We start from the raw sequence: 144,179 nt of genomic DNA, 5'->3' as shown, positions 1-144,179 counted from the left end.
TAATTGGTGATAGTAAATTAATTTAAATTAATTAAGGGGAAAGTCATGCCAGGAGAGCCCAGCCCCGTGATGTGCTCCTCCTGCTCCATGTGGGAATTCAGGGACACTGCCCCTGGTGACTACGTGTGCAGGAAATGCATCCATCTGCAGCTATTAGCAGACCGCATTGAGGAGCTGGAGCTGCGGGTGGATGGGTTGTGGAGCATTCACGAGGCTGAGAAGTTCGTGGATAGCACGTTTAGTGAGTTGGTCACACCGCAGGGAAGGGCTGCACAGGAAGAAAGGAAATGGGTGACCACCAGGCGGAGCAATAGAAGTAGGCAGGTAGTGCAGAAAACCCCTGTGACCATTCCCCTCTCAAACAAGTATACCGTTTTGGATACTGTTGGGGGGAATGACTCACCAGGGGAAGGCAGCAGCAGCCAGCTTCCTGGCACTGGGGGCGCTCCTGCTGCCCAGGAGGGGAGGAAAAAGAGTGGGAGAGCAATAGTCATAGGGGATTCTATAGTAAGGGGAACAGATAGGCGTTTCTGTGGCCGTAGACGTGAATCCAGGATGGTTTGTTGCCTCCCTGGTGCCAGGGTCAAGGATGTCACTGAGCGGCTGCAGGGCATTCTGGAGGGGGAGGGTGGGGAGGGTGAACAGCCAGAGGTCGTGGTCCACATTGGTACCAACGACATAGGTAAAAAGAGGGATGAGGTCCTGCAGCAAGAATTTAGGGAGCTAGGGGCAAGATTAAGGAGCAGGACCTCAAAGGTTGTAATCTCTGGATTACTCCCGGTGCCACGTGCTAGTGAGTATAGGAATAGGAGGATAGAACAGATGAATGCGTGGCTAAAGGGATGGTGCAGGAGGGAGGGCTTTAGTTTCCTGGATCACTGGGTCTGCTTCTGGGACAGGTGGGACTTGTACAAGTCGGACGGTTTACACCTGAACCAGAGGGGAACCAATATCCTTGCGGGGAGGTTTGCTAGCACTGCTGGGGGGGGTTTAAACTAATTCAGCAGGGGGATGGGATACAGAGTGGAGCTATAGTAGGGGGTGATGTACAGCCAAATAAGGAGGAAAAAACAAGTCAGCAGGGAAGGCAGAGCAAAGATGTGAAGGCAAAAGGGAATATGGCAGGGCTGGAAGGCATTTATTTTAATGCAAGGAGTCTTGCAAATAAGGTGGATGAACTGAAGTTGTTGTTGAACACATGGGAGTACGATATTGTTGCTATCACGGAGACATGGTTGGGGGAGGGTCAGGACTGGCAGCTAAATATTCCGGGGTATAGAATCTTCAGGCGAGACAGAGGGGGGTGTAAAAGGGGAGGGGGTGTTGCAATATTAATTAAGGAGTCTATTACTGCTGTAAGGAGGGATGATATATTAGCGGGTTCCTCTAATGAGGCCATATGGGTAGAACTTAAAAACAAAAAGGGGTCAAGCACCTTGCTGGGAGTGTACTATAGGCCCCCAAACAGTCAGGGGGAGATAGAGGAACAGATATGCAGGCAGATATCAGAAAAGTGTGAAAATAATAGGGTAGTAATAGTGGGGGATTTCAACTTCCCCAATATAAATTGGGATAGTCAGAGTGTGAAAGGCTTGGAGGGAGCAGAATTCTTAAAGTGCATCCAGGAAAGCTTTTTGAGCCAACATGTAGAAAGTCCTACAAGAGAGGGGGCGGTACTGGACCTAATTCTAGGGAATGTAGCCGGGCAGGTGGTGGAAGTGTCTGTAGGAGAGCATTTTGGCGATAGTGACCACAATTCGGTGAGATTTAAGGTGGTCATGGAAAAAGACAAAGACGGCCCGGAAATAAGGGTTCTAAATTGGGGGAAGGCCGATTTTAATAAGATAAGACAGGATCTGGCAAAAGTGGACTGGGAGCAGCTACTTATAGGAAAATCCACATCAAAACAGTGGGAGGCTTTCAGAAGGGAAATAGAGAGAGTACAACACCAACATGTTCCTGTAAAGGTCAAGGGTGGGACCAACAAGCAAAGGGAACCTTGGATGACAAAGGATATACAAAAATGCATTAGGAAAAAAAGGGGGGCTTTTGGCAGTTACAAAAGACAAAAGACGGTGGAAGCCCTAGAGGAGTATAAGAGGTGCAGGGGCATACTTAAAAAGGAAATTAGGAGGGCGAGGAGGGGCCATGAAATAACACTGGCGAGCAAAATAAAGGAAAATCCTAAGATGTTTTATAAGTATATTAAGGGCAAGAGGATAACCAGGGAAAGGGTAGGGCCCATTAGGGACCAAAGTGGCAAGCTGTGTGTAGAGCCAGATGAAGTAGGTGGGGTTTTAAATGAATTTTTTGCCTCAGTGTTCACTATGGAGAAAGACGATGTAGACATAGAAGTCGGGCAAGGGGACTGTGACATACTTGAACATATTAGCATCGAGAGGGAGGAGGTACTAGCGGTTTTAGCAGGCCAAAAAGTGGATAAATCCCCAGGCCCGGACGAGATGTATCCCAGGCTGTTGTGTGAGGCAAAGGAGGAGATTGCAGGGGCTCTGACACAAATTTTCAGAACCTCTCTGGCCACAGGGAATGTACCAGAGGACTGGAGAACAGCTAATGTAGTACCATTATTCAAGAAGGGTAGCAGGGATAAACCAGGGAATTACAGGCCAGTGAGCCTAACATCTGTGGTAGGGAAATTATTGGAAAAAATTCTGAGGGACAAAATTAGTCTCCACTTGGAGAGGCAAGGATTAATCGGGGATAGTCAGCATGGCTTTGTCAAGGGTAAATCATGTCTGACCAATCTGATTGAATTTTTCGAGGGGGTGACTAGGTGTGTGGATGAGGGAAATGCTGTGGATGTGGTTTACATGGACTTCAGTAAAGCTTTTGACAAGGTCCCGCATAGGAGACTGGTCAAGAAGGTAAGAGCCCATGGGATCCAGGGGGCCTTGGCGCGTTGGATCCTAAACTGGCTGAGTGGCAGGAGGCAGAGGGTGATGGTCGAAGGTTGCTTTTGTGACTGGAAGCCTGTGTCCAGTGGGGTACCTCAGGGATCGGTGCTGGGTCCCTTGCTGTTTGTGATCTACATTAATGATTTGGATGAGAATGTAAAGGGTATGATCAGTAAGTTCGCGGATGACACGAAAATTGGTGGGGTGGTAAATTGCGAGGAGGAAAGCCTCAGGCTACAGGACAATATTAACGGGTTGGTCAGATGGGCGGAAAAGTGGCAAATGGAATTTAACCCGGAAAAGTGCGAGGTAATGCATTTTGGACGGACAAATAAGGCAAGGGAATACACAATGAGTGGTAGGACCCTAGGAAGTACAGAGGGTCAGAGGGACCTTGGTGTACATGTACATAGATCCCTGAAGGCAGCGGAACAGGTAGATAAGGTGGTTAAAAAGGCTTATGGGATACTTGCCTTCATTAGCAGAGGCATAGAATATAAGAGCAGGGAGGTTATGATGGAGCTGTACAAAACGCTGGTGAGGCCACAGCTGGAGTACTGTGTGCAGTTCTGGTCGCCTCACTATAGGAAGGATGTGATTGCTTTGGAGAGGGTGCAGAGAAGATTCACCAGGATGTTACCTGGGATGGAGCGCCTCAGCTATGAAGAGAGACTGGACAGGCTGGGGTTGTTTTCCTTGGAGCAAAGAAGGCTGAGGGGGGACCTGATTGAGGTGTACAAAATGATGAGGGGCATAGATAGGGTAGATAAAGAGGAACTTTTCCCCTTAGTAGGGGGGTCAATAACAAGGGGGCACAGATTCAGGGTAAGGGGCAGGAGATTTAGGGGGGATTTGAGGAGGAACTTTTTCACCCAGAGGGTGGTTGGAAGCTGGAACTCACTGCCTGAAAGGGTGGTAGAGGCAGGAACCCTCACAACATTCAAGAAGCATTTGGATGAGCACTTGAAATGCCATTGCATACAAGGCTATGGACCAAATGCTGGAAAATGGGATTAGACTGGACAGGGAGGGATGGGCGGCGCAGACACGATGGGCCGAAGGGCCTCTTTCTGTGCTGTAAAACTCTATGGCCTAGAAATTGAGTTGACGCCGCGCCAGGGCTTTAGCGCCGGAAATTTAGCGCCGGCGCTAATTCCCTTGCGCGCGCCAAAAATTCAGTAGCGCCGCGCCCAGACGGCTGCCGGCGCTACTGGCGGGCGTGAGCGCCTCCCAATGGGCGCTGAGTGCCGAATTGCGGCGCTAATCCGGCGCTGCGGCACCCGATGCGGTGCGGCAGGCTGGGGAAGTGCAGGCCTCCTCCTTCAGTTAAGGAGGAGCTGCCTGCACCCGCCCGCTGTCCGTTCAAATATTGAAAAAATGAGCCCGGCACCTCGGACAAGTGCCGGGCTTGCAGGCCAGACGCATCTGTTCCGCGGGGGGGGGGTGGAGGAGTCCGGGGAGGGAGGTGCGGGCAGGCAGCCGACGGGAAAGCGGCCGGCCGCCGCGCGACCTTAATGCGCCGGCGCTAACTCGGGGAAGACTCGGTTGCCAGAGTCTTAGTTGCGGCTGCCACGGGCGAGGCGGCCGCAACTGAATTTCGGCGCTGGGGCCCGTCGGCATGGCAACCGGGACGCTGCGCACACCGATGACGTCATCGGTGCCGGCGCAGCGCTACCGGCTTAACGCCGACGGAAGGGCCCCACTCAATTTCTCAACTGGCCATAACTCCGGCGCTAGGCCCTCTAGCGCCTCAAATGCGGCGCTAAGGCTACTCAATTTCTAGGCCTATGACTCTATGACTTCTTGTCCCGATATCACTATCAAAGGGCCCAGGTAGAACCGCCCAGCCTACCTCTCCAGGAAATACAGGAACAACAAATATGGGTGAAGTCTCATAATAAACAGGTCCCGCCAAGATTTCTGCCCCTAACCCAATAACAACCCCAATGCATCTATAATCCTAAATTAATTCAGGCTATTAAATTGATACAACATACCTCACATAAAATAATATGTCAAAGCACTTGAAAATAATGAGATTAATACTGAGTCGAAGGTAGGACATTCAGTGGGGCGGGTGGGAGGAGATCGGAGACATGGTCAGATGGATGGGTTTTACAAGTCTTTTGAAGGCAGAGAGGGAAGTAAGACGACAAAGTGGTTTAAGATAGCAGAGGTGTAAGGACTGATGGATTGGCAGCAGGTAACAAGTGGTTGACACGGCCCTTGACCGTGTCCGTTCTATTTCCCGCACTTCTGCTCTCACCCTTTCCCCTCCCTCCCAGAACCACGATAGAGTTCCCCTTGTCCTCACCTTTCACCCCATCAGCCTCCACATTCAATGGATCATCCTCCACCATTCCCGCCACCTCCAATGTGATCCCACCACCAAACACATCTTCCCCTCACCTCCCCTTTCAGCATTCCGAAGCGACCGCTCCCTCCGCGACACCCTGGTCCACCCCTCAATCACCCCCAACAGCCCTTCTCCTTCACCTGGCACCTTCCCGTGCAAGCGCAGGAGATGCAACACATGCCCTTTTACCACCTCCCTTCCCACTGTCCGGGGCCCCAAACACCCCTTCCAGGTGAAACAGCGATTTACTTGCACTTCTTGCAATTTAATATACTGTATTCGTTGCTCACGATGCGGTCTCCTCTATATTGGGGAGACCAAACGCAGATTGGGCGACCGCTTTGCGGAACACCTCCGTTCAGTCCGTAAGGGTGACCCTGAGCTTCCGGTCGCCTGTCACTTTAATTCTCCACTTCACTCCCACTCTGATCTCTCTGTCCTCGGCCTAATACATTGTTCTAATGAAGCTCAACGTAAGCTCGAGGAACAGCACCTCATCTTTCGATTGGGCACTTTGCAGTCTGCTGGTCTCAACATAGAGTTCAACAATTTCAGATAATAATCCCTGCCCCCATTTTTCATGCAGTATGATTTTGCCATTCCCATTTGCAACATTTTCACAGCATAGTCTTTCAATTCCTTCCTCCCCTCCTAAACACCCACCACCCCCCTGTCTCTGCACCTGCTTAATATCTGTTACATTTCCAGCTTTTTCCAGTTCTGATGAAGGGTCCCAGACCTGAAACATTAACCCTGTTTCTTTCTCCATGGATGCTGCCTGGCCTGCTGAGTATTTCCAGCATTTTCTGTTGTTATTTAAGAAATAATCTGCAGTGGGAGGAGCAGAGGGTGTGGGCAGTGGGAGGAGCAGAGGGTGTGGGCAATGGTCAAACCAGAAAAGAACTAAGGTTTTTGCTCTTTTATCGCTCGTTGGAGAACTGAACCTTGGAGTATCGAACCTCGGTTAGACCACACTTAGAGTACTGCATACAGTCGCCATATATTAAAAAGATAATAGAGGCACTGGAGAGGGTGCAGAGAAGATTTACAAGGACGATACCAGAAATGCGAGGGTATACCCATCAGGAAAGGATGAACAGGCTGGGTCTCTTTTCTCTTGAAAAGAGAAGGCTGAGGGGTGACCTAATAGAGGTCTTTAAAATTATGAAAAATTTTGATAGAGTGGGTACAAAGAGAATGTTTCCACTTGTGGAGAACAGCATAACTAGAGGTCATCAATATAAGATAGTCACCAAGAAATCCAATAGGGAATTCAGCAGAAACTTCTTTACCCAGAGAGTGGTGAGAATGTGGAACTTGCTACCGCAGGGAGTGGTTGAAGCGAATAGTATGGATGCATTTAAGGGGAGGCTAGACAAGCATATGAGGGAGAAGGGAATAGAGGGTTATACTGATAAGATTTAGATGAGGAAAGATGGGAGGAGGCTCGTGTGGAGCATAAACGCCGGCATGGACTGGTTGGGGCGAATGGCCTGTTTCTGTGCTGTATATCCTATGTAATAGAAACATAGAAGATAGGAGCAGGAGTAGGCCATTCGGCCCCTCGAGCCTGCTCCGCCATTCAATGAGATCATGGCTGATCATCCAAATTCAGTACCCTGTTCCTGCCTTCTCTCCATATCCCTTGATCCCTTTAACCTTAAGAAATATATTTAACTCCTTCTTGAATATATTTAATGAATTGGCCTCTACTGCCTTCTGTGGTAGAGAATTCCACAGGTTCTCCACTCTCTGGGTGAAGAAATTCCTCCTCATCTCTGTCCTAAATGGCTTACCCCTTATCCTTAGACTGTGACCCCTGGTTCTGGACTCCCCGACCATCGGGAACATCCTTCCTGCATCTAGTCTGTCTAGTCCTGTTAGAATTTTATAAGTTTCAATGAGATCCCCTCTCATTCTTCTAAACTCCAGCGAGTATAATCCTATGTAATGTAATGAAAGTGGCTGTTAAGAGAAATGGCTTCATTATCGATGATGCTTCTGTTTTTTTTAAAAAAGGAAGCACGGTATTTACATAATCATTGCCTCAGCTTGTGAAGGTCTATATGACACATCTCCCTCAGACTTTAAATTTCTGGAATGGTCACCTCATCTCCATTTATGGTACTAAACTCAAATCAATACTATGAAATGTTACTTGAAAAGTGACCTGGGTGGCATCACTGAAGTACATCTCCAGCATTAAAAAGCACTTTCGAGGCAGCCAGAACACAGTCATTGGAAGATGGGACTAATAACCACCTGGATGGAAAGAATAGCATTTTCAAACTGGTCCCCAGGGACTTGCGGTGTACAGATGAATGTACAGGATGAGTAAAGGACCTTTTTGCAAGATTTTAAACTGCGGAGCGATGGATTTTGCACTAAAGCCGACTGAAATCCTGTAATTTACCAATTGTGTCCTCTTGTCGGTGATCATAGGATGAGGTTATTTCAACAACTGGAGCTAGAACGTCAAACCCACTTACCAGCAGGAGTCCATTTTATATCAAGGCTGACAAAATGGATTGCTGTGTTTTAGGGAAACATCAAAATACAAATGAAACATCAGGTGCAGACAAATGTATGATTTAGAACCTCTCAAAAATCTTTCCAATAGCTTTTAATTCCAGGTATTCTTTATTCAGAGCTCATGGTACAAACTGTTGTCGATTGATTTTAACACTGGGCCTATCGCACACACTGCACTAGATATGGAGTTCTGTGCATTGATGGAAAAATTAAGCTAACTTTAAAAAAGATAAAACTCGATCAACATTACTTCACCAATTCCTTCTTGCCCCTCTCGTTTCCGCTGTTCATCTGCTTCTGCTGCCCTTACCTAGAAAGGAGCTGTAGAGAGGACTTGCCATCATCACCCCATCATCACCAACCCAACCGCATACAGACCCTAAAGGAAAGATTTATTTTTAGCCTGTTACGAGGAGAGATTACACAAACTAGGATTGTATTCCCTGGAATTTAGAGGATTATGGGGCGATTTGATCGAAGATTTCAAGATATTCAGGGGAACAGATACGGTAGATATAGAGAGAAACTATTTCCGCTGGTTGAGGAGTCTAGAACTAGGGGGCATAGTCTAAAAATTAGAGCCAGACCTTTCGGGAGTGAAGTTAGGAAACACTTCTACACAGTAGAAGTTTGGAATTCTCTTCCGCAAACGGCAATTGATGCTAGGTCAATTGTTAATTTTAAATCAGAGATTGATAGATTTTTGTTAACCAAAGATATTAGGGGATATTAGGCAAAGGGGTTAGGTCAAAGATCAGCCATGATCTCATTGAATGGCAGAACAGGCTCGAGGGGCTAAATGGCCTCCTCCTGTTCCTATGTACTCCACGAACATTTATGTATAAAGGGTTTCTCTGTATTCTGAGGATCATAAACTATCCTGAAGAATTCCTGCAACCCATTAAACACTGTGAAGATAGGAATAGAAGTCTAGCTCATCAGAGGTTGAGGTTGATGTTAAGTTTGTTCAGACTGCGAACAGGTGGTGGGTAGTGTAATCACGCTGTCCGCCCGAAGTCTCTGCCGAGAGGCCAGAGCCAGGTTGAGGATCGGGCCTCATTTACATTAGATTTAAACCCAGACATCTATTGTTAGATCTAATCTGCACCATTTTCAAATTCCTACTTTTAACATGCTGCAGCAACACAAAAAAAGCCTCCGACAGCCTAATTATTTCATAAAACATATCAGCTCCTTGGGTTCTAGTTCACACCAGCCAGTATCCAGAAACCAGATGGTTTGCCAGCAGTTTGACATCAAGGCAGCATTTGACCGAGTCTGGCATCAAGGAGCCCTAGTAAAACAATGGGAATCAGGGGGAAAACACTCCACTGGCTGGAGTTATACCTAGCACAAAGGAAGAAAGTTGTGGTGGTTGAAGGTCAATCATCACAGCCCCAGGACATCGCTGCAGGAGTTCCTCAGGGCAGTGTCCTAGGCCCAACCATCTTCAGCTGCTTCATCAATGACCTTCCCTCCAACATAAGTACAGAAATGGGGATGTTCACAGATGACTGCACAGTGTTCAGCGCCATTCACAACTCCTCAAATAATGAAGCAGTCCATGCCCGCATGTAACAAGACCTGGACGACGTTCAGGCTTGGGCTGATAAGTGGCAGGTAACATTCGCGCCACAGAAGTGCCAGGCAATGACTATCTCCAACAAGCGAGAGTCTAACCACCTCCCTTTGACATTCAATGGCATTACCATCGCCGAATCCCCCACTATCAACATCCTGGGGGTCAGCATTAACCAGAAACTTAACTGGACCAGCCACTAAATACTGTGGCAACAAGAGCAGGTCAGAGGCTAGATATTCTGCGGCGAGTGTCTCACCTCCTGACTCCCCAAAACCTTTCCATCATCTACAAGGCACAAGTAAGGAGTGTGATGGAATACTTTCCACTTGCCTGGATGAGTGCAGCTCCAACAACACTCAAGAAGCTCGACACCATCCAGGACAAAGCAGCCCGCTTGATTGGCACCCCATCCACTACCTTAAACATTCACTCCCTCCACCACCGGTGTACCGTGGCTGCAGTGTGTACCATCTCCCAGATGCACTGCGCAACTCGCCAAGGCTTCTTCGACAGCACCTCCCAAACCCGCGACCTCTTCCACCTAGAAGGACAAAGGCAGCAGGCGCATGGGAACACCACCACCTCCAATTTCCCCTCCAAGTCCCACACCATCCTGACTTAGAAGTATATCGCCGATCCTTCATCGTCGCTGGGTCAAAATCCTGGAACTCCCTACCTAACAGCACTGTGGGAGTACCTTCACCACACGGACTGCAGCAGTTCAAGGCGATGGCTCGCCACCACCTTCTCAAGGGCAACTAGGGATGGGCAATAAATGCTGGCCTTGCCAGCGACGCCCAGATCCCATAAACGAGTAAAAAAACATTTTTTTAAATCAGCCATGATGTCCTTGACAAGATTAACCAGACCAAACTAACGATAATACCATTGGACTCCTCATGAATGCTGTCCAGATACCCATGCAGAAGGCAGTCACAAAGTGAACAAGAAGGAGTACCTGATAATCCTGAAATACAAAGAGCACAGCAACTGTCCTGAAGAATGAGAAGCATCCCGAACGAGCTCATTCCACAGATGTTTCAACAGTTAATGAGGCAGGTTTGGGAGCTGACAATTGATACTAAAGTAGTACCTGTTACAGCTCCTCAGAAGGCTTCAGATGTTCATATGTGACAATCCAACCACCTTCCAGGACGTTGCTTGTGCTCCTGACTCCATTGTGAATTCTCCTGGGTGGTCTCCAACGAACGCTGTGAAACTTGTATTGCTTCATTATTCTTTGACAGAATATTCTAGCAGGGTCTGGAAGTAAAAGCAGTTTGTTATTACCATTCCAATTTCAGCGTCTATTCGGATATAATAGGGAACAGTTAGATTCACCTCCTAATGGTCCTCTTTGTACTTGAGCTCCACAGTGGATTCCGCCCCCCCCCCCAATGGCCTTCTTTGTACGTATGTCCCATAGACGAGTCGGATATACCTCTCTTCTTGCACACCAGGGCTATCACAACCCACCCTGTGTACTCTAGACCCTAGACGACAAATGGGCATTGACATGGAAGATTGGCTCATATTTTTAAATTTCACCTTCGCTCATGATGTTTTTGTAGTTCAAAAAAATTACATATGCGTGTGTACTTGTCCAATGCATGGTTTTGTATTATGTTAGATTTTATTATTAATAATCCCAATCTTACGCATTGGTTCCTGTTAAAATTCTTTCACACCAGCACAGGGCTCTCATACTACACTGTGTGCACATGTAAGGGAGCGAGGGGCAAGCTTTACATTTGTCGGGAGCTATGCTTCCGCAGTCACAGAGACATTGGACTGCGATCCCTGCCACTGTGCATTAGAAACCAGAAGTGGAGATTGTATTTAAACCCAGACATCTATTGTTAAATGTGACATGCTCAATTTATCATTACTTATGAAGAGAGAACGGATGAATACACATTCAATTTAGTTTGGTCGCTTTCTTCATTTATCACTAGGCTTCGTCATCCATCATTCCTTTTTTTCTGATGCAACTAATACACAGTTTCATAAGTTTAATCTAATTAATCATAATTGTAATGTAATTTTATTTTAATGAACCATGCATTGGGATTCATAAAGTTTACTGTGATTCAATAAAATGTGTTCAAGATTTTTCTTTTTAAATCTTTCCTATTTTTGGGTGAAAATAGTCTTGTAGTTTCTATCAGCAGCCAGCCAGCTGTTTACCCCAGCCCCTGCCGTATGGAAAACCATCGAGATTTCAAAATAATCGCACACACAATATGTATCGCAACATTTGATGTGCTATCTCCACATTTCACCCTACATCAGCTGGAATAGATTTAGGAATGGTATACTGTTAGCGTCCTGAAGACATATTGGCCATGAAATTAGCTATAGCCCCGCCAGCTCGCTGGCGGCCAGAATTTACCGCTGGGCGCGGAGCCACTCGCGCCCAGCCGATATTCAGTTTCAGCGCCCAAAGTCGAGGACGGCCGCTGTTCAAGGGTGTGGCCGCCCCCGCTTGGGGCGCTGAAACTGAATATCGGCGCGCTAGTGACCGCAGCGCCACCTGCAGCAGAGCGGCAGGCTGCGGTACTGCAGGCCTTCCTCCCTCTCTTAAGGGGGAGGTGCCTGCAGCAGCCGGAGCCCCGATCGCGAGTGCCGGCAAAAGAGCCCGGCACAACGGAGAAGTGCCGGGCTCCCGGAAACCAGCCGGCAATGCCGCGGGGCAGGTGGTGGAGGAGGCCAGGGAAGGAGGTGCGGGCAGGCGGCCGCCGAAAAAGCGGCCGGCCGCACCTCCACCTTAAAGCACCCCACTAAGGCTGCTGTACGGACCCGGTCTCCGAATGTTATTAGCGGCCACCACGGAAGAGGCGGCCGCTACTGAAGATGGGGGTCGGGCCGGTGTCGGGGCGGTACCGGGGCGCTGCGCACACCGATGACATCATCGGTGGCGGCGCAGCGCTAACGGCTACCGCCGCAATTAGCACGTCAATGAAGTTCGCCCGAAGTTTGCAGACTGGCGCAGAAGCCCTCTTTAGGCGGTAACTGGGCGCAAAGCCCACTGAATTTCTAGGCCATTTTATTTAACACAGTATTAGCCGTGTAATGTGAACTACCTTTCAGTGTGTGTTTGTGTTAATCAGCAAAAGTGGACTGAGGAATTATGGACAATTATCTAAAATTAGAAATAAATATATACGTTAAAAGAGGGGCTAAACTCCCCCAGCTGCAGTACTCCTCTAGGTCCAGTGGGAGTCCAGTGGAAAAGCTCCAAAGGAGGCCGATTACACCAGGTCCCAGCTTGAGTTAGGAATCCCTGCTCAGCCTCTGCCTGCCCAATACAAGGCCAGCTATGTCAAAGGCCAGCTATGTCAAAGGCAGAAATAACAACAGAAAATGCTGGAAATACTCAGCAGGCCAGGCAGCATCCATGGAGAGAGAAACAGAGTTAACGTTTCAGGTCTGGAAGAATTCCCTGCTCTCCACGGATGCTGCCTGGCCTGCTGAGTATTTCCAGCATTTTCTGTTGTTATTTCAGATTTCCAGCATCTGCAGTATTTTGCTATTATATATGTCAAAGGCAGGGTGGGCTCCCTACACTGGGAGCTCCTTCTTCACCAGCCCAGAATGGACCTGGAGTGACACTGGAGGCCGGGACACCGAGTCAAATGAGGCTTACTGGTCTCCAGAGAGCAGAGGTGACCCTCCACCCAGAGGATCCAGGCCAGGGAAGTGACCTGGACCTCTGAAGATGTGCATATATATTTTTTTAAATCATAGATCAGCCCCTCACATAAGGGAAGTGAGTGGTGGTGGGTAGTTTGGGTGGAGGGGAGAGGCGATGCATGAGGTCTTGGGTTAGGGAAGGTGTTTCTATCAACATGGGGCAGGTGGGCACCTGAGATGTGATATAGTGGCACGTGTGCTGTATGCCCTGTGCAAATGAGGTGCTGATCCCCTGACACTGAAAAATTCTGATGCCGTTTGCTCTGGAGGTCACCAGCTGGCATGATCATGGCTGGGATCGTGACATATCCTGCCTGGGACCGTGGCTAGGAACATGGGCTGCATATGTGCAAGGGCACAAGATCGAATAACAACACAATGGGGCAGATCTTCCTGTATGGGTACTCTGGGCACGTGACAGACGTAGTGTTCTTCATGACCTCAAGATGGTCCAGCCAATGAAGTACTGTCACTGTTGTGATGTAGGGAATCTCAGCAGCCAATTTGCGCACAGTGAGGTCCCAGAAATGGCAATGAAATAATGACCAGGTAATCTGTAATTTTAGTGAGGTTGGTTAAGGGATAAATATTGGCCAGAAACCAGAAGAACTCCCTGCTCTTCTTCAAATAGTGCCATGGGATCTTTACATCCACCCGAGAGGGCAGACTGGGCCTCGGTTTAATGCCTCACCCAAAAGACGGCACCCCCGACAGTGCAGTACTCCCTCAGTACTGGACTGAAATCTCAACCTAGATTATGTGCTCAAGTCTCTGGAGTGGGAGTTGAACCCATGACCTTCTGACTCACAGGCAAGAGTGCTACCAATGAGTCAAGGCTGACGTTTGCAAAGCCTTTTGACCTTCCATTTTCCATAATACCTCTGCAGCTGTAAATTTGCCCAACCATTTTCTCACCTCCACCTTTTATGCCTTTGTCCCCAGCAAAATCTCCGCTGTCTACAACCTGGTTGTTCCCCTTGGTGCAGTCCAAGTCTCCACTCCCTCAAATCCAAGGGGTGGAAACTTGAACGTATCAAGTGCACAAGTGATTCACCAAATCTGGATGGGCTACTACAAGCTCTACTGGGCCTCAATCTCCTCTTTGAAAACCTTCCACTACTCTAGGGTCATCTTGAACAGCGAAGATATCTCATGCCCTCACCAAGCTCACATCACCCACAAGACCTCACGCTCCCTCAATCCAGTCCCACTAAACTGATGACCACCCAACTTAATTTCCTGGATTCCCACCTCACCTAGCACCAACATTAACAGCTATGCCTTCAGCCATCCAGGCCCCACACATTGCAATTCCCTTCCATAATCCCTCCACCTTGCCACCTCCCGCTCCTCCTTTAAGGCACGCCTTAAAACCCACTAAGATTTTGGTCACCCTTTGCTAAAAATGTCCTTCTTTGGTCTGGAGTCCATTTTTATCTTCACCTACATTAAAGGCACTACACAAGTTTTGGTACCTACCTCCAATCTACTGAACCCCTTGTGCCTAGCTCCAGTCGCTGCACCTGAATGGGGGGGCTGACAGGGTTGAGACGAAGGGCAATTGGGTCAGAAAAGGAGGGACCGGGTTGGGAAGGGGCCAATCAGGTCGGGAAAGGAGATGATCCGGTCAGGAAGAGGGATGATCGGAGGAAAGGTATTGGTGACCGGGGAGGGGGTAGAAACAGTTGGGGGCTGTTGTAGTGGTGATCGGGGGGGCAGGGGCCAGCAGCAGCCTACGTTCTTTGAATGTGAGGTCAGGTGGAGCACTCTTGCTGCCCTCGGTTCCACATTCAGGTAAGTATATTTTAAAACCTTACCTTTTTGGTAGCGGTCCCTTTAAGGACCACCTGTTAGGCCACATGCAGACCTGGTTTTCCTGAGTGCAGTAGGCACCGACTGCCTCAGAGCAAACCAATCTTGAAGTTGGGGGCATCAAACCGGCATTGGGCCCCTTATTTGCATATGCAAAGGGGCCTACACCTGTTTCAGGCATGGGCACTGCACACTGATATTTCGGCCTTTACCAATATGGCGGGCGGAGCACTTCCAGCTTGTGATGAGCCTGCACTTCCTGCCCACCATAGTGCATACTTAGGAGACCATTTAGCACCCTAAAAATGGGTGCTGCATGGCCAGATTTCTAGGCCATTTTGCGTTACATTGTGACATATTTTATTATGAAAAGCACAGATCACTGTATGTGAAAGAGAAATGCAGGTGAACATGTTTGGTGCGATATAGGGAACGGTAGGGTAGTGTTAATGTCACTGGGCTAGTAATCCAGAGGCCTGGACGAATGATCCAGAGACGTGAGTTCAAATCCCACCACGGCAGCTGAGGAATTTAAATACAGTTAATTAAATAAATCTGGAATAAAAAGCTAGTATCAGTAATGGTAACCGTGAAACTATCAGATTGTCGTAAAAACCCATCTGGTTCACTAATGTCCTTTAGGGAAGGAAATCTGCTGTTCTTACCTGGTTTGGCCTATATGTGACTCCAGACCCACAGCAATGTGGTTGACTCTTAACTGCCCTCTGAAATGGCCTAGCAAGCCACTCAGTTGTAACTAACCACAGAAACCACCACAGAAACCACAGAAACCCCACAGTGCAGATAGAGGCCATTTCGGCCCATCGAGCCTGCACCGACACATATCCCACCCGATCCCCGTAACCCCTACACCAACACATATCCCACCCTATCCCCGTAACCCCACGTATTTAATCCCCCTAACACTAAGGGTCAATTTATCATAGCCAATCAACCTAACCCGCACATCTTTGGACTGTGGGAGGAAACCGGAGCATCCGGAGAAAACCCACGCAAACACGGGGAGAATGTGCAAACTCCACACAGACAGTCACCCGAGGCCGGATTCGAACCCGGGTCCCTGGCGCTGTGAGGCAACAGTGCTAACCACTACGAAACAAAATAATAAGAATGAAACCAGACGGACCACCCGGCATCGCGCTGGATCAAAATCCTGGAACTCCCGAACAGCACTGTGGGAGTACCATCACCACACGGACTGCAGCGGTTCAAGAAGGTGGCTCACCACCACCTTCTCAAGGGCAACTAGGGATGGGCAATAAATGCCATAAACAATTTTTTTTTTAATGTTATGTTCTAAGGAAGATCCCACCCAAAACGTAAACCAATCTTTCTGTTCAGATGCTAACTAGCCTGCTGTGAATAACCAGCATTTTCTCTTATTTTTCATCTAATCTTGCAATTCAGGTGATGGTTAGAAGTTGCTGTATTTTGCCGTTAAAATTTAAGGCATCATCAAAACCACTTGATTAGATTATTACCCTCAAATATCTGTTCCCTCTTTACTTATCATACTTGTCATTTAATTAAATAGAACCGAACTCTGTGGCCTATTAGTACTGGAGTCCAAACTGTTAATCCTAGTCTGTTGTGTTTGACTATATCCATATTAATATCAAACACTCAGTATGTCCCAGTAATTCGCTTTTGGACACTAAACCGATTATTAGTATTAAAGTCCAATTCGAGTGATGCCTCTAATATTAAGGCCCAGATCACTGTTAATTTTAATACACTTCCATTTAGCTCACAAAGCCTCCACTGCAGTTAAGGGGCCCATACAATTATAATGTGATTTAAAATGGATTGTTTTTCCATTTTTAAGAAACTATAGAATACCAAGAATAAAGAATGCCTGTTGGTGAGCTTAACACAGTACATCCATCTTACTGTACGGTTGATCCTGTAAAAGCTCCCTGCTCACACAGACTATGCATCATCAGAGTTGAACTCTAACCTTTGCTCTCACTGCCATCTAACGTACAGTAAACTCTGGCAGGGTCCCACACTGTAACACACAGTAACCAGGACACCAGGCCAGGGCTGGACGGCACTCACTCTCAGCCCTCACCAGCTGCCTATTATTTACCATTAAGACATTACTCCGGTGGGGGGGGGGAGGCAAAGGATCCAAAAATGTAATAAATAACCTATTGATGCAGTGATAAAATGTTCTGTGTGTAATTTAATAAAGTAGCTGATCAATGAAACTTGTTAACTTCTCTAACTATAGTTTCCTCATCTTGCTATTTTTAAAAAACTTATTCACATTAGATTATTTGGATTCTGGGGAGAAGATTACAGAATCTGTATGGAGTTGAAAGTACACTCGTACTGAAAAACAGTAGATAGTTAATCTCCAAAGGTTGTGTAATACATGGACCTTAATATTCTGACAATGATTTACAACTTAATCCTCTTTTTTTAATTGGTGTTTTTGAAGCATTTTATTGCGGTATTGATCACTCCCCACTCAGTGGCTTTCAGTGGAGCAGCACGGAGTGAAAGAGAGGTCAGTTCTCACTGTTTAGTTCACCAGGAACAGTACAAATACTGATTATCAGGACAACACAAAGAGACAGTCACAGCTCCCCCAGTGGCTCAGCAGCTGTATCACAATGTGTGATACTGAGCCATACAGACTGGGAAGATCCCAGGTTTTAAACAACAACAGAAAATGCTGGAAACACTCAGCAGGTCAGGCAGCATCGTGGGGAGAGAAACAAGAGTTAACATTTCAGGTCGATGAACCTTCATCATCCCAGGTATTGTATCCCAGGTTTTATTCCTATCTACCGTTTTTCAGTACGAGTGTACTTTCAACTCCATACAGATTCCGTAATCTTCTCCCCCGAATCCAAATAATCTAATGTGAATAAGTTTTTAAAAAATAGCAAGAAGAAACTTTAGTTAGAGCAGGGAAATTTCCCTGGTATCCTGGCCAATATTTAACCCTCAACCATCATCATTAAAAAACAGGTTATCTGGTCATTTATCTCATTGCTGTTTGTGGGACCTTACTGTTGGCAAATTGGCTGCTGTGTTTCCCTGTATTATAACAGTGACTAACCTTTAAAAGTACTTCACTATCTGTGAAGCACTTTGGGACATCTTGAGATCATGAAAGGCGCTATTTAATTTTTTTTTCTTTCTAGTCCTAATCCCATGTGTCCGCTCTGTTCCAATACCACTTTAACCCCTTCCACCATCTATCGAACCTATTCTTAAATGTGACATGGTCCCAGCTTCAATCATTCATTCCACAGCCTGGCAACCCTCCATGTAAAAATATTTCTCCTGCTCTCTGTCCTAAATTTCTTACATTTAATCTTATATAAATGTCCCCTTGTTCTATACCTCTCAAACACTGGAAACAGCTATTCCTATCTACCCTGTATCATGCCTTAATCTCCTCTGTTCTAACAAAAACAGCCCCAATTTTTCAAGTCTGTATTCATATCTGTATTTCCTCATACCAGGCAGTATCCTAGTGAAACAAAAGCAAAATGCTGCAGATGCTGGAAATCTGAAATAAAAACAGAAAATGCTGGAAATACTCAGCAGGTCAGGCAGCATCTGCGAAAAGAGAGAAACAGAGTTAACGTTTCAGGTCGATGACCTTTCGTCAGAACTGGAAAAAGTTAGAGATGCAACCTGGTATCCGAGTGAATCGGTGCTGTACCCTTTTTATTGCCTTAACATTCGTCCTATAGTTTGGAGCCCAAAACTGCACGCAGACCTCCAAACGTGATCTAACTAAAGTTAACATCCCGACTTTTATATTCTATACATTTTGCCATAAAACCCAATATTTCATTCACTTAATCTATGGCCTTATCCACTTGAGGTGCTGCTTTTAACGGCTTGTGAACTCGTACCCCCAGATCCCTGTTACTTCACAGCACACAGCTTTCTGTTATTCACAGTATAATTTTTTTTTTTTTACCAAAATGTATCACCCCATATTTGCTGATATTGATTTCCATCTGCCACTTTTTAACCCATTGCTTCATTTCATCAATATCCCTTTGCAGCTTCCTTTGGTCTTCTAAGGAATTAACTCTACCTCTTATTTTGGTATCACCTGCAAATTTCAACACCACTCCCTCTAGGCCTATATATAAACCATTGATATACACAGTGAACAGAAGTAGGCCCAGAACTGAACCCTGTGGGACACCATTACCCACTTCCAACCACTCAGAGAAACTGCCCTTAACTCCTACTCCCTGTTTTCTCCCTTCTAACTAGTTTTTAATTGGAATTGTTACCCTTCCCCTAATTCCATACCCTTTAACCTTCTCCAATATTCTCTTATGTGGTATTTTGTTAAAAGCCTTCTGGCAGTCCATGTACACTGCATCCACTGCATTTCCCCCATCCATCATATCCAGTACAAAGTTAGATGGGAAACTGCAAAGGGATATAGTCAGGTTAAGTGAATGGGCAGTAAGGTGGCAGATGGAGTATATTGTGGGGAAATGTGAGGTTATTCACTTTGTTAGGAAGAATAGAAAAACAGAATCGTTTTTAAATGGTGAGAAACTATTAAATGCTGGTGTTCAGTGAGATTTAGGTGTCCTCATACAGGAAACACAGAGTTAGCATGAAGGTATAGCAAGCAATTAGGCAAATGGCATGTTGGCCTTTATTGAAAAGGGGTTGGAGTACAAGAGTAAGGAAGTCTTGCTACAATTGTACAGGGCTTTGGTGCGACCACACCTGGAGTACTGTGCACAGTTTTGGTCTCCTTATTTAAGGAAGGATATCCTTGTCTTAGAGGCTGTGCAATGAAGGTTCACTAGATTGATTCCTGGGATGAGAGGGTGGTCCTATGAGGAGAGATTGAGTAGAATGGGCCTATACTCTCTGGAGTTTAGAAGAATGAGAGGTGATCTCAATGAAACATAAGATTCTGAGGGGGATTGACAGGGTAGATGCTGAGAGGTTGTTTCCCCTGGCTGGAGTGTCTAGAACTAGGGGGCATAGTCTCAGGATAAGGGGTTGGCCATTTAAGACTGAGATGAGGAGGAATTTCTTCACTCAGAGGGTTAGAATCTTTGGAATTCTCTGCCCCAAAGGGCTGTGGATGCTCAGTAGTTAAGTATATTCAAGGCTGAGATATAGATTTTTGGACTCTAGGGGAATCAAGGGATATGGGAATCGGGCGGGAAAGTGGAGTTGAGGTTAAAGATAAGCCATGATCTTATTGAATGGCAGAGCAGGCTCAAAGGGCCGTATGGCCTACTCCTGCACCTAATTCTTTCGTTCTTATGTTCTTCTATCTGTCATCTCTCTGTCTCAGGTGCTGAGTTAGTTGTTATTAGCTGAGATGGCAGTGGGAATACTACAATTGACCACAGTACCCCTCCGTAATGGAATCCCACTCCTGGTTGCTATGCAGAGACCCTCCTCCTGGGAAGTGGGTGTGTGGACATCTGGTGAGGATAGGATTGAACTCTGTTGTGGTGTCTCCCATGGTCCAAGGCCTTGCTAACACTTGTAAGAATACATCATTTGCTGTAAAAGTTTGCCGTAACTTGACCAAACTTAAAAGTTGCCCAAATTTAATGTACCAGCATGCCTTGAGAGGCCAAGAGTCTTTCTGCTGAACAAATGTTAAAATAAATCTGCTGCGGCTGCAGGCTGCTAATCAGATAAGGAAGCGACAGACCCTGGGCAGGAACAAACTGTTGGGCGTCACAAAGACAGGAACATCTTCAGGCAAATGGTGTGAACGGCCCTGGGGCCTACAGATTAACTGACTAGGTGATAAGAAGAAGAGGACAACAACTGCCGACCCTTTGTCACAGAGTTTGGGACACATACACATAGAGGGGCCTGCCCAGGTTTTGGGGTATAAAAAGTGCTGCTAAAAGATACTCTGGGCTGCAGTCAGGGCAACTCAGTCAGTTGCCAGTTAAAGTTGTACGTCTCGTCATCACCGAACTGACCACTCGCTGGTGTTAGTACATATGTACTTAAAGTAAATTAGAAGAATCATGCCGGCTTACCTATAATAGGCGAATGAACAAATATATGTGTGCAAAATTGCTTGTAACCTCTTGCTGATTTTAAGTAAAAGAATGTTTTTCCCTGAAATCCTTGGGTTTCGTGTTGTCTGTTCCACAGGTCTGAACTCTATAAATTGTTGGATGGGCGAGGGGTAATTCCACACATCTTACACACTCTCTGTCCAGCATCGTACGTGAAAGGTGGTCACTTGGACAATGTAGTGGGGCGGGGCAGCCTACAGCCGAGTGATTTATCCCATCGTGGGTGATCCCCTTCGGAAAAGGAGGGGCGAACACTGGGAGGATGGAAAGAGTGTCACCATCACAAACCTTTCCTGAAGTCAAACAATTAGAGAAATAACATTAACTTTATCATCTGCTTTTTCATTTTATTATTTTGGTTCAAAACACATTTAGACAGTGAGTACAGATGGTATATCTGAGCAGCTGGTTTAGAGGGGTTACTGTATCTGACGGTGTGAGGCAACAGAATTAATATCAGTAAAGATATAAATTATTAAATCCCATTAGTGGTTTAGCTTCAACAGGGCAGGTTAATTCAGCTGCCTCACACGATCGGCTTGGTAACTCCCGAGAGTCAGAACGTGATATAATCTCCGCAGCGTTTACTATTTAAGTAAAAATATTCAAAAATAGACTTGCGACAGAAACAAACAAAAGGACGTTGAAGTTAATGATAATCTCTTGTTTAAAAAAAGCGGTCCTGATGGTAAAACTAGCATTGTTGATCATTAATCATAAACTGAGCTGATCTGTGACTTCAAAACTGGATATCATTTCTTTTGGTAAAGTTACTGAGCTTTCGGATAGTTATTTCTAATGCAAAATCAAAAATTACTGTTACATAGTTATCACCCTCAATCGCACTATCAGAGACAATTCTCATTCCAGAATGATTCAGAATATACTGGAACATCCATCAAAATAGGCTGGATTTTAATTCTAATTGACATTTATAATATTCACAGTCTTTTAGAAAATAAACCATCCTGAAACAGCAAAGGGAGCTGGGACTGAAATATTCAGCAGTCCATGTAATGATGTTAAGTTAGTTTGCTCGCAGTGTCAACCTTAGTCGCCCCTCTGATGATATTGTGCTCACTGTAGAAGCTAAACTATTTTAATAAAACCCAAAATGAACCGAGATTGAAAAAAGGTGGTAGATTAATTCTACCTTTTTTTACTTTGTTTTTCGAAAGATATTTTTGGATGACTATCTTTACTCAGTGTCCTTTCTTCATCCACTAGGACTGATGCTAGGAGGCTTCAATAGTCCTTGTGATCATCGGCCCAATGGCCCACAACCTGCTGGGCATAGTAATAGATATTTTGGTACAGAAGGAGACTTCTTGGCTCTCGCTCACCCACAGCATGACTCCTCCCTTGGCGTTTCCTGCCCCACTCCCAGATGGAGTTATCGCACTGTCCACTGCTAACTGATTTTTAAAAGCGCTGATAGTGGGAATCTCTCTTTAAAAGTAGCCATTGCCACATTTCTAAAAGCATCTTATTGTAATTTATCTAACTTAGTATCTGGGGCCTTGCATGTGATGAAATCTTTCACATTTGGAAGTTCTTTGAAAAAGCTGTAAAACGGTGAAAGGAGTGATGTGTCATTATTTCAGCGCATTTGATTAAGTCGACAATGGCTCTATTTACGCGTGGCCTTGATAAATGAGTAACTGCATCGAAACTATGTCATTTATTTTGCAGTTTATTGCCTTTCCTTCATCATCGCTGGGTCAGAATCCTGGAATTCCTGCCCTAACACTATCGTGGGAGCACCATCACTAGATGGACTGCAATGGTTCAAGGAGAAGGCTCACCACCACCATCTCAGGGCAACTAGGGATGGGCAATAAATGCAGGCCTTGTCAGCAGCACGGTGGCATAGTGGTTAGCACTGTTGCCTCACAGCGTCAGGGACCCGGGTTCAAATCCGGCCTCGGGTGACTGTCTGTGTGGAGTTTGCACATTCTCCCCGTGTTTGCGTGGGTTTCTTCCGGGTGCTCCGGTTTCCTCCCACAGTCCAAAGATGTGCGGGTTAGGTTGATTGGCCATGATAAAAAAAAATTGGCCCTTAGTGTTAGGGGGGATTAAATACATGGGGTTACAGGGATAGGGCTTGGGTGGGATGGCTGTCGGTGTAGGGACCGGGTGCTAGGGTTTGGTTGATCAGCCATGATCTCGTTGAATGGCGGAGCAGGCTCGAAGGGCCGAATGGCCTACTCCTGTTCCTATCTTCTATGTTTCTATCCCAAGAATGAATTTCTATCTGAGATTTTTCAAAAAATCCAAATATTGGAGGAATGTGTTGAAATGCAATTTTAGTAAACCACGCAAACACATTTAATGAATTACACTCTCCACTATTTTAACAAAGGTGAAAAAATATATAAACATGTTTCATACAAACACATTAATAGGTCCATTGCTAAAATCGCAGTGTTAATTCTACCTACCTTCTGCCGATTCACAAACTTAGCAAATTCTTTCAGGATTATATATTTAGAATGTTTTTTTGAACTGATTATATAATCAGCACAATTAATTCATGCTTTGAATATCAAGCCATTCTTTTGTCATCACATCAGGACATTATTCTATTTTACTGTGAATTATTGTGGGTTTAAAATTATTTTGTCGTGCTGCAAATCCACAGCAGACGCCGCAACCTCGAAACCGAGATAGAGTCCATGTTCTCAGCCTGTGCTCAGGACACAGCAGGCCAGCTACGAGACACCGCCAAACAGACGAGGCAACGGCACTACACTGCCTACATGCACACCAAGAACAGGAAGCTTGAGAAACTCGGCATCACCACCAGCAGCAACCAAGCCTCCCCCAGTACCACAGTTGAAACCACAGGGAAGTCCATCGTCAACTTGTCCGACCACACCCTTCAACCAGACGAAATTGAAGTTCTCAGCTGAGGGCTCAATTTCTGCCCACCACCAAAATGGACCCCATCGGTCTCACGGCAGACACAGAGGAATTCATCAGGAGAATGAGGCTCCGGGAATTCTTCCACGAATCACAAGATGTCAGCAGCGAACCCAATGAGACAACCAATGATCCGGAACAGCAGACAGAGGGATCCGCAGTGCAGCAACCGAAGAAGAAAGAGTCAAATTGGACCCCTCCGGAGGGTCGCTGCCCTAAGCTTGACATGTATGCTCAAGCTGTCAGGAGATGCATCAATGCCAGATTCATCAGCCGCACTCACAAGACAGTCCAGAATGTCACCTGAGCACAACGCAACGCCATCCACGCTCTCAAGACCAACCGCACCATCATCATCAAACCAGCAGACAAAGGAGGAGTCATCGTCATACAGAACAGAATGGACTATTGCAAAGAAGCATACCAACAACTGGACAACCAGGAACACTACAGACAGTTACCCGCAGATCCGACCAAAGAACACACCCGCCAACTCAACAGACTGATCAAGACCTTCGATCCAGACCTTCAAAGCATCCTACACGCTCTCATCCCACGTACTCCCCATGTGGGAGACTTCTACTGCCTCCCAAAGATACACAAAGCCAACACACCCGGATGCCCTATCGTATCAGGCAACGGAACCCTGTGTGAGAACCTCTCTGGATACGTCGAGGGCATCCTGAAACCCATCATACAGGGAACCCCCAGCTTCTGTCGCGACACTACAGACTTCTTACAGAAACTCAGCACCCACGGACCAGTTGAACCAGGAACACTCCTCGCCATGATGGACATCTCGGCACTCTACACCAGTATCCCCCACGATGACGACATCGCTGCGACAGCCTCAGTACTCAACACCAACAACAGCCAATCTCCAGACACCATCCTACAACTCATCCGCTTCATCCTTGACCACAATGTCTTCACCTTCGACAACCAGTTCTTTACCCAAACACACGGAACAGCCATGGGGACCAAATTCGCACCCCAATACGCCAACATCTTCATGCACAAGTTCGAGCAAGACTTCTTCGCTGCACAGGACCTCCAACCAACGCTATACACCAGATACATCAACGACATTTTCTTCCTATGGACCCACGGCAAAGAATCACTGAAAAGACTACACGATAAAATCAACAAGTTCCATCCCACCATCAAACTCACCATGGACTACTCCTCAGAATCGGTTTCATTCTTGGACACACAAATCTCCATCAAAGACGGACACCTCAGCACTTCACTCTTCCGCAAGCCCACGGACAACCTCACAATGCTCCACTTCTCCAGCTTCCACCCTAACCACGTTAAAGAAGCCATCCCCTATGGACAAGCCCTGCGAATACACAGGATCTGCTCAGACGAGGAGGAATGTGATGGACACCTACAGATGCTGAAAGATGCCCTCGTAAGAACGGGATATGACAGTTCCGACGGGCCACAGCAAAAAATCGCATAGACCTCCTCAGAAGACAAACACAGGACACAACCAACAGAGTACCCTTCATCGTCCAGACTCGAGTTGTCATTGGCTTGTTCTCTCTACACAGATGCGGCTGGACCTGCTGTGATTTCCAGCAAAAAAAAATGTTTTTTTGTGTTTTTTGTTTTTCATACAGACCCCAGCATCTGCAACATTTGACCCCTTGTGACCCCACCTCATTGTTCTTTGATGTAATGTTTTCCTGACTGACCTGTTTGGACACCATTCACACCTTTGATTGCTGTGATTATCTCTCTGCCGAGGTGTGATAAATGGCAGTTAGAAAGATTACCTGTAATCATCTAGCATTATTCTCCGACTATATAAGCTGTGTCTTTATGCATCTCTCCACTTCACCTGATGAAGGAGCAGCGCTCCGAAAGCTTGTGATTTCAAATAACACTGTTGGACTATAACCTGGTGTTGTGTGACTTCTTACATTTTACTGTGTGTCAGCTGTGGCTCAGTGGGTAGCACCCTCATTTCTGAATCAGAATGGTTGTGGGTTTAAGTCCCACTCCAGGGACTTGAGTGTCCTGGCTAATATTTATCCCTCAATCAACATAACAAAAGCAGATTATCTGGTCATTATCACATTGCTGTTTGTGGAAGCTTGCTGTGTGCAAATTGGTTGCCCCGTTTCCTACATTACAACAGTGAATACACTTCAAAAGTACTTCTTTGGCTGTAAAGTGCTTTGAGACGTCTGGTGGTCGTGAAAGGCGCTATATAAATGCAAGTCTTTCTTTAAATAATTCAATTGTACCATCCTGTCGATTATATTCTGCTGTTTTAGATTGATAAATGGTTTTAAATTGTATTATGTTACAAAGTAAATCCTAGTTGCAAATTTTCATTAATTTTAAAAAAATGTGCAAGTTGATATTCTATTCACTAGAAGCCCAACTTTCTGAAATGAGCATTTTCTCGTCTGTGGAATCAGACACGACTAACATGAGATTCTTTTAGACTGATATAAAACTACATGGAACATTTAAATGAGAAAAACAGGTGCATGCATTGAAACTGTAATAGCTCTTTGGAGCTCTTTATACTTGAACTCCTCTACTGTCAGAATCCTATTGCAAAGTTCTGACTCGGAATTCCTCTCACACTGGTAGAAATGGATGCTCCGAACTTTGATTGCTTGGATGAGGTAGCTTTGGAAATACTGCTCATTAGTGTGGCTCCTCTTTTTGGTTTCCTTGCAGATGTGATTTGCATTATTTAAATGAACAGTGTACAACAGACGGGTCCAATGGCTCGGAGAATGTTGTGCGATTTTCCTCTGGAACGGATTAGAAGAGCTTTATATTGTTATTGGATTAGTGCAGCAGTTCATTTCAAACCCATTGAAGGTCTATGTTAAATACTGGTGTATGATCTCTTCAGAATTCATTTTGCACAGTTCAGCTAAAAATGTGTGAACACATCCTGCAGTTTATTGATTTAGGTGGAGTCGTCATTATAGGTTTATGAACCCTGTACCCACGCTCCTTCGTTTCTTTTGGGCGTGTAAATGTTTGCACGAAAAAACACAATTTGTATTTAAGGATTTTCCTTACAACTCAAACGATTGACACTCTTTCAAAGCTTGGTGCATTTTAACACCATCAGTTGTTCATGAGTTGTAAGGAAAATTTATAACTTTATAGATAGTAACCATGAATTATACACAGTAATGCAATCTCAGGATTCAGATTGGAGGCTGGATTTTCCTGAGTTTCACCACCTGATTCTAGGTTGGCAGCCAGAAGAGGAAAATCCCAACCCGCCAGGGTTGACTTGACATTGGGTTGGGTTGACCCATTTTCCCGTGGGTGGGACCAGCCTCATTAGAAGCGCCCACCTCAGACTGGCGGAAGCCTCAATTTAATATTCACTTGGGAGCATCCGCTTCCATAGTTCCAGTGTAAAATGAGCGACATAGAGAGCACCCATTTTAAATCAGCATCCAGTTGCCAGGCAACGTCCAGAAGATGATGGAAAGGACACATCTGGAGGGAAGAGAATTTCAGCCATTTTTAAAGTGATCCCTCCTTTTTTTTCTTTTAGTTCCCTTTTGTCCCTTAGGTTCTCACGAGCCTTTGTGCCAATTAATAATAATTACTATCAGATGGCTTTCACAGTGGGAATCCCCCAACATCTTGAAGAGGAAAGGACCTACCGAGGGTGCCAGGGAGGGCAAGCAACCCGAGAGGTGTCCTCTGAGTCCAGTATCCACACCCCCACATCTGCAGACAGAGGTGAACATACCTCGCTTTGGTTGACAGTTAGTGTAGGGGGAGACTGGTCTTTTAAAAGTCTCGTCCTTGTTTTCAAAACCCTCCATGGCCTTGCATGCCCTACAACCCTCCAAGATTTCTGCGCTCATCCAAATCTGGCCTCATCCACATCCCCGATTTTCATCACTCCACCATTGGCGGCCGTGCCTTCAGCTGCCTAGGCCCTAATCTCTGGAATTCCCTCCCTAAACCTCTCCGCCTCTCCACCTCTCTCCTCCTTTAAGACACTCCTTAAAACCTACCTCTTTGACCAAGCTTTTGGTCACCTGTCCTAATATTTCCTTATGTAGCTCAGTGTCAAATTTTGTGTGATAACCCTCTCTTGCAGCACCTTGGGATGTTTTACTAAGTTAAAGGCGCTATATAAATGCAAGTTGTTGTTGCTGTCTTCCCAAAGGAAGCTGGGATAGAAGAGCAGATGGAACCACTAAGACATACAATTGCCTGACTAAACATAATGTTGGACACTCACAGTATGTCATGTTTTTCATGGCACTGCATGAATAAGGCATGCCTAAGTGACTGAGATGACAACCATTTCTGCAGGCCCTGCCACATCTACCTGCCAATGACCAAAGAGGAACTATCTTCTCAGAGAGGCAGATGCAGTGCTGTACCATCTGCTGCAAGATCTGCAGCTACCAGGCAGCACAGGGCCAGCACATCCAGTGAGAGTAATGGTCAGCTGTGGCCTGAAACTTGGCTCCACCTCTGCGTAGGGGATGCTGCAATGCTGACCGATGGGTATGGTGCGGTGGAGTGGTACAGAGGGCAACCCTTCTCGCACCCACCTCAAGTACCACCAGCTTGAAATAACAACAGAAAACGCTGGAAAAACTCAGCAGGCCAGGGCAGCATCCGTGGAGAGAGAAACGGAGTTGACGTTTCAGGTCAAAGACCCTTCGTCAGAACTGGAAAAAAAGCAGGAAGAGGGACTGGGAAAAGGGGGAGGGGATGAAAGAACAAAAGGGAAGGTCAGAGATAGGATAGAAAGCCGGAGAGATTGAGAGACATTAAGAGATATTCAAGGAACAAAGGATGCTCTAGATGAAGTGTGAATGGCCCTGGCAGAACGAAGGACAGCTGCCAGCTTGAATTTGGCAGCCATTGAACAAGGAGTTGGATGCTCGGCTGTGCCATCACTTTCCTGCAGAACTCTGTCTGCCACTTGGGTTTTCTTTCCCTTCATCTTTGCCTGCCGCTTCTTAGCCCTCAGTCTCTTCAAACTTGGCAAAGACTAGCAATGGGTTGAAATGCCTTTTGAGCCTTTCCTGTGGCATAAAGGACTTTTGTCCCTCTACTTTGGCATTTCTATTTAATTATCCCCATCCCATTAAATTTCACCCATGTGCAATTTTCTGATCTCACCCCTAGGCTTCCTTCTTACACCATCCAAATCTGTACTTCGAGCTGTGAATAATTTTGTAAATGGGCTGAACCATTTACATAATTATTCATCGTCGCTGGGTCAGAAATCCTGGAACTCCCTACCTAACAGCACTGTGGGAGCACCTTCACCACACGGACTGCAGCGGGTCAAGAAGAAGGCCCAGCACCACCTTCTCAAGGGCATCTAGGGACGGGCAATAAATGCCGGCCTTGCCAGCGATGCCCACATCTCCAGAATGAATATAAATAAAACCTGGAAAATCTACTGCTATTAGCACATTACCATTCTGGTGAGCTTTCTACCAGTTTTAACTATTTACAACTGATTAAAACCGTACATGGGAAACAGCCCCATTTTGTTCCATCATTTATAGGTCTTTGGCTGTAAAGATGAAAATCCTTTGAATGGGATGTAGATTAAACAAATTTATCACAGAACTACTGAGAGCTGAGCAGAATTTTAAATTTTCAAAGTGCTCATTAAAAAGAAGTTCCCCATTGCATAGTGCAATGCAGGCACTGTAATTAGGACATTCACATTTTTGAAATACTATTTGGTTATGGGCCAAGTATTCATAACATCTTTAAAACAAAACCCCCTGGCACCATCTGTGACATCAGGATGTGAATATGAACATTGATACATGTTTGTACGTGCTGCAATCATTGGACAGTGCACCACGGAGCTTTCAACACATGGCAACTACAGCCTGCATGCGTGAATTCTGCAGCCCACCATGGAATGCGTGGTGACTCCGCAGCAGACCCTCCCCAATTCCACCGGAGGAACCGTCTCAGACCCCGGCCCGCAGAGGTCGAAAGACTCAATCATCCCGCGAGTGTTTGACAGAAACACAGCAGCCAACCACCTCCCACACTGAGGCACTGGAGAGGCGCGTGGAAGAAGCATTAGATTAGAGGGTAGAGCGCATCCTGTGGGGGGAGAAAAAAACAACTTGCTAACCAAAATCAAAAAAACACAAAACGCTGGAAACACTCAACAAGTCGAGCAGCATCCGTGGAGAGAACAGGCAAAATATTTCAGGTAGAGACCTTTCCTCAGGACTGGAAGAAATTACAGGCCAACAGCATTTTAAAAGGAACAGAACAAGGGGAAGAGGGAAGGAGGAAAAACACAGAAGACCCGCAAAGTGCGGAAGTGGGGAACAGGAGATGGTTAAATGGAAGACATGATACAAGAATGAAACAATAAGAGGTGGAATAAGAGAGATCCAAGAGATAAGAGAGTGTCAGAAAGAGGGGCAATAGATGGGTGAAAGGGGAAGTGAGAAACTGGCAGGTTCCTGCAGCCCAGGAAGAAGAAAAAAATAGGCCGACACCAAGGGTGCAGAGCCCCCCCCCCCCCACACACCAGCATGGTGCTCCAACAGTGGATGCCCAACCCAAGCACCAACCCCCCCATCCCCAGAAATACCAGCACGCCTACCCACGTTGCTAGCAGCTCCTGCCAAAGCACTATTTAACAGCTCTATGGCCTTAATATTGACCTTTAACAACTTCAGACCTTTTCTCTTTGTGCATTACCCAGACTGGATTCACAGCCAGTAATCCATTGTAACTTGTCCATTGTCCAGACTGCCATCAACACCACTTAAAGCAATCCTGCCCGGCGCTCACACCAATAACCCAGAGACAGAACATCGCCCAGCCCCTCAGTGCCCAGATGTACCAGTCCCTCTGCTGGAGACTATCCGATCTCACATGCTGAGTGTGCAAACTGCCACGGTGAGGGAACATTAGCAGCAGACTGAGTAGGCAGCCCGTTCTCTGCCGCTTGTTTTGACATGAGCATTAGGTTTTGCGCCCTTGCCTGTTTAATGTAACTGCGCTGGAGGAATAAACTTAGGCTCTGGTGATAACTAAATAAGTACATAATTATTTTCTGAACCGAATAGTCTGCAATCCCACCACAAATCAATCAGCTCTCTACCCTTAGAGGTTCTGACTCTATCTAAGCTCAATCAAAAAAAAATCAATCGAGACCAATTATAGCCAATCTACTTAGAGTATGCAAATGAAAATCAGCAAAAAAACAAGCTGTACGTCCCGCACAATCCCGGGCAGCTTTAGTTCGAGAAGTGTAAAAGTGTGTCATTACTGGCCTCCAGCTGTCTTGTGTATAAAATGTGCGTCAACCTCCGCTGATTCTAACCAGCGCCACATCCTTGGGAGAATCTCTTTACAAGAAGCTGGGGCTGTGACTATTTGCCACATCCAACACCAGACAAAAGCTGGGATGGAAAAAAGACACTGAGGCTTGCATTCTGAAGAAAATTCAGGCAAAGACCTTAATGACTGTAATAATTAAGAAACCACAGGACACAAAGCAAGTGGAAAAGTTAATTTTTTAAAGAAAAATTAAAACATTTTGGTGTTCTCCTTACTTTTCCAAAATTTCTGAACATTCCACTCAAAAGCTATAAGATAGTCACCAATAAATCCAAGCGGGAATTCAGGAGAAACTTCTTTACCCAGAGAGGGTGAGAATGCGGAACTCGCTACCACAAGGATTAGTTGAGGCGAATAGCGGAGATGCATTTGAGGTGAAGCTAGATAAACACATGAGGGAGAAAGGAATAGAAGGTTATGCAGATAGGGTGAGATGAGGAGGGCTGGGAGGAGGCTCGTGTGGAGCATAAACACCGGCGATGACCAGTGGACCGAATGGTCTGTTTCTGTGCTGACATTCTGTCTCATTCTATGTAAGCTACACTGTCCAGTCCAAAATAAGACAGGATGACAACAGTCCAAGAAGCTCAATGTAGGCTTTAAGAATAGTTTGACCTGCAACCAGAATCTATGTAATGTCTTATTTCTTCAGTGTTGTAGTGCGATTGCATAAGCTGTCAGCTGAGACCTTTGTCAATCAAATGAGATTGAGGTTTGAGGCATCCCAGATCCCCGGTGTACAAAGAAAATCATTTCAGCAAGTAACACATTGGCCAGGGTTCTCCTGCGCGATCCCATCTGAAATCCGGCAGGTTCACAGCGGAGAATGAAGGAAAATGTGGGTGGCGAGGCCTACTGCTAGTTCATCGGCCAAGCTGTGGTTCCCTCTCACCGCCCCTTCAGGACTGCCACTGGTGCTCCCTTCTCCATCCACAGCGTGTAAATGGGAGAGGGGGAGGTGGGATTGAGGCCCGAGTCCTCCAGGGATTTCCTTCCCCTCCGCCCGTGTTACCACGCTCCATGGGGACGGCGGCGATAGAGCCCGGGAAGCAGCAGGAATGGCCCTAAGCTCCCACCCCCCCATGGAGGTAGCAGCAAACTCCACTCTCTCCATTCCAGTACTCACCTACCTTCTTGTGTAGACCTCGGTCTCTGCTGAGGCCTATCAGGCCCTATTGTCCCTTTAACTGTCCGGCCAGCTCTTCTGGTGCTGCAGTGGTTTTCCTGCTGCAGTATGGCTGGGATTTCGCAGCCAGGCAATGCCGGGCTCTTTCTTGGCAGAGGGAATCTCACTGGGAGCGCACCATGCCTACCTGATGAACTCCAACCCAGGAAACTGGGTTTAGGTTATGGCAAAGTCTGACAGGGGTGGAAGTGACCGTGAAGATGTCGAATTTTCGTAAAAACCCAACTGGTTCACGAATGTCCTTTATGGAAGGAAGCCTGCTGTCTTTATCCGGTCTGGCCTATATGTGACTCCAGCCCCACACCAACGTGGTTTACTCTTAACTGCCCTCTGAAGTGGACTAGTGAGCCACTCATTTGTATAAAACCGCTACCAGCGGTTCAAGGCGGAGGCCCACCACCACCTTCTCAGAGCAACTAGGAATGGGCAATAAATGCAGGATTTGCCAGACTTGTGGGCAATACCCACATCCCGAGAATGAATATTAAATAAATCTTGCATTCAGTTTCTGAAGAATTAATCATACCAACTCTGTCTTCATGGAGGTCTGTCTACAAGTAATTAATGTAAACAGAGGTGAGCTGTCCTCTGAAACTACACCTACACTCACACAGAGACAGCAGTTAGCAGAGATCAGTTTAAACCTGTTCTCAATGATATAATGCCTTTGTAGGAACTAGGGTTCCTAGCCGAAGAATTGAGATCGACTCAGAAAATCAAAAACAATAAAATTTAATGAACAAACGAAGCTGTACAGGAAACTGTAGGATACAATGCAAATAGGTCTGGTCTGCTTGAAAGCCTCTTTGGAAACTGCTAGAAGGTTCCAAGCTCAACTGCTAGCAGGTTCCGAGCTCTGACGTCATGACATCATCACATCTTCCCGCCATTGAGAGATCACGTGACGGACGGCATGACGTCATCATGCGGAGTACAAGAAAGAAGCCCTAGTACAGTTAACAGATACATTAAAGATGCAGCCCCCAGCTGTACTACATTGCTGTAAAAGGAATTATATACAATTGTCCGTAATCCTCTGGTGGTTCCGCCACACCTTCATAGTTTGTGCGTTTGTACTGCTACAGGCTCTCAAACTAAAAACTTGTTTCCATTTTTAAAAAACCTTGAGCCTAGCCTCGCTATAATTTAAATTTAAGGATAAAATACAGAAATGTTGCTTTTTGAAACAGGTTGGATTCTCACCTCTGTCTCTCCGCACCCACCCACCGCCCCCCAAATCTGTTACTTGTTAGAACCACACACGTGGGGTTGGTGAGACTTATCTCAGGCTTGATCAAGTGGAGTGCCCAGAACGATGCCAACAAACCTCTCCATTCCATGGGGTGCATTGAATGTACCTGAAAGGAATGAAGTTCCTGTAATCGACTGCACTAATAATTGGACCTAATGTGAGGCAAAGAGGTTAGATGCCTGTTCCCTGGCCCTTTAGGAAGGATCTTACCCCACCCAGACGATTGGGATCAGACTGCACTGTCAACACTTGGCTTCACAAATACTAAAAATCCACACTTTAAAAAGCGAGATCTTGAAAAATCTGAACAATTTTCACTCATTACCACCCTGCAGCCATTCAGTGGCTCTCAGTCTCTCTGGATTTTCAGGGGCGTTGGCACCAGTCAGTTACATTGGAAGGCAGAGAGTGGAATGATACAGTCAGTCGTGCCACCATTGGGGATTGCCACAAAGTATTATTTTCCAATTCCTCAAACCTGATAGCAATTAGACAATGACACAAATGGTGTTTGTGTTGATTATTAGGAGAGAAGATAGAGATACAACAACAACAACTTGCATTTATATAGCAGCATTCATGCAGTAAAATAACCCAAGGTGCTTCACAGGAGTGTTATCAAACAAAACTTGACACTGAGCTACATAGGGAGATATTAGGACAGGTAAGAGGTAGGTTTTGAGGAGCATCTTAAAGGAGGAGAGAGAGGTAGAGAGGCGGAGAGGTTTACATAGAAACATAGAAGATAGGAGCAGGAGTAGACCATTCGGCCCCTCGAGCCTGCTCCGCCATTCAATGCCTGGCTGATCATCCAAATTCAGTACCCTGTCCCTGCCTTCTCTCCATATCCCTCGATCCCTTTAGCCTTAAGAAATATATCTAACTCCTTCTTGAATATATTTAATGAATTGGCCTCTACTGCCTTCTGTGGTAGAGAATTCCACAGGTTCACCACTCTCTGGGTGAAGAAATTCCTCCTCATCTCAGTCCTAAATGGCTTACCCCTTATCCTTAGACTGTGACCCCTGCTTCTGGACTCCCCGGCCATCGGGAACATCCTTCCTGCATCCAGTCTATCTAGTCCTGTTAGTATTTTATAAGTTTCAATGAGATCCCCTCTCATTCTTCTAAACTCCAGAGAGTATAAGCCCAATCGACCCAATCTCTCCTCATACGTCATTCCTGCCATCCCAGGTATCAGCCTGGTGAATCTTCGCTGAACTCCCTCCATGGCAAGAACATCCTTCCTCAGATAAGGCGACCAAAACTGCACACAATACTCCAGGTGTGGTCGCACCAAGGCCCTGTACAACTGCAGCAAGACATCCTTGTTCCTGTACTCGAACCCTCTCGCTACGAAGGCCAACATACCATTTGCCTTCTTAACCGACTGCTGCTCCTGCATGCTTACCTTCAGCGATTGGTGCACAAGGGAGGGAATACCAGAGCTTAGTGCCTAGGCAGCTGAAGGTACAAAAATTGGGAATGCGCAAGAGGCCAGTATTGGAGGAGTGCTGAGATCTCGGAGGGTTGTTGGGCTGGCGGAGGTTACAGAGATAGAGAGGGGCGAAGCCATGGAGGGATTTGAAAACAAGGATGAGAATTTTTAAATCGATTTTTAAATTACACAGGGAACTAGCATCAGAGAATTGCAGCGAGAGAAGGACACAGTGCTGTGACGAAGATCTGTTCCACTTTCCATTGTGCTGGAACAGCTCCAGACAACATTACTTCTCAAGCCTCACATATTAGACATGAAGCTTATAGGCCTTAAGCCCCTGTCACGCTCTCACTTACAAATTTGCAACTCTTATGCCAAACCACTACTGTAGTGAATTTATTTGATCTCATCAAGTAAAGTAACCAACAGTGTGTTAAAATGCTTTGTTACCCTGTAAGGTTCCAACCGACCATTACCCTAGCTAACTCAGCACAAACCACGGTTTCGATCTGGGCCTCCCCTAGTCTCACTCTTTGCCCTCCAATGCACAATAAGGTAGTAAATCAGCTTATTTACTTAATCATATCAACCTGCTGAAAGAGGGAAGTTTTAAACCATATCTTTCTTACAGCTTTTGTGTGTGTTTTTTTTAGTACTGATTTAGTAGAGTTTACTAACAGTCACTATATCGGGAGGAATAATGTAGGTTACTAAATGAGAATCCCACTATAATGAATGGGTAGAAGGGTATAACATTGCTTAATGAGTGGCGGCATAATATATGGTTTAATGGTGCTCATCCAGCAATGGTGCTGTGAGCATTTCAACAAGCCCTTAAAGAGGACCTTTGCCAATACTATTGGCTGTTCATACAATCGCAATGGGGTGAATACTACCAGCTCGTGGACAGTCTTCGGGATGGGACATTTTGTGACCCAATTCTAATGTCTTTAGTGGGAGGAAGGACGCCTGAACAAAGATTTTTTTAAAGAATCCTTAGAGATGTTTAAAACAGGGAGAGTTTTCTTACAATGAGTATTTTATATCTTTGCATTTTGCTTTAATTTACTGCCAGGGTTTATTAGAAATGATTAACGTTGCTGGGAAGCTACTTTGCAGGTTTGCTTTCAATGTTCAATAAGCCTGGCGATGTTTCATGGATTTTCCCATTTGCTTTTATGCATTCTCCATTATGCTCCATTATTTATGGGTAATTAAGGAGCCTGCTTGAAATATTGCTCCTTAAACTATGCCATGTGGTTTCTTACAATTAAAAGGTAATTTACTGTAGTACAGCACATGACTGTGAAGCATGAATTTACTAACCATAGTTTGACTCAGCTGAGTTTGATTTAAACAGAGCCTATGCCAGCTAAGAAGAGCTGCATTGTTGGAGGTCCGTTGTCCAGATGAGGCATTAAACAGAGGCCCCGTTTGCCTGTTTGAGTGGATGTAAAATGTAGTGTATGTAACCGTTCCACCTTTAAGAGAACTATTTTAAGGGTTGCACTACTTTATCTTGGCTGCTGTATACTGTAATACCGGTGGTGACCACACCGGTATATAAGTGCTGTGTAATGATTTATTGGGCAGTTCCGCCCTGACCTTCGAATAGTAAAGACCTGTTAAAAGTTACTCTTGTGGTCTGTGTAGTAACTCTCAATATAACACACAGACTTAACAGTGGCGACGAGTACGATCTTACCCTGCGGCAGAGATACATCCAAGGCAGTTTAACGGGCGTCGAGAGGAGGCATCCGCCCTCATCATTCTGCTGAGAGAAGACTCGGGTCTGCAGAGCACAGGAAGAATTCTGACACGAAGCCTTCCATCAGCAACAGGCAGTGATCATCCCTTCTATCATGGTGGTGGGTGAGCCGATCAGCGACGAGTAGCAAGTCGGCCACGTTGACTGTGAGTAGGGGAGAAAATTAAAAAAAACGGAGGATATAAGGGCGGAGAACTCGACCACAGCCGGGGAAAAGAGCCGGACAGAAGTCGGGGCCAGAGGCGCTGAGACTGGGGCAGCGTAAGGCACGGAAGCCGCAGTGAATGCAAACGCAGCCAGTGCGAAAGACCGGGCTGCAAGCGGGCTGGGAGACGCAACAGCGTCGAGAGAGAGCTCGACCGTGACCAGTGAAAAAGGCCGGGCAGCTACCGAGGCCGCGAGGCGCAGCGACCAGGTCAGCGTAAGGCGCAGGAGAAAATTTTTAAAAAACCGCGGAGAACTCAGCCGCAGCCAGGGGGGAAAGGACCGGACTGCAAGAGGGGCTGGGAGGCGCGATTTGAAAACCGCTGGGGGAGGGCGAACGCAGCAATACGGCAAGCGCCATTACAGCCAGCGGGGGAGAAAGGCAAGCGCGGGAAACCGCCATTTTGTAAAAAAAAAAAAAATCATAATAATTCTTTTGTTTCTCAAGAAGATCGCGAGGATGCCTAAGCGTGGTAACATCAACGATTTCGATCCCGATGTTGAAGATTGGGCCACGTATGTAGAACGCATAGAGATATATTGTAAGGCAAATAAAATATCAGATGAAGATAAAGCACTAACCTTACTAAACTCAATGGGTGCGAAGACATACGGGCTATTGAAGCATCTTCTATCACCAGCTAAACCGGCGGATCAGACTTTCGCTAAAGTTGTTGCTGTCCTGAAAAATCATTTGAACCCCACACCGCTGATGTTAGTGGAACGATTTAAATTTTATGCGAGAACGCAACTGAAAGAGGAAAGCAACGCGGAGTATTTAATTGAACTGCATAAGCTAGCGAAATACTGCCAGTTTGGGGAAAGCCTGACAGAGGCACTGAGAGACAAATTCGTGTGTGGATTGTCGAAAGAAGGAACACAAAAGCAGCTGCTTGAAGAGAATGATCTTACACTTGATAAGGCTGTCTCTATTGCAACATCGCACGAAGCCGCAGCGAGAGGCACTGCGGAAATGCAGCTGAAGGCAGCGGTACTCAGCGTAGATCAAATGGCTTCGGGTACAGCGAAATGTTATCGTTGTGGGAAGACAACACACGATCAGAACCAATGCTGGTTTAAAAACCAGGAATGTAGAAAATGTGGCACGCTTGGTCACATAGCTAAAGTATGCCGGTAAGGAAAGAAGACCAGCAACAAAAAGTCACCGCAGGAAAAGTGCAGAAAGGTACATAAGGTGGCTGAGAAGAGTTCGGATGAACAGAATTCGAATTCAGACTCCAACAGCAAGGAACTGGGTAGTCTGAGAATTCACAATGTGAGTAAGGAAGCTGACCGACAAACTATCTGGGTCACACTGCAGATAGCAGGAGTCCAAATGAAGATGGAATTGGACACCGGATCGGCATTGACGGTCATGAATAAGCAAGATTACAAAAGGTTATTCAAACATATTCCCCTACGGGATACGAAGATAGTATTGCAGACATACACGGGGCAAAGAGTATACCCCATCGGGAAGATAAAAGTCAAGGTGGTACACAAGGGCAAAGAACACCAAGGAATGGACTTATATGTACTACCTGAGGGAGGTCCACCACTTCTGGGACGGGAGTGGATCAGGAAAATAAATATGGACTGGCACTCCCTAAACGCAATAACGGTAGATTCCGAGAAAAAAGATGTCAAACCTGAACGATTGTCCAGAATATTGGATGAGGCTAAAGAGGTGTTCCAACAGGGACTGGGAACACTGAGAGGAATTAAGGCAAAAATCAACATTGCAGAACATGCAACCCCAAAATTTTTCAAAGCCAGACCGGTACCTTATGCAATACGACCTGCTGTGGAAGCTGAGCTGGAAGGGCTAGAACGTTCAGGAGTACTGTCTAAGGTGGACTGGAGTGAGTGGGCCACGCCCATTGTTCCCGTCATGAAGCGTTCATCGAGTAACAAGCCAGGGGAACCGGGGAAGGTCCGCATCTGTGGAGACTTCAAGATCACAGTTAATCCGGTGCTTCACACGGTGCAATATCCGCTTCCGCGGATTGAGGATATCTTTGCTTCGTTGTCTGGCGGGAAACGCTTCACCAAGATAGACCTGGCGCAAGCGTACTTACAGATGGAAGTTGAGGAAGAGTCGCGCCAGTATCTCACAATCAACACGCACAGAGGCTTGTATCGATATAATAGACTGGTTTTTGGAGTGGCTTCGGCTCCAGCAATTTGGCAGAGGGCCATGGAGCAAGTATTACAGGGAATTCCAAGCACTCAATGTTACTTGGACGATATCCTGATTACAGGAGATGACGATGAGGAGCACCTTGCTAATTTGAAACTGGTGCTCACCAGGTTGAAGGAATATGGCCTTCGAGTTAATCGCCAGAAATGTGAGCTCTTTCAGAAACGGATCTCGTACTGTGGTCATATCATTGACCAGGAGGGGCTGCACAAGTCACCTGACAAGATCGAAGCTGTTGTGAAGGCTCCCGCTCCGGAAAATGTATCCCAGTTGAGGTCGTTCCTAGGGTTGATTAACTATTATCATAAGTTTCTGCCAAATCTATCCACGGTGCTGCATCCGCTGAATGCTCTTTTACAGAAAGAAGTACCATGGAAGTGGAGCGAGGACTGTAAGAAGGCCTTTCGCAAAAGCAAGGCATTGATCACCTCAGAGGAAGTGTTGGCTCACTTCAACCCAACGCTACCTATTCGTTTAGCTTGTGATGCTTCTCCTTATGGTATTGGAGCAGTACTCTCACACAAGTTGCCAAATGGCTCGGAAAGGCCAGTCGCATTTGCATCCAGATCATTGACCTCCACTGAGCGCAACTATGCTCAGATAGATAGGGAGGCTCTCAGCCTGGTGTGGGGAGTAAAGAAGTTTAATCATTACCTGCAGGGCCAGAAGTTTACACTGTTGACAGACCACCAGCCGTTGGTATCCATATTCAACCCTAAAAAGGGCATTTCCATTATGACAGCGCAAAGGCTACAGAGGTGGTCCCTTTTCCTAGGGGCACACCAATATGACATAGAATACAAAGGATCAAAACAGCATGGGAATGCTGATGGTTTATCATGCCTACCGTTGCCAGTGGTAGAAGAGGCGCCTACAGTGGACCCAGTGGAGATGTTCCACTCAACCATAGTGGAATGTCTACCAGTAACAAATTCTACGATCGAAAAGGAAACAAGAAATGACCCGACTCTCTCACGAGTCTATGATTTAACAGTGAAGGGATGGCCAGCACATGGCGAACCACTGTTGCCAGCATTTTCGCAAAGAAGAGAACAGCTGTCAGTGTGCCGAGGAACTTTGATGTGTGGATCCAGAGTGGTGATTCCACCCAAACTCCAGCATAAAGTGCTAAAGGAGCTTCACGAGGGGCATCTGGGTGGAGTGAAAATGAAGAACCTAGCCAGAGCGTTCGTGTGGTGGCCAGGTATCGATGGAGACATCGAAGAAATGACCAAGAGCTGTCTAGGATGCCAGAAGGTCCAAAACGCCCCACCACAAGCTCCTCTGCATCCATGGGAGTGGCCCTCATCTCCATGGCAAAGGGTACATATCGACTTTGCTGGTCCATTTATGGACTCAATGTTCTTAATCGCGGTGGATGCACACTCCAAGTGGCCGGAGGTAATAAAGATGTCCTCCACCACCACGGAAAAAACCATCACAGTATTAAGGACCATATTTGCCAGGAATGGGCTGCCGGAACAGATCTGTTCTGATAATGGACCGCAATTTGTGTCCGAAGAATTCAGGAAGTTCTTAAAAAACAATGGGGTTAAGCACTACACGTCCGCCCCATACCATCCCACCACCAATGGATTAGCTGAAAGGTTTGTCCAGACCTTCAAGAAGGCCATAAAGGCCATGGGTAATGAAGACATAAATCTACAACATAAGGTAGATAACTTCTTGTTGGCGTACAGGAATGCAACACATGCGGTCACAAACCAAACTCCCGCCATGATGTTTTTCAATAGAAGACTAAGATGCCGACTGGATTTGATCAAGCCAAACATCAGAAGGGACGTAGAGAACCGGCAATTTCAAGGCATGAATGAAAGGCCAACTAGAACCTTCCAGATAGGTCAATAAGTTTTGGCCCGGGACTACCGTACCGAGAAATGGCAGCCTGGAACTATTTGCACATGACTAGGACCGCTGATGTATACCGTGGACATTGGTGAAAGCATAATAAGGCGCCATGCTGACCAGATCATAGCGTCATCCGAAAAGGGACAACCTACACCACAACTCTATACGCCTAATGATGAAGCAGAGATACCCATAGTATCTACCTCCGATCCGGTGATACTGGAACCAGATGAACCCGACACTGACATTCAAGCCGAATCGACCTTGCCAAAAGAACCTACTACACCACCGAGGCGTTATCCGGACCGAGTCAGGAAGCCTCCAGAGAGACTGAATCTGTGAACTGTTTTTACATGAAGTTGTGTATATATGTTATGATGTTATGTTTAATGGGAATATATACTGTTAACCTAAAAAGGGAGGATTGTAGTGTATGTAACCGTTCCACCTTTAAGAGAACTATTTTAAGGGTTGCACTACTTTATCTTGGCTGCTGTATACTGTAATACCGGTGGTGACCACACCGGTATATAAGTGCTGTGTAATGATTTATTGGGCAGTTCCGCCCTGACCTTCGAATAGTAAAGACCTGTTAAAAGTTACTCTTGTGGTCTGTGTAGTAACTCTCAATATAACACACAGACTTAACATAAAAGATCGCTTGGCACTATTCGAAGAGCAGGGGAGCTCTCCTAGTGTCCTGGCCAACATTTTACCTTTCAACCAGCACCGCCAAAATATAGATTTGACTGGTCATTTAGCTCATGGGTGTTTGTGGGATCTTGCTGTGCACAAAAATATCTGCCGTGTTTGATTACAGAACAGTAACTACACTTCAAATAATTAATTGCTGTGAAATGAATTGGGATGTCCCTCGGTTTAACGGCTCATCCGAAAGACGGCACCGACTGACAGTGCAGCACTCCCTCAGCACTGCACTGGCATGTCAGCCTAGCTTTATGTGCTTAAGTCCCTGGAGTGGGACTTGGACCCACAACCTTCTGACTCAGAGGCGAGTGTGCTACCACTGATCCACAGCTTACACTTTGGAGTATGGAGGAAATATGAAATGGGGTACTCTATAGAAGATTATGAAGCTCAGGAAAGCTGGACCAGCAGCACATTCAATGTGCCACACAGTCTACGCCTGCCTAGGGACAGAAGATTGCATCCTGTTTGGAAAGTATACTGAAAAAATACTTGGGTCCTATTCCGTGCTAATGATGAACTGCTTCAACACTGAACAGCTGTATCCAGCCTGTCAGTATGTGACGAGATTATGAATGGAACAGCACGAGTTGATATCGGGGTACAGGAGGCTGCTGCTGAACCCCACTTTCTAAATCCATCCAATAACTCTGCGTGGATTGGCAGGGACAAACCTCCTCATGTGACTGAAGTGGACAATCTCCTACAGAGAGCCACATGGAACTCAGTCACCTGTGCACAGTAACTCAAATGCAAAGCTCACCAGTCATTTGCTGAGTCAGGTTCAGCACAGCAGGTATTAAACCCAGTGCAGTGTCTCTGAGCTTCCACAAGTGTCATCTCTCTGGGATACACATCCTTGTTACAATTTCATCCTGTTCTTTCTGCTAGTTATATCAAATGATAGGAACTGGTGCCTCAAGTCATAACACATTTAATCTGTCTCTGGATGGACTGATTCTCTTAATTACATTACACAACCATCAGCATCATGATCTCACCTTTTTGCAAAGTGTGCAGAAAGACAGAGGTCAAGTTCACCAGCTGAAGCAGCAGCCAATTCAACACATTCTTTTGATTAAAGTCTTTGAATCAATGTCAAGAATGTATCAACTTTAAGTTGCAATGACTGCAAGTTCAGTGTAACTGAACTTCCTGCTTTTTCCAAACTGAGAAAGTTATTGTAGGGTGCATTCACCACAACATCGACTTACATTTATATAGCGCCTTTAATGTAGCAAATCGTCCCATGGCATTTCACAGCAGCCTTATCAGACAAAAGTTGACACCAAGCCAAAGAAGGAGTTATTACGACAGGCGACTAAATGCTTCGTCAAAGAGGTAGGTTTTAAGCGGCACCTTAAAAGGAGAGAGAGAGAGAGAGGTGAAGAGGCAAAAAGGTTTGGAGAGTGAATTCTCGAACTTAGGGCCCAGACGGCTAAAGGCACGGCAGCTAATGGCGGGGCAAAAACATTGGGGGATGCACAAGGGGCCAGAATTGGAGGAACGCAAAGTTTTGGGAGGGTTGGAGGAGGTTGCAGACATAGGGAGGGGGGTGAGGCCATGGAGGGATTTTAACACCACAAGCTTGCAGTCGGTGTGAAGTGTTTTCACTCTACAACAAAACTGCAATTATTATAGTATATAAATGCAGCCTGAATCCATCAGCATTGGAACACAGTGGAGTGACTCTCCCTGGACAGGGAGTCTCACTCCACCCTGTTTTACAGTCACTTTCGGCCTTTATACCCGATTTAAACTCCACAAATTTAGCATCTGTGCAAAGCCAAACTCAATAGCATTTTGACAACATTCGTTGTGTTAATCAATAACACGCAAAAGGAGCACCACATGAAGGTTCCCAGCACCACTTAATCCTGCAACGCACTGGAAAGAATTCTGGGACCCCAGTTGTGTTCCTCCCAATCCCTTTTCAAGAGGCTGCCTAGGATTCGAGTACCGTGTTGGATCAATATTTATAATATGCTTACATGAGTTTCAGGCAGATATGAAACCCTGGCAGGAGGTGAGGTATTGGGCCATTGAATTGTTGCATGCTGGATTGAGTCCAGTCTTGGTTGAGATATCTAATCTAAAGAGTCTGAGATAGCAGAAGTACAGTTCAATACTTCATAGCTCAGCACTTCATAGCTCAGCACATTGGTTCACCAACCTGCTGTGTCACAAGGCCAAGACCATAAACAAGTACATTTCTTTAGAACTAAACTCAAATACAGACATGGACTGTAATAGTGATGTATATATCACTTTCATTGCAATAATAGAATCCAACACTATTAGGACTGGTCACCCCAAGACATTGGCTGTATCATTCTGCATCTCCAGTACAAGTAACATTAGCAAACAGTTGGTTTTGAATGAGATAGCATCAACAACAACAACTTGCATTTATATAGCGCCTTTAACGTAGTAAAAAGACCCAAGGCGCTTCACAGGAGACACTGAGCCACATAAGGAGATATTAGGACAGATGACCAAAAAGCCTGGCCAAAAAACTAGGTTTTAAAGACAGCCTAGGCAGTTGAAGGCACGGCCACCAATGGTGGAGCGATTCAAATCAGGGACGTGCAAGAGGCCAGAACTGGAGGAGCACAGAGATCTCAGAGGGCTGGAAGAGGTTACAGAGATAGGGAGGAGCAAGGCCATGGAGGGATTTGAAAAAAAGGCTGAGAATTCTCTCATCTCCAATATTTTTATAACTAATAAATGAAAGTGTTTGAAGAAAATGGAAAAAAAAACACAATTTTATTTAATCCTCCTATTTTTCTCCTGGGTTGCTCACAGCAGTGTCCTGGAAAAGAAAGAAAGATTTGCATTTATATAACATCTTCCACGACCTCAGGACGTCCCAAAGTGCTTTACAGCCTTCTGAAGTGTAGTCACTGTTGTAATGTGGGAAACACAGCAGCCGATTTGCACACAGCAAGCCCCCACAAACAGCAATGTGATACTGACCAGATAATCTATTTTTAGCGATGTTGATTGAGGGATAAATATTGGCCAGGACACCAGGGATAACTCTCCTGCTCTTCTTCAATATAGTGCCATGGGATCTGTTACATCCACCCGAGAGGGCAGATGGGGTCTTGGTTTAACGTCTCATCCAAAACACGGTGTTATGAATCTTATGATCCATGAAGAAAGACTCATGAAATAACATTGGATGGCCAGCTAGTGGCGCCGTCCAAGGAGTATAAATACTCGGGCGTGGGCCCAGCTTGCCCAGGACATTTTGTAACAGGAACCAGTGAAAGATAACTAGACCTCCATGTTTTGAAATAAGTTGATTAAAGCCTTGCTTTATACTCGAACCAAGTGCGTAGTGAGTTTTATTACGTCAATTTAATCAACTTGATATCGACTCCACGCTCTGAGTGATTTCGGGAACAGCCAGCTACAACTTCAACTGCAGAAGGGAACTCCGGCAAAGTAATCAATCCATCATGGACAAACTACTCAGACCCGCCCGTCTTGACCTGGACCCGAATTCACCTACAACTGCTAAGGTATGGAAACACTGGTATCGTACCTTCAGCAACTTCCTCAGGGTGTGTGGTGAGAATGTTCCTGATAAATTAGAGATACTTGCCAATTATGTATCTCATGTGTTTGACTATAATCGAAGACTGTGTAGACTATGACTCCGCTATCCTAATATTACAGCGACTATATGTTAAGGCCCCAAACGAAATTTTTGCTCAGCATCTATTGGCCACAACTCGACAACAACCCGGGCAATCACTTGACAAATTCTTTCAAAAGCTTCGCAGGCTCAGCAAGGATTGTAACCTTAAAGCTGTCACAGCTGAGCAGTACCAGAAGGAGCTAATTCGTGATTCCTTTATTAATGGAATTACGTCTCCCTTCATACGCCAGCGTCTGTTGGAGAATAAAACCCTCGAGTTACAGGCTGCCTATGACCAGGCGTGTTCCCTGGACTTAGCAAAGAGGAATGCAGATACCTATCTTTTACCTCGTGCACGGGCTGCTGCTATCACTTTTAATGACTCCTTCGATAGGTCTCAGGCGGAAGCCCTCACTGATGATGACTCTAACCTAGCGGATGACAACCCTACCCTAGAAGCCTTCACTGATGATGACCCTGCCCTAGCGGCATCTTGGCAATCTGGAAGGAAGTGTTTCTTCTGTGGAGGTGCGTTCCATTATAGGAAATTTTGTCCTGCTTGTAACGCAACCTGCAATCGTTGCAGCAAGGTCACTTTTCTAAGGTATGCCAGTCAAGAGCCTCTGTTAGTAAGAAAGGCCCCTTTTCTAAGGTATAGCGGTTGAGAGCTCCTGTTAGTTTTGCAGCTACTATCTATAAAACTGCTCCTCCCCCAAGAGCCACGACTAAGGTTACAGCTGCTATCTATGAAACTGCTCCTCCCCCACAAACCACGACTAAGGTCACAGCTGTTAAGGGTAAAATTGCCCCTCCTCCCATCACAGCTGTTTTTCCCCAAAGTCTGTCCCATACAGCCACGAAGGTTTCGGTAAATGGACACATTCTGAGCACACTAATCGACTCATGCAGCTCTGACAGCTTCATTAGTGAGCGGGCTGTCAGTAAGTTAAAACTGCGTATTTACCCCTCGGACAGGGAAATTGCAATGGCTCCGACGACATTGATCACCAACTCTTCCGGCTTTTGTCTTGTCGACCTTATTCTCAATGGCCGCACTTATTTCTCCACCCGGCTCGGGGTGCTCAAAAACCTATGCAGTGATGTGCTCCTGGGACAGGATTTCCAGAAACAACACAAAAGACTCACTTTCGAGTTTGGAGGGTCAAAGCCAGAGCTTACTATTTCCAAAGTACCATTTTATGCGCTATCGGCGGCTTCGCTCGACGAGCCCTCCTTGTTTGCCAATCTTTCCCCCTAATGTAAGCCCATAGCCACTAAGTCATGACGTTTCAGCCAAGATGATTGATCCTTTATCGAGGCAGGAATCTCTCGCCTTCTAGCTGACGGTATCATTGTGCCATGTTCATCTCCCTGGCGGGCTCAAGTCATCATTGTCAAAAATCCTCTGCAGCAACACAAGAAACGTCTTTGCATCGATTACTCGCAAACTATTAACCAGTATACCGACCTGGATGCCTACCCACCACCACGCATCGATGACATGGCCAATAACCTTGTCGTCTACAAGGTATTTTCAACTTTTGATTTAAAGAGCGCATACCAACAAGTACCGTTAAAGGACTCTGACAAAAAGTATACGGCCTTTGATGCCAATGGTTGGCTTTACCAGTTTTGTCGCCTTCCATTTGGGGTCACCAATGGGGTGGCCGTCTTTCAATGGGCAATGGATAGCCTAGTCAAACAGGAGAACTTAACGTGTTGGGATCGGTAGAAAACAACAGGCAGAGACTTTTGTTTAAGCCAAAACAAAACGTGTCTTACTTTAATCACTCTCCACGAGGTCTGAAGGGCTCAGCCCCGTGCAGGGGCTATGACATCATCACGCTACTGACGCTCTTAAAGGGACCCTGCACCGATAACCCAACCCAGCATGTACATATCACAACATTGCTATACATAGTGAATTGTGTTTAGGTACACATAACAGCATTGGTTATAGTCCCTATGTGGTCTCCGCCACATACGTCACCCCAGAATTCACTAGCACTGGCAATGTCAGTCGTTGGGGGGGCCAGATCACATGGCCGGAATGGCTCCTCAGTTCCGGGGCGGGGACCAGGGGGTTCATCGGAGGGACCTCGGGTGCTCGGTGGTGGACTGAGGGTGTGGAAACCGGAGGTCGGCCCCGCCTCGGGGGCTGTGCCAACTCAACGGGTCGGTCCAGGTCCAGGTGGGCCGGCTTAAGACGGTCCACGGAAATGTAGTCTGGCTTACCGCCGACATCCACTATGAAGGTCTTGTTCCCGGCTTCCAGGACGCGGAATGGACCCTCGTAGGGTGGCTGAAGAGGTCCCCGGTGGGCGTCGTGGCGGATGAAAACGTACTCCGCCTCACGAAGGTTGAGCGGAACGTGGGACTGCGGGAGGCTGTGCTGCGACGTGGGCACCGGCGCGAAAGCCTTGGCGTTGTCCAGAAGGTCAGACCGCTGACGGGCTGTGGACCAAGGTTCCATTGCGTTGGGGACGAAATCCCCGGGAACCCGTAGCGGCTAGCCGTAGACGAGCTCGGCGGACGAGGTCCTCCTTGGGAGCGGTCCTGAGTCCCAGCATGACCCACGGGAGTCTGTCGATCCAGCTGTCGTCCCGGAGGCTGGCCTGGAGCGCGGCCTTCATGGAGCGATGAAACCGTTCGCACAGCCCATTAGCCTGAGGGTGGTATGCTGTGGTGCAGTGGAGTCTCAATCCGAGGCCTCGGGCGACAGCGTTCCAGAGCTCTGACGTGAACTAGGGCCCCCGGTCGGAGGAAATGTCAGATGGGGCGCCGAACCGGGCGACCCAAGTGCTGATGAATGCCCGAGCCACATCAGCGGCCGTCGTTGAAGACAGCGGGACGGCTTCCGGCCATCGGGTGGTTCTGTCGACCATTGTGAGGAGGTGGGTGAACCCGCAGGAGGGCGGCAGGGGCCCCACCAGGTCCACGTTAACGTGGTCGAACCGCCTCTCGGGCACCGCGAAAGGCACCAACGGGGCCTTGGTATGGCGATGTACTTTCGAGCATTGGCATACCACGCAGGTGCTGGCCCAGTTACGAACGTCTTTCCTGAGCCTGTGCCAGACGAACTTAGCCGCCACCAGCTTCTGTGACGGCTTCCTGCCCGGCTGGGAAAGATTATGGATGGCGTCGAAAACGTGCCGTCTCCACCCTTCGGGTACGACAGGACGTGGCTGCCTAATGGAGACGTCGCACAGGAGTGTGGTGCCGGCAGCGTCGAACGCGACGTCCGCCAGTTGAAGGCCCGTGACCGCCGTCCTGTAGGCCTGGACGTCCGGGTCAGAGGCCTGGTCTGCCGCCATGTGGGTGTAGTCGATGCCGAGGTGTACGGCGCTGGTGACGGCTCGGGAGAGGCAGTCGGCGACGGGGTTGTCTTTCCCAGCCACATGCTGGATGTCCGTTGTAAACTCCGAGATGAAGGCCAACTGGCGTTGCTGACGGGCCGACCACGGCTCGGAGGCTTTGGCCATGGCGAAGGTCAACGGCTTGTGGTCCACGAATGCCGTGAACGGGCGGGCCTCCAGCAGGAAACGGAAGTGTCAGACGGTGAGGTAGAGGCCGAGAAGCTCGCGATCAAAGGTGCTGTACTTCCGCTCGTTGGGGCAGAGCTGCTGGCTGAAGAAGGCGAGCGACTGCCAGGTGCCGTTGACCCACTGTTCATGGATGGCGCTCACCGCATAGTCCGAGGCGTCGGTGGTGAGAGCGATTGGCACATCAGGTAACGGATGCACCAGCATGGTCGCATTAGCCAGGGCCCTTTTCGTGTCCGTGAAAGAATTGGCCATCTCATCGGACCAGTCGACGGCGAGTTTGTCGGGCTTGCCTTTGAGGGCCTCGTAAAGGGGCCGCATAAGCTGGGCTGCTCGGGGGACAAAACGATGGTAAAAGTTCACCATGCCCAAAAACTCCTGCAGGGCCTTCACAGTGAGGGGTCACGGGAAGTCCATCATGGCCTCCACTTTCGATGGCAGTGGCACAGCCCCGTCCTTCGTGATGCGGTGCCCGAGAAAGTCGATTGAGGACAGCCCGAACTGGCACTTGGCCGAGTTGACAATTAGGCCGTGTTGGCTGAGTCGTTCGAAGAGAGTCCGGAGGTGGGACACATGTTCCGTCCTGGAGGCACTGGCGATGAGGATGTCGTCCAGGTATACGAACAGGAATGGCAGGTCCCGTAACACGGTGTCCATTAAGCATTGGAAAGCCTGGGCGGCGTTTTTGAGGCCGAATGGCATGCAGAGAAATTTGAATAGCCTGAACGGGGTGATCACCGTGGTTTTCGGGACATCCTGCGGCCGGACAGGGACCTGGTGGTAACCCCGGACGAGGTCCACTTTCGAGAATACCACTTTCCCGGCCAGGCGGGCGGAAAAGTCCTGGATGTGTGGAATCGGATCGCGGTCGGGGGTCGTCGCGTCGTTGAGGCGCCGGTAATCTCCGCACGGGCGCCACCCGTCGCCTGGTTTCGGGGTGATGTGGAGGGGAGAAGCCCATGGACTGTTCGACCGGCGGATGATGCTGAGGCGCTCCATGGTGTCGAACTCGGCTTTGGCGATGGCGAGCTTCCCTGGGTCGAGGCGCCGAGCGCGGGTGTAGATGGGTGGTCGAGATGTGGTGTTCTACCCCGTGTTTGTGGGTGGCGGACGAGAACGTGGGCTTCGTGAGGTCCGGGAACTGGGCGAGGAGGCGGGAAAACTCATCGGAGGCCGAGAGTGCGCTGGACAACTGCGTCGTGCTGGACCCGCTGAGGGAACATGGGAATGAGCTGAAGGTTTCCGCGTTGATGAGACGTCGGTTCTTGACGTCCACCAAAAGGCCATTGGCGCAGAGGAAGTCAGCGCCAAGGGGGGTGGACATTTTTGCTGTGACAAAGTCCCAGGTGAACCGCTGCCCGCCAAAACAAAGCGCCACGTTCCATTTCCCGAAGGTGCGGATGGAACTGCCGTTGGCGGCTTTGAGGACAGGGCTGTGGTTCCCCCCTTGAATGTCTATGGCTGACGCGGGCAGGACGCTCACCTGGGCGCCCGTGTCGCAAAAGAAACGACGCCCGGAGTCGGTGTCTGTAATAAACAACAAACTGCCTGAACGGCCGACAGCCATAGCAGCCGACGAGTGGTCTTTAGTTTGTTTCGCCGCGGAAAAACTGCACGGGGGCCGGCACTTCCTGGCTTTGGGGCCGAACTGCGCATGGTAGAAGCAGAGGCTTGAGGGTTGCCGCCGTTGGGCTGTAACAGTGGGGGCAGGGCTCCTCGTGGCCGCGCAGTCCTGTTGCCCGGCGGAGAAAAATTTGTCGGCCTCCTTGGCCAGATCGTAGAAATCGGTAGTGGAAGAGTTGGCTAAAGCTGACCGTACCTGACCTGGCAGCTGTTGAAGGAACAGTTCCTTGAAGAGGAAGCACGGCCTGTGTGTGCCCAGGAGGACCAGCATGTGGTCCATCAGCTCAGAGGGCTTGGAGTCACCAAGCCCGGGTAGAGAGAGAAGCCGGCGTGCACATTCGGCTTCGGTGAGTCCGAGAGGTTGTAAGAGGTGCGCCTTCAGTGTATTGTATTTGTTGAGCTCCGGGGGGGTTTCGAGCAGGTTCACGACTCCGGCCGCGGTGGAGCTGCCGAGAGCGGAGACGACGTAGTAGTACCTCGTGTCGTCCGCGGTGATGTCCCGGAGTGCAAGTTGAGCCTTGGCCTGGGCGAACCAAGCGGCAGCCTGTTGTTCCCAAAACTCGGGTAATTTGATGGAAACGGCGTTCGGCGCCATTTCAGGTGAGGTCTTTGGAATTGTCCAAAAGAGCAGCGGGGTCACCAACGTTGGGATCGATAGAAAACAACAGGCAGAGACTTTTGTTTAAGCCAAAACAAAACGTGTCTTACTTTAATCACTCTCCACGAGGTCTGAAGGGCTCAACCCCGTGCAGGGGCTATGACGTCATCACGCAACCGACGTCATGACATCATCACGCTACCGACGCTCTTAAAGGACCCTGCACCGATAACCCAACCCAGCATGTACATATCACAACATTGCTATACATAGTGAATTGTGTTTAGGTACACATAACAGCATTGGTTATACATTGTGTTATTGTCCCTATGTGGTCTCCGCCACAAACGGACACTTTTCCATATCTAGATAATATCACCATTGCTGGTCATGACCAAAAGGAGCATGATGCCAACCTCCAAAAATGCTTTGACGTTCTCCGTCATCACAACGTAACCTTAAATGAGTCCATATCTGTGAAATCAGTACCATCAGTCAACATCCTTGGTTACTGGGTGGGCAATGGTGTCATCAAACAGGACCCGGAGCGACTTTGTCCGCTTCAGGAGCTCCCTCCCCCTACGAATCTCGGCTCTCTTCGTCGGGCATTCGGCCTGTTCGCCTATTATGCGAAGTGGATACCCCACTTCTCCGACAAGATCCAGCCCCTGCTTCACGCAAAGTCATTTCCGTTGGAGGCAACGGCTATTTCAGCTTTCAACCTCCTCAAGCGACAACTGGAAAAAGCCACGCTTCACTCCATTGATGAAAATCTTCCTTTCGTGGTCAAGTACGATGCATGGGAGGTGGCGATCTCGGCAACCTTGAATCAAGGTGGTCGACCCGTTGCATTTCTGTCCAGAACTTTGCAGGGTAGCGAGCTCCATTATCCTCCTGTCGAGGAGGCTACGGCCATTGTCGAAGCTGTACGTCAATGGAGTCATTTTCTCGCTCGTCGCCATTTCACACTTATAACCGACCAGCGCTCCGTGGCCTTTATGCTGGATAACCGGAAACGCACCAAGATCAAGAATAACAAAATACAACTCTGGAGGATGGAATTGGCTGCCTTTGGATATACCATACATTATCGAGCCGGCAAAGAGAATGAGGCCCCGGATACCCTCACGCGGGCATTCTGCTCTTCTATGTCAACGTCGACCCTTGCGGATCTTCACACTGACTTATGCCATCCTGGCGTTACCCGTATGTTGCACTTTGTGCGATCTAAAAATCTCCCATTTTCTACGGAAGATGTGAAAAGAACATGCTCCTCCTGTAGAATTTGTGCGGAATTAAAACCGCAATTCTTCCGTCCATCGGATGGCTCGCTCATACATGCTATGCAGCGACTCAGCATTGACTTTAAAGGGCCATTGCCTTCCTCAACGCGAAACACCTACTTGCTTACTATGGTGGACGAATATTCGTGCTTTCCCTTTGCTTTCCCCTGTCCCAATATGCTTACTTCCACAGTGATCAAATGCCTCGATCAAGTCTTTTCCCTTTGCGCTACAGCCAATTTCATCCACTCTGATCGGGGTCCCTCCTTCATGTCAAATGAACTCAAAAGTTATCTTTCCCAACGGGGAATCGCCACGAGTAAAACGACACCGTATCATCCCATCAGTAACAGACAGGTGGAGAGATACAACGCTATCATTTGGAACGCTGTTCATCTTGCACTGAGGTCACGCAACCTACCAGACCAGCAGTAGGAAACTGTGCTCCCTGACGTGTTGCATTCCATCAGGTCTCTTCTTTCCACGTCCACCAATGTCGCGCCTCACGAGCGATTCTTCAGGTTCCAGCATCGCTCCACCGTCATGGTTGGCAGCTCCCGGCCCCATGCTGCTCCGAAGATTTGTCCAATCTGCCAAAAACGATCCCCTCGTCGATGAGGTGGAGTTAACAGACGTCAATCCCACGTACGCGCACGTGTGGTACCCTGATGGCCAGGAGTCCACCGTTTCGCTCAGAGATCTGGCTCCCTGTCCAACCGGTCCCACGGATCCAAATGATAGAGGGTCCCACAGTAATGATGCCAACACTCTGCGCTCCTTTGAAGGTGATGCCCTACCTGGGACATCAAGGGATCTGCCGGCTACTCCACCAGATCAACTCGGAGCCGAGCGCTCCCCATGGGATGGCCACCCTAAGCCAAGAAGCCAGTCAATCCCTGGCTACCAAACAAAATGAAGCCAGCTCTGCGCCTGTGGGGACCCGCACCCGGAGTCACGATCTCCCCAGTCTCCCTCAGGTCGATCAAGGCGACACGGGCCCTGTCGACCTACCAGTACGGATCAAGTGACCCAGGGACCCAGACACCGTCCGGGGAGACGTGCCTTCCAGCCACAAGCAAAGAGCTAAAAGACTGCGGCTATTGGTGGTCAGGCTAATCTGTTAAAAGGAAGTCATCAGACTTCCAAATCTTTAGGGAGGAAGAATGTTATGAATCTTATGATCCATGAAGAAAGACTCCTGAAATAACACTGGACGGCCAGCTGGTGGCACCGTCCAAGGAGTATAAATACTCGGGCCTGGGCCCAGCTTTCCCAGGACATTTTGTAAACAGGAACTAGTGAAAGATAACTAGACCTCCATGTTTTGAAACAAGTTGATTAAAGCCTTGCTTTATACTCGAACCAAGTGCATAGTTGAGTTTTATTACGTCACACGGCACCTCTGACAAGTGCAGCATTTCCTCAGCACTGCACTGGAGTGTCAGCCTGGATTTTTGTGCTCAAGTCTCTGGAGTGGGACTGTGAACCCACAGCCTTCTGACTCAGAGGCGAGAGTGCTACCCACTGAGCCACGGCGGAGAGTAATCTTCCATTCCTGGAGACTCCAGGACAATCTTGGTGGCTTGGTAACCCTACTGCTCCTTTCAACACGCTGAACAATGTACTTTGCCATCAACTCTTCCCAACTTACTTCAGCCTTTTAAAGAGGTACACCGCAAGAGGAGACGCTGAAATTTGGGACAGGTGGTGAGATGGTGATCCGTGAAAATGCACAGGCTTTGTTGGGCCCATTGGCTCCTTTGCCTGTCCTAAAATATATTTCATTCTTAGACAATTCACTTTACGTAAAACACTGATTACGGCCAACATTGTGCACACTGCAGTCTTAAAAATTACTTCTTAAATTATAAAAACAGAATTGTGATATGTACATCATGTGACAGTCTATTGCCTGGCTGTATCCAGAAGCTTAAATTCTTCATTCCTTTGCCAAACATAGATTGGGCCACTCAACAGTATATTTCTGTACAATTCTTTTTAAACAGGAAGGGATTTAATAGAACATGATACTTTTACACATATAGAAATACATTTAATTTATTGTTTGATATAAAATACAAAAAGGCTTGAATATTTGGGTTTGACTATTTCCTCCTTCACTTCACCGTCTCATCGATCTATCAACAACAACAGCTTGCATTTATATAATGCCTTTAACATAGCCAAACATCCCAGTGCACTTCACAGATGTGTATCAGTCTCAGTTACGACAAAAGTAATTTCCTGAAAATGAATACAACAAAAGATAAATACGAACATTGTGAAGTGTGGAACTCTGCTTACAAATGCTCAGTCTAATCACTAGATGGCAGCTACAGCTTGTCTGTAGAATGTCACGTCATCAGATCACCACGATATTGTGGTGCGTGGTCATTTTTCCATATTTAAAATCAAGCTGAACAGAAAAATGCGACATGAAGGAAGTGAATGATGTAATATTGAGCAACCAACCCATTACAAGCAGCCGACTCATTTCTTGCGATGCTTCACAAGATCGGTGTGCGTACGTGTGTGGCCGTGCCTTCAGCCGCCTGGGCCTGGAGTGCTGGAATCCCTTCCATAAACCTCTCTCCTCTTTTTAAGATACTCCTTAAAACCTACCTCTTTGACCAAGCTTTTGGGTTATTTAATTCATCTGTCCCAATATCTCCTTCTTTGGCATGGTGTCAATTTTCATCTGATTTACACTCCTGAGAAGGACCCTGAAGGCGCTATATAAATGCAAGTTGTTGTTGTTGTGTGTCTACCTACACTTAGATCATTGGTGACATGTTAGTTGAAAAGCTATAATCCAATTGAAAGATGCTGGCGATGTCCTAGAATATATCAGTGAAATTTAAATAGTCAGCAGTAACGTGGAGCCTGGATAACAGCTTTCAACAGCCTCCTTAGTTCTTTGATATATTTAAAAATAGCAAAGGGCCAGATAAGTAGAAAGGTATTTCAAAGTTATTGGGGAATCTCAGTTCAACAAAAGGTATAAATTGAATTAACTTGACTCTAATAAGGTGGTCTTCCGAATCACACCATTGGGTTATGCTTTTAACTATCTTCTACACACACACACACACACTGCACCTTATATTATATGCACAGGCTGTCCATTGATCGATTGGATCAAACTTATCTAAGAAGTCAACTCAAACCCAAGTATTGGGCATGTATGAAGAACCTGGGTGATCTTGTTGACTAAATATTCCATCCAACAGGTGCCTGAGTTTTAATAGGAATACGTTTGTGTCTTTAAAATATTATAGAGGACCGTCCATGGGATTTCTCATGGAATCCGAGGAATTAGAGTGGAGCCCGGAAAACAAGCTGAACATTTTTAATAAGGTGAGCCGGGACAGCCAGCTGCAGGCCGCGCTGGCTACCAAGGTTACGCACGTGTCACAGGGAGAAAAGGCAGTTCCGCTTTCCTAATATAATCCTGGAACTTGGCTTTCCACTCACGTATTCTGCAACATGTCCAACAGCTCTTTAAGTACACAAGCATATCTCAGTCAGGCACAGAGCCTGAAGGGAGGCCATTTAGTTCATCCTTCCATTTAAACCTAGACTCCTATCACTGCATTGAACTGCCTCCAGAATGACTCCAGAACTTTAACTCCACTATTCCACCCCAGAGACCATTAATCATTCTGTGTGGTGTTTCCTGACACCAGTCCTGAGTTTGCCTTTGACTAATTGCACCACATCCTGTTGTTCTGCAGTTATGCTTTAACTTGAAATAGCACTCTGGATTAATCTTTAAATCCACTTTTCTATAAACTCTCCTCTCATTCACCTCCTTATAAGGCTGGAGTCCAAGTTTCTCCAACTGTTCCTCATAACTCAGTTCTCTCTCCTCAGCCTCATTGCCCTTCCCACCCGTGTTATTAAAACAATTGCTCCATTTGAACCACATGTGGTTTCATCGAGGCCAGGCCAACACTGCTGGATAGAATATCAGTCGAACTGGCAAAATATAAACATTTCTCAGGATATACAGTCACATTTGATAAACTATACACTCACCTGACTAGTATTGCATAAAACCAAAGCACATAAATCACATTACAGCCCGTTTTAACCAAGTTTTTCTTTTAATTTCAAGCATAGCTTTAAACACCTTTCAGTTTATTCTATGTATCTGTCGGGGCGAAAATACAAACTCATATTTCCTTACAACTGCCGTCGGGGAGAGCCTAATCACAGCAGCACCTTAATAGACAACCAATGAGCATATGATCTCATCCTTTTAGGATCTGGGCTTTTATGGTGAAAATCAAGGAATAGAAAACTTGAAAAAGGTTAAGTATATTTGCATCTTTTTTTTAAATCTTTAACAGTACTTAGTGTAACTAAAAGCGTCTTAAAATTTAATTAAATTCTGGAACAGAAACCTCATGTTCGGATACAAAAGCAAAATAGTGTGGATGCTGGAAATCTGACATAAGAACAGAAAATGCTGGAAATACTCAGCAGGTCAGGCAGCTTCTGTGGAGAGAGAAACAGAGTTAACGTTTCAGGTCGATGACCCTTCGTCAGAACTGGAAAAAGTTAGAGGTGTAACAGGTTTTAAGCAGGCTAGAGAGGCAGGGAAAGGGGGGAGGGGAGGAAAGAACAAAAGGGAAGGTCTGTGATAGGGTGGAAGGTGGGAGTGATTAGATGACAAAATGGATGATGGTGCAAGGCAAAAGGGGGTGGTAATGGGACAAGTTAAGAAACAAAAAGATGGGTCTAGAGGAGCTGTAAATGGCAACAGCAGAACCATCGCCAGCACCTGCTGTCTGCAAAAGTGGGAGCGGTGGTTATGATCGGTTCTGATCAGGGGTCCATACCTCAAAAATTAACTAATGTTATCTCCACAGATCCTGACCTACTGAGTGTTTCCAGCATTTTTGTTATTGTTTTGATTAACAAGTTGTTTTTCCAGAGGAACAACATCCTCACTGATATGCTCTACTAGTGCTGTATCTAGAAGAACCTAGTGCTTCTTCTATGTGCCTTAGCGAAGGTGGTGAGTGACCTGCTGAGTGTTTTCAACATTTTTGGCTTTTGTTTCAGATTTCCTGCCTTTGCAGCTTTCTTGCCTTTCATTTAAATTCTAGATGCTGTAAGAACACTGGGTTCGATACCCTGACAAGAACATTCAAGGGCACCGGATGAATCCTTAACTTCTTGACCTTAACTCCTCGTCAAAGAACCATCTGAGGTTTACCACCCACCGTCTATGCCTAGGAGTTCATAATGCTTAAATTTTGGCTCGAACTGTTTTACATCAACCAGTTCAGATTATATTAACATTTACACCATCTATTAGGATTCGCACAAGCTGCCGAGTGAATGAATTAACTCTTTCTTGCCAATCAAGGAAGTCAGACAAAGTCATGTTAAAAGTCAATTTAACAATTGTTTATTAACATTACAATCATAGTTAGCAGCACTTAAACATTGAGTGTGTAAATAGTTAGTAGATGGGGTTAATAAAAAAGTAATTAGTAACGGAGGTTACAAGGGCAGTTCGGTTATGTCTCAGTAATTTAACATTAACTACTTATAAACTTAGTGGAAATCAGTGTCTGAGATTGATATAAATTGCTGAGATTAATTTTCGATTAGACTTCTTAGATAGCCGACAGGTTAACAGCATTAGATAGCCAGTCTATTGACTAGATAAAGTCTATATGCCTGCAGTTAGCAATGTTTCCAGAGCTTACACAACCTCGTCCTTATGAGCTGGCATGGAGATGAACTGGTTGCCTCGTCTTCCCCTGGGAGGATTAACCTTCCGAGACGTCACAGTGATGAACCTGTCTGTAGAGGTGCCATCCGTTCCTCCTGGATCCGCTGCCCTGGATCAATTCAGCTTCCACACTGGTAGCTGTATCTGGACTCGTTGGCTTAAATCTCACCTTCCTTGATCTCAGAGAGACGTGTACATCTAAGTGACAGACTTATATCTGCCTGTGTGTGGTTGGTATAGCCGTACAATCTTAACTTCTGTAACCATTCTCTCTCTGAGACGCACTCTCCAATTTTAGAGAGGTGCCTTTCTACATATACTAGACAAAGAATTCTTACACCTCCCACTATAAAGACTACTACAAGAACTACAAAATGAACTAGAACTAAATTAAGAGCGAAGGACTTTAGTGCCAAAACACCACCTTCTATATCATTAATTTCAAAGAAGCCTCCTCAATTCTATTGACCAATCTTGAATGACATGTTAGAAATGTTCAGCCCTTCTGGTGTCAATCACCTCGCACAGCCCTGCTAGTACCGCTGTAAACCTTCAAATCAATAAATTATCTACACATGCCAAGTTGCTCACTTAGTCCTTAGCTTTTCAGGTCTTTGCTCACAAAGGGACTAAAACAGGTCTAGGTAAGGAAGGACATCTTTATGTCCCACTTAACCAGCTTCAAGACCTGTGATCTTAATTTCTTGTTTTCTATCCCTGGCAAGGAATATTTTATTTGTTTGTAGTAGGCTTCGTGGTTTAATTAGCATTAGCCCTTTCCTTTCCCAGCATTCAGTCTGACTCCATTTTAAAGGACACATTTAAGGCAATTCTTAGTTCTTAGAACATCCCGCCGACAACTTTTATTCAGAAACTGTCTCCAAACTTGAATAATGATACAAGTCTTCCATTTGTTGCTCTTACATATACCTGCAATGAAAGCAGAGCTCGTCATGCCCTAAACAGGAAAACATATACATTTTTATCTCTTTTGCTTCAGTCAGAGAAACATGAATTTAAAATGGACTTCATTAGCTGTGGCAGAGACAGATTTTTTTGTCTTGGTGTCAAGGGAGAAAAAACACAATATATTAAAGGGAGACAGGTTTACGGGAGGCAGTAGTCTTAGTTTTGGTGCTGTCTGATCTGAAATAAATCAAGTTAAGTTTGTTTCATTAGCCCCTCACACTTTTGAAATGTTCATGCATGTAAACTTGCAGACTCATGACAGCAGGAATGGTTTTAGTTATGGCCAGGTGGCATGTGCAAACGTATTAGCAGACAGCTATTCAACCCTTACCTGCCGGAGTGGTAGAAATGATTCATTGTACTGACTTTTGAGAAAGTGCCCCTTTGCTTTTGGGTGTCTTTGGAAGTCCCTTTGGAGCTTCCTCGAGTCCCGAGGCCTGCCACCACATCGCAGTTATGGGATGCCGACAATTATACCAGAGCATTGCTTCAAAGAACAACACGGGCCAACCAGGACAGAAACACTAATCATCTACCAGTGGCTCAGAGAGATTTGCCACAAAACAAAACACAAAACACATTTGGGTCTTTGTCATTTATAGCTATTGTTCTATTTGGGACTCGATGTATAAATTTTCTCAGGTTACAAAAATAAAGAGAAGACATTCATTGAAAATCCAAGTGACAGGAAGACGTAAACAATGACCATCAGGAGAGGGCTGATGGATTAACATCTCATCTCTCTTCAGCTGCTTTCTTTCCCGACGATCATCTTGCTGTAGTATTTCTGCTGCTGCTCCTTCAAGCTGTCTTTAACTTTGGCTCTTTTCAGAGCTCCATCCCTAGACAAAAGGAAATATTCAATCCCAATTTAATCAACATTCATACTTGTGCCAGACACTCATCCAAAGATCAATTTTGATAATATCCAAATGCATTTGAAACAGTAATCTTTTGTTAGCTTCAGGATTAGGAGATTGTGCTTCCTATGTTTGGGAGAATTTCCAGGGAGCTAATAATTCTGCCATCGCAGTGATCACTAGGTTATTTAGCACAGTATAATCTTCCTCATAATTTTAAACATTCTCTGCCTCCACTATAATTCTCCTCAGCCCAGAGCATGGCAGAAGCTCTCAATTGGGTGTGACCTGTGATGTAAAAAGACGACTGAGCACTTGGTTTCAGTATAAAACAAGGCTTTAATCAACTGTTTCACAACCATGAGATTCTAGTTACAGCACTAGTTCCTGGTTACAGAAACATCCTGAGCAAGCTGGGCCCACGCCCGAGTATTTATACTCGTTGGACGGCGCCACCAGCTGGCCGCCCAGTGTTACTTCATGAGTCATTTCATGACATCCTGTTTTGGGAGGGTGAGTGAGGAGAGGACTACTTTTGTGGCAACAATTCAATATGCCCAGTATTGCACTCAGAAATGAAGTGTACTGGTTAACACTGGCACAGACAAAGAATCACTTGGTGCCAGGGCTTTAAGAGACTTTGCTAACATCACTTCAGCAAAGCAAAGAATAGAACCGTGCTTTGCAATGGGATTCTTTTAAAGTTAAATGAACCAAAGGAGGAAAAACAAATTGACAAAAATAAACATAAGTAATCAAGTGTGGGAAGGGAGAACTGGCTCTCAGTCACATGCTGTGGAAAAACAAAACACAGGCAGTTCATCCTGAAAGACAATGATTACAACAACTTGCATCCTTAATGTAAGGTACATCCTGAGGTGCTTCACAGTTGAGTTTAAGGAAAGCATATACTGAGCCAGGAAGGATGAGGTTCGGAGGGCTTGGCTGAGGGGATGGATTTTGAGAACATTTTTAAAGGAGGAGTCAAAGGTGGAGAGATTTAGGGTGGGAATTTCATAGTGCAGGCCTCAAGGTGGCTGAAGGCCTAGTCACCAGTGGTGGGATGAATTGGGGGTGGGGTAAGCACAAGAGGCCAGAGTCAGAAGAACGGCATGTTCATAGAGTGGAGATGAGGAAGAGCTGGGGAGATTTCAGAGATAGGGTGAGGCACCACCATGGAGGGGTTTGAAGACAAGGACAAGGGTTTTAAATTTAAGGCATCGGGGAAAAGGAAGCCAATGTAGATCAGCAAGGACAGAGGTGATGGGCAAGCAGGGGTTGGTACAAAACATAGAAGATAGGAGCAGGAGTAGGCCATTTGGCCCCTCAAGCCTGTTGCGTCATTTAATGAGATTGTGGCGGAGCCACTAAGGGACTCCAATCAATTGTATATAATTCCCTTTAATAATATGTTGGCTGCAGCCTGAGTCTGTATCTTTGTTTTCACTGTTTACATGTGCAGAGCGCAATCACTTTAATAGCACGGGCAAACGCGATGACATCACGCCTTTCATCACGTGATCCCCACCGGCGGGAAAAACGTCATGACGTCAGCCACGGAACCGCGCTAGCAGTCCTCGTGGAGCCTCCGAACTGACTAGACCTATATTCGATGTTCTCCTGTAGTTATCCGTTAAACTCTGTTACTTTTCATTAAACCTCATTTATTTGATCGCCTGAGTGGACCTCAGTCTTTTGGATAGGAACTAAACATTCCTACATTGGTGACCCCGACTTTTGCGAACGGTTTTCGCGGAAGTTACTGAACATGGAATTGAACGCCGTTGCTTTGAAGCTACCACAGTTCTGGGAGCAACAGCCAGCCGCGTGGTTCATCCAGGCTGAAGCCCAGTTCGCAATCAGGAACATCGTTGTGGATCAGACCCGTTACTATCACGTGGTCTCCGCCCTCGACAGCGCCACAGCCTCGCGGATCGTCAGCCTGCTTGGTAATCCACCAGAAGATCGCAAGTATGATACAATAAAGGCGCAGTTGTTACAGGTCTTCGGGCTCACGAAGTCAGAGCGCGCCCGCCGGCTGCTCAATATGCCCGGCCTCGAGGACTCCAAGCCGTCCGAGCTCATGAGCTAAATGTGCACACTCCTGGGCTCCGAACCGGAATGCTTCCTCTTCAGGGAGCTATTCCTCAGCCAGCTATCGGAGCAGGTTCAGGCTGCCCTAGCCAGGTCGGAAGTCACCGACTGCGCAGAGCTGGCTGCCGATGCAGACAAGATCTTCGCGGTGACACAGCAGGACTGCGCTGCCACGAGGCGCCCAGCCCCACAGACACCGCTCCAGCCCCTCAACCTGCGGGGTTGTGCTTCTACCATGCCCGTTTTGGCGCGAAAGCAAGACGCTGCCGCCCTCTCTGCAACTTATCGCTCAAAAAAAAAAAAACAGCCGCCACCCTGTCGAAAGAGGACTGGTTATAACAAGCACCCCGCGGCTGCGATGGCAATCGGTAATTCGGGAAAACCCCTCTTCATCAACGACTCCCTATCTGGTCGACATTTCCTTTGCGACACCGGGGCGCAGTGTAGCATCCTACCCGCGTCAAATCTTGAACTACAAGTTGGGGGGCACGGCCCCTCCCTCCAGGCGGCTAATGGCGGGGCCATTCGGACCTTCGGAAGCCGGCGGGTCCAGGTGTGCTTCGGCGGCTAGCGGTTTTATTGGGATTTCATTACGGCCAAAGTCTCTCAAGCCATCCTCGGGGCGGATTTTTGTGCGCCAACGGCCTCCTGGTGGATGCACGGCACCGGCGGATGATCAATGCGGCCGCTTTTCACTCCATCCCGTGCTACCGTGGTAACTAGACATTCCTACAAGATCATGGCTGATCATCCAAACTCAGTACCCTGTCCCTGCTTTCTCCCCATACCCCTTGATCCCTTTAGCCTTAAGAAATATATCTAACTCCTTCTTCAATATATTTAATGAATTGGCCTCAACTGCCTTGTGTGGTAGAGAATTCCACAGCTTCACCACTCTCTGGGTGAAGAAATTCCTTCTCATCGCTGTCCGAAATGTCTTACCACTTATCCTTAGACTGTGACCCCTGGTGCTGGACTCCCCCGCCATCAGGAACATCCTTCCTGCATCTAGTCCGTCTAGCCCTGTTAGAATTTTATAAGTTTCAATGAGATCCCCTCTCATTCTTCTAAACTCTAGCGAATATAAGCCTAATCGACCCAATCTCTCCTCATACGTCATTCCTGCCATCCCAGGTATCAGTCTGGTGAATCTTCGCTGCACTCTCTCCATGGCAAGAACATCCTTCCTCAGATAAGGCGACCAAAACTGCACACAATACTCAAGGTGTGGTCTCACCAAGGCCCTGTACAACTGCAGCAAGACATCCTTGCTCCTGTACTCTAATCCTCTTGCTATGAAGGTCAACATACCATTTGCCTTCTTAACCGCCTGCTGCACCTGCATGCTTACTGTAATGTATATGTGGGGAACTATCTTTTACAGCTCATGTATACTGTAGTACCGGCAGTGACCACACCTGTATATAGCCCTGAGTAGTAATCTGTACAGATCAGTTCCACTGTGAGCTATGTTGAGTAAATACCTATTGTACCGTTCTCCGCAGTCTGTGTCTTATTATACACGGACACAACATTGACGACGAGGCAAGTTCGAACCTACCTGCAACTCTGCATCACCTCCCGGGGATTCGTTCCTGGAGATCAGTGGATTGGAGGTCAAGGCCAGAGACTCGGGCGTCGATCACGGGCAACCGCCCAGTCATCCAGCAGAGACTCGAGAATTGCGGGGGAGGCTGTCGAGAGCCAGGCTTGGCTTTCCAGTCGAGGTGGTCCAGCGAAACGGGCTGGCAACAGGTAGTGCGCAGACCCTTCCCGGACAGCGGCGGGCTAGAGCCTGACCGAGCGGCACAGCAAAGGGCCGAGCAGCGTCGACGGGGGAGAGAGAGAGAGAGAGAGAGAGGGCAGAGCGCAGCCAGTGTTCAGGGGCCGAGCAGCGTCGGAGAGAGAGACGCGCAGAAACCTACAGGGCGCCGCCATTGCCATGAGGACCGCCGAGAGCAGCGTTGGCAGCAGCGCAGGAGAAGCGCGTGAAACCTACAGGGCGCCGCCATTGCCATGAGAACCGCCGGGAGTGGTGTTGGCAGCAGCGGGGGAGGAAGGAAAGCGCGGGAGATGCCATTTTAAGCCATTGGGAGACGCCATTTTAAACCACACCCAAAATGCCGAAGAGTGGCAGTATCACCGCATTTGACAATGAAGTCGAAGATTGGACTACATATGTCGAACGAATAGAGGTGTACTGCAAGGCAAATGAGGTGTCAGATGACAAGAAAGCGTCGGTATTGTTAAATTTAATGGGTGCAAAGACGTATGGTTTATTACGAAATCTAGTAACCCCAACGAAGCCAATGGAAAAGAGTTTTGAAGACATAGTAACGATACTAAAGGAACATTTAAACCCCACACCGCTGCTGATAGCAGAAAGATTCAAGTTTCACAAACGGAACCAGCATAAGGATGAAAGCAATGCTGATTATTTAACAGAACTGCGCAAACTATCGAAACGCTGCCAGTTTGGAGCAGGACTGGCAGATACCTTAAGGGACAAGTTTGTGTGTGGGCTTCAAAGTGAAGGAACCCAGAAACGGCTTTTATCTGAAAAGGACCTAACGCTGGCAAAGGCTTTCAGCATTGCGGTATCATATGAAGCAGCAGCATGGGGCGCTGCAGAGATACAACAGAGACCACAAGAATATGGCACAAATGAAATGTCATATGGAACAGAGAAGTGCTATCGCTGCGGCAGAACAACACACGACCAGAATGATTGCTGGTTCAAAGACAAAGTGTGCAGACAGTGTGGAAAAGTAGGACACATAGCACGAGTCTGCAGGTCGGGAAAGAAAACCAGCAATAAGAAACCTACCAAAGGAAAGTACAAGGAGGTACATAAGATGACAGAGAATAGTTCAGACGAACAAAAGAGTGATAACGACTCCGAAAGCAGGGAACGGAGTTGTCTGAAACTACATAATGTGATCACAACGGAGGATCACCGAACCATTTGGGTCACTCTCAAGATAGCAGGAGTCCAGGTAAAGATGGAATTGGACACAGGATCAGCCCTAACAGTCATAAACCAACGGGACTACGAGCGGCTATTCTCACACATACCCTTGAGAGACACAAAAATTATTTTGAAGACATACACGGGGCAAAAAGTCTACCCCAAAGGAAAAATAAGGGTGACCGTTATATATAACAGTAAGGAAACACCAAAACTAGACCTGTATGTATTGCAAGATGGAGGACCACCATTACTGGGACGTGAATGGATCCGGAAAATACAACTGGATTGGCATTCCACACAGGCACTGACTGTGGCTGACAAAAAGGATGACGCGTCACACCTGGGCGACTGTCAAAGATCCTAACTGACGCGAAAGAAGTGTTCCAGCAAGGACTCGGAACACTAAAAGGCATGACAGCGACGATTAAAATTGAAGAAAACGCAAGCCCAAAATTTTTTAAGGCCAGACCGGTACCTTATGCGATCCGCCCAGCCGTCGAAGCAGAGCTGGAGAGTCTGGAACATTCAGGTGTACTGTCCAAGGCAGACTGGAGCGAGTGGGCTGCACCCATCGTCCCTGTGATGAAAAAGTCATTGAGCAGCACGCCTGGGGAACTAAGGAAGTTTCGCAGCTGTGAGGACTTTAAGGTAACAGTGAACCCGGTCCTTCATACCGTACAATATCCACTTCCACGGATTGAAGATATTTTTGCCTCGCTATCTAGAGGGAAACGCTTCACTAAGATTGATCTGGCCCAGGCGTATCTGCAAATGGAGGTAGAAGAAGCATCAAAAAAATACCTCACAATCAACACCCATAAAGGTCTCTACCAATACAACCGGCTGGTATTCGGGGTAGCATCAGCTCCGGCTATTTGGCAGAGGGCAATGGAACAAGTCCTGCAAGGGATCCCAGGGACCCAGTGTTATTTGGACGACATCCTGGTCACGGGCAAAAATGACAGTGATCACCTTGCCAACCTGGAGCAGGTGCTCACTAGATTGCAGGAATATGGGCTCCGAGCTAACCGCCCCAAATGCGAGTTTTTTAGAAAACAGATCTCGTATTGTGGCCACATTATCGATAAAGAGGGGTTACATAAGTCCCCAGAGAAGATTGAGGCAGTAGTCAAGGCTCCAGCACCGGAAAATGTGTCACAACTGAGGTCGTTCCTCGGGCTGGTAAACTACTACCATAAGTTCTTGCCAAATTTGTCTACAATACTACACCCACTGAACACCCTACTGCAAACTGGGGTGCCATGGAAGTGGAGTGACGAATGTAGACGAGCTTTCCAGAAGAGCAAAACACTAATCACATCGAAAGAGGTATTGGCCCATTACAACCCAGCATTACCAATTCGGTTGGCATGTGATGCGTCACCCTATGGCATTGGAGCGGTGCTGTCGCACAAATTCTCGGACAGCTCAGAGAGGCCAATAGCCTTTGCGTCACGATCACTAACCTCAGCCGAGCGTAACTACGCCCAGATTGACAGGGAGGCCCTCAGCCTAGTGTGGGGAGTGAAAAAGTTCAATCACTATCTGCACGGGTAGAAATTCACCTTGCTGACGGATCACCAGCCTCTTGTCTCCATTATTAATCCGAAGAAGGGCATTCCGGTGATGACTGCGCAACGACTACAAAGATGGTCACTTTTTCTAGGGGCGAACCACTATGAGATTGAATATAAGGGCACGAAACAGCATGGAAATGCTGATGGGCTATCACGCCTGCCACTGCCTACCGCGGAGGAAGCACCAGCAGTGGATCCTGTCGAAATATTCCATTCGACTATAGTTGAATACCTACCGGTAACTAACGCTTGTATCGAAAAGGAAACCCGAAATGACCCGACACTGTCTCGGGTATATGATTTGACGGTGAAGGGATGGCCAGCACATGGCGATTAACTGTTGCCAGCATTCTCGACAAGGAGAGAACAGCTGTCAGTGTGCCGGGGGACCTTGATGTGTGGATCCCGAGTGGTAATTCCACCCAAGTTAAGGGATAGATTGCTCAATGAGCTTCATGAGGGTCATCTGGGAGGGGTAAAAATGAAAAGCCTAGCCAGGGCTTATGTGTGGTGGCCGGGAATCGATAAACAAATCGAGGACCTGACCAAGAGTTGCTCAGGATGCCAGAAAGTCCAAAATGCACCAGCACAGGCCCCTCTACACCCATGGGAGTGGCCCTCATCTCCATGGCAACGGGTACATATTGATTTTGCTGGTCCATTCATGGACTCAATGTTTTTAATAGCCGTGGATGCGCACTCGAAATGGCCCGAGGTCATCAAAATGTCCTCCACCACCACGGAGAAAACTATTGCAGTCCTACGGACCATTTTTGCCAGGAATGGCTTGCCAGAACAGATTTGCTCCGCCAACAGACCACAGTTTGTGTCCGAAGAGTTCCGGAGGTTCTTGAAAAAGAATGGGGTATGGCATTACACATCCGCCCCGTATCATCCAGCCACAAATGGATTGGCTGAGAGGTTCGTACAAACCTTTAAGAAGGCAACAAAGGCTATGTACAATGACAACATTCCGCTGCAGCACAAGGTGGACAATTTCCTGTTCGACACATGCAGTCACCAACCAGGCCCCAGCCATGATGTTCTTTAACCGAAGGTTAAGATCTCGCCTGGATTTGCTCAGACCAAACGTACGAAGAGATGTTGAGAGTAAGCAATTCCAGCACATCCATGAGAAGCCAACAAGGAGCTTCAATGTAGGGCAACCAGTCTTGGCCCGCGACTACCGAACAGAAAAATGGCAGCCAGGAACGATATGCACACGGCAGGGCCCACTAATGTACACAGTGGACGTTGGGGAGAGCATTGTGAGACACCATGCTGACCAGATCCTAGAGTCACAGGAACAAGTCAACCCCATGCCTCGCCCATACGTACCTGGTGATGAACCCGACGTACAGGTCGCATCTACCCCAGAAACAGTAGCAGCGGAAGCTGATGAACCAACCGACGACAGGGGGCCAGAATCGCCTCCGCACCAAGAGCAAGACACTCGGGAAAGGCGCTATCCAGAAAGGATCAGGAAGCCTCCCCAAAGACTGAATATATAAATAGACTATTTTCAGCTAATGTTGCATGTTAAGTGTTAATCGTAATTAAGTTTGATATTTAATTGTTAAATGAGTGTTATGGTACTGTTAATCTAAAAGGAGGAATTGTAATGTATATACCTTTAAGTGGGGAACTATCTTTTACAGCTCATGTATACTGTAGTACCGGCAGTGACCACACCTGTATATAGCCCCGAGTAGTAATCTGTACAGATCAGTTCCACTGTGAGCCACGTTGAGTAAACACCTGTTGTACCGTTCTCCACAGTCTGTGTCTTATTATACACGGACACAACACTTACCTTCAGCGACTGGTGCACAAGGACACCCAGGTCTCGTTGCACTTTCCCGTCTCCCAATCTATTGCCGTTCAGATAATAATCTGTCTTCCTGTTTTTGCCACCGAAGTGGATAACTTTGCATTTATCCACATTATACTGCATTTGCCCAATCACCCAACCTGTCCAAATTATACTGGAGTTTCTCGGCATCCTCCGCACAGCACACACGCCCACCCAGCTTTGTGTCATTGGCAAACTTGGAGATATTACATCTAGTTCCCTCGTCTAGATCATTTATATATATTGTGAATAGCTGGGGTTCTAGCACCGATCCCTGTGGTACCCCACTAGTCACTGCCTGCCACTCGGAAAAAGACCTGTTTATTCCAACTCGTCGTTTCCTGTCTGCCAACCAGTTCACTTTCCAAGACAGTGCCTTACACCCAATCTTGTGTGCTTTAACTTTGCACGCTAATCTCTTATGCGGGACCTTATCGAAAGCCTTCTGAAAGTCCAAATACACCACATCCACTGGTTCTCCCTTATCTATTCTACCAATTACATCCTCAAAAAATTCCAGTAGATTAGTCAAGCATTTGTAAATTCATGTTGACTTTGTCCGATCCTGTCAGTTTTCCAAGTGCTCTGCTATTACATCTTATATAATGGACTCTAGCATTTTCCCCACTACCGATGTCAGACTTAGCAGTCTATAATTCCCCGTTTTCTCTCTACCACCTTTTTTAAATAGTGGGGTTACATTAGCTATTTGCCAATCCATGGGAACTGTTAGAGAGTCTATAGAATTTTAGAAGATGACCAGCAATGCATCTACTATTTCTAGGGCCACTCCCTTAAGTACCCTAGGATGTAGATTATCAGGCCCTGGGGACATATCGGCCTTTAATCCCGTCAATTTCCCTAACACCATTTCCCTACAAATACTGATTTCATTCAATTCCTCCCTCTCATTAGACCCTATGTTCCCCAACATCTCTGGGAGGTTATTTGTGCCCTCCTTTGTGAAGATAGAACCAAAGTGTGTATTTAATTGGTCGGCCATTTCTTTGTTCCCCATTATAAATTCCCTTGATTCTGACTGCAAGGAACCTATGCTTGACTTCACCAATCTTTTTCTCTTCACATATCTATAGAAGCTTTTACAGTCAGTTTTTATGTTCCCTGAAAGCTTACTCTCAATCTATTTTCCCCCTCTTAATTAATCCCTTTGTCCTCCTTTGCTGAATCCTAAACTGCTCCCAATCCTCAGGTTTGTTGCTTTTTCTGGCTAAATTATATGTCCTCTCCTTGGATCTTATGCTATCCCTAATTTCCCTTGTTAGCCACGGTTGAGTCACCTTTTTTGTTTTATTTTTATGCCAAACAGGGATGAACAAATTCTGTAGTTCATCCATGCGATCTTTAAATGTTTGCCATTGCCTATCCACCGTCAACCCTTTAAGTAACGTTCCCCAATCCATCCTCGCCAACTTGTGCCTCATACCATCGTAGTTTCCTTTATTTAAGTTCAGGACCCTAGTCTCTGAGTCAACTACTTCATTCTCTGTCTTAATGAAGAATTCCACCATATTATGATCGCTCCTCCCCAAGGGGCCTCGCACAACAAGATTGCTAATGAATCCTTTCTCATTACATAATACCCAGTCTAAGATGGCCTGATCTCTGGTTGGTTCCTCGACATATTGGTCCAGGAAACCATCCCGTATTCACTCTAGAAATTCCTCCTCCACAGTATTGTTACTAATTTGGTTAGCCCAATCTATATGTAGATTAAAGTCACCCATGATAACTGCTGTGCCCTTATTGTACGCATCTCTAATTTCCCGTTTAATGCCATCCCCAACCTCAACATTACTGTTTGGGGGTCTGTATACAACTCCCACTAACGTTTTCTGCCCCTTGGTATTTCTCAGCTCTGCCCATACAGATTCCACATCATCAGAGCTAATATCCTTCCTTACTATTGTGTTAATCTCCTCTTTACCCAGCAATGCTACCCCACAAAACAGGAGAGGCCAGCACAGTTTTGCACAAGTTAAAGTTTATGGAAGGTGGAGTAAGGAAAGTTTCGGTGTCAGTGTGTCTGGAGATGAAAAAGGCATGGATGAGGGTTTCAGTGACAGAAAGCTGAGGTGGGGCAAGGCAGGCAACATAATTCCTCAGAGTTCTGAGGAAAGGCCATTGACTTGAAACGTTAACTCGGTTTCCCTCGCCATAGATGCTGCCTGACCTGCTGAATGTTTCAAGATTTTATTTCTTATTCCCAGCATCTGATGCTATTTACATACAACAAACCTGTATTTATATAGCACCTTTAACGTGGCAAAATGTCCCAAGGTGCGTCACAGGGGCATTATTAAACAAAATTTGACACCACGAGCCACATAAGGGCCACAGATATTAGGGCAGATGACCAACAGCTTGGTCAAAGAGGTAGGTTTTAAGGAACATCTTAAAGGAGGAGAGAGCGCTGGAGAGACGGAGAGGTTTAGGGAGGGAATTCCAGAGCTTAGGGCCTGGGCAGCTGAAGGCACGGCCGCCAATGGTGGAGTGATTAAAATCAGAGATGCTCAAGAGGCCAGAATCGGAGGAGTGCAGATATCTCGGAGGGCTGGAGGAGATTAAAGATATAGAGAAGGGCGAGGCCATGGAAGAATTTGAAAACAAGGATGAGAATATAGTAAGGTGAAAGAACCAAACAGTATGATACTTAGGCCACAAACATAAACCCTCTGGTGTCCAAACAAAAGCGCAGTGGATCAACTAGTTGATGGGCTCTTAACCGGACAATTGCAAACTTTCATTATCAAGTTTCATGTCACTAAAACTCCAATGTCTAATCCAGGTGAGTATTGACAGCTCTAAATTCGGCCATTAAGTAAAGCACCACGTGGAAACAAGAGATTCCATCAGACAGGAAAATAAAACAAAATGTACGGCTTCTTTCCCTCTCCTCCCCCCAACCCTCGCCAAAGACATGACAGAACTCAACTGCCAGCCAATCACAAAAGGAATTTTGCTGCTCATCCCCTTTCTATTCACTTGTGTAGATAAAAATCAAATCAAAACCTCATTCTTAAAAGAGAAGTCTCCAAAAATCACTCCACGTTACTATCCATATGAAACGTTAGCAAGAGTTAATTACCAGGCGAGATCCACCAGGCCTCCCTGCTGAGCTATGGCTGCTTTGACTCGATTGGCAAACTGCACGGCATCTTCCCCTTTCTGCAGAGTAAAGGGAGAGGCAAACGTTACTCGGGAATCACTGATGGAGCTAACTATTCGAAAGTTAGCTTTTAATGAAAAAATACTAAAATGACTCTACGAAAGGATTTTTAAACAACATTTCATTTTCTAAATCGCAATTTCAGTACAGCACTTGGACCTCCTGTGGCACTGCTCATGCAAAGTCAAACTCGTTTTACAACTGGAACGTTATACTACGCAACAAGTGCATCTAATATACATCATCGATTTCCTGCAGCATTGTTTACAGATGAAAAGTAAAGGATTCAGTGCTCAGAGCTAAACTCCTCCTCGTATATTACATATAGTTAACAGCACAGAAACAGGCTATTCGGCCCAACTGGTTTATGCTGGTGTTTATGCTCCACATGAGCCTCCTCCCACAATACTTCATCGAACCCCATAAACAAAATCCTTCTATTCCTTTCTCCCTCATGTGCTTATCTAGCTTTCCCTTATATGCATCTATACTATTCGCCTCAACCATCTTCAGCTGCTTCAATGATCGTCCCTCCATCATAAGGTCAGAAGTGGGGATATTCTCTGATGATTGCAGTGTTCAGTTCCATTCGCAACTCCTCAGATAGTGAAGCAGTCCATGCCCGCATGCAGCAAGACCTGGATGGCATTCAGGCTTGAGCTGATATGGGGCAAGTAACATTCGCATCACACAAGTCCTGGGCAATGACTATCTCCAACAAGCGTGACTCTAACCACTGACCCTTCACATTCAACGGTATTACCAAATCTCCCACCATCAACATCCTGGGGGTCAACATTGACCAGAAACTTAACTGGACCAGCCACATAAATACTGTGGCCACAAGAGCAGGTCAGAGGCTGGGTATTCTGTGGTGAGTGTCTCACTTCCCGACTCCCCAAAGCCTTTCCAACATCTACAAGGTACTAGTAAGGAGTGTGATGGAATACTCTCCACTTGCCTGGATGAGTGCAGCTCCAACAACACTCAAGAAGCTCGACACCATCCAGGACAAAGTAGCCCACTTGATTGGCACCCCATCTACCACCTTAAACATTCACTCCCTCCACCACCGGCGTACTGTGGCTGCAGTGTGTACCATCTACAAGATGCACTGCAGCAACTCACCAAGGCTTCTTCAACAGCACCTCCCAAACCAATGGCCTCTACACCTGGAAGGACAAGGACAGCAGGCGCATGGGAACACCACCACCTCCAAGTTCCCCTCCAAGTCACACACCATCCTGACTTGGAAATATATCGCCATTCCTTCATCGTCACTGGGTCAAAATCCTGGAGCTCCCTCCCTAACAGCACTGTGGGAGTACCTTCGCCACACGGACTGCAGCGGTTCAAGGCGGCGGCTCACCACCACCTTCTCATGGGCAATTAGGGATGGGCAATAAATGCTGGCCTTACCAGCGATACCCACATCCCAAAAATGAATTTTAAAAAACTCTGTGGTGGCAAGTTTCCAATTCTAACCCCTCTCTGGGTAAAGAAGTTTCTCCTAAACTCCCGACTGGATTTATAGTGACTATCTTATATTTATGGTCTCCCCCACAAGTAGAAACATCTTCTCAATGTCTATCCTATCAAACGCCTTCATAAATTTAAAGATCTCAACCACGTCTTCCCTGAGCCTTCTCTTTTTTTTTTTAAACACAGAAAAGAACCCAGCCTGTTCAGTCTTTCCGGATAGGTATAACCTCTCATGATCCCCTTCACAGTTTCAAGGCCTCACTGCCTTTTATGCCGAATTGGTTTTAATGCGCAGCTTGTACCACGAGTAATTCTGATGGACATGCTGTGCTCAGACTCTGGCGTGCTCTCCATCGCTGTGCGCCCAAGATCTATCAATAGTGACACGGCCTAGCTCGCATGCTTAGCACTGCAACGCGGGGCGCCTGTCTTTCTTCTCGGCTCAGTCACGAGCACATAGCTGGGCTGCTTTAGCCGTGCAGTCACCATGGCCTCCCATACAGACAGAAGGTGAGCACACAGCTTCTCCAGCACATCTCACATCAACTTGCATGTGGTCCCCACTAGATGCTGGCGCTCGCTCACATCCCACATGGCAAGCATCACTAAACAACTTAACTTCTCCTCCCAGTACCTTCCTCCTCTCTATCTCCCTCTCCTCTCCAGAGGTGAAGTCTGCCAGCTCTGGGAACAGAGCAGTGAAGCCAAGTGTAGGTTTAGTGATTTTTTTTAAAAAGAATTATGTAACTTTTCATGTACCGGTTATAAATTTAACACATCGTGCAGTGGGTCAAAAAATAACATGGCTGACACAATGAGGGATTTTTTTTTCGATTAATCTGCTTTCTGGTAGTTGCTGCTTTCAAATGGGGAGCTTCTTAAAAAACGTCAGTGATTTAATTGGCTGGATTGGTGCAGGTTCCTGGTTTCATGACTGGTAATTTTTTCAACCTGTCGGATATTTGAGCAAATCAGCTTGCTTAGTTAAACAGACAGTGGTTATTCAAACCAGTCAAAATGTGTGCCAAATGATTTTTTGCACTACATACACATTACGAGATGTACTCGGCGTGACACACACGGTGCGACACACCGTACACAAGACTTTTACCGCATAGTTAGTCATAGATTTTATTCACAGAACAGTGAGGTACATGCACATATCTAAAAGCAATGATATTAAAAGTTCTCCCTTCTGAAGTGGCTCCACCCTTTACCCTCATTACAAATTCAGGGCTGCTGCAAATTCGGCGATGTCAGTCACTCACTTAAGCAATCTGGTTTCCTACATTTTTAAATTTAATTTTATTTTATTTTTATATTTTAACAGACCCCCCGCTGCCCTTTATCTGTTAGAGCAGTAGCGAGACCTGTGAGTGTAACAATGAAACTCTCTTGTGATTGGGACCAGTACTCTGTGTCCAAGTACGTGTACACCTTTTAATCTCTCCAAGCTAACACTAGGTGAGGCTTTGTTTGGTTCGATTGGTAAGCTGCTTTATTCTGCAGTGGGTAAAACACACAGAACAGAGTATGATGAAAGTCACGTGGTACAATCAGATCAATTTCTGTTCACATTACAAAATTAAAGAACACTTCAGTGGGGTCCTTTACTGAATGTAAACACACAACGTCTCTCTGAACAGGGCAAAGGTTCCACTGCTGCAGCCTGACTGAACTCACAGACATTCTGTGGCCTTAGCTGACTTCTGGTATCAGTGTTGATTCTTCATGAGCCTCTCATCCCTGACCCACAGAAACCAAAAGACAGTGTCGACACCAAGGTGCTCTGTGTCTTCCTGAATGGCCAGACGTTGCTAGAGAATGGGCTGCTGTTCAGGATCTGTGCAAAACAACTGCCCATACAACAGGTGGCAACTGTGGCTCCGTGCCTTTGAGTCAAAAGGTTGTAGGTTCAAGCCCCACTCCAAGGACTCGAGCACAAAATCTAGGCTGACACTCCAGTGCAGTACTGAGGGAGTGCTTCACAGTCGGAGGTGCTGTCTTTCGGATGAGACATTAAACCGAGGCCCTGCCTATCCTCTCGGGTGGATGTAAAAGATCCCATGACACTATTAGAAGAGCTGGGGAGTTCTCCCCGGTGTCCTGGCCAATCTTTATCTCTCAATCAACATCACTAAAAAAAAAAGATTACCTGGTCATTATCACTGTTTGTGGGACCTTGCTGTGTGCAAATTGGTTGCTGCGTTTCCTACATTACAACAGTGACTACACTTCAAAAAAAGTACTTAATTGGCTGTAAAGTGCTTTGGGATACCGAGGTCATGAAAGGCTCTATATAAATGCAAGTCTTTCTTTTTATTTAAATCACCTCTCGGCTGCTGATAGATGGCCAACCCAGCATTAGACTCTCTGGATAAACTATTCTCTTTCAGGCAAGCTTCTGCCCAAAACTCATATTAAACCCACTTATGTCCAAGTCTTCTTTGCAAAAAAAAAAGCCACAGAATCCTGAACCGTGACAATCTTTCAACATTCTTGACTTCAACATCTCCTCTGACCTCAAATAAGATTTACGCACTTCCTATATTGCTAAAACCTTTTCCAAGAAGCTCAGTTTCCTCTTCTGTACTGAATATTTCTCGCCTGCTCAACAATTCTTAATTCTGGTTAGAGCCCGGGTCCAACTTAAAATAGTCCATGGTTTCCGTATCTGGGGAAATGCTGCACAAACTCTCTGACTCATTCTTTCCCAGCTCTTCAAAACCATAGCATTTCTTAATTCCTTCAACAATTTTTAGTCTTTGAAAACCCAGATTTGATGTCACCAAATACTTCTCCTTTCAATATCAATTCTCTTCTACTCTTTCCGACCTTGGTATAGTCTGCAGTCTAAACCCTGACCTTTCACCTTGGGTTCTTAATTTTTTTTTAAATTAATTCAGTGAAAAGTTTGGCATAGCTTAAGTCAAAAGCAAATCTGATCACAATTGATATGAACACTTCAGCAGCTGTCGCTGTGCCCGATACCCTCACAGTACAAGTTCCTGTTTATTTAGCAGGGACAGGGGTAAAGGAGCATGAATACCATGAAACTGCAACACCTCCATCTTAGTGTACTAACAGTTTGTTACTAAATCAAACTTGGAGTTAAGAAAGGAATCTACAGAATTCTCAACAAAACTCCAGTCATTGCAATTTAAAATGATTTGGAAAGAGGTCACAGGATGGCTAATGGGGTAGATGAAAAATGTCACACAAGGGCAGATTGGGCTGTTCTAATGTTGAAGATGAGGTATGTTATTGGGGTGAATTAGTGAGAACCTTACCCTGTGTCTAACCCATGCCGTACCTGACCTGGGAATGTCTGCTGGGACAGTGTAGAGGGAGCTTTACCCTGCATCTAGCCCATGACCTGTCCTGGGAGTGTCTGATGGGACAGTACTCCATATCAAACCTGTGCAGTACCTGCTCTGGGAGTATCTGATGGGACAGTGTAGAGAGAGCTTTACTCTGTATCTAACCCATTCTCCAGCACTGACACTCTACACCTTGATGAGCGGGAAAAAAACACCTTGAAAAAAGATTGGATTTTTTTATTTTATTTTATTTTTTATTTTTTTTAAACAGAGTTCTGTAAATGGAAAATGTACTTTTCAGCCATTTACTCACCACCCTCTCCCCTACCCCACCCCATAACCGCCCACCTTCAGGTCCCAGGATTCAAAACCAGTTGCCACCCACTGTACGGTCTTTCACATATGCTGCTGATGGGACAGGTGTTGCAAGTGGCCACTGGGAGGAGCTTGTGTGCAGAACAAGTTTAGTGCGTTTGAATCGGAGAAGAGATTGATTCAATTTCTGGGAAAGATGGTCAGTGACGCCTTTACACCGAGTAGCTCACGTTAGTCAAGAAGAAAGAAGTGCCCATTGGCCGGGTACAGAGAGCCCAGGATCCACTCCTCACATGCCCCTACTGCATGGAGGGAGGGACAAATGGAAAACAGAGAAAAGGAATGTCAAGGCAAATATTAACACTACAGGAAGCATCATTGGAACAAGGATTGATTGATGTGACATCCAAGAACCATTTTGTTAAAACTTTCTAAAATGGAAAATTTCTCACTGCTTCTTGCGACAGGCATCCTTACTGTGCTGCAAGGCCACATCAGAGGACATTAAGAGACTTCAACATAATGTGGGACTGGAGTCATATGTAGGTCAGACCAGGTAGTGCGTGCAGGTTTTCTTCTCAGAAGGACATTAGAGAGCCAGTTGGGTTTTTATGACAGTCCAGCAGCTTTCAAGGTCATTTTTCTGGTGCCAAGTCACAAATTACCAGATTGTCTGAATTCACTTTCACAACTTGCCATGGTGAGATTTGAACTCATAACCTCTGGGCTGCTGGTCCAGTACCAGAACCACGGGGCTACGGTACGTGGGTGCTGCGTTATTGGGAACCTAAAAATTACGATAAGAACACTACAAACACTGTTTGCAATCTTCATAAAGAAGCTTATGTTTGAACTCTTCAAAAATATCATTGGAGTGAATGCCACACAGTGCTGTTTGTATATTTGAATGCTCAAGGTAATCAACTCCTCCCCGCCCAACCAAAAACAGGTCCATATTGCTTGAGCCTTTAATATCGTGAAAAGTTTATAAAACACCACTGCAAGTTTAGGTTTTTGTCCTGTAGATATCTACAATAGATTAAAAATATATTTGAAATTCATACACTCTTTGCTTATTTTTATATTTCTATTAAAAATTCCTACGTTCACATTTATAATGGAAACTGTCTATGTAAACTTGTCACGCTGTAATTACACCCTCCCACCAAGGATGGTGCTGTAGCCCCTCAGTTTTGTACCTCCCAGCCTGTACTGAAGTGACACCTCTACACGCCAACCAGCTCTACTTCTCGGTTTCCCAAGTTACCGTAAGTTTTGCTATTTAACTATAAATAATAATATTAAAAGAGAAAAATAAAGGACAGAATATACGACTTTAAAATAGTGAGTGAATTACACCAGTGTTCCCCAGTCCAATTATCTCCCACCCTCTAGCCCGGCTTCACCTGAAGACTACGCTTGGCCTTGACTGTCCAACTGCAATGCCACAGGAGGTTGGTTAGTTACAAACCAGTCACGTACCTGTCTGGTCATTGGAGGCAAGTACCACACGTTGCAGACTATGGCCCAGCTGCTCATCATTTGGAGCAGGTAGGTCACTATTCCATATTTGCTGCTGTTCCAAAAAGCATCGCCGAACTGAGGATCATACTGCAGCAAAAACAATGACATCGACTCAATATAAGTCCCGTTACTACGGTCAATGCTCGAAGAGGGCAACTGCAGCCAGTAAAAAAAAGTTTGCTTTACAAGGCTCCGAAATCTTACAGGCAAATGCGGGGACTTCTGTTTATTCCCATGTTGCTGTCAGGGAGATTGGTCCGTTTTCTCTTCGTCCAAAACGTACTGAAATCTTACGGTTAAACTTGCGAGGAGGGGATTGAAGGTGTAGAGATGAAGGAAAGAAATAAAGTCCTTGCAATTGCCTTGGAAACAGAACACTCATTCTATCACTAGCGATAACGGAAAATCAGAGGAAGCATCACTTCCTCATGAGGGGTTTTGATAGAGTAAATAAGGAGAAACTGTTTTCACTGGCAGGAGGGTCAGTAACCAGAGGACACAGATTTAGGGTAATTGGCAAATGAGCCAGGGGTGAGATGAGGAGAATATTCTTTACGCAGCGAGTTATGATCTGGAATGCACTGCCTGAAAGGGCGGTGGAAGCAGATTCAGTAATAACTTTCAAAAGGGAATTGGGTATAGACTTGAAGGGGAGAAAATTGCAGGGCTATGGGGAAAGAGCAGGGGAGTGGGGCTAATTGGAGAGCTCTTTCAAAGGGCTGGCACAGGCACGATGGGCCAAATGGCCTCCTTTTGCACTGCAAGACTTTGATTCTATGACCACCTGACCTGCTACTTCATGTCTCCTAAAATCGTTGATAGGACCTGGAGCAAGTCACACGTGTCATTTAAACCACTGGCAAGATTGTGAATGAACAGCAGAGTGGAGATTTGATATACTTGCAAATATTAATCGAAGATGTCCTCCAAGGAGCAAGACACACCAACAACTTGTCATTGTTTGGCACATCAGACAGAAGCATAAAGGCCTGGCAGGCAACAGCCCTGCAGTTTAGATTGTTTAGAAAACTGAAAATAATAAAACGACCTGAACACAACTTGGAACAAGATGCTAACTGCTTTCAGGAGAAAACCATTGTAGATAACTTCATATATTCTTAAAATAGAATAGAAGTACTGTACACATCTTGCTGAGCAAAGCTTTAGACCAAGACATTTTTCTGGTGCACTGATATACATTCCCTCGTGGCTCTGGCGCAGAATGAGTACACGCGCACACAACTCTAGGCACATCTCTATGAACAGGAGAAGTTATTTTAAAAATAAATGCAAGCAAGCAGAAGCAATTTTCTTCAATTGATTCTTAAACCTAAAGGAATTTCAGGGATGTGATATTTTCAACAGGAACTCCTTGAGCAGTTTGAGCCTGGGTCATACACAGACTGTTGAATATCTCAAGAGGTAAAACATATTACAATTTCAAACAGGTAACAGACAAACTCAGAAAATCTCCACCAATTTACCTTGATTGCAACTGGATATATAATTCCTCCTATTTCAAAACTTCCTTTCTTAAACATCATGACGGATGTATTGTTTATGCAGGTACCTGGAAGCAAGTTGCATATTCGAGGTTATTGACAAACATTCACCACAAGCCCACCGACTCCCACAGCTACCTGGACTACACTTCCTTCCACCCCGCCTCCTGTAAGGACTCTACTCCATTCTCCCAGTTTCTCCGTCTCCGCCACATCTGCTCCGACAATGCCACCTTCCATACCAGTGCTTCAGACATGTCTTCCTTTTTCCTCAATCAAGGATTCTCCTCTACTGTAGTTGACATGGCCCTCGACCGTGTCCGTTCTATCTCCCGCACTTCAGCCCTCACCCCTGCCCCTCCCTCCCAGAACCACGATAGAGGTCCCCTTGTCCTCACCTTTCACCTCACCAACCTCCACATTCAACAGATCATCCTCCGCCATTTCCGCCACCTCCAGCATGATCCCACCACCAAACACATCTTCCCCTCCCCTTTCAGCATTCCGTAGGGACTGCTCCCTCCGCGACACCCTAGTCCACTCCTCTATCACCCCCAGCACCCCTTCCCCTTCGCCCAGCACCTTCCCGTGCAAGCACAGGAGATGCAACACATGCCCTTATACCTCCCCCCTTCCCACTGTCCAGGGCCCCAAACACCCCTTCCAGGTGAAACAGCGATTTACTTGTACTTCTTGCAATTTAGTATGCTGTATTCGCTGCTCACGATGTGGTCTCCTCTACATTGGGGAGACCAAACGCAGATTGGGTGACCGCTTTGCGGAATACCTCCGTTCAGTCCGTAAGGGTGACCCCGAGCTTCCGGTGGCCTGTCACTTTAATTCACCGCTCCATTCCCACTCAGACCTCACCGTCCTCGGCCTCTTGCATTGTTCCACGGAAGCTCAGCGTAAGCTCGAGGAACAGCACCTCATCTTTCGATTAGGCACTTTACAGCCTTCCGGACTCAACATAGAGTTCAACAATTTCAGATCATAACCTCGGCCCCTATCATATATATATTTTTTATCCACACTTTTTGTTTGCGCCTTTTTTTCTTTCCTCCCACATGGCAGCTGTCTATCATTGTCAGCGCAATTCACACTCCATCTAGAGCCATCCTTTGTTTCTTAACCTGTCCCATTACCATCTCTTGTCTTGAATATCTCGTAATGCCTCTTTACTTCTCCTGCCTTCCATCCCATCACAGACCTTCCCTTTTGTTCTTTCATCCCCTCCCCCATTTCCCAGCCCCTAAACTTGCTTTAAAATCTATTCCATTTCCTGCTTTTTTCCAGTTCTGAAGAAAGGTCTTTGACCTGAAACGTTAACTCTGTTTCTTGCTCCACGGATGCTGCCTGGCCTGTTACCAAATGAAAACAGCAGCATGTAATGGAATCCACTGCCAATCAACCAAGATAACATCCAGCCCCGCTCAACATCAAATCCGCTCAACATCCAACCCCGCATCAAATCCGCTCAACATCCAACACAACATCCAACCCCGCATCAAATCCGCTCAACATCCAACACAACATCCAACCCCGCATCAAATCCGCTCAACATCCAGCCCCGCTCAACATGCAACACATCAAATCCGCTCAACATCCAACACATCAAATCCGCTCAACATCCAACACATCAAATCCGCCCAACATCCAACACAACATCCAGCCCCGCATCAAATCCGCTCAACATCCAACACATCAAATCCGCTCAACATCCAACACATCAAATCTGCTCAACATCCAACACAACATCAATTCCGCTCAACATCCAACACAACATCAAATCCGCTCAACATCCAACACAACATCAAATCCGCTCAACATCCAACACAACATCAAATCCGCTCAACATCCAACACAACATCAAATCCGCCCAACATCCAACACAATATCAAATCCGCCCAACATCCAACAACATCAAATCCACTCAACATTCAATCCCGCTCAACATCCAACACATCAAATCCGCTCAACATACAACACAACATCAAATCCGCTCAACATCCAACACAACATCAAATCCGCCCAACATCCAACACAACATCAAATCCGCTCAACATCCAACACATCAAATCCGCTCAACATCCAACACAACATCCAGCCCCGCTCAACATCCAACACAACATCCAGCCCCGCTCAACATACAACACATCAAATCCGCTCAACATCCAACACAACATCAAATCCGCTCAACATCAAACAAATTTCTAGGTATTACGTCATACACGTTTGCTGCAATATGAAGTATATTGATGAAAGGAAAAGAAAATTGAAGAGAATGTAAAACTACTTCATCGACATCTATCTAGGAATCTTTATTTGTAAATTTATTATCTTGCATCCCATAACCTATCTTCAGACCTCAGACTCAGCACAGAGTCACTCAGTTGACATCAGTTGGTGGCAGAGTCAAACAATGGTGGACATCCTTTTCAGTCCCAGATGCCAATCAAGTCTCATAAGAAAATTATTGAGTCATTGAAAGTATCCTGATCTCTGAAAGGTACCCACACCGTTAATCTGGAGAACACGGTACCAAAATATCAATAAGTATTTGCAAGAGAGGGAGCAAAGCCTAGACTCAGAGCTTATGCAATTCTTCTACTAAGTTATGGAACACCTAAGCACGATTTTTAATACAACACAAATTGTTAATAAGAACATAAGAAATAGGAGCAGGAGTAGGCCATTTGGCCCCTCGATAAGATCATGGCTGATCTTATACCTCAACTCCACTTTCCTGCACTATCCCCATATCCCTTGATTCCTTTAATATCCAAAAATCGATTGATCTCTGTCTTGAATATACTCAACGACTGAGCCTCCACAGCCCTCTGAGGTAGAGAATTCCAAAGATTCACCACCCTCCGAGTGAAGTAATTTCTCATCTCAGTCCTAAATGGCTGACCCCTTATTCTGAGACTGTGACCCCTGGTTCTAGACTCCCAGGCAGGGGAAACATCCTCCCTGCATTTATCCTGTCAAGCCCTGTAAGAATGTTGTATGTTTCAATGAGATCACTTCCCATTCTTCTAAACTCTAGAGAATATAGGCCTAGTCTACTCAGTCTCTCCTTATAGGACAATCCCCCCATCCCAGGAATCAGTCTGGTGAACCTTCGTTGCACTCCCTCTATGGCAAGTATATCCTTCCTTAGGTAAGGAGACCAAAATTGTACACAATGCTCCAGGTGTGGTCTCACCAGGGCCCCATATAATAGCAGTAAGACATCTTTACTGTTATACTCAAATCCTCTTGTAATAAAGGCCAACATACCATTTGCTTTCCTAATTGCTTGCCGTACCTGCATGTTAACTTTCAGTGATTTGTGTACAAGGATACCAGGTCCCTCTGAACACCAACATTTCCCAATCTCTCACCATTTAAAAAATACTCTGCTTTTCAATTTTTCCTACCAAAGTGGATAACTTCACATTTCTCCACATTATATTCCATTTGCCATGTTCTTGCCCACTCACTTAGCTTGTCTATATCCCCTTAAAGCCTCTTTGCATCCTCCTCACAACTTACATTCCCACGCAGCTTTGTATCATCAGCAAACTTGGCTAGATTACATTTGGTCCCCTCATCCAAATCATTGATATTGATTGTGAATAGCTGAGGTCCAAGCACTGATGCTTGAGGTACCTCACTAGTTACAGCCTGCCAACCCAAAAATGACCTGTTTATTCCTACTCTCTGTTTTCTGTCCATTAACCAATCCTCAATCCATGCTAATATATTACCCCAATCCCATGAGCCCTAATTTTGTTTAATAACCTCTTGTGTGGCACCTTATTGAATGCCTTCTGAAAATCCAAATACACCACATCCACTAGTTCCCCCTTATCTATTCTGCTAGTTACAACCTCAAAACCTCTAACAGATTTGGCAAACACGATTTCCCTTTCATAAATCCATGTTGACTCTGCCCAATCCTATTATTATTTTTTAAGTGCCCTGTTACCACATCCTTAATAATAGATTCTAGCATTTTCCTGACTACTGATGTCAGGCTAACTGGTCTGTAGTTTTCCGTTTTCTCTCTCCCTCCTTTCTTAAATAGTGGGGTTACATTTGCTACCTTCCAATCTGCAGGAACCATTCTAGAATCTATGGAATTTTGGAAGATGACAATCAATGCATCCACTATCTCTATAGCCACCTCTTTCAAAACCCTAGGGTGTAGGCCATCAGTTCATGGGAATTTATCGGCTTTCAGTCCCATTAATTTCTCCAGAACTATTTTTTTACTAATACTAATTTCTTTCAGTTCCTCATTCTTGCTAGACTCTTGGTTCTCCACTATATCCAGGAAGTTGTTTAGGTCCTCTTCTGTGAAGGCAGACAAAGTATTTGCTTAATTTCTCTGCCATTTCCTTATTCTCCATTATAATTTCTCCTGTCTCAGCCTGTAAGGGACCCACGTTTACTTTCGCTAATCTTTTCCTTTTTACATACCTATAGAAGCTTTTACAGTCTGTTTTTATGTCTCTCGCTAGTTTACTCTCATTCTATTTTCCCTTTCTTTATCAATTTCTTGGTCCTCCTTTGCCGAATTCTAAAATCCTCCCACTCCTCAGGCTTACTACTCTTTTTGGCAATATTATAAGCCTCTTCCTTTGATCTAATACTATCTTTAACTTCTCTTGTTAGCCACGGTTGGACCACCTTTCCTGTGAGGTTTTTGTGCCTTAAAGGAATGTATATTTGTTCTAAATTATGTATTAATTCTTTAAATGCCAGCCATTGCTTCTCTACTGTCATACCTTTTAATATAGTTTCCCAATCTACCTTAGCCAACTCGCCCCTCATACCTACGTAGTTTGCTTTGTTTAGATTTAAGACCCTAGTTTTGGATTTAACTAAATCACTTTCAAACTCAATATAAAATTCTATCATATTATGGTCACTCTTCCCTAAAGGCCCCTTTACTACAAGGTTATTAATTAACCCTTTCGCGTTGCACAATGCTAGATCTAAAATAATCTGCTCCCTCGTTGGTTCCTCAACATACTGATCTAGAAAACTATCTTGCATACATTCTATGAATTCATCCTCCACACTATTACTGCAAATTTGGCTGGCCAAATGTAGATTAAAGTCCCCCATGATTACTGTATTACCCTTGTTACATGCGCCCCTAATTTCCTGAATTATACTCTGCCCTACATTGCAAATACTGTTTGGGGGCCTATAAATAATTCCCTTACTTCAGAGTGATTTGTTCTTGCACTTTTTAGGAAGCTCTTTTTGGCTTTTGAATATCTATACTTCCTGTGTCCCTGACAACCATGTGTGCGGGAAGTGTATCCAGCTGCAGCTATTGGCAGACCGCATTGCGGCGCTGGAGCTGCGAATGGATACATACTGGAGCATTTGCGATGCTGAGAACTTCATGGATAGCACTTTTAATGAGCTGGTCACAGCGCAGGTAAAGGCTGCGCAAGCAGGAAGGGAATGGGTGACCGCCAGCCCGGGTAGTAGGCGCAGGCAGGTAGTGCAGGGGTCCCCTGTGGCCATCCCCCTCTCAAACAGATATACCACTTTGGATATTGTTGGGGGAGATGGCTTATCGGGGAAGGCAGCAGCAGCCAACTTCCTGGCACCATGGGTAGACCTGCTGCAGGAGGAAAAAGAGCAGGAGAGCTATAGTGATAGGGGATTCTATTGTAAGGGGAATAGATAGGCATTTCTGCGGCCGCAAACGAGACTCCAGGATGGTATGTTGCCTCCCTGGTGCAAGGGTCAAGGATGTCTCGGGGCGGCTGCAGGGCATTCTGGAGGGGGAGGGTGAACAGCCAGTTGTCGTGGTGCATATAGGTACCAACGATATAGGTAAAAAACGGGATAGGTCCTAAAAGCTGAATATAGGGAGTTAGGCGGTAAATGAAAAAATAGGACCTCAAAAGGTAGTAATCTCAGGATTGCTACCAGTGCCGCATGCTAGTCAGAGTAGAAATAGAAGGATATTTCAGATGAATACGTGGCTAGAGGAATGGTGCAAGGGGGAGGGATTGAAATTCCTGGGGCATTGGAACTGGTTCTGGGGGAGGTGTGACCAGTACAAACTGGACAGTTTGCACCTGGGCGGGACCGGGGCCAATGTACTCGGGGGTGTGTTTGCTAGTGCTGTTGGGGAGGGTTTAAACTAAAATGGCAGGGGGTTGAGAACCTGTGCAGGGAGACAGAGGAAAGGGAAGCAAGGATAGAAACAAAAGACAGGAAGGAGAAAAGCAAAAGTGGAAGGCAGAGAAATCAAGGGTGTAAATCAAACCGGGCTACAGTAATTAATAATTCTAAAAGGACTAAGAGAGTGTTAAAAAATCAAGCCTGAAGGCTTTGTGTCTTAATGCGAGGAGCATTCGTAATAAGGTGGATGAATTAGCTGCGCAAATAGATGTAAACGAATAAGATATAATTGGGATTACGGAGACATGGCTCCAGGGTGACCAAGGCTGGGAATTCAACATCCAGGGGTATTCAATATTCAGGAAGGACAGGCAAAAAGGAAAAAGAGGTGGGGTAGCATTGCTGGTTAAAGAGGAGATTAACACAATAGTAAGGAAGGATATTAGCTCTGATGATGTGGAATCTGTATGGGTAGAGCTGAGAAATACCATGGGGCAGAAAACATTAGTGGGAGTTGTATACAAACCTCCAAACAATGCTGAGGTTGGGGATGGCATTAATGGGAAATTAGAGACGCGTGCAATAAGGGCACAGCAGTTATCATGGGTGACTTTAATCTACATATAGATTGGGCTAACCAAATCAGTAACAATACTGTGGAGGAGCAATTCCTAGAGTGTATACGGGATGGTTTCTTGGACCAATATGTCGAGGAACCAACTAGAGATCAGGCCATCTTAGACTGGGTATTATGTAATGAGAAAGAATTAATTAGCAATCTTGTTGTGCGAGGCCCCTTGGGGAGAAGCGATCACAATATGGTGAAATTCTTCATTAAGATGGAGAGTGAAGTAGTTGACTCAGAGACTAGGGCCCTGAATTTAAATAAAGGAAACTACGATGGTATGAGGCACAAGTTGGCTAAGATGGATTGGGGAACGTTACTTAAAGGGTTGACGGTGGATAGGCAATGGCAAACATTCAAAGATCGCATGGATGAACTACAGAATTTGTTCATCCCTGTTTGGTATAAAAATAAAACAAAAAATGTGACTCAACCGTGGCTAACAAGGGAAATTAGGGATAGCATAAGATCCAAGGAGAGGACATATAAATTGGCCAGAAAAAGCAGCAAACCTGAGGATTGGGAGCAGTTTAGGATTCAGCAAAGGAGGACAAAGGGATTAATTAAGAGGGGCAAAATAGAGTTTGAGAGTAAGCTTGCAGGGAACATAATAACTGACTGTAAAAGCTTCTATAGATATGTGAAGAGAAAAAGATTGGTGAAGCCAAGCGTAGGTCCCTTGCAGTCAGAATCAGGGGAATTTATAATGGAGCACAAAGAAATGGCCGACCAATTAAATACACACTTTGGTTCTATCTTCACAAAGGAGGGCACAAATAACCTCCCAGAGATGTTGGGGAACATAGGGTCTAATGAGAGGGAGGAATTGAATGAAATCAGTATTTGTAGGGAAATGGTGTTCGGGAAATTGACGGGATTGAAGGCCAATAAATCCCCAGGGCCTGATGATCTACATCCTAGGGTACTTAAGGAAGTGGCCCTAGAAATAGTAGATGCATTGCTGGTCATCTTCCAAAATTCTATAGACTCGGGAACAGTTCCCATGGATTGGAGGATAGCTAATGTAACCCCACTATTTAAAAAAGGTGGTAGAGAGAAAGCAGGGAATTATAGACTGGTAAGCCTGACATCGGTAGTGGGGAAAATGCTAGAGTCCATTATAAAAGATGTAATAGCAGAGCACTTGGAAAACAGTGACAGGATCGGACAAAGTCAACATTTACAAAAGGTAAATCATGCTTGACTTTTTTTTTTTTTAATTCATTGATGGGATGTGGGCATCGCTGGCTAGGCCTGCATTTAGTGCCCATCCCTAATTGCCCTTGAGAAGATGGTGGTGAGCCGCCTTCTTGAACCGCTGCAGTCCATATGGTGTAGGTACACCCACAATGCTGTTAGGAAGGGAGTTCCAGGATTTTGGCCCAGCGACAGTGAAGGAACGGCGATACAGGTCCAAGTCAGGATGGTGTGTGGCTTGGAGGGGAACTTGTAGATGGTGATGTTCCCATGCATCTGCTGCCCTTGTCCTTCTAAGTGGTAGAGGTCGCGGGTTTGGAAGGTGCTGTTGAAGGAGCTTTGGCGAGTTGCTGCAGTGCATTTTGTAGATGGTACACACTGCAGCCACAGTGCGCCGGTGGTGGAGTGAGTGAGTGAATGTTGAAGGTGGTGGATGGAGTGCCAATCAAGCGGGCTGCTTTATCCTGAATGGTGTCGAGCTTCTTGAGTGTTGTTGGAGCTGCACTCATCCAGGCAAGTGGAGAGTATTCCATCACACTCCTGACTTGTGCCTTGTAGATGGTGAAAAGGCTTTGGGGAGTCAGGAGGCGAGACACTTGCCGCAGAATTCCCAGCCTCTGGCCTGCTCTTGTAGCCACCAGTATTTATGTGGCTGGTCCAGTTCAGTTTCTGATCAATGGTAACCCCCAGGATGTTGATAGTGGGGGATTCAGCGATGGTAATGCCATTGAATGTCAAGGGGAGATGGTTAGAGTCTCGCTTGTTGGAGATGGTCATTGCCTGGCACTTGTGTGATGCGAATGTAACTTGCCACTTGTCAGCCCAAGTCTGAATGTTGTCCAGGTCTTGCTGCATATGAACACGGACTGCGTCAGTATCTGACGAGTCTCGAATGGTGCTGAACAGTATGCAATCATCAGCGAACATCCCCACTTCTGACCTTATGATGGAGGGAAGGTCATTGATGAAACAGCTGAAGATGGTTGGGCCTAGGACACTGCCCTGAGGAACTCCTGCAGTGATGTCATGTGATTGAGATGAATGACCTCCAACAACCACAGCCAACTTCCTTTGTGCTAGGTATGATTCCAACCAATGGAGAGTTTTCCCCTTGATTCCCATTGACTTCAGTTTTGCTAGGGCGCCTTGATGCCACACTCGATCAAATGCTGCCTTGATGTCAAGGGCAGTCACTCTCCCCTCACGAGTTCAGCTCTTTTGTCCATGTTTGGACCAAGGCTGTAATGAGGTCAGGAGCTGAGTGGCCCTGGTGGAACCCAAACTGGGCGTCAGTTAGCAGGTTATTGCTGAGTAAGTGCCGCTTGATAGCACTGTCGACGACACCTTCCATCACTTTACTGATGATTGAGAGTAGACTGATGGGACGGTAATTGGCTGGGTCGGATTTGTCCTGCTTTTTGTAGACAGGACATACTTGGGCAATTTTCCACATTGCCGGGTAGATGCCAGTGTTGTAGCTGTACTGGAACAGCTTGGCTAGGGGCGCAGCTAGTTCTGGAACACAAGTCTTCAGTACTATTGCCAGAATGTTGTCAGGGCCCATAGCCTTTGCAGCATCCAATGTCTTCAGCCGTTTCTTGACATCACGTGGAGTGAATTGAATGGGCTGAAGACTGGCATCTGTGATGCTGGGGACCTCAGGAGGAGGCCGAGATGGATCATCCACTCGGCACTTCTGGCTGAAGATAGTTGCAAATGCTTCAGCCTTGTCTTTTGCACTCACGTGCTGAGCTCCACCATCATTGAGGATGGGGATATTTTTGGAGCCTCCTCCTCCTGTTAACTGTTTAATTGTCCACCACCACTCACGACTGTATGTGGCAGGACTGCAGAGCTTTGATTTGATCCGATGGTTGTGAGATCGCTTAGCTCTGTCTATCGCATGTTGCTTCCGTTGTTTGGCATGCAAGTAGTCCTGTGTTGTAGCCTCACCAGGTTGACACCTCATTTTTCAGTATGCCTGGTGCTGTTCCCGGCATGCTCTCCTGCACTCTTCGTTAAACCAGGGTTGATCTCCCGGCTTGATGGTAATGGTAGAGTGAGGGATATGCCAGGCCATGAGGTTACAGATTGTGGTTGAATACAATTCTGCTGCTGCTGATGGCCCACAGCGCCTCATGGATGCCCAGTTTTGAGTTGCCAGATCTGTTCGAAATCTGTCCCATTTAGCACAGTGGTAGTGCCACACAACACGGTGGAGGGTATCCTCAACATGAAGACGGGACTTCTTCGCCACAAGGACTGTGCGGTGGTCACTTCCACCAATGCTGTCATGGACAGATGCATCTGCAACAAGTAGATTGGTGAGGACGAGATCAAGTAGGTTTTTCCCTCTTGTTGGATCCCTCACCACCTGTCGCAGACCCAGTCTGGCAGCTATGTCCTTTAGGACTCGGTCAGTTGTGGTGCTACCAAGCCACTCTTGGTGATGGACATTGAAGTCCCCCACCCAGAGGACATTTTGTGTCCTTGCTACTCTCAGTGCTTCTTCCAATTGGTGTTCAACATGAAGGAGTACTGATTCATCAGTTGAGGGAGGGCGGTAGGTGGTAATTACAAGGAGGTTTCCTTGCCCATGTTTGACTTGATGCCATGAGACCTCATGGGGTCCTGAGTCAATGTTGAGAACTCCCAGGGCTACTCCCTCCCGACTGTATACCACGGTGCCACCACCTCTGGTGGGTCCGTCCTGCCGGTGGGACAGGACATACCCAGGGATGGTGATGGTGGTGTCTGGGACATTGGTTATAAGGTATGATTCGGTAATTATGACTATGTCAGGCTGTTGCTTGACAAGTCCGTGGGACAGCTCTCCCAATTTTGGCACAAGCCCCCAGATGTTGGTAAGGAGGACTTTGCAGGGTTGACAGGGCTGGGTTTGCCGTTGTCGTTTCCGGTGCCGAGTGGTCCGTCCGTTTTTTTTATCCTTATTGTTTTTCGTAGCGGTTCTTTACAACTGAGTGGCTTGCTAGGCTATTTCAGAGGGCATTAAGAGTCAACCACATTGCTGTGGGTCTGAAGTCACATGTAGGCCAGACCAGGTAAGGACGGCAGATTTCCTTCCCTGAAGGTCTTTAGTGAACCAGATGGGTTTTTGCAACAATCGACAATGGTATCATGGTCGCCATTACTAAGACTAACATTTAATTCCAGAATTAAATTGAATTGAATTTAAATTCCACCAGCTGCCGTGGTGGGATTTGAACCCATATCCTCAGAGCATTTGACTGAGCCTCTGGCTTACTAGTCTAGTGATATAACCACTACGCCACTGCCTCCCCGTTTACTAATCTACTGGAATTTTTTGAGGATGGAACTGGTAGAATAGATAAGGGAGAACCAGTGGATGTGGTGTATTTGGATTTTCAGAAGGCTTTCGATAAGGCCCCGCATAAGAGATTAGCGTGCAAAGTTAAAGCACATGGGATTGGGGGTAAGGTAATGACTTGGATAGAGAACTGGTTGGCAGACAGGAAGCAAAGAGTTGGAATAAACAGGTCTTTTTCCAAGTGGCAGGCAGGGATTGGTGCTAGGACCCCAGCTATTCACAGTATATATTAATGATCTGGACGAGGGAACTAGATGTAATATCTCCAAGTTTGCAGACGACACAAAGCTGGGTGGGCATGTGTGCTGTGAAGAGGATGCAGAGAAACTCCAGTATGATTTGGACAGGTTGGGTGATTGGGCAGATGCAGTATAATGTGGATAAATGCGAGGTTATCCATTTCGGTGTCAAAACAAGACATAGAAACATAGAAGATAGGAGCAGGAGTAGGCCATTCGGCCCCTCGAGCCTGCTCCGCCATTCAATGAGATCATGGCTGATCAATCAGATTATTATCTGAACGGCAACAGATTGGGAAAAGGGGAAGTGCAACAAGACCTGGGTGTCCTTGTGCACCAGTCGCTGAAGGTAAGCATGGTGGTTAAGAAGGCAAATGGTATGTTGGCCTTCGTAGCGAGAGGGTTCGAGTACAGGAGCAAGGACGTCTTGCTGCAGTTGTACAGGGCCTTGGTGAGACCACACCTTGAGTATTGTGTGCAGTTTTGGTCGCCTTATCTGAGGAAGGATGTTCTTGCCATGGAGGGAGTGCAGCAAAGATTCACCAGACTGATACCTGGGATGGCAGGAATGACGTATGGAGAGAGATTGGGTCGATTAGGCTTATATTCGCTAGAGTTTAGAAGAATGAGAGGGGATCTCACTGAAACTTATAAAATAATAACAGGAGTAGACAGACTAGATGCAGGAAGGATGTTCCCGATGGTGGGGGAGTCCAGAACCAGGGGTCACAGTCTAAGGATAAGGGGTAAGCCATTTAGGACTGAAATGGGGAGGAATTTCTTCACCCAGAGAGTGGTGAACCTGTGGAATTCTCTACCACAGAAGGCAGTAGAGGCCAATTCATTAAATATATTCAAGAAGGAGTTAGATATATTTCTTAAGGCTAAAGGGATCAAGGGGTATGGGGAGAAAGCAGGGACAGGGTACTGAATTTGGATGATCAGCCATGATCTCATTAAATGGCGGAACAGACCCGAGGGGCCGAATGGCCTACTCCTGCTCCTATCTTCCATGTTTCTATAAAGAATGAAACAAATACTAAAATTGTCCTTACCTTCAGGAAATATTAAAATTGGTAATTTTTTCTTATCTGCAACATGATCACTCAGTCTGTGAAGAGAAGAGAAGTTATCATCCAAGGGAAAACAATCTGCATTGGCCCTTTGAGGTCTATAATATTTCTCGAATGCTTCAAAATGCTGCCCTTTCGCTAGTCTTTACGTACAGAAATCCTTGAACAAAGAATGGGCCAATTATTCATGAGTGTTAAGAACATCAAAAACCACAAGCTCAAGGCTACTCCAACTCACCTTCCTCATCGGTTATCCTCATTAATAAAGGCCTTATATAACCCATAGCAGTGGAAACTGAAGACTGAGCGTCCAATCAAGAGCACTTTAATAGAGATGGAACACTGATGCAATGTGTTGAAGCACCGATTCACTATGCCTCAGAGCAGGTAGGAGGTGGGCTCATGCCAGACACCTTCCACTCTGAGTCACCAATCTGAGTCACGTCACTGAAGGGTGCAGCAAATAGTGGCCAGGTGTTCCTGAAAGCATGTCCAGGGAACACACACTATGCGCCTGCCGCTTAGCAACCACGCTCAGTGTGGCAGAGAGACCTGGAAATAAGGTGGTCACCTTTAATGCTGAGAAGGGCACAGAGAGCCGAATGCAAAGCAAGAGGCAGACTCACTGCTACAGAAACAACAAAAGAAATGACACAGCTAGCCCTGCTGAGTTTTCAACAAATTCCACTGTATAAATGCACAAGTTTTTGACCAACACAACTGTGGCAAAAAGAGTTAAATTATGAGGACAGGTGGCATAGAGTAGGCTTGCATTCCCTTGAGTATAGAAGATGAAGTGGTGATCTAATTGAGGTGTTTAAGATGATTAAAGGAGTCGATAGTACAGATAGCGGGAAACAATTTCATCTGATTGGGGAAGTCCAGAACAAGGGGGCACTATTATGTCCGTGAATGATTGAGGCACGGACAGCAGGAGTTGAACAAAACAAGTCTTTACTGATTGAAGTCAATAGGGAAACTGAAAACACAGAGGCTCACTAGCGCCTTTTATACAGGGGTGGTCACTGCCGGTACTGCAGTCTGAGACCAGTTATTCTCTTAAAGGTACATACACAACAATTCCTCCCCTTTTAGATAAACAGTACACAACATTCATTTAACAACTAAATGATAACTAATTACAATCACAATTGCGGTTGCTAGATACATTGGTTAAGTTTAAGCAATTATAAGTTCAGTCTTTGAGGAGGCTTCCTGATTCTGTCTGGATAACGCCTCTTTGGGGTATCAGGTTCTTCTGGCAAGGTTGAGTCGGGATCAATGTCGTTGTTTGGTTCATCTGCTTCCAATACCACCGATTCTGCGGTAGCTGCAATTGGCACGTCAATTTCATTGCCAGGTGTATCAGATCGTGGTGTGGAGTTGACGTTTTCCAGTGACTCTAGAATCTGGTCAGCATGGCGTCTTACAATGCTCTCTCCAACGTCCACGGTATACATGAGAGGTCCTTGCCGTGTACAAATCGTTCCTGGCTGCCATTTCTCAGTGCAGTAGTCCCGGGCCAAAACTGGTTGACCTATCTTAAAACTCCTGGTCGGCCTTTCATTCATATTCTGAAACTGCCTGTTCTCCACATCTCTTCGGACGTTCAGTTTAACCAAATCCAAGCGGCATCGTAGTCTTCGATTGAAGAACATCATGGCTGGAGTTTGGTTGGTAACCGCATGTGTCGCATTCCGGTAGGCAAACAAGAAGTTGTCCACCTTGTGTTGTAGGGGTATATCTTCATTACACATTGCCCTGATAGCCTCCTTGAATGCTTGGACAAACCTCTCGGCCAATCCATTAGTGGCTGGATGATATGGGGCAGATGTGTAATGCTTAACACCATTGTTCTTTAAGAACCTCCGGAACTCTTCAGACACAAACTGCGGTCCATTGTCAGAGCAAATCTGTTCAGGCAGCCCATTCCTGGCGAATATGGTTCGTAAAACTGTGATAGTTTTTTCCGTGGTAGTTGAGGACATTTTTAATACCTCTGGCCACTTTGAATCTGCATCCACCGCAATTAAAAACATCGAGTCCATGAAGGGACCAGCAAAATCAATGTGCACCCTTTGCCATGGAGATGAGGGCCACTCCCATGGATGCAGAGGAGCTTGTGGTGGGGCGTTTTGGACCTTCTGGCATCCTGCACAGCTCTTGGTCATCTCTTCGATTTCTCTATCGATTCCCGGCCACCACACAAACGCTCTGGCTAAGTTCTTCATTTTTACCCCTCCCAGATGACCCTCATGAAGCTCATTGAGCACTCTATCCGTCAACTTAGGTGGAATTACTACTCTGGATCCACACATCAAGGTTCCTCTGCACACTGACAGCTGTTCTCTTCTCGGCGAGAATGCTGGCAGCAGTGGTTCGCAATGTGCTGGCCATCCCTTCACCGTTAAATCATAGACCCGTGATAGTGTCGGGTCATTCCGTGTTTCCTTTTCTATGTTTGCATTCGTCACAGGGAGACATTCGACTATGGTCGAGTGGAATAACTCCATTGGATCCACTGCAAGGTCGTCTTCTTCCACCGTCGGCAACGGTAGGCGTGACAATCCATCAGCATTCCCATGCTGTTTAGTTCCTTTGTACTCGATGTCATATTGGTGTGCCCCGAGGAAAAGGGACCACCTCTGCAGCCATTGTGCTGTCATTATCGGTACGCCCTTCTGAGGGTTGAAAATGGAGACAAGAGGTTGATGATCGGTTAGTAGAGTAAATTTTTGACCGTGCAGGTAGTGATTGAACTTCTTCACCCCCCACACTAGGCTGAGGGCCTCTCTGTCAATCTGGGCGTAGTTACGCTCGGCAGAAGTTAACGAGCGTGACGCAAAAGCTATCGGCCTCTCTAAACCATCAAGGAATTTATGTGACAGTACCGCCCCAATGCCGTAGGGAGACGCATCACACGCCAGTCTGATCAGCAGTGCTGGGTTGTAGTGAGCCAATACTTCTCTTGAAGTGATTAAGTCCTTACTCTTCTGAAAGGCCCGCTTACAGTCATTGCTCCATTTCCATGCTACTCCCGTTCGTAGCAGGGCGTTCAGCGGGTGCAGAATTGTCGACAAATTCGGCAAAAACTTATGGTAGTAATTCACCAATCTGAGGAATGACCTCAGTTGCGACACATTTTCAGGCGCTGGGGCCTTAACAACCGCTTCAATTTTGTCAGGGGACTTATGTAACCCCTCTTCATCAATCACGTGGCCACAATACGATATCTGTTTCTTAAAAAACTCGCACTTGGGGCGGTTGGCTCGTAGCCCATGTTCCCATAGTCTAGTGAGCACCTGTTCTAGGTTGTTAAGGTGTTCACTGTCATCTTCACCTGTCACAAGGATGTCGTCCAAGTAACACCGAGTCCCCGGAATCCCTTGCAGAACTTGTTCCATCGCTCTTTGCCATATCGCCGGAGCCGATGCTACTCCGAATACCAATCGATGATACTGGTAAAGACCTTTGAGAGTGTTTATCGTGAGATACTTCCTAGAGGATTCTTCAACCTCCACCTGCAAATATGCTTGTGCTAGGTCAATTTTTGTAAAACGCTTCCCTCCAGACAGTGAGGCGAAGATGTCTTCTATCCTTGGAAGAGGATATTGTACTGAGTGAAGGACTGGGTTCACCGTCACGTTGAAATCCCCACAGATGCGAACCTTCCTTGGCTCCTCAGACTTATTGCTTAATGTTTTCTTCATGACAGGAACGATGGGTGTCGCCCACTCGCTCCAGTCGACCTTAGACAACACACCTGCCGTCTCCAGATTCTCCAGCTCTGCCTCGACGGCTGGGCGAATTGCATATGGTACCGGTCTTGCTTTGAAAAACTTGGGAATTGCATTCTCTTCTATTTTTATCGAGGCAGTTACGCCTTTAAGAGTGCCCAGTTCTTGTTGGAATACCTCTTTGGCGTTAGCTAAGATTGTTGACAATCGTCCAGGAGTGACATCTTCATCTTTTTTACCGTCCACCGTCATTGCATGAATGGAGTGCCAATCTAAGCTTATCTTCCTGATCCATTCACGTCCCAATAACAGTGGTCCACCATTTTGCAGTATGTAGAGATACAATTTCCGTATTTTCTTGCCGTTATATTCGACAGGCACCCTTATTTTTCCTCTGGGGTATACTTTTTGCCCCGTATACGCCGTCAAGACGATGGATGTCTCTCTCAAGGGTATGTGTGCGAATAGCCACTCGTAGTCTCGTCGATTCATGGCGGTTAGCGCTGATCCTGTATCCAATTCCATTTTAACTTGGGACCCTGCTATCGTGAGGGTGACCCAAATGGTTCGGTGATCCTCTTTTGCGATTACATTGTGAAGTTTGAGACAGCTTAGTCTCCTGTTCCCGGATTCATTATCGCTCATCTGGTCTTCGGAACTACTGTCCGTCATCTTTTGTACTTTCTTGTACGGTTCCTTAGTAGCCTTTTTGTTGTCGCTGGTCTTCTTCCCAGACCTGCAAACTCGTGCAATGTGTCCCATCTTTCCGCATTGCCTGCATATTTTGTCTTTGGACCAGCAGTCCTTCTGGTCATGGTTAGTTCTGCCGCAGCGATAACATTTTGCAAATCCCCGTGTCATTTCGTGGGTGCCGTATTCCTGTGGCTTTTGTTTAATTTCCGCAGCTCCCCTGGCTGCTGCTTCATACGATACTGCCACGCTGAAAGCCTTATCTAGTGTCAGCTCTTTCTCTGAGAGTAACTTCTTCTGTGTTCCTTCACTCAGGAGTCCACAGACAAATTTGTCCCGTAGGGTATCTGCCAGTCCTGCTCCGAACTGGCAGTGCTTTGATAGCTTGCGTAGTTCCGTAAGATACTCAGCATTGCTCTCATCTTTGTGCTGAGTTCTCCTGTGGAATTTGAATCTTTCTGCTATCAACAGCGGTCCAGGGTTTAGGTGTTCCTGTAGGACAGCAACAATTTCGTTAAAACTCTTCGCCTTCGGTTTGGCTGGAGTAATCAGGTCCCACAATAGGCCGTACGTTCTAGCACCCATTAAGTTTAGCAATGCCGATGCCTTTTTCTCATCGGCTATTTCGTTTGCCTCGCAATATACCTCGACTCTTTCCACATACGTGGTCCAGTCCTCTATTGTATTATCAAAGGCAGTGATGCAGCCAGTCTTCGGCATCTTGAAAATCTAAAATGGCGCCTCCCGCGCTTTGCCTTCTTCCCCGATTTAACAAAATGGCGCCTCCCGCGCTTTGCCTTCTTCCCCGCTATTGCTAGCGCTGCTTTCCACGGTTCCCGTTGCAACCTGCAGCTCCTCGCGGTTTCTTGCGCGTTTATTATTTTCCCATCGTGGAACAACCCTGTGGGACTCTTGCCTCCCTCTTCTCGGGTCTATATGCAGCCCGGCTTCGTAGCACCGGCCGCGCCCTGTGTGCTCCACCCTCTCTCTCTCCTCTTCCCGACAACGCTGCTCGGCCCCGCTGCAAACCACCCGCTCGAGTTCGCGACCGCCGCAGCCCAGGAAGGATCAGTGTACTACCTGCCACCAGCCCGATTAGCTGAAGCACCGTCGACAGGAACCAGGCCCCGCTTTCGACAGCTTCTCCAGCAATCTTCAACTCCGCTAACACAGGGGCGGGTGCCCACAGTCGACGCCCGTTTCTACTGCTTCTTTCTTCCTTCTGGCCTCGACCTCTGCTCACTTCGCTGCAGGAATGGATCCCAGGAGGTGGTGCAGACTGTAGGTAAGTTCGTATCTGCTCGTCGCCAGTATTATGTCCGTGAATGATTGAGACACGGACAGCAGGAGTTGAACAAAACAAGTCTTTACTGATTGAAGTCGATCGGGAAACTGAAAACACAGAGGCTCTCTAGCGCCTTTTATACAGGGGTGGTCACTGCCGGTACTGCAGTCTGAGACCAGTTATTCGCTTAAAGGTACATACACAACAGGCACAACCTTAAAATTAGAGCCGGGCAGTTCAGGGGTGATGGCAGGAAGCAATTCTTCACACAAAAATAGTGGAAATCTGGAACTCTAACCCCTGCAACCCTCGCCCCCCACCAAAAAAAAAGTGGCTGAGGCTAGGTGAATTGAAAACTGCAAAACTGAGATTGATAGATTTTTGGTAAGCAAGGGCATTAAGGGATATAGAACCAAGGCAGGTGGATGGAGTTAAGATACAGATCAGCCATGATTTAATTTAATGGCGGAACAGATTTGAGGGGCAAGTACATTTAGTAAACAATAAGTTAAACCGTAATTACAAAGCAGCTCATCATTACTGTCTGAATGCTTCTCCACTTTGACTCCTTCAGTCCAGTGCTGGACTCCTGAAAACAGGGACAGGGAAGTCTGAATGAACCTAAGTTCATGAATGTTGCATGCAACAGTGACTGCGTCTAACCTTTTTGTTACGAGATGGCGATCTTTCATTTCGGATCGTTCAAACCAGACGTGTGGGCAGGCCTTGACAATGGACCTCTGAATGACTCCCATCAGCCCACCATGCACCTGTCCAACCTGTTCAGAAATGGACCATTTAATTTTTCGCAGCTCAAATTATTTTTCAATAATTAACCAAAGCACACAAAAATGACAAACTGTAACAAATCACCCACAATTTTTTTTGCCAACTCTTAGTTAGACATGTCATTAAAATTACCAACACATCATCAGATTGATGCTCGCTAACCAACAGCAAGACTCATTCATGGCCCGCAATTTGCAGTCAGGATGACGGCGAACCGACAGCGTTCACCGTCAATCCGCCTTTGAAACTGACCGCAACTTCGGGATTTGGGCTACCCCACACACACGCACACACACCCCCACCCCCCCCCGCCCCACACACACAGCCGGCAATCTGTGCAATCAGCCAAATCATTGAAACTGATGAAAAGTTTGGCTCTTCCGCAGTAATTACGCTGTTAAATTTCCCACTAAAAGTTAGACCCAAAGGGGTTAGGTATAGCTGGGGTTTTAACAGTGTATTGACTGCTAAACAAATGTTAAGGGTCTGGAAAACCAATTTTAATTTTGCGCAGTGTGAAATTAGTCCAATTTAATAAAAATGAAAATTTGAGAAACTTTTCAAAACACTTTTTTTAAAAGTTTGTCCATCTTTATCGCAGGTTTGCCTTTTCCCCATGTGAGAGCAGAGAGCACCAATCTTTCTTTTGCTCTCTCCAACTATTTTTAAAAAGTTAGAATTTTAAGAGCTTACTCACTTCCTGGTTCGCTGTCTGAGAATTCTGTCTTTTGATTGGCTGCTTAGTCAACCTTGTTGACGTCACACCAGCTCGCACAAGGGGATCCCCACTACAGTCCACTGAATTGAACTGAAGGTTGAAAAACCCAAAGTTCTCGACACAGGGATTGCGAGATTCTTGTGCGAAGCGTACTTTGAGGCCAGCGGCGAACTCTTTCGCTTCGCTGCTGACCGCTAATTCCAGGCCAATATAGGCATTCTAAAGCAAGAAAAAAATTTAATGTCAGGCCATTAGTTTTAAATCTCACTGCGTGTTTACAACGTTGGCGTGAATGAGCTGGTCTATGGTTGGAGGGAGAGAAGAGCGGCAGATTGGTATTTTATTGGGTGATGTACAAACCACTCTCTTTCCATGTTTTTTGATATTTATGGCATTATCAGGTCGTAATGCTCAAACTAAAAGGAGGGATCTAGAGTGGTGAATGGACACAGCGCACGCCTCTTCACTGAAAATTACTCCATTTGAATTAACTGTTAATTCGAGTTTTTTTGAGCAAAACAAAAACAGTTCCTGTGCTGTTTTATCTAAATTGCTTACCCCAAATTACTGTATAATTCAATTTTATGACACACAGTGACTTTTAATTAACGGAAGAAGATTGCGGTACGTTTGACTTTAGTTTCTCAGTCAAAAAATAAAGTTGGTAGTGAAGAAGTTTAAAGCTGGAGAGAGCAAAAGGCAAGATGGGAGCGAGAGAGGGAGGACGAGAGAGGGAGGACGAGAGAGGGAGGACGAGAGAGGGAGGACGAGAGAGATAGCGAGAGGCAGATAGACAACGGAATTCAAGATGGGAAAGTGGTGCCTGGGGTGTCTCATGCAGCCACAGGTCCAATCTCCGCCATGTTGTTGTCACAAGCCGAATTCTTCCCATTGGAGGGGGTAAGGGAGAGTCGACGCCTCTCTGGGGCTGTGCACACATACTGAGCAGCTCAAAAGCATTGGAAGCAGGTCACTTGTCCAACCTCTTGACAAGTTAGTGCATACGGGAGAAAAATAGCAGAGAAATGGAGACAAACCCTCACTAATAAAATAAGATGAATTGTCTAAGTGGCCCACAACAATTAAACTACTTCAAAAGGTTTCTTAATATGTTTTTCCTGTGATTTTTAAAAAATATATTAGAAGTGGACAATTGCTTTATGAGCATCATCCTTCTCACCATTGCATAGCCTCCATCATTGGCCAGTATGACGACATCGATTGGTGAGGTGTGGTTTGCTACACATATTCCTCCTCTCTTTGGTTTGTTTTCTCTGCAATTACAAAGTATTTGTTAAAAGTCCCCAACATTAATAGTCAGCAAACCCCAACACTTGCAATACCCCAATTTACACCACACCATCAGGATCAACACCGCCCATGACTTGCATTAAACCCAACAAAGAAATACAGTATTAACACTTGTGCTTCTGGCCCAACCTAGTCTACACCAACCTTCACAAGGCCATCTCCAACAAGCAGGCTTACAACAAGCTTTCTTTAGAGCTGGTCACAGCCTAACTGAAGCTACCTCCTATACTGTGGTCCTATTTTATTCTGATGATGAAAGGAGCTAAGCATCCTAACAACCACTTTCCACCCAAGAACTGAGTGGCGCCAAGTTATAGTGGGGTGCATGTAAGCATGCACCTGCAGTGTTCATTCATACCCTCAGTATCGTCTAACCTGTGCTTTGCTCTCACGCCCACACACAAATGGAGGCAGTGCCGAACTAGGAACAGCAGCGTAACAAGCTCAACAAAAACTAGAGGAAAGATTGCATAATTCAGTACACTAGCATTCATGGCATAAATAAAAATATACACACAAAAAATTAAAACACAAAGACAAAAACTATTTTTATTGGTAAACAAAAGTGTTGTTCACTGTGACAGCAGCTCCAGCAAGCTTAGAAAGCGAAGTACGACCATACAAAAAGGACGGGCAGGAAAAGACCAGCTGGGCCATCAAACTCAAAGCTGCCGAGAGCATGGTGCCGAGATACTTCCTATCCCCAGGAGCGATGTAATCTCCTGCGAGACGCAGCGAACCAGAAAAAGCAACCCAGGGCCAAAAAGGGAGTGGGGTGAAATCTGGAAAACTCCTCTCCGACCCCCAAGTAAGTAAAACAGAGAAAGAGACGGTTATGAATCTTATGATCCATGAAGAAAGACTCATGAAATAACACTGGACGGCCAGCTGGTGGCACCGTCCAAGGAGTATAAATACTCGGGCGTGGGCCCAGCTTGCCCAGGACATTGTGTAAACAGGAACTAGTGAAAGATAACTAGACCTCCATGTTTTGAAACAAGTTGATTAAAGCCTTGCTTTATACTCAAACCAAGTGCATAGCGAGTTTTATTACGTCAGAGACTTCTAAACAAAGATCCATTTTCTAAAGAAAAGATAAGTTATCCCATGTCTGCTGAACTGACGGCTCCAAAACACTTCAAATTAAACCATGAGAGTAAAGCAAGGAGGCAGAGTGTTAATTCAGGGCTGATGTCAGGAGATCTTCAGACAAATAGTCAACAATACATAGACCATTGCCCAGAGTGAGCAATGGAGGAAAAAAAAACTAGAATCTTTTAAGAAGCCACTGGATGCTGTCATGGGAGACGGTGGGGGGGTGGGAGGAGAAGTCGGGGTGACTATTGGGTCTTCCTGCCGGGATAGGCCAAGTGTCCCTCGCCAGTCCTTACTTATCTGGTGACTGGAGCTCGCACCAGAATAACTATCTTTCACCAAGACCATACCAGAAGTGGTGCAACACAGCCTCCTCTGTCCAGTAATAATAACTATCGTGCGCTCCAAATGTAAGTCATTATGTGAAGCACTGAGACACTTTGGTGATGTAATAAGGTGCTGTATAAATGCAGGTACCTTCATGTATACCACAGGCAGCAGACTCGATCTAAAACCGTACTAGACACTAAGCAACATTTCTATAACAGACACATCCTGCATGGGCCATCGCAGCTTACTGTCTGCTATATTTGCTCTGACTTTATCATCATTTTCCTGGTTTATTCGGGTCTGTGGGCAAACCAGCTCAAGCAGGAGAGCGGACAGCAGGTCGGGCGAAATGTCCCACTTGACCTTCAAAGACCACCTCTTGTCAATAATTAAAATGGAAAATGAAGGCCAGATTAAGCCCACACATTTCAGAGTGTGCAGCACTTGTTTTGGAATAGTTGTAGATTAAATCATGATGGAATAAAATGGCCTGTTGTGTTTTGTTTAATTAAATTGAAGAATAAGCTTAATAGGAATTCAGTGAAATGAGCAGGAAAACAGAAAGACTATTCAGAAACGGTCAAAGGCGTTAAGTCCAGTCAGTCAAAATAAGCAGATCTGGAACCTAGTCAACTGACAGTCAACACACACATACACACTCACACTCTCGCTCACACACACGCATACGCACTCACACGCGCACTCTCGCTCACACACGCGCACTCTCGCTCACACACGCGCACTCTCGCTCACACGCATACGCACTCACTCGCTCACACACACACGCACTCACTCGCTCACACACACGCACTCTCGCTCACTCACTCACGCGCTCGCTCTCACACACACACACACACACACACCTCTCGATGTTTACCAACTTGGCTGAATTAAGAGCTCCTTCAAACCTATTGCCTAGTATTACCTTACTAGTTGTTGATTTCTGTTTCAATTCCACTTCCAGCTCTCTTCCACTTCTTGAAGATGCTTTTTTCCAAAATACATTCAATATTTATCGCATCAGTTAAATTGGTTTTTACAAAGTCTGGCAGTCCCAATATAAGTAGAAATTGTGCAGAAATGAAAATCAGTTCAGACGCCATACACCAGGATGAATAGTGATCAGTTTGGGAATTACATTAAAAATACAAAAAAATTATAAATGTTTCGATCAGCACATTTCCCAAAACTAAATTACTCATTACTGGGAAAAAAAACCCTCAAAACTCGTAAAAAGGAAAATTGTATTGCGTTTTAAAATAGTCCCAGGCTCGTACCAGATTTGATATCAACATTCATGCCAGTGCTGCTGTTCCCAGCCCTGGTGTATGTCAAAGATCCATTTTGTTTAACACACACTGCAGGTGTGCTGAACACTCAGACACAGGGAAGGTGCCGACGCCATTTACCCACAATTATGTGGTGAAAGACCAGGAGGTCACGGTGCTAAAAGCTTGGCTGCAGTGTGTACCAATTCAATTCAATTCAATTCAAATTGCTTTATTGGCATTTATCTACAAGAGGCTTTATCTACAAGATGCACGGCAGCAACTCGCCAAGGCTCCCTCGACGGCATCTTCCAAACCCGCGACCTCTACCACCTAGAAGAACAAGGGCAGCAGGCGCGTGGGAACACCATCAGCTCCAATTCACACACCATCCTGACTTGGAAATATATCGGCCGTTCCTTCATCGTCGCTGGGTCAAAATCCTGGAACTCCCTCCCTAACAGCACTGTGGGAGTACCTTCACCACACCGACTGCAGCGGTTCAAGGCGGCAGCTCACCACCACCTTCTCAAGGGCAATTCGGGATGGGCAATAAATGCTGGCTTTGCCAGTGACACCCACACACCGTGAATGAATTTTTAAAAATACCCTGCAACAACACAGCAGACAAGCTCCAGGGGCCACGAACAAGTTTACTGATTGGTGGCCAGGTTAAGCTTCACATTCTGTTCTTCTGATTGGCAGAAAATAACTATTGGGCAATGAAAACCCGGTCTCCACCTCCAGGCAGCCCAGGGCAAGTGCAGGGAAATGAAGTAAAACATTTTAGAACAAGTTTTAAAATTAGAAAACGGTTAAAGGTAGATTTACTACAGATGAAAAGAAGTGTTTAAAAACTTGAAAAAGTCAAAATGGGACAGAGTTGGAAAGAAGAGAGAATAAAAAGTACAATAGGGCCAGGAGAATTGAAGTACATTTTTAACATTGGTGATTGCTTCACTAACAGTGGCCATTATGTCACCAATATTAGCAATATTTCACCAATTTTGGCCATTATTTCACTAACATCGGTGATTATATCACTAATATTGGCAATTATTTCACTAATAGTACTTCATTGGCTGTAAAGCACTTTGGGACATCCTGAGGTCGTGACAGGCACTATATAAATTCAAGTCTTTCCTTTTAAAATTGGCGATTATTTCAGTGTTGTTGCAGGAGCTGAAAACATTGCGGTTCAGGAACTTCCTTGAACCTGCTGGCAGTCTAAGAGTTAAACTACCTCCACTGTTGAAATTCAGCCCAATCAATCATTCATCTTCACCGCCTTCCACACATGCGCGTCAACAATGGGACTTTAGTTAAAATAGAAAACCCAGTACAATCCAAAATGGGTGTCCCCGAGGTGAAACAAAGAAGCACATGAAATAAAATATGTTGCATTGCGTTGAGAAAAATACCAATAAAATTATATTCTGCAATCATTAAATTAATTTGTGCTGTTAACTTTGGAATCAAATAAGCTGGAGAGTTATTTGACTCCGAGATGAGTTTTCGATCCCATATCTGCCCCATCACCAAGACCGCCTACTTCCACATCTGTAACATCGCCCAGCTCCACCCCTGCCTCAGCTAATCTGGTGCTGAAACCCTCATCAAAGCCTTTGTTACCTCTAAACTCAACTATTCCAATGCTCTCTTGGTCTGCCTCCCAACTTGCACCATCCATAAAACTGAGCTCATCCAAAACTCTGCTGCCCGCATCCTAACTCGCACCAAGTCCCGTTCACCCATCACCCCCTGGTACATTTCTACATTGGCTCCCAGTCTGGCAATGCCTCAATTTTAAAATTCTCAACTTTGTTTTCAAATCCCTCCATGGGCTCACCTCTCCTCATCTCTGTAACCTCCTCCAGCCCTACAGCCCTCTGAGATCTCTGCGCTCCTCCAATTCTGGCCTCTTGCCCGGAGATGAATCGCTCCAAAATTGGCAGCCGTGCCTTCAGCTGTTTGGTCCTAAGCTCTGGAATTCCCTCCCTAGACATCTCCATCTCTCTAACTCTCTCTCCTCCTTTAAAACACTCCTTATAACCTACCTCTTTGACCAAGCTTGTCCCACTATCTCCATAAGAGGCTCCGCGCCAAGCTCCAGTGAATCGCCTTGGGACATTTTACTATGTTAAAGTTGCTATCTAAATGCAAGTTGGTGTTGTTGTTTATATACAGAGGGTTATTAACAATGTGTCCATCTTTGAAATGAAATGTCACTTGCTTATTTTCAGCAATGAATTGCTCCAGTATGTTTCATTTTGCATCCTCAGAACATTCCTTGTGATGTCTCACTCGAGTGAACGCTCCCCTTCCTTAGGATTTGTTCACTACAGATCTCTTGCAATCCCAACATTCATTTGTACCGTTTCAAAAACAGACAAGTATCAAAACTTGGCACATCTACAATGACGAGTCACTATCACCACACCATTCTGTGCAATCTGAATAAACCCACACTTCGTACTGAAAAACAGGAGTGCTATTGTGTCCAACAGACAAGCACAACATTGCTAGTTAACCCTCAATCGCCACAGTTGCATTCTACGTCAAATTAAATTAAATTTCAAAATGTTCCAATTTAGTAACTGGTATAATGGCAACATTAAGATTGAGCAAGAAGAGTCAAAAGTATACATTCAACATATTTAGTATAAATTAACTGCATTAATTCATGGCAAAGTCACGATTTTTTCAAATTCAGATTGAAATTATTGTTTCGCTATTTCTTTTAATGGAAAAGTTTCATTGAGCACACCAATAAAAACAATGTAATGTTTTAAACTCTATAGTGTGCTTCAAAAACTTTAAAAAATGCCGCTATTCAACCGAACGAAAACAAAAGGCTTGTGGCGTGACCTCTTGTACTGCCCCTTTGATCACTCCCGAAGCCAATGGTGTGACTCCAATCACGTTCCCCCGGAGAGCAACATGAAACCAGAGCAACTCCAGGCAATGTCGGAGGACAGTATAAAAGGAGCACGGTTTGCACTGGAGCACAGACATCCCCATCCACCCAACCCCATGGTCAATACAACCAACATGTTGTTTGGTTCCCAATGACAATAATGGCCAAGGGTATTATTCCTCACGGTTGATAGCAGCAGCCACGTTGTTTATTAATTTATTCAATATCGTGTACGAGAGAAGTGCAGGATGCAGTTAGATTGTTTTGTGTGTTCAAACAGTTCAGAAGGCTTCTTGAGGATTAGTTGCCAGCACCAGGCTCCTGACCCAAAAGCTCCTCCTGCATTCAAAGAGGAAATTGGAATTTTAAGCAATCAGTCGGCTGTCACAATCTTGAAGCAATTGTTCAGCACACTGAATGAAGTCTTACATAATATAGTGTTTACAGCACAGAAACAGGCCACTCAGCTCAACAGGTCCATGCCAGTGTTTAAGCTCCACACGAGCCTCCTCCCATCCCGAGGGCCGAGGGTGCTCAGTCATTGAGTATATTCAAGACAGAGATTTTTGAATACTAAGAGAACCAAGGGATATGGGGATAGTGCGGGAAGGTGGAGTTGAGGTAGAAGATCAGCCGTGATCTTATTGAATGATGGAGCAGGGTCAAAAGGCCAAATGGGTTACTCCTGCTCCTATTTCTTATGTTCTTAATCTAACCCCATCAATATATCCCGCTATTCCTGTCGCCCTCGTGTTTATCTAGCTTCCCCTTAAATGCATCTATGCTAGTCACCTCAACTATTCCTTGTGGCACAGAGTTCCACGTTCTAACCACTCTTTGGGTAAAGAAGTTTCTCCTGAATTCCCTATTGGATTTATTAGTGACTATCTTATATCGATGGCCCCTAGTTCTGGTCTCTCCCACAAGTGGAAACATCTTCTCTACGTCGACCCTATCAAACCCTTTCATAATCTTAAAGGCCTCTATCAGGTCACCCGCCAGTCTTTTTTCTAGAGAAACGAACTCCAGCCTTTTCAAACTTTTCCGATAGGTATAATCTCTCCATTCTGGTATCATTCTAGTAAATCTTTTTTGCACCTTCTCCAGTGCCTCTATATGTTTTTTATAATATAGAGACCAGAACTGTTCACAGTGTGGTTTAACTAAGGTTCTATACAAGTTTAACAGTATTTCTCTGCTTTTCAATTCTATCCCTCTAGAAAAGAACCCCAGTGCTTTGTTTGCTTTTTATTATGGCCTTATTAACCTGCGTCACTACTTGTAGTGATTTGTGTATCTGTACCCCTAGATCCCTTTGCTCTTCTACCCCATTTAGACACTTAGGGCGCGATCTTGCCAGCCCTGGGGAGGCAGGTATGGAACCGGGACTGCCGAGAAAATGGCAGAATCTGGGGGCAGGTTGGGCCATCTTGCCAGGAGGTGGGTAGTCGACCCGCACCGGGTCCCATCTCCTTGGAGGCGGGAAGGGGATTAGTGCCAGTTATCTGCCTGTTAACTAGGCAGATAAGAGGCTTGTCCCCATTTTACCCACACAAGTGTGGGCTTCCCGAAGGCTTCGAACCACGCCAGGGTCACCAAGGAGAGTACAGGTAGACTATCCTTTATCCGAACTTCCGAAAACCGAAAGTTTTTTCGTTCAGCGTAAGTCGTGCGCACGACATGACCCGAGTGGCACAAAACATGACAGGAGGGGTCCTCCGGGGCCCAGAACAAGAATTCCTGCAGATTGTCGACACGCCGGCCTTCGCTCTCGATGTTAAGTGTGACTGAGTGACCCTCTGCCCTTTCCCTGTGAGCAGGGCAGAGGGTCACAGAGTTCCCTCCTGGGTAGGAGATTGCAGGCCGAGCCGGGCAGTGTGAAGGAGGTACCGGGAGAGTGAACCCAACAATACAGCGGCCCGTCCGATGTGCTGCCGTTCGACCCAAACTTCCGGATAGACCAGCGCTAATGTTGTCAGATATGAAGGTTTTCATCTCCGTATCTGACAACAAGCACTGTTGCTCAGCAACAGCTTGTAAACACTCGGCCCAGTAGCTTGGAAGCGTCTCTGAAGCTGTTGCTAAGCTACAGAGATGCTTTCCAGAGCCTGCCTGTGAAAAGAATGCTAGGAGTTTCCCAGTCTGAAATAATACCTTCTGAAATCCGAAAATTTCCAAAAACCGAAACACAGCTGGTCCCAAGGTTTTCGGATAAGGGATAGTCTATCTGTAGTGGGTTTGCGGGGGTCGGAGGGGTGCAAAAGTGCGCTGTGAAGGCAAGTGATGGGTGCAAGTGTGGAGAGGTAAGTATGTGAGGCGAGTGGAAAGTGTTAGTAAAAGTTTACTTACCTTTGTTTCTTCCTGCAGGCTTCAAGAGTTGGGTATGCGGAGAGTCTCGCACCCCTGGCACAGATGACAGATGGCCGTTGCATTCTCCAATGCAACAACCATCTCATTTCTGCAAAAGAAAGAGGTTTGATGCATCTTGAATTCAAGAACTCATCAAACTACATAGAATGTCAATGTTTGACAGCTTCACAGAGCTGTCAAACGAGGACAATTCATCTGTCAAAAAATTTTGACAGATGAAACGTCATACGCTGACGTTCTCTGTAACCGGCTTTCCCTTAATTGGCCTGCTAAGCCCGCTGGCTTAACAAGGTCAATCAAGGGAAAAGAGTTGATGGAGGCGGGACTAAAACCCGACAAGTGGGAGTCCCGCCTCCAAAAGCTCCCCATTGGCAAAATCCAGCCCTCATTTTCCAAGGAGTATGTGGCCTCCTTATTCTCCCTACCAAAATGTATCACCTCACACTTATCTATATTGAAGTTCATTTGCCAATTACACGCCCATTCTGCAAGTTTATTGATGTTTTCCTGTATTTTGTCATAGTCCTCTGCTATATTAACTATAGCCCCCAATCTGGTATCGTCCACAAATTTTGAAATTGTACTTCTGATTCTGAATTGTTTATCTCATTGAAACTTATAAAATTTCAACAGGACTAGACAGATTAGATGCAGGAAGGATGTTCCCGATGGCGGGGGAGTCCAGAACCAGGGGTCACAGTCTAAGGATAAGGGGTAAGCCATTTAGGACTGAGATGAGGAGGAATTTCTTCACCCAGAGAGTGGTGAACCTGTGGAATTCTCTACCACGGAAGGCAGTTGAGGCCAATTCATTAAATATATTCAAGAAGGAGTTAGATATATTTCTTAAGGCTAAAGGGATCAAGGGATATGGGGAGAAGGCAGGGACAGGGTACTGAGTTTGGATGATCAGCCATGATCTCATTGAATGGCGGAGCAGGGTCGAGGGGCCGAATGGCCTACTCCTGCTCCTATCTTCTGTGTTTCTATGTAAATTGTGAACAGCAGTGGTCCCAGCACTGATCCTTGTGGAACACCACTTTCCCACCTTTTGCCAGTCTGAGTAATTACCTTTAACCCCTACTCTCTTTTCTGTTTTGTAGTCAAGTCTATAAAAAGCAGAGGAAAGTGTCCCCACTTCTAGTTTTGTTACTTGAAATTTAGATTGTGTATGGAACAATATTGACTTAGGGTAAAGTTGTCACTGTATAATGTGATTTTGGAAGATGTACTCTACAGTTACATCATTCACAGCAATCTCTTCTCAGGGTGCCTCAACAGGATAATAAAAATGAGCTAGTACTTTGTATTACCCATCTTCAATTATTAAGCATTAAAATTACTTATGATTTCCTTACTTGGGCATATTTCATTGGACAATAGCTTACCTGGTGTCCTATATTTTTCAACAGTCTTTTTGATTTTGTAGATTCGAATCCGCACCCAAGTCATAATTCTTGCCCTCGGCAAGGATGAAAGATTACGGACACCATGCCTTTCCGCAACAGCACCAGTGAAACATGACTTGCGCTATGTGTGCCTCAGAATGGGTGAAGCATTCGGCAATAACGATTTCACCTATGCTAAGGAATATGGCTAAGCAACAGCCGAAAGGGAGTTCAGTGTCCCGAATTTTCGTTGCAGTTTTAAATGCGGTAGAGTAAATATATTGAACTGTCCAACTTACACACACCTGGGTGATGGTACACCCTCTCTCCAGATGTTCATTGGGCAACTGCATTCTCAAAGTTGTCTTAAAAATGGTCATTGCCACTTTGCTACCACACCACCATTTCCAGGTCATTCTGTGTTTCAGTTTGACGCAATTCCACTCTGAAGAAGTGATTGTTTTCCTGCCGAATCTGACGTACATATGGGAATATTGTGCTCAAAGTCATACATCACTGCTGGTGAGCTGAACACTTTCACTCCCCTGCAGCACGAAATGCTTCCCGTCGACAGGAGAGCAAAAACGGGAAATCCAACGTGTACTCTCGCCAACTTTTCCAGTAAAACTATGAACAGGAAATTTCAGACCAATGTCACGATGAAGCATTCCCAGATCTGATATTTCATAGGATAGATACAGAGCAACTCTCTCCTCTGCCTCAACAATCTGCTATAGCAGAAACCCAAATCCTCCTCCTCTGCTGCATCTGTAGGACATCTCCACACTAACCATCTGACTGAGGCTGCCACTTTGATGCAGTTGTTTTGAATTAGGAGCAGTTTAGTGCTCTGGTGTTGTGCCCTTTAAGAACTGGAAAGGGTTGAGATTGGGCGAAGTCCTGTCACGTGGGCCCATACTGCTATTGGAAAGAGACAATACTTCCATACTTCAAAGCAAGGTCCCAGAAGTTAAAGAACTGTGTGCCAATTCACTGTACCACTCATCCTGAAAAGTCGTCTTGTAATAAAAGTGAATCTTATGCAGAAATATTCATTAATTAAACAGGACTTTACACCTTTGCATTATACAGATTGGGCTTTTCTACTTAGATGAAACTGCCCTACTTTTTTAAAAATCATTAATACGGACTTTTGACTATTGCAGACTTACTTGTTGTGGTAGTGGATCGTCGCAGACAGTCCTCTTGCACATATTCTGTAGCACATCAAGTGAACAAGCTCACTGAGCCACATCTTCACACTGTGAGGAGGAAAGCAAAAGAAAGACTTCACGCCATCTCCCCTTTAACTCACATATAGGGAAAAGCTCGTTACCTTAGCAAATAAATGATATTAGTTCGAGCATTGTGATTACTGCCTTCATTTATATTAGGAAAGAGGTTAATAAAAACATAAGAGTTCTGATGTGGCAGGGAGTGGACTTTGGTACATGCTTAAAAACTCAAGCATAGCAGGTCAAAGTAACTTGTGTAGTGTTGTGGTGAACCGAATGCCTATGTTTTTACTTTTGAAAGCCAAGATCCTGGCTCCAAGTGTACAACATGGCAAATCAATACAGACAGCCACCTTCCAGGGAATTCCAGGCCCTAAGCTCTGGAATTCCCTCCCTAAACCTGTCTGCCTCGCTACCTCTCTTTCCTCCTTTAAGACGCTCCTTAAAACCTACCTCTATGACCAAGCTTTTGGTCACCTGCCCTAATTTATCCTTATGTGGATCGGTGTCAAATTTTTTGTCTTAAAATACTCCTGTGCAGCGCCTTGGGACGTTTTAGTACGTTAAAGGCACTTAATAAATACAAGTTGTTGTTGTTCTGACCATGATAGATCTGCCACAGTTACAGCAATGAAGGGCTGTTTTATATTATTCTATATGATCAGTGATTTGTTTTGAGACCAAACCTAGCAATTACTGTTGGCGACAGTAGTTTAATGCACTTGTCGGACATTCTTTTGTCCACTACTTCAACTAAAGCGCTTACTCCTTTGAAAGGGCAGAGGACTATCATACCAATATCATATCATACCCAATGTTATCTCCAAATTTTTTGGCACCTCACGGCCCCCTTAATGGGCTGCGCGGCCCATTCAAAATTCCGAGCATGCGCGGTTTTTCCATTTAAAAGCCGGTGAGCCGGCTGCGCGGGACTTCTAGACAGCTGCACAGCTTAACGGGAACATTGATCATACCAATATCATATCATTCCAATAACACCAATGGTAATTCCTAGGCTAAAAAAAAAGAATGATGGGATAGCAGGAAAAAAGTATACGATGTTGTTAATAGATTACATGATGCACATAATTCACTGGTCTAGCTTTCGACCCAGCAGAATGTACTCGCTCATATAAAGCGCACACAAAATATTTTACATAAATACTGAAAGATAGTATCAAAAATCAATTATTTCTGGACGAGGACACCCCACCACCGCCCCCAGGAAATTACATTCCACACATGACGTATACCCGCTTCTAAAACTGCCACTGCACCGCTGCTTGTGTTAGCATGATAAGCTCAGGTCGAGACACAGTCACTTTGTGTCTCAAAATTATCTTTGCTGTTAATAGTTTTATTTCATTGTACCAGCACTGAAATGAAGGGGTTCTTGCACCAAGTAAGGGATGACTCAATGTCAGCTGTGGCTCAGTGGGTAGCACTCTCGCCTCGGAGTCAGAAGGTTGTGGGTTCAAGTCCCACTCCAGAGACCTGAGCACAAAAACCAATCTAGGCTGACGCTCCAGTGCAGTGCTGAGGGAGTGCTGTCATTTGGATGAGATGTTAAACTGAGGCCCCGTCTGCTCTCCAAGGTGGACATAAAAGGTCCTATGTCACTATTTCGATGAAGAGCAGGGGAGTTCTCCCCGGTGCCCTGGCCAATATTTATCCCTCAATCAACATCATTAAAACAGAATATCTGGTCATTATCACATTTCTGTTTGTGGGAGCTTGCTGTGTGCAAATTTACATCGAAACATAGAAGATAGGAGCAGGAATAGGCCATTCGGCCCCTCCAGCCTGTTCCGCCATTTAATGAGATCATGGCTGATCATCTAAATTCAGTACCCTGTCCCTGCTTTCTCCCCATATCCCTCGATCCCTTTAGCCTTAAGAAATATATCTAACTCCTTCTTGAATATATTTAATGAATTGGCCTCAACTGTCTTCTGTGATAGAGAATTCCACAGGTTCACCACTCTCTGGGTGAAGAAATTCCTCCTCATCGCTGTCCTAAATGGCTTACCCCTTATCCTTAGACTGTGACCCCTGGTTCTGGACTCCCCCACCATCGGGAACATCCTTCCTGCATCTAATCTGTCTAGTCCTGTTAGAATTTTATAAGTTTAAATGAGATCCCCGCTCATTCTTCTAAACTCTAGCGACCCAATCTCTCTTCATACGTCATTCTTGCCATCCCAGGTATCAGTCTGGTGAATCTTCGCTGCACTCCCTCCATGGCAAGAACATCCTTCCTCAGATAAATTTACTGCTGTGTTTCCTACATTACAACAGTGACTACACTTCAAAAAGTACTTCAAGCGCTTTGGGACATCGTGAGGTCGTAAAAGGTGCTATATCAGTGCAAGTCTTTCTTTCTTCTTTAGTAGCTGCATCTGGACACGCCTCTGCGTCAGGATTCATTGGTAAGTCAAGGCAACACCAAGGGTGGGGCACAGACGCGCTCAGTTATAGCTCATGAGCAGGAGCAGGTCACAGTAACAGAAGTCAAACTGCGAGCAGTTTCTGTCGCTCCTCCCCAAACAAATGCATTATATGTGGCTCCACTTGCACATCGCCCGTTAGCTACAAACAGCATCTCTTGAGGTTTTCACCCCATGGTGTCTCAGTCTTAATATTTTACAAGTCGGCTCTCTATTCCTACCTCCAGTCCTTAACCACTGGATGATTTATACACTTGAGATTACCAATCACCAACCATGTACTTGACGCGAACACTTGTGGCAAAAACACAAGTGACGAAGGGTAATAAGCACCTGTCACACGGGTTCCCCTCTTTTCTTTCTAACTGTGCGTGTCCCTTTTTTGTGAATCTTTGGATTTCTCTACCCCAAGGGCTGTGGATACTCAGTAATTGAGTTCGATAGATTTTTGGACTCTAAGGGAATCAAGGGATAGTGCAGGAAAATGGAGATGAGGTAGAAGATCAACCATGATATTATTGAATGGCGGAGCAGGCTCGAGAGGCCAAATGGCCGACTCCTGCTCCTATTTCTTATGTTCTTGTGTCTCTCTTGTTCTGTATTTCTCTGGTTGTGGAGTTTGCTTTCTCTAGCTAGAGAACTAGAAAAACCAGGAGATTGAGACCGAGGTATTGAGAGCTCTTTATTAGAACCCACAGGCACAAGCTCCACTGATACCTCGGTGAGTTTATCTGTCAGCAGCTGAATCATACGCACCAGAAAGGTTCCAAGTTCAATAAATCTTTGTTGAGTTAACTGAACTCAGGGCAGCAGTAGGGGTGCTACAACTGGCCTCAGTACCCTGAGATTGGGGGTTGGGGGGGGGAAAACAGTGGAGGTTTCTCCTCCTGATCACGGTCAGTGACCCTTGCTGAAATTGTATGCATGTGTACATCTTCCTTACCTGCTGTTTGGCAGCTGTCCTACTAAACTGGTCCCGATCACCAGCCAGCTAATGCCAATCAGGGCCAAAGTGATCCTGCAGGAGAGAACAGGTTAGAAGGTCTTATTAAAATGGGTCTAATGAAGGAAACCAAACGTAATGTACAGGACTGAATTCATTCACGGTGCAGTGGAGCGATATATCACACCAGAAAAATAGCAAAAATGGACGCATACTTTGTACAGATGATCGGACGATCAATAGTTTCTTTTGCAGAGTTCCAGAATTTCAACACTATTTGACTAGTTATACTGCAGGTCCAGTTTGAGAGCAGTACCTGCTTGGAGAGTGGTGTGAGCTGGCAGGACCAAGTTATACTGCCAGCTCTGCGCTGCTCTCAAACAGTTAAAAGGAAAAACACTGGTCATGCATTGCACGATGTTAACCAGCACTCCAACATCAGAGGAATTTTTTTTTATATCAAAATGTCTCCAGTCCAGTTGGCTCTTCACTGACATTAAAAACATAAAGTTCCATTTTCACTGATTGCAGTTATACTGCAGGCTGTGTGAAGCCCATGTGTTGCGACGCTGCTTTTGATTGTACATTTGGTGGTTTAAATGAAATGCGAGACAAAAAAATGATTGCCACTGTGATCCATACTACTAAACCCATTTCAGCCTTTTAATTGTATAGACCTAATTACCACACTTCCAATTGCATCCCAGTGCCGATTAGTTTTTGCTTTGGCTTGATTTAGGGACAAGTAGCATTTCAGACTCCAAGCAAGATCGAGGGGGAAAGTCAAAGCATGCAAGCAGGCAGTGACCTGGAAACAAACTAAACACTGTCCGCATACTGTAAATCGGGTGTGCTTTTCAGCGCCTTGGAACATTTTTACTACATTAAAGGTGCTATATAAATGCAAGTTGTTGGTCTTGTCATAGTGGTGCCAAATTTGTACAAGTCTGATACCTGGCAACTATCTGGGAAACAGTGATAATAGCATCCCTAGGCTTGCAGGTCATGAAATCTGTGTATTGGAGAACACAAAGTACTGAATTATACAAACTTCAAATAGCACCATCTGATCCGGAACAAAACAAACATCTAAGTGGAACCAGACTGCCCAAGAGCGCACCTGGCCAGTGAAGTAATATGAAATTCCTGCAACGCAGGTCAGAGATAAGCTGTAATATATCGGGAAACACTATTGCATTTATGTCATGGCCCAATCAGTTAATGTGGTGATCTTCCCTGACCTACCCTATAGTTCGATGGACAAGAAAGCAATAGTAAAGGAGAGGGCAGGCACATCCTCTGGATTTCACTCCACAAGTCATCATTCTGGTACAAGGTGAAGCAAAGTGGTAAAAAAAAGAGTATGAAACCCCCCCCCCACAGAAATACCCATACGACAAACCCTACAATTCTTCCCTGCAGAGGGAGGGGTCTCTTAATGTCAGACAGACAATGAGAGCACGCCAACTAGCTGAGTGGCCCGACCCTCCAATAAATGCTATGTTGGCTATATATACCATTCCTGCATCTTGGACACCATGCCGGTGATACCGGGGCTAAAAGGGTTAAATGAGTACAGGTTGCATTAAACTCAATGGAAAGCAAGTCAAGTTAGACGGTTGAGGGGTGATCTGATAGGTTAGATAGAGAGTAACTATTTCCTCAGATGGGGGAAAATCAAGAACAAGGGGGCATAATCTTAAAATTAGAGCTAATCCATTTAGGAGGGAAATCAGGAAGCACTTTTTCGCACAAGGGTAGTGGAAATCTAGAACCCAATCCCCACAAGACTGTGGATGAGGGGCCAATTTAAATTTTCCAAGACTAAGATCAATAGATTATTGTTAGGTAAGGGCATCAAGGCAAATGGAACAAAGGTGGATAAATGGAGTTGACGTACAGATCAGCCATGATCTGTTTGAATGGTGGAACAGGCTCGAGGGGCTGAATGGCCTACTCCTGTTCCTGTGTTCCTGCATCTTGTATACAATGCCTGCATCAATGTGGAAACTAGTGGAACAATTTTTTTTTGAAAAACTTCAATTAAGCTTTGCCCATTTTCCTGTTCCAATTTGTAAATTGTTTGTTTGTAATGAGAGGCTTCTTGAAAGAAACTTCAAAGAAAGGCAAGCACATAACTTCCCATTCCATCCCAGATTGTATGGACTGATGTCTGAAATGCAATTATTTTCTAAACTTGCAACGTTAGATCTACAGCTGCAAGACACACCAGCGACGAGCCAGAGATATATGTAAGGCATTATGAAAATTCTAAGCGTTTGAGTATTCTGGAATTTTACGATGCTACAATAACAAAAAGCAGTATGGACATCAATTGCACAGTGACCCAACGTTCAATGTGTTTCCTCCAACTATAAACAAGCAGAAGAAATGTCTTGCATTTACTTAAATTTCCTGAATTGGGCCGTTCTGAATATGTGGCATCTGGACCCGCATTGATCATTCCCAAGAACAACCACCAATTTTTATAGAATATTTGCTGCACAATTTGGGAACCTGCAGAAGCATTACCCTCAGGAGATGTACTGGCAGAGCGAGGGACAAAGCCGAGTCTGTGTAAACAACAGCGTGGAACCAGACCATCCAAGAGAAGGACAGCTAGTCAAAACTCGTTCAAAATGATGTCAAACGTATTTTCAACACAGACCAGATTCTGGACTCTAGCTAGAATGAAGGGCAGGCAACTGTTGACATCTCAATGGCCTTTCCCAGCACAGGAGACCCTGAAAGGAGGCAGTGTAGAACACTTGCCCTCTGTCTTGAGGGGGGAGTCCAAAACTAGGGGTCATAAATATAAGGTAGGCACTAATAAATCCAATAAGGACTTCAGGAGAAGCTTCATTACCCAGAGAGTGGTTAGAATGTGGAATAACAACAGAAAATGCTGGAAAAACTCAGCAGGCCAGGGCAACATCTGTGGAGAGAGAAACAGAGTTAACGTTTCAGGTCGAAGACCCTTCTTCAGAACTGAGAAAAAAAGCAGGAAAAGAAACAGATTAAAAGGCCAGTTTGGGGGCTGGGAAATGGGGGAGGGGATGAAAGAACAAAAGGGAAGGTCTGGGAGAGGTGAAGAGACATTAAGAGATATTCAAGGCGAGACAAGATGGTAATAGGACAGGTAAAGAGACTCGAGGTGAAGTGTGAAATGCGCTGCAGAATGAGAGACAGCTGCCATGTGGGAGAGAGAAAAAAAGGAAAAGGCACAAACCAAAGGTGTGGATAAAAAATATATAAAAATATAATAGGGGCCGAGGTTATGATCTGAAATTGTTGAACTCGATATTGGTAAATAGGCTGTAAAGTGCCTAATCGGAAGATGAGGTGCTGTTCCTCGAGCTTACGCTGAGCTTACGGGGAACAATGCAAGAGACCGCGGACGGCGAGGTCCGAGTGGGAATGGAGCGGTGAATTAAAATGACAGGCGACCAGAAGCTCGGGGTCACCCTTACGGACTGAACGGAGGTGTTCCGCAAAGCGGTCACCCAATCTGCGTTTGGTCACCCCAATGTAGAGGAGACCACATCATGAGCAGTGTACAGTATACTAGATTGCAAGAAGTACAAGTAAATCGTTGTTTCACCTGGAAGGGGGGTTTGGGGCCCTGAACAGTGGGAAGGGGGGGGGGGCGGGAGGTATAAGAGGTGTTGCATCTCCTGTGCTTGCACGGGAAGGTGCCGGGCAAAGGGGAAGAGGTGCTGGGGGTGATGGAGGAGTGGACTAGGGTGTGGAATGTGGAACTTGCTACCACATAGAGTGGTTGAGGCAAATAGCATAGATGCATTTAAGGGGAAGCTGGATAAGTACAGGAAACTTTCGATTTACCGGCACCTAAATATCCGGAAATCTCGGTTAACCGGCAAAATTCAGGAGTAGGTTCAGGTAAGTTTTACTTCATATTCTACTTGCCTTCCTCCATCTGTTGCTGTGCAAGGGTGTGGCTGCAGCTGTTGCTAAGCTACAGATACGCTTGGAACTTGTGGCCATTGTTCTGCACTTGTTGCTAAGCAACAGGGTTTGTTGCTTTATACGGAGCTGTCAGCTCTCCGTATCTTTTACTATAGCTTTCGGTTATCCGGAATTTTTGATGAACCGGCACCACGTCGGTGCCGGATAAAAAAAAGTTTCCTGTACATGAGGGGGAAAGGAATAGATGGACATGCTGATAGGGTGAGATGAAGTAGAGCGGGAGGAGGCTTGTGTGGCGCATAAACATCAACATGAATCAGTTGGGCCAAATGGCCTGTTTCTGTGCTGTAAATTCTATGTCTCTCCTGTTAATACATCTCACACACTACATGGGACTCAGCTGAGATCAACAATTTGTGGGAAGAGGAGATGGTAACCAGAGGGAAGCCCAAGGCAGCATGCGAAGCAAAAAAAAGACTTAAGGGAAAAAATAACAAGTGGAAAAGGTGCAAAAATCAACAATTGAAATGGACATCAACAGAAAGCGAAGTGGAAAACATGACTCAATGAGTTTGTAAAATTGAGCAAGTGTGCTATGCAGTCTGTTCTAGGTGACTGGCTAAAACCCTACAAACTTCATCAAGCTGTGGCATTTCTTGATCGCAAGCACTTTCGTTCAAATCCACTTCTCTCGGGCGAATGATGTGCCCCAGATCCCCTAAAAAGCTTTTTTTTGTTAAGTTGAATTGTATACACAAACTGCAGCATTCTCCTTTCAACCACTGTATGAAATCTTTGGACTTCTTTTAGTTTTTTTGCACTTACCGCAGAGGCAGGAGGACCCCATAGCGAATCACGACTCCCAACCCCCAGAGCATGGTCAGACGAACACTGATGTGCTGGAAGTTTTTGTTTGTCCTCGTTAACAGGTTCCACAAGACCAACTCTTCTGAGCTGAATCGAGTGGTCACTTCGTCCTCGACAATGGCCTCAAATCCTTTCTTTGAGAAGTAGAACACATCAGAGAGGTCAAAGTCCCCTTCAAGAGGAGGTTTGTTTCTATTCAAATATCGTCTCAATTCCGTCATCTCTTCTTCCAGCGAAACTTTATCACGCTTCTCGATAATTTCTTTAAGACAACAATAAACACTGTTATATTCTAGTGAAAAGGTATCTGGAGAAAGTGAGAGTGAAAGATCAAATATGTGCACATACAATTGAGAGGGGGGGGGGGGGGGGGGAGGGGAGAGACGTGACTGAGCCTCTCCTGTGTTGCTAAATTAATGTGGAAAATGCATTTGACTAAGGAGTATCTAAAGGCTTCAATTTCTCAAATATGCATAATTTGAGAAGTCAAGAGGAGAGAGAGAGAAAGAGAAGAGAAAACATGAGAAAGTGAGAGTGAGAAGAGAAAGCGAAAGAAACAAAAAGATGAAGAAGAAGAGTGAAGTAGAGACAAAAAGGAAAAACAGAAAGAATGTAGTATTTTTTTATAATAGTTCCTGGGATGTGGGCATCGCTGTCAAGGCCAGCATTTATTGCCCTCGAGAAGGTGGTGGTGAGCCACCTTCTTCAACTGCTGCAGTCCTTTTGGTGAAGGTACTCCCACAGTGCTGCTAGGGAGGGAGTTCCAGGATTTTGACCCAGTGACGACGAAGGAACGGCGATATATTTCCAAGTCAGGATGGTGTGTGACTTGGAGGGGAACTTGGAGGTGATGGTGTTCCCATGTGCCTGTTGCCCTTGTCCTTCTAGGTGGAAGAGGTCGCAGGTTAGGGAGGTGTTGCCGAAGAAGCCTTGGCGAGTTGCTGCAGTGCATCTTGTAGATGGTACACACTGCAGCCACGGTGCGCTGGTGGTGGAGGGAGTGAATGTTTAAGGTGGTGGATGGGGTGCCACTCAAGCTGGCTGCTTTGTCCTAGATGGTGTCGAGCTTTTCAGTGTTGTTGGAGCTGCACTCATCCAGGCAAGTGGACAGTATTCCACTACACTCCTGACTTGTGCCTTGTAGATGGTGGAAAGGCTTTGGGGAGTCAAGAGGTGAGACACTCACCGCAGAATACCCAGCCTCTGACCTGCTCTTGTAGCCACAGTATTTATGTGGCTGGTCCAGTTAAGTTTCTGGTCAATGGTGACCCCCCAGGATGTTGATGTTGGGGGATTTGGCGATAGTAATGACGTTGAATGTCAAGGGGTGGTGGGTAGACACTCTCTTATTGGACAATAGCAAAATACTGCGGATGCTGGAAATCCAAAATAACAACAGAAAACACTGGAAAAACTCAGCAGGCCAGAGAGAGAAACAGAGTTAACATTTCAGGTCGAAGACCTTTCATCAGAACTGGCTCTTATTGGAGATAGTCATTGCCTGGCACTGGTGTGGCGTGAATGTTTCTTGCCACTTATCAGCCCAAGCCTGAATGTCATCCAGGTCTTGCTACATGGACTGCTTCATTATCTGAGGACTTTCATGTCCTCAGGATGTCCCAAAGCACTTCACAGCCAATTAAGTACTTGAAGTAGTCACTGCTGTAATGTAGGAAACACGGCAGCCAATTTGTACACAGCAAGGTCCCACAAACAGCACTGAGCTAATGACTAGATAATCTGTTTTTGGGATAAATGTTAGCCAGGACAGCGGGAGAACTCCCCATCTCTTCTCCAAATAGTGCCATGGCATCTTTCACATCTGCCTGAACAGGCACACGGGCCTCGGTTTAACATCTCATCCAAAAGAAGGCACCTCTGAAGTGTCAGCCTACATTACATGCTCAAGTCCAGCCCTCTAATGAAATGTAGTTTTTCATGTACATAAATAAAGCATTGTTTCAAAAAAAGCCATATTTATTATCAATTTGCCTGACTGGTGGTATCTGGTTTTGCTTATTTCAGCATTAAGTTTCTCAATATTCCACCCACTCTTTTGCCTGTGTGGTTTGTGGGAAAGCGATTGCACATGGATTACAAAACCTACGATTCTGCATAAAATGGCTGGGTTTTTTGAGGGAACTATTTGTGCTCATTTTCAGCAGATACATCTTTGGGTCAATTAAAAATATCAAACAGGTTGGAAACATCTGACTGAAGCAAAGTCGACCTTTCAGGTGTCTGTCTGTGCAGATGGTTCATCTGTGTGGAGTTTACAGTAGAGCATTTAAATACACAAATATAACAGGTGCAGCACAGATACCAAAAGGAGAATACGTACCAATGGGAAATTATAAACTCTCTCTCTGGTAACAAATTGGTTTCTCAATATCTGATTCATTTGCGCTTAAAAAAGCAGCTGTGCTTTTTTAATCAATTGTTCTTGGGATGTAAGTGACACTGACAGGTCTGTATTTATTGCCCATCCCTAGTTGCCCCAAGGTGGTGGTGGTGGACCTTCTCCTTGAACTGCTGCAGTCCTTGTGGTGCTGGTGCTCCCACAATGCTGTTAGATAGTGACCAATGCTGATGAAGGAGTGGCAATACATGTCCAAGTCAGGATGGTGTGTGGGGCTTGATGGGGAACTTGGAGCTGATGATATTGCTGCTCTTGTCCGGCATCTACTACACCACCAGTTCAGTTAGTCATTCATCTACTTCACTCCCAAAAGCCTGAATATCATCACAAGAAAGTAGCCAGACAATTCAAATTCCTCATACCACATTGCTAGCCAGCTCACTGAAGGAGCAGCAAAACCTAGGAGCACCACATCACTCAAAATATTATATACACATATAAATTTCAAAAAGGTATGCATGTGTTGCATCTGCACACACTTCCTGCCAACTTTTCCCAATCAATATTCCTATGTCCACATTCATAATGGAAACTGCCCATGTAAACATGTCACGCAGTAATTACACTCTCACACCAGTGGAGACTCTGCAATAGGTTCAGGCAGCAGAAGATCCCCATTGAGGGATGAGCAGGATGCTGAGGTCCTTTGAAGACAGACCTGGAGGTCAGAGCAGTTGTGATAGAGTAGGAAGCTGGCTGGCACAATGAAGCCCATATCTCCTGGTGGTTTGCCCAGCTACATGCAGAGACCACACAGAACTTGGTCTGAGTGGCAAATGTCCCGTGTGTACTTTAACCTAATTTACTCTGGGAGGTGTTGGGTTGCACCACCGCAAAGTGTGCATCATCTTGCTGCAATCACCAGGGGTTCCTCAGCAGGTCAAAAAAAAAACGCAAAGAAAATTGCCATCAAACTCCAGAAACCTGAATTACACCGGGGACTTACTCAGGTGACTTTGGTCCATGTTGCACCTGAATTTTGGAGGCGTAAGTCAACGCCATCACATTACTGGTGTAAATGCAGGAAACTCGCATGAGCTGGTCTTCTGCACGAGGACGGGGCCATGTAAATGAGCGGCAGAAGGTGTCAGCAGACATACCCTCGGAGCCGGCGCAAACGATCGAGGAAATTCACGCATAGCACAAAACCAGCACAAGTCAGTTGCACGCGGATTTCCTCGCAAAGATCCGGCGCTATGCTACTTTTACGTCACAGTTATGCTGAAACAACTCACGTTCTCTGGATTATTAGTCCAGTAACATAACCAATATGCTGCCCTGACCCTAGGGCAGTTTCACCAGCAAGAGGGAGAAAGAATCATCACAGCAACCAAAACCACAGCCAGCACGAACACGTCTCCGTACTACACTCAACCCTTGTTTTTTACAAAACCGGACGAGCCTGTCTAGCAGCTTTAATGTAACAATGACCCTGGTTAACAAAAAGCTCAGAAGGCACACGCACCAATATGAAATAACAACAGAAAATGCTGGAAAAACTCAGCAGGCCAAGCAACATCCGTGGAGAGAAATTAGAGTCAATGTTTCGGGTCAAAACCCTTTATCAAGACTAAAGAGGCACAGGGAATGAAATAGATTAAGAGGCCAGGCTGGGAGAGAACAAATGAGAAGAGACATTAAGAGGTGTTTAAAACGAGACGAGATGGTGATAGGACTAGTGGAGACAAAAGACGGCTCTAGATTAGGTGTGAAATGTTCTGGCAGAATGAGAGGCAGCTGCCATGTGGGAGAGAAAAAAAGGGGGGGGAAAGGGGGAAAGGCCAAAACAAAGGTGTGGATAAAAAATATAAGTAAAAATGTAATGGGGGCCGAGGTTATGATCTGAAATTGTTGCACTCGATATTGAGTCCGGAAGGCTGTAAAGTGCCTAATCGGAAGATGAGGTGCTGTTCCTCAAGTTTATGTTGAGCTTCCGTGGAACAATGCAAGAGGCCAAGGATGGTGAGGTCAGAGTGGGAATGGGGCGGTGAATTAAAAGGACAGGCGACCGGAAGCTCGGGGTCACCCGTACGGACAGAACGGATGCAAATGTGCATCCTTTTAAAAGAAATAGAAGGGTCACATCATGCTAATAAAAGGAGAAGCTACAGTGCAGATAGTCCTGTTTAAAAAAAAAATCAATGGTGGTGGGGAACGGGTTAACCAGCAGTTGCTGGCTCGCACAACAGCAAGGCAAAGTTGATACCACTTCATTCTCCCTCAAATTATTCAAGGAGAAGTGTTTGGTTTGATGTTTATAGTAGGAAGCAGGGGTAGAATTATCTCCATTTTCTTTTATTTGGCCTGTATTTGGAGAAATGTGGTGCATGGCAGTTTTTAACCAGAAACCAACACACTAAGCTATCCTCTGGAAAACCGCAAACACAGCACAAGAACTTATCTTACACTGGAAGCTGGTGATGATCGCCTAGCGTGCATGCTTGCAATATGGATTTTGCAGGATTAAAACTGCAATATGAACTTTGCAGGATCACCCTCACTAATAACCATTTAAAGCACTGAACAATGCAGAATTAATGATCTGATCACATTCTTCAGTGCGGTTCAAGTTACAACGCGAGTACACACCCGCTGTTTCCTCCTTAGCTCTGTATAGGCCAACGGCGATATTGTAGGAGTCTACGTACTCCTAGCAAAAAATACTGAACTCAGAGGTTCAACAGAAAAGGTTTAATTCTTGAGACTGCATGTTGAACACAAAATGGCGTCAGAGCCTACGCCAAGTCCGACTGCCTTTTGTCAGTCCACCGCTTCGACTGCTCCTCCCCCGCTCTGGGCTTAACTATGTTGCAGATCGAGTTTCTTAAAGGTGTGATCCTTCTTAAAGGCATGGCGCCTGATTTATAGTCTACGGACCGAAAAGCGGATTGTGTCCTTTCTGTGGTCGGTACGCCACACAGCTCCCCCCAGAATCCGCTAGTAGGGAGTGTACGAACCGGCATGGCGGCTTAATGGCACGGCCGGACCGGCTCTTGGCGGTTGGTGTCGGGAGCGGGGCGGTCAGACGCGTCGGGTTCTTAGGCGGTCTGCCCCGCGGTGGGGGTTGGCTCACTTGAACGGGTTCGTCGGGCTCTAGGTGTGGTGACGTCGTTTAGGCGCCGGTAGTCCCCGCAGGGGCGCCATCCTCCGTCGGGTTTGGTGACGATGTGGAGTGGGGAGGCCCAGGGGCTGTTGGAGTGGCGGATGATGCCGAGCTGTTCCATTGTGGCGAACTCAGCCCGCACGATCTCCAGCTTGGCCGGGTCCAGCCTGCGGGTGTGGGCATACACCGGTGGGCCTGTGGTGGGGATGAAGTGTTCTACCCCATGCTTAGCAACTTTCGCGGAGAAGGTCGGGTTGGTGAGGGCTGGGAACTCAGCCAGGAGTGCTGAGTAGTCGTCCGTTGAGCGGGCACGGCACTGCCACGCCATTTCGGCGGGTTGGTGGGGGGGGGGCCATGCCGCCCGGGATAGGTGACATGGTGCTCATGTCCACGAGGCGGCGCCGAGGCATGTCGACCAACAGGCCGTGGGCGCACAGGAAATCCGCACCGAGGAGCGGGGAGAGCACCTTGGCGGTGATAAACTCACAGTGGTAGCGGCAGTCTGCGAGGTCGATGGTGACGGTGCGGGTGCCGTACGTCCGGATGTCAGTGCCGTTGGCGGCAGCCAGCGCAGGGCCACGGCCGCCTCGCTGGATCTCGAGGGCGGACGCGGGGATGATGCTGCGTTGCGCGCCCGTGTTGCATAGGAAACGGCGTCCGGAGGCGCTGTCCGTAACGTACAGCAACGCGCCTGCTTGCCCCACGGCCATCGTGTAGGCCGGTGTGGGGGCGGTTGGAAACTTGCAGGGATGGCTGCAGCGGCATGCCCGTGCGCCGAACCGGGTATGGAAGTAGCAGTAGCCCTGGGTAGGAGGGCTTGGGGGACGTGGGGGCCTGGGGGGCCTCGTGGCCGAGCTGTGTGGCCGCGCGATAGAGGGTGGAGCGCGCGCCAACGCTGCGGAGGCCAGGTCGGGGGTGATGGCGTGGTTGGAGCCGGCGGACAGGAGCTTATCGGCTTCGTCGGCCAGGACCTCGAGGTCCGTGAGGCTGGACACCACGATCGCTGGGCGAATGCTGGGAGGTAGTTGGCGGATAAAGAGCGTGCGGAAGAGGGAGCCGGGCGGTTTCTCGTCGGTCAGAGCAAGCATGTGTGAGAGCAAGTCTGACGGCGTGGAGTCACCGAGGCCCGGGAGGTCGAGGAGGTGGCAGTTGCGCAAAAATTGGGAGGCTGTGAATTTTTTAAGGAGCGCGGCCTTGAGATGTGCGCACTTGCCTTCCTCCGAAGGGTTTTGTAGTGTTGTCCAGACTTTCGTGATTGTGGAGCTGCCCAGGGAGGCGAAGAGGTAGTCGTACATCGTTGCGTCGGCGGTGATGCCGCGGAGTCGGAATTGCGATTCGGCTTGAAGGAACCAGGCGGTGGCCAGGTTCTCCCAGAACTCCGGCAGCTTCACAGAAACTGCATTTGTGTCAGCCATGGTTACGCTTAGGAGTCGTCCTGAGCGTCGGGGTCACCAATGTAGGAGTCTACGTACTCCTAGCAAAAAATACTGAACTCGGAGAGGTTCAACAGAAAAGGTTTAATTTTTGAGACTGCATGTTGAACACAAAATGGCGTCAGAGCCTACACCAAGTCCGACTGCCTTTTGTCAGTCCACCGCTTCAACTGCTCCTCCCCCGCTCTGGGCTTAACTATGTTGCAGATCGAGTTTCTTAAAAGGTGTGATCCTTCTTAAAGGCATGGCGCCTGATTTATAGTCTACGGACCGAAAAGCGGATTGTGTCCTTTCTGTGGTCGGTACGCCACACAATACTAGTAAAGGTGATTCGCACCAATAGTATTTCACACTGCCTTCGGAGTTAGTGTTGTATTACAAACAAAGTGGCACAGGTGCCTGCAAAGGCACCGAGACCCACCTCCCGAGACCTCTAGATATACCTCTGTACTGCGTACAGTTTTGGTCTCCTTATTTAAAGGAAGGATATACTTGCATTGGAGGCAGTTCAGAGAAGGTTCACGAGGTTAATTCCAGAGATGAGGGGGTTGACTTATGAAGAAAGGTTGAGCAGGTTGGGCCTATACTCATTGGAATTTAGAAGAATGAGAGGTGATCTTATTGAAACATATATGAGGGGGCTCGACAAGGTAGATGCAAAGAGGATGTTTCCCTTCGTGGGGAAATCTAGAACTCGGGGGCATAGTTTCAGAATAAAGGGTCGCCCTTTTAGAACTGAGATGAGGAGGAATTTCTTCTCTCCTCTCAGAGGGTCGTAAATCTGTGGAATTCTCTGCCCCAGATAGCAGTGGAGGCTGGGTCATTAAATACATTTAAGGTGGAGATAGACATATTTTTGCAAGATGAGGGAGTGAAGGGTTATGGGGAGCGGGCAGGGAAGTGGCTTTGAGCCCAAGATCAGTCATGATCTTATTGAATGGTGGAGCAGGCTCGAGGGGCCAAATGGTCTATTCCTGCGCCTATTTCTTATGTTAACATAATTGGCTGCCTTCGGCAAAGCTGGATCTCAGAAGATGGGCAGAATGCTCAGTTCATCCAAATGGGCTGAAAGTGTAGTCTTCAGCACTGACTTGTGTGGAACTTCCTCCACAACTTGAAAGACCCACAGCCTGAAACACAAACTCAGGAACACGGCGTGTGTTTCAGTGTGACCACCAGCATTCTAAATTACACCCGCCAATTTAAACAGGGCCAGTAAAGGACAGTTTTCCTTTCGCAGAATTTATTAAAACAAAATGTGGCACAAGATGTGATCGGTGACTGGGCAATGCCATGTAGCAAATCGCATCTCTCTTCCTTTATAAACACAGTAAATCCAAAACACTGTGATAACACTTCTCCTGTAAATTCACTCAAGACATCAGAATGCCTTTTAAATTAAAATTAACACTGCGCAAGCCAGTTCCTCCGAGCTCAATGCTTTCAGAGGCCCCGTCTGCTCTCTCAGGTGGACATAAAAGATCCCACGGCACTATTCCGAAGAAGGGCTGGAGAGTTATCCCCAGTGCCATGGCCAATATTTATCCCTCAATCAACATCACAAAAACAGATTATCTGGTCATTATTACATTGCTGTTTGTGGGAGCTTGCGGTGTGTAAATTGGCTGCCGCGTTTCCCACATTACAACAGCGACTACACTTCAAAAATACTTCATTGGCTGTAAAGCGCTTTGGGACGTCCCAAGGTCGCGAATGGCGCTATATAAATGCAAGTCTTTCATTTTATTTGAAGATGAAAGTTGCACCATGTTATATTGGACACAAGATGGTTACCAATTTTATGGCATAGGACCCAAGATATCCTGGATGATTGCATGGAACCTGCAATACTTTTCTTGTGGCAGGCTGTATGACAATCCGAGATATAGTATAATTAAGAGATGCATTGGAACAGGGATATTGAATTTTATTCAAATTTAAAGTCTCCTGCACGCACTGCTTCTCTTGCCTGTAGAAAACTCTCCCAGACAGGCAGTGTTGCCCCTGATGGGATGATCTGAAGGATAGAGTGAGCCATCATCTGCTGGACAAGGGCTGTTGGAGATTGCACTACAATGAAGCCCAGGAAAACATGCTCCCTTCACCGGATCAGTGTGTAACCTATCAGCCAAAGAGAACATAAGAGGTTGTTTTCTTTGGAACAGAGAATGCTGAGGGGAGATTTAATTGAGGTGTATAAAATTATCAGGGACCTAGATAGATTGGATAGGAAGGACCTATTTCTCTTAGAAGAGAGGTCAATAACCAGGGGGCATAGATTTAAAGTAATTGGTAGAAGGATTAGAGGGGAGTTGAGGAGAACTTTTTTCACCCAGAGGGTGGTGGGGGTCTGGAACTCACTGCCTGAAAAGGTGATAGAGGCAGAAACCCTCATCACATTCAAAAAGTACTTGGATATGCACTTGAAGTGCCGTAACCTACAGGGCTACGGACCAAGATCTGGAAAGTGGGATTAGGCCGGGTAGCTCTTTGTCGGCTAGCACAGATACAATGGGCCGAATGGCCTCCTTCTGTTCCATAAATTTCTATGATTCGATGCAGTAACTTTGAAAATAGCTGTTAACCCCTAGAATAATCTGAGGAGCTTGTATGATAACACTGCCACAACAATCCAGGAAAAGACAGGCGATCAAATGTTACCAACAGCTATTAAATGGAAAATATACTCCTGAATGTAATTCCAAACAATTTTGTTTAAATCCACTTGAAGTGTCTGACCTCCAACTGGATTATCATTCCCATGGTGTTTCCAAAGTTACACCTAAAAATGTGACATGTTTTCTTTTTGCTTTGGCTCCCAGCACCGCTCCCCACTGCTGACTGCTTTGAGCGGACAAGCAAATGGTGCTGGGATCGAAGTAAAACGCGACATTTCTGATTCCAGCACCAGCTGTGCTCAGATAGTCCCCTCCTGGGAAAGTGGGAGTGTGCGGAGAAAGGGATGGAATGTCACTGAGCCAGCTAAAGGCTAGAGAGAGTGCGACACTGGCCAAGGCCCCACAGCAAGACCTGCCTTCCTGTCCTCACGGTTAAACTATGGCCCATCCCTCACAGGGCGCAACTTTAATACACCGGGACAAAGAGAAACAGAGTGCTTTCCCAGCAGAGAACAGTCTGGCTGACGTACTGCTGGTTATTCCAGAGTTTCCTTTACTTTGGATTTGTTCACTTCAGAGGAAGTTTTGTTAGTGAGCACATTAACTACAGTTTGTAAAAAGAAAAACATCAAAGTGGCGGCCTCGGTTGTTTCCTCCAGTAGTACACTTTGTGTATGCGTCACCGAGTTATCTGAAAATGGCACATTTCCTTGTCTTTTTGCAACATAGCTCACGTAGATTTCCAAGAGAGAAAATAAAGCTCACCATTGGAAGGGGAGTAAGAGACGCCAGGCTGCTCCTGCACGCTTTTTTGTATTCTACGAGTGGCCCACTGAAAGAAAGCAGACAGCACTTCAGCTAGGAGAAGCCCGAGTCGGTGTCCCCCCTCGGATGTAATTATATATTCCCATTCTACGGATCGTCATGCCTGTGTGATTCCCATTGAACAGTAGTGGCTCCCCACCAAATCCTTTCACCGGCAAACTGATCAGTTAGAGTTTCGTCCCCACACCAACTCCCAGGCCTCTGCTCTATAAAAGTGATCATAGGTGGTGTGGGAGTGCATTGGTGTTGTGGTAGGTGGGGGTGGGGTGAGGTGTGTGTATGGGGGGGGGGGGTGGTGAGGGGGGACTGGTGTGTGAGGGGTGTGTGTGTGGGGGGGTGTGTGTGGGGGGGTGTGTGTGGGGGGGGGCTGGTGTGCGAGGGATGTGTGTGTGGGGGGGCTGGTGTGCGAGGGGTGTGTGTGTGTGGGGGGGGTGCTGGTGTGCGAGGGGTGTGTGCACGGGGGGGGGCTGGTGTGCGAGGCATGTGTGTGTGTGGGGGGGGGTGCTGGTGTGCGAGGGGGGTGTGTGTGTGGGGGGGCGGGTGTGTGTGTGGGGGGGGCTGGTGTGCGAGGGGTGTGTGTGTGGGGGGGGTGCTGGTGTGCGAGGGGTGTGTGTGGGGGGGGCTGGTGCGCGAGGGGGTGGTGTGTGTGTGTGTGTGCGCGAGGGGGTTGTGTGTGTGCGCGCGCGAGGGGGTGGTGTGTGTGTGCGCATGCGCGTCTGGTGTGTGTGTGTGTGGGCTGGTGTGCGAGGGGTGTGTGTGTGTGGGTGGACTGGTGTGGGAGGGGGTGCTGTGTGTGTGGGGGGGGGGCTGGTGTGCGGGGGGGCTGGTGTGCGTGTGTGTGGGGGGGCTGGAGTGCGAGGGGTGTGGGTGTGGGGGGGGGCTGGTGTGCGAGGGGTGTGTGTGGGGGGCTGGTGTGCAAGGTATGTGTGCGTGTGCGGGGTGTGCACAGGGGGAGTGCTGTGGCGGGGGGAGTGATTTGGTGTGTGTGCTGGTGTGCGAGGGGTGTGCACAGGGGGAGTGCTGTGGGGGGGGGGTGATTTGGTGTGTGTGCTGGTGTGCGAGGGGTGTGCACGGGGTGTGCACAGGGGGAGTGCTGTGGCGGCGGGGGGGGGGGGGGGGGGGGGGGAGTGATTTGGTGTGTGTGCGTGTGATAGCAACCAAGACACTCTCCAGCTTTCTCTCTTAATCTTGTCTTTATCCAGCATTGCTTTCAAATATTTTACTAAAATCAAGAACGATGAAGAAACACAGCCACCAACCTGCCCCACATTATGAACAATTTCACTAGCTATTTGGCTTTTTTTTTTATATACACAAGAGCAATCTACGGTTTAATTCTATCCGAGCCATTGTCACTCACAGAATTACATCCCACTCCACTGCAACTCTCCTACAACAAAGGGTGCAGAGAGATTGAATCATTTATCTGTTTGAGGTTTTGTTTCCCAGACCTGAGCTTACCAGCTGCAATGAAAGTTTAAAGTAAACTGCCAATGTGTCAAGAAAAACACGCAGCAAGATTTATCAAGTTCCTTTCCCCTTTCAGAATGTTCAAAGCATGTTAATGAGGTTAAGGACTGAACTATAATTTTAGGATAAAGGGCAGATTGTAGGTTCATGAGGCTAAAACTATATCCAAGTGGCAGTTTATATTATGGAAGGTTTTGTAAGCAATCTGTCTTTTTATTTTGGACAGATACTATTATTTTTCCTTCAGATAAAAGAATAACTGCATGAAAGAAAAACTATTTTACAGGTCATATTTCTCTTAACAACTGGATGTGAAGGATGTCCGATCAGTTAATCCGGCTTGTTCTATTATGTTGGTCATCATCTTTTTCCCAGACCAAACCCATATCACTTACTGAGTGAATTCAGTGCTGTCCCAAGGAACGCAATGATAGCTGTAAGGGGGGAAAGGCGGGCGGGGAGGGGGGGGGGGGGCAGGGGGGGGGAGAAGAGGGAGCGGGCGGGGGGGGGGAAAAAGAGGGAGCGGGCAGGGAGGGAGCGGGGAAAAGAGGGAGCGGGGAAAAGAGGGAGCGGGAAGGGAGGGAGCGGGAAGGGAGGGAGGGAGCGGGAAGGGAGGGAGCGGGAAGGGAGGGAGCGGGAAGGGAGGGAGCGGGAAGGGAGGGAGCGGGCAGGGAGGGAGCGGGCAAAGAGGGAGCGGGAAAAGAGGGAGCGGGAAAAGAGGGAGGGGGAAAAGAGGGAGGGGGAAAAGAGGGAGGGGGAAAAGAGGGAGGGGGAAAAGAGGGAGGGGGAAAAGAGGGAGGGGGAAAAGAGGGAGGGGGAAAAGAGGGAGGGGGAAAAGAGGGAGCGGGAAAAGAGGGAGCGGGAAAAGAGGGAGCGGGAAAAGAGGGAGCGGGAAAAGAGGGAGCGGGAAAAGAGGGAGCGGGAAAAGAGGGAGCGGGAAAAGAGGGAGCGGGAAAAGAGGGAGCGGGAAAAGAGGGAGCGGGAAAAGAGGGAGCGGGAAAAGAGGGAGCGGGAAAAGAGGGAGCGGGAAAAGAGGGAGCGGGCAGGGAGGGAGCAAAGAGGGAGGGGGCAAAGAGGGAGCGGGCAAAGAGGGAGGGGGAAAAGAGGGAGGGGGAAAAGAGGGAGGGGGAAAAGAGGGAGGGGGAAAAGAGGGAGGGGGAAAAGAGGGAGGGGGAAAAGAGGGAGGGGGAAAAGAGGGAGGGGGAAAAGAGGGAGGGGGAAAAGAGGGAGGGGGAAAAGAGGGAGCGGGAAAAGAGGGAGCGGGAAAAGAGGGAGCGGGAAAAGAGGGAGCGGGAAAAGAGGGAGCGGGCAGGGAGGGAGCGGGAAAAGAGGGAGCGGGCAGGGAGGGAGCGGGAAAAGTGGGAGCGGGAAAAGAGGGAGCGGGCAGGGAGGGAGCGGGAAAAGAGGGAGCGGGCAGGGAGGGGGCGGGAAAAGAGGGAGCGGGCAGGGAGGGGGCGGGAAAAGAGGGGGCGGGAAAAGAGGGGGCGGGCAGGGAGGGGGCGGGCAGGGAGGGGGCGGGCAGGGAGGGGGCGGGCAGGGAGGGGGCGGGCAGGGAGGGGGCGGGCAGGGAGGGGGCGGGCAGGGAGGGGGCGGGCAGGGAGGGGGCGGGCAGGGAGGGGGCGGGCAGGGAGGGGGCGGGCAGGGAGGGGGCGGGCAGGGAGGGGGCGGGCAGGGAGGGGGCGGGCAGGGAGGGGGCGGGCAGGGAGGGGCCGGGCAGGGAGGGGGCGGGAAGGGAGGGGGCGGGCAGGGAGGGGGCGGGCAGGGAGGGGGCGGGCAGGGAGGGGGCGGGCAAAGAGGGGGCGGGCAAAGAGGGGGCGGGCAAAGAGGGGGCGGGCAAAGAGGGGGCGGGCAAAGAGGGGGCGGGCAAAGAGGGGGCGGGCAAAGAGGGGGCGGGCAAAGAGGGGGCGGGCAAAGAGGGGGCGGGCAAAGAGGGGGCGGGCAAAGAGGGGGCGGGCAAAGAGGGGGCGGGCAAAGAGGGGGCGGGCAAAGAGGGGGCGGGCAAAGAGGGGGCGGGCAAAGAGGGGGCGGGCAAAGAGGGGGCGGGCAAAGAGGGGGCGGGCAAAGAGGGGGCGGGCAAAGAGGGGGCGGGCAAAGAGGGGGCGGGCAAAGAGGGGGCGGGCAAAGAGGGGGCGGGCAAAGAGGGGGCGGGCAAAGAGGGGGCGGGCAAAGAGGGGGCGGGCAAAGAGGGGGCGGGCAAAGAGGGGGCGGGCAAAGAGGGGGCGGGCAAAGAGGGGGCGGGCAAAGAGGGGGCGGGCAAAGAGGGGGCGGGCAAAGAGGGGGCGGGCAAAGAGGGGGCGGGCAAAGAGGGGGCGGGCAAAGAGGGGGCGGGCAAAGAGGGGGCGGGCAAAGAGGGGGCGGGCAAAGAGGGGGCGGGCAAAGAGGGGGCGGGCAAAGAGGGGGCGGGAAAAGAGGGGGCGGGAAAAGAGGGGGCGGGAAAAGAGGGGGCGGGAAAAGAGGGGGCGGGAAAAGAGGGGGCGGGAAAGGAGGGGGCGGGAAAAGAGGGGGCGGGCAGGGAGGGGGCGGGAAAAGAGGGGGCGGGCAGGGAGGGGGCGGGAAAAGAGGGGGCGGGCAGGGAGGGAAAAGAGGGAGCGGGCAGGGAGGGAAAAGAGGGAGCGGGCAGGGAGGGAAAAGAGGGAGCGGGCAGGGAGGGGGCGGGAAAAGAGGGAGCGGGCAGGGAGGGGGCGGGAAAAGAGGGAGCGGGCAGGGAGGGGGAAGAGGGAGCGGGCAGGGAGGGGGAAGAGGGAGCGGGCAGGGAGGGGGAAGAGGGAGCGGGCAGGGAGGGGGAAGAGGGAGCGGGCAGGGAGGGGGAAGAGGGAGCGGGCAGGGAGGGGGAAGAGGGAGCGGGCAGGGAGGGGGAAGAGGGAGCGGGCAGGGAGGGGGAAGAGGGAGCGGGCAGGGAGGGGGAAGAGGGAGCGGGCAGGGAGGGGGAAGAGGGAGCGGGCAGGGAGGGGGAAGAGGGAGCGGGCAGGGAGGGGGAAGAGGGAGCGGGCAGGGAGGGGGAAGAGGGAGCGGGCAGGGAGGGGGAAGAGGGAGCGGGCAGGGAGGGGGAAGAGGGAGCGGGCAGGGAGGGGGAAGAGGGAGCGGGCAGGGAGGGGGAAGAGGGAGCGGGCAGGGAGGGGGAAGAGGGAGCGGGCAGGGAGGGGGAAGAGGGAGCGGGCAGGGAGGGGGAAGAGGGAGCGGGCAGGGAGGGGGAAGAGGGAGCGGGCAGGGAGGGGGAAGAGGGAGCGGGCAGGGAGGGGGAAGAGGGAGCGGGCAGGGAGGGGGAAGAGGGAGCGGGCAGGGAGGGGGAAGAGGGAGCGGGCAGGGAGGGGGAAGAGGGAGCGGGCAGGGAGGGGGAAGAGGGAGCGGGCAGGGAGGGGGAAGAGGGAGCGGGCAGGGAGGGGGAAGAGGGAGCGGGCAGGGAGGGGGAAGAGGGAGCGGGCAGGGAGGGGGAAGAGGGAGCGGGCAGGGAGGGGGAAGAGGGAGCGGGCAGGGAGGGGGAAGAGGGAGCGGGCAGGGAGGGGGAAGAGGGAGCGGGCAGGGAGGGGGAAGAGGGAGCGGGCAGGGAGGGGGAAGAGGGAGCGGGCAGGGAGGGGGAAGAGGGAGCGGGCAGGGAGGGGGAAGAGGGAGCGGGCAGGGAGGGGGAAGAGGGAGCGGGCAGGGAGGGGGAAGAGGGAGCGGGCAGGGAGGGGGAAGAGGGAGCGGGCAGGGAGGGGGAAGAGGGAGCGGGCAGGGAGGGGGAAGAGGGAGCGGGCAGGGAGGGGGAAGAGGGAGCGGGCAGGGAGGGGGAAGAGGGAGCGGGCAGGGAGGGGGAAGAGGGAGCGGGCAGGGAGGGGGAAGAGGGAGCGGGCAGGGAGGGGGAAGAGGGAGCGGGCAGGGAGGGGGAAGAGGGAGCGGGCAGGGAGGGGGAAGAGGGAGCGGGCAGGGAGGGGGAAGAGGGAGCGGGCAGGGAGGGGGAAGAGGGAGCGGGCAGGGAGGGGGAAGAGGGAGCGGGCAGGGAGGGGGAAGAGGGAGCGGGCAGGGAGGGGGAAGAGGGAGCGGGCAGGGAGGGGGAAGAGGGAGCGGGCAGGGAGGGGGAAGAGGGAGCGGGCAGGGAGGGGGAAGAGGGAGCGGGCAGGGAGGGGGAAGAGGGAGCGGGCAGGGAGGGGGAAGAGGGAGCGGGCAGGGAGGGGGAAGAGGGAGCGGGCAGGGAGGGGGAAGAGGGAGCGGGCAGGGAGGGGGAAGAGGGAGCGGGCAGGGAGGGGGAAGAGGGAGCGGGCAGGGAGGGGGAAGAGGGAGCGGGCAGGGAGGGGGAAGAGGGAGCGGGCAGGGAGGGGGAAGAGGGAGCGGGCAGGGAGGGGGAAGAGGGAGCGGGCAGGGAGGGGGAAGAGGGAGCGGAGCGGGCAGGGAGGGGGAAGAGGGATGCGGGCAGGGAGGGGGAAGAGGAGAGCGGGCAGGGAGGGGGAAGAGGGAGCGGGCAGGGGAGGGGAAGAGGGAGCGGGCAGGGAGGGGGAAGAGGGAGCGGGCAGGGAGGGGGAAGAGGGAGCGGGCAGGGAGGGGGAAGAGGGAGCGGGCAGGGAGGGGGAAGAGGGAGCGGGGCAGGGAGGGGGAAGAGGGAGCGGGCAGGGAGGGGGAAGAGGGAGCGGGCAGGGGAGGGGGAAGAGGGAGCGGGCAGGGAGGGGGAAGAGGGAGCGGGCAGGGAGGGGGAAGAGGGAGCGGGCAGGGAGGGGGAAGAGGGAGCGGGCAGGGAGGGGGAAGAGGGAGCGGGCAGGGAGGGGGGAAGAGGGAGCGGGCAGGGAGGGGGAAGAGGGAGCGGGCAGGAGGGGGGAAGAGGGAGCGGGCAGGGAGGGGGAAGAGGGAGCGGGCAGGGAGGGGGAAGAGGGAGCGGGCAGGGAGGGGGAAGAGGGAGCGGCAGGGAGGGGAAGAGGGAGCGGGCAGGGAGGGGGAAGAGGGAGCGGGCAGGGAGGGGGAAGAGGGAGCGGGCAGGGAGGGGAAGAGGGAGCGGGCAGGGAGGGGGAAGAGGGAGCGGGCAGGGAGGGGGAAGAGGGAGCGGGCAGGGAGGGGGAAGAGGGAGCGGGCAGGGAGGGGGAAGAGGGAGCGGGCAGGGAGGGGGAAGAGGGAGCGGGCAGGGAGGGGGAAGAGGGAGCGGGCAGGGAGGGGGAAGAGGGAGCGGGCAGGGAGGGGGGAAGAGGGAGCGGGCAGGGAGGGGGAAGAGGGAGCGGGCAGGGAGGGGGAAGAGGGAGCGGGCAGGGAGGGGGAAGAGGGAGCGGGCAGGGAGGGGAAGAGGAGCGGGCAGGGAGGGGAAGAGGGAGCGGGCAGGGAGGGGAAGAGGGAGCGGGCAGGGAGGGGGAAGAGGGAGCGGGCAGGGAGGGGGAAGAGGGAGCGGGCAGGGAGGGGGAAGAGGGAGCGGGCAGGGAGGGGAAGAGGGAGCGGGCAGGGAGGGGGAAGAGGGAGCGGGCAGGGAGGGGGAAGAGGGAGCGGGCAGGGAGGGGGGAAGAGGGAGCGGGCAGGGAGGGGGAAGAGGGAGCGGGCAGGGAGGGGGAAGAGGGAGCGGGCAGGGAGGGGGGGGAAGAGGGAGCGGGCAGGGAGGGGGGGGGGGAAGAGGAGCGGGCAGGGAGGGGGGGGAAGAGGGAGCGGGCAGGGGAGCGGGCAGGGAGGGGAAGGGGGAGCGGGCAGGGGGGAAGGGGGAGCGGGCAGGAGAGCTGGCAGGGGGGGGAAGGGGGAGCGGGCAGGGAGGGGGAAGAGGGGAGCAGGCAGGGAGGGGGGGAAGGGGGAAAGAGGGGAGCGGCAGGGAGGGGAAGAGGGAGCGGGCGGGGGGGAGAAGAGGGAGTGGGCAGGGGAGCGGGCGGGGAGCGGGAAGAGGGAGCGGGCAGGGGGAGCGGGCGGGAAGGGGCGTGGGCAGGGAGGGGGAATGGCAGGAGGGGAAAGGGGGAGCGGGAAGGGGGAGCGGCAGGGAGGGGGAAGGGGGAGCGGGCGGGGAGGGGGGGAAGGGGGGAGCGGGCGGGAGGGGGGGGAAGGGGGGAGCGGGCAGGGAGGGGGAAAGGGGGAGCGGGCAGGGAGGGGGGGAAAGGGGGAGCGGGCAGGGAGGGGGGGAAAGGGGAGCGGGCAGGGAGGGGGGGAAGGGGGGAGCGGGCAGGGAGGGGGGAAGGGGGAGCGGGCAGGGAGGGGGGGAAGGGGGGAGCGGCAGGGGGAGCGGGCAGGGGGGGGAAGGGGGGAGCGGGGCAGGGGGAGTGGGCAGGGAGGGGGAAGGGGGAGCGGCAGGGAGGAGCGGGCAGGGAGGGGAAGGGGGAGCGGGCAGGGAGGGGGGGAAGGGGGGAGCGGGCAGGGAGGGGGGGAAGGGGGAGCGGGCAGGGAGGGGGGGAAGGGGGAGCGGGCAGGGAGGGGGGGAAGGGGGGAGCGGGCAGGGAGGGGGGAAGGGGAGCGGGCAGGGAGGGGGAAGGGGGGAGCGGGCAGGAGGGGGGAAGGGGGAGCGGGCAGGGAGGGGGGGAAGGGGGAGCGGGCAGGGAGGGGGGGAAGGGGGGAGCGGGCAGGGAGGGGCGGGCAGGGAGGGGGGGAAGCGGGCAGGGAGGGGGGGAAGGGGGGAGCGGGCAGGGAGGGGGGGAAGGGGGAGCGGGCGGGGGGGGAAGGGGGGAGCGGGCGGGGGGGGGAAGGGGGAGCAGGCGGGGGGGGAAGGGGGGAGCAGGCGGGGGGAAGGGGGAGCGGGCAGGAGGGGGGGGGAAGGGGGAGCGGGCAGGGAGGGGGGGAAGGGGGAGCGGGCAGGGAGGGGGGGGAAGGGGGGAGCGGGCAGGGAGGTGGGGGAGGGGGGAAGGGGGGAGCGGGCAGGGAGGGGGGAAGGGGGGGAGCGGGCAGGGAGGGGGGAAGGGGGGGAGCGGGCAGGGAGGGGGGAAGGGGGGAGCGGGCAGGGAGGGGGGGAAGGGGGGAGCGGGCAGGGAGGGGGGGAAGGGGGGAGCGGGCAGGGAGGGGGGGAAGGGGGGAGCGGGCAGGGAGGGGGGGAAGGGGGGAGCGGGCAGGGAGGGGGGGAAGGGGGGAGCGGGCAGGGAGGGGGGGGAAGGGGGGAGCGGGCAGGGAGGGGGGGAAGGGGGGAGCGGGCAGGGAGGGGGAAGCGGGCAGGGAGGGGGAAGCGGGCAGGGAGGGGGAAGCGGGCAGGGAGGGGGAAGCGGGCAGGGAGGGGGAAGCGGGCAGGGAGGGGGGGAAGCGGGCAGGGAGAGGGGGGAAGCGGGCAGGGAGGGGGGGAAGCGGGCAGGGAGGGGGGGAAGCGGGCAGGGAGGGGGGAAGCGGGCAGGGAGGGGGGAAGCGGGCAGGGAGGGGGGGAAGGGGGGAGCGGGCAGGGAGGGGGGGGAAGGGGGGAGCGGGCAGGGAGGGGGGGGAAGGGGGGGAGCGGGCAGGGAGGGGGGGGAAGGGGGGAGCGGGGCAGGGAGGGGGGGGAAGGGGGGAGCGGGCAGGGAGGGGGGGAAGGGGGGAGCGGGCAGGGAGGGGGGGAAGGGGGGAGCGGGCAGGGAGGGGGGGAAGGGGGGAGCGGGCAGGGAGGGGGGGGAAGGGGGGAGCGGGCAGGGAGGGGGGGAAGGGGGGAGCGGGCAGGGAGGGGGAGCGGGCAGGGAGGGGGGGAAGGGGGGAGCGGGCAGGGAGGGGGGGCGGGCAGGGAGGGGGGAGCGGGCAGGGAGGGGGAAGAGGGAGCGGGCAGGGGGAGCGGGCGGGTGCGTGCATTACCACAGAGCCTAGTCCTCTCCTCAGCCAACATCCATCTGTGTGCATTTCCAGGTGTGCGCGCTGGATGGTGATCAGCAGTGGGAAGCCGGTCTGATTTACCCTTCCTAACCCAGGAGCATTTGAAATCAGCTAACGCAGCAAAGAATGTCCATCAGACCCGAGTTATAAACAGCTCAGCTCCTCACCGCCCAAAATCACGGCAAATCAGTTTACTTTTATCATGACCATTTCTTTTAAATACCCTCAAAAAATGGTAGAGCACTTTTAAATTGAGTTATATTCTACAATACATACTTGAGATGTCTTAAGAGAGACCACAGATGCTGGAATGAACAGTAACAGACAAGCAGCCTCAAACTGAAAGGGGTTCATGTTCCCACCAGGCTCCCTTGTGACCTCAAACTTGAACTTGCCCCTTCAGAAATGTCGGTTTCCACCATTTTCTTCCAATATCAGGCACCTTCCCAGAAATAAACCAAAAGTATCTCTTACTGACCCGCAACATATCCCTTATTGAACAAAGGCCCTTACCTCAAGCGTCTTGATCAGAATCTTCATGTAAAGTTCTGTTATCCCCAAAGAAACTCCAAACATGGCTGGCAGCATAATGAGTGTGATCCCCAGGATCAGCCATACCGCCAGCAGCTTCAACGCCAGTTCCCAGAAGTCCTCCATCTGCCGCCGCTCTCTGCTCTCCGCAGCCAAGGTGCACAGGGGTCCAGCCCTAGAGACCACGCCAGTTAAAAAGGGAGTTACGGCCCACCAGCGATGGGGTCCCTCTTTTAAATGGACCAAGTAAATTAAACAAATAGACTGTAATTAAAACTCTAAAACTTTAAATAAACCTTAGCAAATCAAATTAAAATTTGGTTGTCCAATCCAATTATGCACTCCAGTCCCCGCGGCGCCCACCGGTCACGGAAGTGCTCGAACGCGCCGGCGGACACCGCGTACTCCATCTCCAGGGCCACCCGGGCGCGAACATGGCCGCGGAAGAGAGGGAGGCAATCTGGCTGGACGACCCCCTCGACCGCCCGCATTGATGGCTTTTTTAGCCAGGCCCAGGAGCAGACCCACGAGGAGGTCCCCCAACCTGCCTGCTCCCCTCCGCACCGGGTGACCGTAGATCAAGAGCGTGGGACTGAAGTGCAACCAAAAATCGAGGAGCAGCCCCTTCAAATAATGGAAGAGGGGCTGCAACCTCTCACATTCTGCATAAATATGAAAAATGGACTCCTCCAGGCCACAGAACAAACAGGTGGCCTGGGAGTCCGTGAACCTACTTAAAAATATATTGCACGGGACTGCTCCGTGCAACACCCTCCAGGCCAAGTCCCCAATAGCCAGTGATGGGGTCCCTCATCCCGCGTGCACAGCTGCTACCACTTTACTATCCCAGTACCCTCAGTATAAACCCACCCAAAACAACTTTCCCCCACCACCACACACACATACAAAACTTGCATTTACATAGCGCCTTTAACATAGTAAAACAGCCCAAGGCACTTCGCAGGAGCGTTATCAGACAAAATTTGGCACCAAGCCAAATGAGGAAATATTAGGACAGGCGAGCAAAAGCTTGGTCAGAGGTAGGTTTTAAGGAGCGACTTAAGGAGGTTTAGGGAGGAAATTACAGAGCTTGGGGCCCAGGCAACTGAAGGCACAGCCGTTAATGGTGGAGTGATGAAAATCGGGGGAGCGCAAGAGGCCAGAATTGGAGGAGCGCAAAAACCTGAGGGTTGTAGGACTGGAGGAGGGAGAATTCAATCCTCAATACAGTGCAAGAGGAGGAAGTGGGAACTGGCAAACGCACCACCCACCCACCCCACTCTACCACCACCGCCCGCCACTCGACCACCGCCACCCATGTAGAACTAATGATTCACAGCCCGCCAATACTGTGCACAAGTGAGGACGTAACCCCAATACTGTGTAGAAGTGGGAACCAGCAATAGCTCTGCCCCCCAACAGACTGCAGGAGTGGAAACCCACCCCACACATAATGTAGGATTGTGGACACCCTCACCACCCCCCAGTGGGGAATGGGAAATGGGGTTTAGGGAACTGAAGAATCCCAAAGCCTGCCCCGTAGGGATTAGGGTCTGCGGACTGGAAAAATCCCATCCCCCTCTCAGTTCCCAGTGGGAAAGGGAGACTCCCCACCCAGTGGGGTGCTGGTAGTGGGAAATGGGGTGCTGGGAGCAGGCATAGGGAATGTAGACCGCCCAACCCCGTGTGGGGAATGGCCTCACACACTCTGACAGATACACACACACGATGGGAGTGGAGACCCAGTCGTCATCCTCCTCCCCTCCTCGAGCCCACTACAAGAAGTTAAAGGAGGCAAGGCACTGACTGACCAGCAACTGCTGTTGGAAATACCCGACCCTGTCCGGCTTAACAGCAGCAGGAGCCTGGCCACAGGGCAAGCGGGTCCCCCCGACCAGGAGAGTGCAGGCTCCGGCTACTGCCTCTCTCTCTCACTCACTCACTCACTCCGGGTTCACTCCTTACTCCTACCCGCTTCGCTTCGCTCCGGCTCGGGATTCTTACTCCGGATCCTGGTCGGGGCTTTTACTCTGCTGTGACTATCGCTCTGGTCCAGAGTTCACTCGCTCCTTACCCCGCCCACCCGGAACTTCCAGCTCGGTTGCTTCCCGTCCCACCCCGACTCACCGCAGATCAGCGGCACCAGCAGCGCCCAGCTGGAGCCCAGGAGATGCTGGCTGGTGGAGGGAGTAATAGTGGGAGTGGGTAATAGCCCTGCGGGAGGGACAAGCGCTTACAGCCTTCACCAGTCTCTGTTTACTTAGACTTTCTCTGCAACTTTCACTCCTCCGTTTCTTCCTCTCCTGTCTTTCTATCCTTTCCCTCTGTCGCTTTTCCATTTTTTTCCCACTCTTTTCAGACTGCAAACCTGAAAATTAGGAACAAATGGACTAACTCGTGGACACTTATGACGGGTTTGGATAGGCTAGATGGGGAAAGGCTGTTCCCACTAGTGGATGGTACAAGGACTAGGGGACACAGATTTAAGGTTTTGGGCAAGAGATACAGGGGGGACTGTGAGGAAAAAACTTTTTTACGCAGCGAGTGGCGATGACCTGGAATTCGCTGTCGACGGACGTGATGGAAGCGGAGACACTCAATGTTTCCAAGGGGAGACTGGATAGGCACTTGAGGGAAATAAACTTGCAAGGCTACAGGGATAGAGTGGGGGAATGGGACTGACTCGATTGCTGTACAGAGAGCCGGCACGGACTCGCTGGGCCGAATGGCCTCCTTCTGTGCCATTATGACTCTATGACTATGACTTTATTATAGTATCCTATGAATATTCATCTAACCTAGTACTGTAGTTCGATTTTTGTACTACTGTATGTGTTTCTAATGAGTTTAATGCATTGTTTTAGTTCCAACAAATGCAAAAAGCATAATATTAAACACCCTCAATTTAAAGGATTTTTTGGACTGGCTAATGTCTTATTATGTTTGTATTTTGATATATGTACATTTAAGTACATAAACGAAGCTGATACTGCAATGCAGTACTGAAGGAGTGCCACATTGTCACAGGTGCTGCCTTTCAACAACAACAACTTGTATTTGTATAGCGCCTTTAACATAGTAAAATGTCCCAAGGCGCTGCACAGGAGTGTTATAAGACAAAAACTTTGACACCGATGAGATGTTAAACTGAGGCCCTATCTGCCTGTCCCGTGGCGCCGAGATGTCCTGGCCAGTGTTCCCTTTAATTTTTTATGAGTGCGCGGCCCAATTCAAATACCGCATGTGCGAGGTCTTTCCCATTGTGAAGCCAGCGTGCGGCCGCGCAGCTTAACGGGAACGTTAGTCCTGGCCATCATTTTTCCCTCAACCGACACCATCAAAACAGATGAACCCGCATTGGTCTTATTTCCTCTTGCTGAACACAGATGATCCGTCACATTTCCCTATCTAGGAACAGGGAGAGCAATTCAAAATCATTGGCTGTGCAGAACTTTGGCAGGTCCTGAGGATGTGATAAGATGCTGTATAAAGGCAAGTTCTTTCTTTGATGTGACATATTTTAAACCTTCAACTACACAACAATAAAATACAATATGGTTTGAGTCCGACTGAGAAAGAAAGAAAAACTAAAGAAAGATTTCCATTTCTGTAGCACCTTTCAGGACTCGGGATGCCTCAAAGCGCCTTACAGCCAATGAAGTACTTTTTGATGTGTAGTCACTGTTGTAATGAAGGAGAAGTGTGGAGAGAAACAAATTAAGAACATTTCAGACTTTATCCCCCAACTCATGTATCTCCAAAATGACCTTCCCTGCATGAGCTTCTATCTCATGAATGACCTTCCCTCCATCATAAATTCAGAAGTGGGGATGTTCGCTGATGATTGCACAGTGTTCAGTTCCATTCGCAATTCCTCATATAATGAAGCAGTCCGTGCCCGCATGCTGCAAGTACCTGGACAACATCCAGGCTTGGGCTGATAAAAGGCAAGTAACATTCACGCCACACAAGTGCCAGGCAATGACCATCTCCAACAAGAGAGAGTTTAACCATCTCCCCTTGACATCCAATGGCATTGCCATCGTCAAATCCCCCACTGTCAACATCCTGGGGGTCACCATTGACCAGAAACTTAACTGAACCAGTCACGTAAATACTGTGGCTACAAGAGCAGGTCAGAGGCTAGGTATTCTGTGGCGAGTGTCTCACCTCCTGACTCCCCAAAGCCTTTCCA

General features: G+C 47.8%; 2 protein-coding genes across 8 annotated transcripts; one reads left to right on the top strand and one right to left on the bottom strand.

Annotated features, from left to right (window-relative positions):
* Positions 1-17,543: 17,543 nt before the first annotated feature.
* On the top strand, positions 17,544-26,195 carry LOC147122599 (uncharacterized). Its single transcript, XM_086003514.1, has 2 exons — positions 17,544-17,676; positions 23,609-26,195. Exon 2 carries the CDS (start codon positions 24,290-24,292, stop codon positions 25,352-25,354), a length of 1,065 nt encoding a protein of 354 aa, XP_085859640.1. The 5' UTR covers positions 17,544-17,676; positions 23,609-24,289; the 3' UTR covers positions 25,355-26,195.
* Positions 26,196-57,958: 31,763 nt separating this feature from the next.
* On the bottom strand, positions 57,959-142,325 carry gpat3 (glycerol-3-phosphate acyltransferase 3). 7 transcript variants are annotated; one of them, XM_086007446.1, is made up of 13 exons: positions 142,112-142,325; positions 139,967-140,214; positions 130,241-130,307; positions 119,861-120,164; positions 115,109-115,183; positions 111,656-111,745; positions 100,985-101,078; positions 98,961-99,076; positions 92,568-92,623; positions 79,947-80,032; positions 78,421-78,549; positions 71,741-71,820; positions 57,959-60,122 (listed from the first exon to the last, which is right to left on the bottom strand). In XM_086007446.1, exons 2-13 carry the CDS (start codon positions 140,108-140,110, stop codon positions 60,026-60,028), a joined length of 1,338 nt encoding a protein of 445 aa, XP_085863572.1. In that variant the 5' UTR covers positions 140,111-140,214; positions 142,112-142,325; the 3' UTR covers positions 57,959-60,025. The 7 variants fall into 7 exon arrangements, with proteins under 7 accessions (XP_085863572.1, XP_085863571.1, XP_085863596.1 ...); XM_086007445.1 differs by lacking the exon at positions 142,112-142,325 and adding an exon at positions 141,932-142,100; XM_086007470.1 differs by lacking the exon at positions 142,112-142,325 and adding an exon at positions 141,932-142,100 and having other exon boundaries at positions 139,967-140,159.
* Positions 142,326-144,179: the final 1,854 nt, after the last annotated feature.

This window comes from Somniosus microcephalus, chromosome 2 (assembly GCF_052327205.1).
Source record: "Somniosus microcephalus isolate GS21.2 chromosome 2, FLI_Smic_1.0, whole genome shotgun sequence".
NCBI classification, from domain to species: Eukaryota; Metazoa; Chordata; class Chondrichthyes; order Squaliformes; family Somniosidae; genus Somniosus; species Somniosus microcephalus.
The sequence above is the reverse complement of the archived record's forward strand: the minus strand, read 5'-3'. Positions and strand labels throughout refer to the sequence as shown.

Excerpts from the sequence above, each read along its gene's own strand:
- LOC147122599 (XM_086003514.1), top strand. The coding sequence starts at position 24,290 with ATGGACTATTGCAAAGAAGCATACCAACAACTGGACAACCAGGAACAC.
- gpat3 (XM_086007446.1), bottom strand. The coding sequence starts at position 140,110 with ATGGAGGACTTCTGGGAACTGGCGTTGAAGCTGCTGGCGGTATGGCTG. Across the intron at positions 130,308-139,966 it reads TTCTGATCAAGACGCTTGAG|TGGGCCACTCGTAGAATACA; the intron begins GTAAGGGCCTTT and ends GCTTTCTTTCAG. Across the intron at positions 115,184-119,860 it reads GGGGTCCTCCTGCCTCTGCG|GATCACTTTGGCCCTGATTG; the intron begins GTAAGTGCAAAA and ends TCTCTCCTGCAG.